Source organism: Tinamus guttatus, unplaced genomic scaffold (genome assembly GCF_059628265.1).
Source record: "Tinamus guttatus ecotype Peru unplaced genomic scaffold, ASM5962826v1 Tinamus_guttatus_pri_ptg000035l, whole genome shotgun sequence".
NCBI classification, from domain to species: Eukaryota; Metazoa; Chordata; class Aves; order Tinamiformes; family Tinamidae; genus Tinamus; species Tinamus guttatus.
Window position 1 is genome coordinate 9,693,946 of NW_028288569.1, and position 140,375 is coordinate 9,834,320.

General features: G+C 50.2%; 5 protein-coding genes, 1 long non-coding RNA gene and 1 pseudogene across 6 annotated transcripts in view; 2 read left to right on the forward strand and 5 right to left on the reverse strand.

Annotated features, from left to right (window-relative positions):
• Positions 1–12,245, reverse strand: part of LOC148596021 (uncharacterized) — a 19,531-nt gene extending 7,286 nt beyond the window's left edge. Inside the window, exons 1-10 of the mRNA XM_088534423.1 lie at positions 12,239–12,245; positions 11,157–11,432; positions 10,900–11,119; positions 10,188–10,302; positions 9,768–9,941; positions 9,568–9,674; positions 9,213–9,350; positions 8,120–8,252; positions 7,354–7,523; positions 7,187–7,271 (exon numbers count right to left, since the gene is read on the reverse strand). Of these exons, the coding sequence (XP_088390549.1) occupies positions 7,187–7,271; positions 7,354–7,523; positions 8,120–8,252; positions 9,213–9,350; positions 9,568–9,674; positions 9,768–9,941; positions 10,188–10,302; positions 10,900–11,119; positions 11,157–11,432; positions 12,239–12,245 (1,425 nt within the window). The remainder of the gene's footprint in view (positions 1–7,186; positions 7,272–7,353; positions 7,524–8,119; positions 8,253–9,212; positions 9,351–9,567; positions 9,675–9,767; positions 9,942–10,187; positions 10,303–10,899; positions 11,120–11,156; positions 11,433–12,238) is intronic.
• A 5,816-nt stretch (positions 12,246–18,061) lies between these two features.
• Positions 18,062–33,829, reverse strand: LOC148596022 (ankyrin repeat domain-containing protein 26-like). Its single transcript, XM_088534432.1, has 9 exons — positions 33,764–33,829; positions 27,017–27,169; positions 25,841–26,013; positions 25,602–25,695; positions 24,327–24,439; positions 24,026–24,167; positions 20,692–20,973; positions 19,909–20,172; positions 18,062–18,121 (listed from the first exon to the last, which is right to left on the reverse strand). The coding sequence occupies exons 1-9, from the start codon at positions 33,827–33,829 to the stop codon at positions 18,062–18,064; spliced, it is 1,347 nt and encodes a 448-aa protein (XP_088390558.1).
• Positions 33,830–34,409: 580 nt separating this feature from the next.
• LOC148596023 (uncharacterized) lies at positions 34,410–38,004 on the reverse strand. Its single transcript, XM_088534440.1, has 7 exons — positions 37,805–38,004; positions 37,092–37,206; positions 36,672–36,845; positions 36,472–36,578; positions 36,117–36,254; positions 35,001–35,119; positions 34,410–34,441 (listed from the first exon to the last, which is right to left on the reverse strand). Exons 1-7 carry the CDS (start codon positions 38,002–38,004, stop codon positions 34,410–34,412), a joined length of 885 nt encoding a protein of 294 aa, XP_088390566.1.
• A 2,332-nt stretch (positions 38,005–40,336) lies between these two features.
• Positions 40,337–43,309, forward strand: LOC148596024 (uncharacterized; annotated as a pseudogene).
• A 4,321-nt stretch (positions 43,310–47,630) lies between these two features.
• Positions 47,631–119,101, forward strand: LOC148596025 (mis18-binding protein 1-like). Its single transcript, XM_088534455.1, has 18 exons — positions 47,631–47,726; positions 55,773–55,855; positions 103,783–104,174; positions 106,101–106,223; positions 106,331–106,839; positions 107,146–107,222; positions 108,578–108,708; positions 109,196–109,286; positions 109,573–109,739; positions 110,908–111,074; positions 111,969–112,056; positions 112,695–113,508; positions 114,497–114,669; positions 115,247–115,389; positions 116,680–116,822; positions 117,899–118,015; positions 118,706–118,731; positions 118,954–119,101. The coding sequence occupies exons 1-18, from the start codon at positions 47,631–47,633 to the stop codon at positions 119,091–119,093; spliced, it is 3,480 nt and encodes a 1,159-aa protein (XP_088390581.1). The 3' UTR covers positions 119,094–119,101.
• A 4,585-nt stretch (positions 119,102–123,686) lies between these two features.
• On the reverse strand, positions 123,687–125,079 carry LOC148596026 (uncharacterized). The gene is made up of 2 exons (XR_015913845.1): positions 125,005–125,079; positions 123,687–123,936 (listed from the first exon to the last, which is right to left on the reverse strand). It is a non-coding gene; the product is annotated as an uncharacterized LOC148596026 (long non-coding RNA).
• A 13,004-nt stretch (positions 125,080–138,083) lies between these two features.
• Positions 138,084–140,375, reverse strand: part of LOC148596027 (mis18-binding protein 1-like) — an 11,887-nt gene continuing 9,595 nt past the window's right edge. Inside the window, exons 10-13 of the mRNA XM_088534469.1 lie at positions 140,260–140,375; positions 139,097–139,269; positions 138,796–138,919; positions 138,084–138,204 (exon numbers count right to left, since the gene is read on the reverse strand). The exon at positions 140,260–140,375 is cut by the window's right edge and continues 698 nt beyond it. Coding sequence (XP_088390595.1) covers positions 138,084–138,204; positions 138,796–138,919; positions 139,097–139,269; positions 140,260–140,375 — 534 coding nt within the window. The remainder of the gene's footprint in view (positions 138,205–138,795; positions 138,920–139,096; positions 139,270–140,259) is intronic.

The window sequence follows — 140,375 nt, forward strand, 5'->3', positions numbered from 1 at the left end:
AAGCTAACCCTTTACACCCTTGCCTTTACACCATCCCACAAAGCACAGCCTGGCTTCACTGTGGCAACTCCTTACCTTTCCACTTTTTCTTCCAGCAGTTTTAGGCTCTCCATTTCCAAGCGGGCCTTCTCACATTCTTGCAGTTGCTGAGAAAGAGCCAATGCTTCCCTCTGCTTTTCTGACAGGGCTCTCTTCAAATCCTGAACACTTTGCTCAGATTGGAGAAGTTGCTCTTCCAACTCCTGCAACTGTCAAACCAGGACCCACGCTACTCAGCTTCCTCTTCATACAGTCAAGCCACCTGCTTGCACTCGCAGGTCACCTCTGAAAAGCCCTGTTGCTTTGTCCTCTTTCATACTGGCCTCTCCCATCCCCATCTTGGTTTCCTAGGAGCAGCCTTAAGAACTACCACCATATCAGCGCCCACTGGCAAGGGAAAACAGCAGGTTCTGCAGGTCCCAAACTACAGGACCCCACACACCACAGGAAGCGGCGCAGGTCATTAGGTTCAAGCTTTCACCGACCTCACAGGTTACAACAGGGTTTATGGACTGACTTGCTCACGTCCCCCTGGCACCTGTTCTCAGAATAGTGCCCTGTGCTTTTTCCTTGGTTACAGGGGAAAACCGGGTTGTCAGGGTCCTCGGGGTAGTCACAGCCTTTGCCTACCTTGCCTTTAACCCTGTCCAACTCCTTTTGCAACTGCATTTTCTCTTCTTGCAGCTCCCGGCGAGCATGTGTGGCAGCTTCCAGCGAGGCTTGGCACAGCGCCTGCTTTCTGCGGGCATCGGCAAGCTCCTGCTCCAGCTCTCTGACCCTGCCCTGATGAAATAATTACACGCATCGCAAGAAAAGCCGTGCACCATGCACTGTGCGTTTGCTTTTTCCTGCTACATTATACAACTGTCCCTAGAAGTAGCTCCCCAAATGACTACTATGACACTCTGCAGAGCAGCACAGTGCATACTTGGGCACCGTGTCCATTTGTAGGCAGATACTTGGACTGATTTGCCAAGCAGTCATTCTCTCGCTTGGGTCATCTTTTGCCAAGCCTCAGAGGAAGAAATAGGACCGCACCAGGAGAGGGGGAAGACAAAGCTCAGGACTGTGAGCAAAATCAGCTTCCTGAGCAACTGCAGCCCCCTTAGAGCCCTCCACACACACAGAGATTAACAAACACCTGCACAATACTGATGCTCTTCACTTTCCATACCAACTTATGGAGAATTGAGCCTTTCTCATCAGAAGACCAAAGAACCCTCTTTGGCCTTTGCTTGGCACTCTGTCCACAGTCTCTTGTCAGCTCTTCTCCTTCCCTTCCTTTGCCTCTCTCCACTCAGCTACAGTCAGCTTGATCCCGCTCCTCCCCTCAGGCCTCCTTAGCAGCAGTTTTCCTCAGCATACTCTCCCCTCCTTCCCCAATCACTTCACTTCCCTGCCTCTCCTCTTCTCAGCTCTTGCACACTGGGTGCTTCCTGCTTTTGAAACACTCCTTTGTGTCACCAGTGCAACAGATGGACATCAAATAAAATGACTCGCCCGCTGTGACACCAAAAGGATTAGGTGGAAGAAATGAAAAGAAAAATCCTGAATAGTTTTAAACCACAGTTTAGACTGGGCTATCATCCTCTGATCTCTGCTCGCATTGCAGCCTTTCCTCCTCTTTGCCAAAACCCTCCAAAATTGCAAGAGAAACACCACAAAGCAGACCAAACCCTGCACGGTGCATTCCCACGCATGCAGCGTATACCTGGGGCCTTCAGAAAAGTACAATTATTTCAAGAACTGACAAATCTTTACTTGTTCTTTATACTCCTTTACAAAAAAGAGAGGTCTCTTGTGCTCTTTTTCTACTTTTTCAGTCTCATATGGAAAGGCTCCTTCTCTTAAGTCAGGACATTTGGCATGAGATCCCTTGTCTCTCCCCTCCTTCAGGTAGGCTTGCTTTTCAGGGTCAGCGCTGAGTTTCTTGACAAGATCATTAATACTCTCCTGGGCAGCCCTCACTACTTCCTCTGCGATGACCTGCCTTGTTCTGCACATCTTCTACTTGTGCAACAAATAAAAAGAGCTGAGCAAAAGGAGCTGAGCTGAGCCAATCTTTCCTTCACAGATTCTTGTCTTATCATACATTGATTTGCTTACTTCAGCTTGCACAGGCCCTCAAGCAGAATCAAAAGCATTTGCCTCACATGGGGCCTCACTTCATTCTTTTGGTGTCATTACAATTATCTTGGCTCAACAACGCTTCTCAATGCCTCATGATGTTCAAGTTCCTGAAGAGCGGAGCCCAAGTGTGAGCAGAATGAATCAATTTCTGCCCCTCATCTATCTTTGCTTTCCCTTGGCTGCTCCAGGTTGGGGGACAGTACTGACCACTCTGTCCTTCACGTTCAGCTGTGCATTGCATTGCAGAACAGTTTCTCTTAAAGCTCCCTCGTTTACTTTCAGCTCTGTTTCAAGATCTTCATTCAAACTTTCCTTGTCCCCTAAATATTTCACTCCTTCCCGCTGGCTCCTGGGTCTTACTTGCTCAACCTTTAGGCTTAGTACAGAAATGCCTTCTTGCACTCATTGATTTTCTACTACAGATCCTGCTCTCTCTCATCACTTGCAAATATTTCTGTGATATGCAGAGAAGACTCCCAAATTGTTAGCAACCATTGCCTGAGCCATTCCCTTCAGGGAGAAAGACAGAACCATGCGGAGTATGAAGAGGCAGCAATGAACACGGGCAAGAGGAGCTTCCCCTTCCATGGGACACTCAAAGGCCGCCCCATCGTAAACCAAACTAAAACCAGCCCTAACTAGAAACAACTCCAGGGACACGGCACGGCACAGAGCACCCTCGCTCGCTAGAGAAGGCACCAAAATCCCTGGCTTCACGCAGCCCGCAGATGAAAGCGCCTTTCCCAGCCGCTCTCAATCACTGAACCTGGGACACCTACAAATTCCAAGCCAGCATCGCACACAGTTCTGCAAATGATACCACAGGGACTCCTCTTCAGCACTTCACAGAAAACAGCACGCACCAGCGTGCCAAAGCAAAGTCATTCTGCAGAGCCTAAGCAGTTTCTCCTCACTGAGAGCGGCACACATTCCAAGCAGCACAGCAGTGCCAAAGCCTCCCCTCAGACGGGCTTAAGGAAGATGCAGCACAGGACCCCGTGAAAACGCCCAAGACCAGAAAGCCTCGGAAGGAACCAGCAGCCGATCGCCTGCACACTGCCACAAACGCTCTCCCCTGGGCTCCCCAGGAAAATCTCTTCTCTAGCTGGCCCCACATACACACACAAGTAGGCTCAGGAGCTCGTGAAAAGGAAAGGGCAGGAGTGGCTTACAGAGGCAGAGCTGTGCAGCTCCTTCTGAAGAGCTTCCATCTTCGCAGTCTGTTGTCGCGCTGTCACCTCCAGCCCCGTTTTTTCAAGCTCCAGCCTTCAAAGGAAACACAGGGCTCAGTATGGGAACCCAAAGAGCATACACACCCACTCCACACTGTGGACTAACAACATCTCAAGCTAAAGCCTCCCTCCAAGGCCCATATTCCGTTGCTGTGATGCAGCAAGGTAATCCTGTTGCCTTTACACCAGCCCACAAAGCAAAGCCTTGTTTCACTCTGGCACTTCCTCACCGTCCAGTTTTTTCCCTCAAGAGCCTTATGGTGAATAGCAGGGAGGCACGGTCTTGTTCTTGCTGGGAAGCGGCCACTGCTTCGCTTTGCTTCTCTGCCAGGGCTCTCTTCAACTCCTCAACACTCCGCTCAGCCTGAAGACGCCGCTCTTCCGATTCCTGCAACTGTCAAACCAGGACCCATGGTACTCAGCTTCATCGTCAGCATCATACACACAAGTTGACTGCTTTGACTCCCAACTCAAATCTCCCGAACCCTTTTGCTTCACCCTCTTTCCTGCTGGCCTCTCCTGTCCCCATCCCGATTTCCTGCAAGCAGCAGGCTCCGACCGACAAGGGAAAAGAGCGCTTTCTGCACGTCTCAAACTACAGTGCCTGCACAGCACAGCACACGAAGAGCATGTCATTCTGCTCAAGGCTCCACTGCCCTCATGGGTTACGGCAGCATAGAATTAATGACTTGATCACATCCCACTTGTACCTGTGCTCAGAATGCTGCCTTGTCCTTCTCATCATTTACGGGGGAAAAGCAGCGCTGTTACCATCATTACAGTTGTTATGGCATTTGCCTACCTTGCCTTTAACCCTGGCCAACTCCTTCTGCAGCTGCCCTTGCTCTTCCTCCATGTCCTGGTGACAACGTGGGGCAGCTGCCAGCAAGGTTTCTGGCAGCGACTGCTTTTTGGGAGCATCAGCAAGCTCCTCACCCAGCTCTCCAATACTATCCTAATGAAATAGTCACACACAGAGGAAGAAAAAGCTTGGAGCACGCACCATGCACTTCTAGTAGGGCACTTGCTATGAGAGCTCACAGAGACATTCCCAGACCCTGCTTCCTCACAAGCCTCGTGGAGCAGCTTGCACACAGATAAGCTGCTCTAGTTCGCAGGAACAAACGTATGGCAGGAGTAGCCAAAGAAGGAGCAGAGCCTCCTCAGTGCTGGGCCCACACCCAGAGCAACCTCCTAAGAGGATCCCCCCACAGGAAAACTACTCTGCCCCCATGGAAAGCACCTCAGAATCCCAAGGAGAATCGTTGTCCTCCTCCAGCTCTGCTCCTACTGCCGATGGAACATCTGCAAGGGAAATAAGGAAGGACACACCATGAGTGCTTCTCTCACTCTGCTGCTCTCCTCCATTCGCATCGCAAAGGAGGGACCCTCAAAGCACTACACAAAATATCCTCGCACGTGCAGCAAGTCACCAAGAAACAGTGCTCCTTGCACTCCAGCACTACCACACAACGTCTCCCTCGGCTGACATTCCCTCTGCCCTGGCATTTGCTGGCAAGGGCAGAGTCGGGGCTGTCCCGTCTCACAGTCACGTCACCGTTTCCATGCATTGGCGCTCACAGCCACCAAACAAGACGTGGGCTTCAATGGGGGCTTTAACTCACCTCGCACACAAGCTGTGGCTCCTGCAGCATCTGTATCCTGAGGACCATCAGCGGCCTCCTCTCCATCCCTTGCAGGAGCTTCATCCTGAAAGAGGCCAGCCAAAAGACTTGCAAAGAACAGAAAGAAGCACTCCCTACGCAGGCAACTGACACCTTGCAAGCTACTTCTCTGTACCCACACAGGGAAAATGTTATGACTTCCTTTCTTTGAGGCTTGCAACTCCTCCCTTGAGAAGATGTTTGAGTAGACAGCAGTACCCAATGACACGGATGTGCTGTTCTGCTTCTGAAGAGACCCTTACAAGTGCAGCCTGTGCACAGCCTCAGCTGCCTTCACCCGCATTCCCATATGCAGGAGCACGCACACCCTTTCCCTCCTCCTTTGTACCAATGAAAACCAACAGTTGCCTGCTTTTCAGAAACCTTAGTCCAATTCCTGCTCTTTCCCCCCTTGCACTTTTTGACCCAAAAAAAGGGCTCCAAGACAAAACCCACATTATTGCTGTCGGCCTTCTTAGTTGGCTGCAGGATTCCATACACTGTCCTTTTAATGGATACTTTGGCAAAGAAGCAGCAATTGCAGCAAGCACTTGCAGAGCCAGAATCTGGACCTTTCAGTATTGCACTATGAATCCCATGCAAGGGCCACTTACTATGAGAGCTCACAGAGACATTCCCAGACCCTGCTTCCTCACAAGCCTCGTGGAGCAGCTTGCACACAGATAAGCTGCTCTAGTTCGCAGGAACAAACATATGGCAGGAGTAGCCAAAGAAGGAGCAGAGCCTCCTCAGTGCTGGGCCCACACCCAGAGCAACCTCCTAAGAGGATCCCCCCCACAGGAAAACCACTGTGTCCCCCATGGAAAGCACCTCAGCATCCCAAGGAGAATCCTTGTCCTCCTCCAGCTCTGCTCCTGCTGCCGATGGAACATCTGCAAGGGAAATAAGGAAGAACACACCATGAGTGCTTCTCTCACTCTGCTGCTCTCCTCCATCACGCAACACCCACAGCCAAGGGACAGATAATGCTTCTACTAGAGTGTTTTAAAAAAAGAAAATAAATCAGCGTCACTCAAGAGCATCCTCACTCTCAGCCACACCACTGTGTTCTCACCCCTTCCCCTGCCTTCTTTGCAGCACAAGCTGCCCAAGCCCAGCATGACAGTTCACACAGCTACAACCAACACCCAACAGAGGGGCAGCGAGCATCCAAACACGGCTCTGCAATGCCCGAGGCCTGGAGGACGGAGCCTTGCGGGCAGCTGCTCTCCCAAACTCGCGCTCCAGCATCTGGCACCCACAGTCCGTTCGCATCGCAAGGGAGGGACCCTCAAAGCACTACACAAAATATCCTCGCATGCGCAGTGAGTCACCAAGAAACAGTGCTCCTTGCACTCCAGCACTACCACACAACATCTCCCTCAGCTGACGTTCCCTCTGCCCTGGCATTTGCTGGCAAGGGCAGAATTAGGGGCTTTCCCATCTCACCAGCAGGTCATCACTGGCATTCACTGACTCAGCACAAGGAGCAAACAAGCACAGGGGCGCAACGCTTCTGAACTCACCTCTAACATCAGGGAGGGCTGCTGCAGCATTTGCTACTTGAGGACCACCCGCTGTTTCCTCCCCATCCCGTGCAGGTGATTCCTCCTGAAAGAGGCCAGCCAAAAGAGTTGGAAGAAACAGAAAGAAGAACCCGCTGCACAGGAAAGGACACCTGGCAACGTACTTCTCTTCTCTGTACTTGGACAGGGGAAAATGTTCTGACTTTTCTTTTACAAGGCCTGCACTCCTCCCTTAGGAGGATGTTTCAGCGCACAGCAGTACCCAGTGTCACAGACACGCTGTTCCTCTGAAATAGAGGCCCTCAGAAGTGCAGCCTGGACACGGTCTGAGCCTACGTTCACCTACATTCAGGTATGCAGGAGCACACACACCCTTTCCCCCGCTCCTCTGCAACAACAAAAACCAACAGAGAGCACCTCAGAATCCAAGAGGGGGTCTCCGTCTTCCTCCTGCTTCGCTCCCGCTGCCAAGGAAACATCTGCAAGGGAAATAAGGAATGGCACACCATGAGTGCTTCCTTCACTCTGCTGCTCTCCTCCATCAGGCAAGCCCCAACGAGCAAACACACAGCGGGATCCATGTTTACTAACTCACCTTTCTCACCAGCCACTGATCCTGCAGCATCTTTATCCTGAGGACCACCGGCACCTCCCTCTCCATCCTTTTCGGGTGATGCTTCCTAACAGAGGTCAGGAAAAAAAAAAAAAAAAAGAAAGAGTTGCAAAGAACAGAAAGAAGCATCTTCTGCACCGGTCACCCACCCTTTGCTAAATACTTCATATCCCTGGCTAACTGCACAGGAGACTTCTCTCTTGTCTGCTGCAAGGAAGGCCTGCAGGATTGCCTGCATCTCCAGCACTGCAGGGTGCCTTCCAGCATCATCCTCGGAATCCTCAGAATCACTGCACAGTCCCAGTGCCAAACACCTCTTCTGCAGGAGAAACAGCAAAAATAAAAAGAGACCATCAGAGCGGAAACGGGCAGTGGGAGATCAGTCACACGCGAGCCTGGAATGCCATTCGCATGTGCCAGGAGGAAAAAACACCCACTACAGCAGCTCCCTGCTGAGGACCCTTGAGGAACCTCACAAGGAGGACAGGAGAGACAGGGGATGAAGCATCTCAGCACGCTTTGAACAATAAATGCCTTTCTCCCGTATCAGTCAGAACTCTATCACCCCTTTGTTCCTGGAAACTGAGCGCAAGGTCTGCAGGACAAAGGAACAGGTAATCTAGGAGCTCATCAGCTTTTATTCTCTAGAAATCTCACGCACATCAACACTATGCGGTCATTTCTCTTGTCACCTAGTGCTCTTCTGCCCCCGACCACCAGGCTGCTGCACGCCCTGTCACAGCTACCAGGCTTGGAGGAAATAGCTCACAGCAGGAGAAGGGGGGCCAGGCAGGAGACAGCCTTGCAGGAGAAAAGCCACCGCACTGCAAACGCCCTTTCGCTCAACTCCACACAGCTCAGCCCTCCAAACCACTCACTCATTCCAGAGAAATTCTGCCTCTTGGGCCACTTCACCTTGGCAGCTAAACGGCGTCTTTCTAATTCGGAGGCAGGAATAGAGTTCTCCTCACTCTCCTCATCATCAATGTCTTGAATGCTTGAAAAGTGAAGACAAAAAGGACCGTGTCTCTCTCCAGGCTCTCCTCTTCTGAGGCACGGGAAAGGATTGGCGGAAAGCCGTTGTTCAAGCCTCACCTTACAAAGCATTCGCGGGAAAGCTCCTCTCCCACTGCGAAAATATTAATTGACACGATTAATTCTTAGCATGTCAGACCTTCAGAAGTCAACACTGCCCACAAGCAACTAACACAGGCACTTCTACAGGCCACACTGCAGGGGAACAGTCACGCAAGACAGCAGGAACAAAGCAGGCCACAACCCCGGACATCTCGCGCCCTACTGGATTCTAACCCCCTCCCCTCAAAGGACATTAGCAAAGAAAATCAACACTGCCCTTACATTTCCTCTAAGCTTCCTCAACAAAATACTAGCATGGGACAAATACGCTTGGGGAGCAGACAGTTAGCAAACGCTGCAGGGCGCTGACGGGATAGGAAGCTAATGAAGTGCTCAGCTACTCCCACCACACACACATGCACACGCGCACGCCACACGCAGAGCCCCATCAGTTCCTCCGCGCTCAAGGATCCTACCTCCGCTGGCCACAGCACAGGCACCCGATGCAAAGGCAGCAGCTCCTGCTTCGGTAGGCGAGCTGAGTACTGCCAGGCCTACTGGGCCGCCTGCACGCGCTCTCTGCGCGCACTCTGCCAGCTCTTCACTAACACTACGGACAGGAAGAAAGGAAGGACTGGCACCAAAACCAACGGCATCCTTGTACACGGCTCTTCTAGGACACACCGAGCCATTGCTTCTCCACGCTACGCCTATTCAGAGCCAACTGGCAAGGTGACACACGGTGGCTAGTTACACATATGTGAGCACACCCGTCCCAATTCACACTCGACACAATAGGTACCACATCATGCCCTTTTGCCCTGCTTCTACAGACGTCTCCACACATCAGTAAACCTTAACAAGGGCGCCCATAAGCCAACACGGACATTCACACGCCTTAACAACTCTAACGGTCACCTCAAGCACTTACCGAGCATGTCGAAAAGTCCTAGCATACTCCTCCGCCGTCCACCCAGCAACATCTTTCTGGGAAAGATCAGCACCGTGGCGAAGAAGAATTTCTAGGATGCTCCTGTCCCCAGTCGAAGCAGCCCGCATTAAAGGGGTCCTAGAACACCCGAAAGAGGAGAGGAAAGCTAGGAGCCAACACAGACATTTCACTCGCATGCTTTTCAGCCCTATTTGCTCCCACAACAATTGCTTCCCCCTTTCCCACAGCCAGAGCTGTGGGAAAAGCAAAGCAAAGCAAAGGCAGCTACATGGAAGCACAGGACAACTGGGAAAGCAGGGGGCCTCCGGACACGCTCTTTGGACAAGCCCTTCACCTGGCAGACTGGTCTCGAGCGTGCACATTAGCTCCTTTTTGAAGCAGGAACTCCACCATCTCGCCATGACGACTGGACACAGCAAGGGCAAGGGGCGTGCAGCCCATCTGCAAGCATAAACCGCCCCCAGTCAGAACCAAACAGGCAAGGGAAGCCACTCTCTCCTTCCAAGAGCAGCCTCACCCACGTTCTACGCTTACCTTATCCTGAGCCTCAAGAAGGGCATTGTGCTCCAGTAGCTGCCCTGCTAGAGAGGTGTTACAACCAAGGGCAGCCAGGTGAAGGGCAGTGTTGCCGGTAACATCAGCAACATTAGGCCTGGCACCATGCGCCAGCAGAATGGCCACGCATTCTTCTTGCTGGCACTGCACTGCCTGCAAGCAACACAGCAAAGAAAAGGAAGCCTTTCCAGCAACTACGTTTCCATCCCTCAGTGCTCCCACAGCCGGCCAACCTCAGAAAACAACCCCGACTTTCCCAGAGGAGGCAACGCGGGCCCATTCTGCGCCAATCACAACACAGTCTCCACCTGTCCCCACGTCACGCATCACCCCAGAGACGCAGCGCTCGGGGTGGAACTTGGAAGCCCTCCCTCAACAGTTCTCCCGTGCTCCACGTACCTTCAGCAGTGGAGATCTCTTGTAGCTGTCCCGCGCATCGAGCTTGCACTTCTTCTCTACTAAATAGGACACGATCCCCGAGTGCCCATTAGCGCAAGCCAGATGCAGGGGTGTCCTACAAAGGCAACACATTCCATTAACAAGCACACACACGCCGAGCTGCACCCACCGCTCCTGCCTCTGTCCCGGGCCTAGGGCCACCGCTGTCCGGAGCCACAAAGCCAGCTTACAAAGAGTCGCTCCTTCCTGCACCAACGGCAGCAGCCACCCCCACCCCACACAGTTCCCGCTTCCCGCAGCTCTGCACCTGCTTCCCTGCAAAGGGGCTCCCGCGCCCAGGCACACGAGTCTGGCCACGCAGCCCCACGCTGCCGGGCGCAAGCGGCTGCCCTCCATCCCTCTGCCCACGCGACCGCCCGCTGCCTCCAACAGCACCACCCACGCTGCCCGGCAAGGACCACCAAGGCTTGGCTTGGCCACCTCCAGCCTCCGCCAAGGGACCCTCCAGCGTGCGCCAGCACCGCTTGCGTGCCAACAGAGTGCCGCGCGCCGGGGACACGGGCTTTCCAAGAGCAGCACAGCAGCCTTGGGCGGTGCTGGTGGGGCAGGGCCTGCCACCCGGCCTTCCCCCCCCGGCGCACACGCGCCCTCCACGCCTGGGCAGGCCCTCGCTAAGTGCCGGCAAAGCCCCGGCCGGCGCCGCCCCCCTCACCGCTTCGCCTTGTCGCGCCCGTCGAGGCCGCGTCTCGGCAGCCGCCGCAGCGCAGCCAGGTCTCCGCGGGCAGCCGCCCGGTGCGGCTCGCTCAGCTCCTCCTCGCGAAGCTCGTAGCGAGCGCCCACGCAGGCCAGGGAAGCGCCGCCGGGCGGCGCCACCCTCTGCCCCCTGCCGAAGAGCGCCAGGAACCTCTTCATGCTGCGGCGCGGACGCGGACACGGCCAGAGAGACGGCCCCGCCTCGGGCGGGGCAGAGGAGCCGAGCCCCGAGCAGGGGCCGCGGCCGGGACAGCTGCGGCGGGGCTGAGCCCCGGCGGGCTGCGGGAGCGGGGGTCGCGGGCTCGGAGCCCCCGCGCCGGGAGCAGAGGCGCGCTCCGAGGGCCGGGACGCAGCGAGGCTCCCAGCGAGGCACGCGCCGACCGTCGCTCCGGCAGTGGCGGCCGCAGCTCTGAGGCCGCGCGGCGACGGCGCCAGGCGCAACAGCCGCGGCGAGGGCGTCACAGGGCGGCGGGGTGACGCCGCGGGGTGACGCTGCCACGCGCCACAGAGGGCTCCTAGACGTGGGGCTGCAGCGCACGGAGGAGGGGCTGCAGCTCCCCAAGAAAGAGCACCGTCGCTGTTAGTGTGGTTGTCGCGCAACTTTCTTTCTCTTTTTCAGTGGTGCCCTGTGATTGTAAATCTGCTACTTGTTGCAGTAACGCTGCCAGTTACTATCATTAGTAGAAAGTCATGTTTCGTTTCACAAAAATCCCCATTTACGGGTTGACGGTATTTGCTCAACTGAACTGAGCAGAAAAGCAGAACCATGCAAAAAAAATATAATTCCCAGCCACACTCATTGTATAGATTGCCATTACATGTTTGAAGTGCATGAGTAGGGTGGAGCTGTTAGTTTGTATATTGATATGTGCCCTTCATGAAGAGTCTGGATTTTACTACTTGTAGAATCGAGGCAGGAAGAAATTCACCAGAAGGGCCCAGGTGCTCTTATGCTACTGAGCAGCAGCAGAATACTTCCATAAGATGATTAAATGAAGATTTTTTCCCTCCACTTCTGCATGTGTGCTGTATGCCTTAGCGGGAGGAAAAATAGCAAAGCTTGTATTTGATCAAAGGAGCGTGCAGTTGGCTGTGGATTACAGTGCTATTTGTGCTCCATATATACCAATAACACGCTCAAAACAGGCTCTGTTACTGATGTCACTATCCCTGATAAGGAAGGTCACCTCTCTTTTTGCAGTGAGGTTGCAAGTCTTTAATGGCACCTGCTCCTGTCCAACACTGCCTTACAAGCCATGTATATAGCTGATACTGTGCGGTTAGCCGTTAAGTATTACCTGCCATAGTGATACAGACAGAAACCGGGATCTGTGCAATGGAACTCGAAGCCTGTACCTCAAGTTCCTAAATGAGGACTCCAGCGTGAGCAGCCTCGTTCCCCCTCAGTGGAAGAGGGGGCTTCTCTGGTGTGGAGGATAGAGATCTTTCTCTTGGGGATGTAACTGAAGTGGCCACCAGATAAGCACTGACTTCTCACTTACTTGGAAACCATCCTTGAATTGCAACGTACATTACTGTTCCAAATGAATGGGATTCTTCTAATCGGGACTTTTTTTTTTTTGTAGCTTGTCAACGCACACATTGTAACTTGCACACATTGCTGGGACATCCTGCGTACCGCATTCTTTAACTCCTAATTAGCTCTTTAACTTTGAAGGGCAGCTAGCAGTGTGAGTGTACTGTTCACACAGTCATTGAGAATTCCCAGATTTTTGGAGCCAAACCCTGACAGATGTCCAAATATCTGGCGCGGGAGATCAGGTAAAGCCATGGTCTCCACTCGGCAGAGAGCTTCCACCAGGAAGACTGTGGCGACCTAGACGGAACCGCCACAGAAACATGCAGCGGTCCAGGTTTCTGGCTGCGGGGAATGTCTGAGCCTCTCCACGTTACCAGGGAGTGGCGAAAACACCGTCTGCCTTAGGTGTGAGCAGGTGGATGACCTGCTCGGCCTGGTGGCGGAGCTAAAGGAGGAGGTAGAACGGCTGAGGGCCATCAGGGAATGCGAAAGAGAAATAGACTGGTGGAGCTGCATCCTGCAGTCTTCCCAGGAAAGCCACCCTGAGAACCCCCCGGTTCCGTCAGAAAATCCAGTGCCCTCTTGCCCTAGGGCAGAGGGGGCAGAATTAACAGTATCCAGGGACAATCAACAATGGAAACGGGTCCCCACTCGAGGTGGCAGAAGATCCCCTCCACGGCCCACCTCACCTCCACCTGTAACCACATTCAACAGGTACGAGGCCCTGGAACTTGTGGATCAGATAGAGGAGGCCTTGAACCAAGGCCCATCTAGGGGGCTCTCTCCAGAGAGGCAGTCTGGTCCATGCTGCAAGGCTGCTCCCCCTAAAGAGAAAAGGAGCACCCGGAAGAAGCGGCGGGTGATCGTCGTGGGTGACTCCACGCTACAGGGCACGGAGGCACCGATATGTAGACCGGACCCCTCATCCAGAGAGGTCTGCTGCTTGCCAGGGGCCAAAATAAAGGATGTTACAGAAAGGCTCCCAAGGATTGTTCAGGAGTCGGACTATTATCCTCTAGTATTGTTTCATGTGGGCGCTAATGATGCCATGGGGAAAATGAGGGATATCAAGCAGGACTTCAGAGCCCTAGGGATGGCCATCAAAGGTACGGGTGCCCAGGTAGTGTTCTCCTCTATTCTGTCAATGAGGGGAATGGATTCAAGGAAGAGAAGGTGGATATGGCATCTTAACAACTGGCTGCGCCGCTGGGCTTGGCAACAGGGTTTTGGCTTCTGTGACCATGGGACTCTGTTTGATGACCACCAGCTAGTGGGGAATGATGGGACCCATCTCAGCAAGAGGGGCACACGTCTCTTTGCCAAAAGGCTGGCCAACCTGGTTAGGAGGGCTTTAAACTAGGCAAGAAGGGGGAAGGGGAGTGTCACACAGACATGGCAAGCAGTACCGCGCAGCCTAGGTCAGATGGCGTCCAGTGGGAGTATGCTAGTGGGGAAGGGAGGATAGGAAATGATCACGGAGGGTCCTCTTTCACCCCTCCTGGGAAACCTGTGGCCTCTGTTGCTTCCCTGAAAAGCCTGTACACCAATGCGCGAAGCAAGGGGAATAAGCAGGATGAACTGGAGATGTGTGTGCGGTCCCAGCGTCATGATCTTACTGGTATCACAGAGACGTGGTGGGATAGCTCGCACGACTGGAGCGCTGCCATGGAAGGCTATGTGCTCTTTAGGAAGGACAGGCTGGGAAGGCGAGGTGGTGGAGTTGCTCTTTATGTGAGAGAGCAACTGGAATGCATGGAGCTCAACCTGGGAGTGGAGGATGAGCGAGTTGAGAGTTTGTGGGTAAGGATTAGAGGGCAGGCTAATGTGGGAGACACTGTGGTGGGTGTCTGCTACAGGCCACCTGACCAAGACGAGGAGGTTGATGAGGCCTTCTGTAGGCAGCTGGATATTGCCTCACGGTCACAGGCCCTGGTTCTCATGGGAGACTTCAACTACCCCGACATCAACTGGAAGGACAACACAGCCAGGCACAAGCAGTCCTGGAGGTTCCTGCAGCGCGTCGACGATAACTTTTTGACACAGGTTGTGGAGGAGTCGACGAGGAGAGGTGGGCTACTGGACCTCGTGCTATCAAATAGGGAGGGCCTAGTAGGAGATGTTAAGGTGGGGGGTAGCCTCGGCTGCAGTGACCATGAGTTGGTGGAGTTCAGGATTCAATGAGGAGGAGGCAGGGCTGTAAGCAGCCTTGCAATCATGGACTTCAGGAGGGCCAACTTTAGCCTCTTCAGAGACCTCCTCGGTAGAATGCCATAGGCTAGAGCTCTAGCAGGCAGGGGGGCCCAAGAGAGCTGGTTAGTTTTCAAGCGGCATTTCCTCCACGCCCAGCAACAGTGCATCCCTGTGTGTAGGAAGGCAGGCAGAGGGGGCAGGAGACCTGTGTGGAGGAGCAGGGAGCTTGTGGCAATGCTCAAGCAGAAGGCAGCAGTATACAGAATGTGGAAAAAAGGACAGGTCCCCTGGGAGAAATACAGGAACTTGGTCAGGGAATGCAGAGATGCAGCAAGGAAAGCTAAGGCACGGTTGGAACGCAATCTGGCAAGGGACGGTAAAAATAACAAGAAAAATTTCTTTAAATACATTAACAGCAAAAGGAAAATCAGGGAAAACGTGGGTCCGCTGGCAGACGGGATGGGCACCCTGGTTACAAATAACACAGAAAAAGCAGAGTTGCTGAATGCCTTCTTTGCTTCGGTGTTTACCAAGGGCAGCCCATTAGAGCCCCAGGCCCTAGGGACAAGAGAAGAAGCTGGTGGAGAGGAAGACCTACCCTGGGTAGAGGAAGATTGGGTCAGAGAGCACCTAAGGAACCTCGATACCCACAAATCCATGGGTCCTGATGGGATGCACCTCAGAGTGCTGCGTGAGCTGGCAGAGGTCATATCTAAGCCGCTCTCCATCATCTTTGAAAGATACTGGAGAACAGGGGAGGTGCCGGAAGACTGGAAGGCCAATGTCACGCCAGTCTTCAAAAAAGGCAAGAAGGAGGACCCAGGCAACTACAGGCCAGTGAGCCTCACCTCCGTCCCCAGAAAAGTGATGGAACGGCTCATACCGGCCGTTGTCTCCAGGCACATGGAGGACAAGAAGGTGCTCAAGAGTAGTCAGCATGGATTCACCAAGGGGAAATCTTGCTTGACTAACCTGATAGCCTTCTATGATGAAATGACCGGCTGGATAGACGAGGAGAGAGCGGTGGATGTCGTCTATCTCGACTTCACCAAGGCTTTTGACACCGTCCCTCACAATATCCTCCTGGGCAAGCTCCGGAAGTGTGGGATAGATGAGTGGACAGTGAGGTGGATTAGGAACTGGCTGGATGGCAGGGCCCAGAGAGTGGTGATCAGTGGTGCAGAGTCTAGTTGGAGACCTGTAGCTAGCAGGGTCCCCCAGGGGACCAGTCCTTGGTCCAGTCCTGTTCAATTTATTCATCAATGACCTGGATGAAGGCACAGAGTGCTCCCTCAGCAAGTTTGCTGATGACACGAAACTGGGAGGAGTAGCCGATACCCCAGAGGGCTGCGCTGCCATCCAGAGGGACCTGGAAAGACTGGACAACTGGGCGGTGAAAAACCTCATGAAATTCAACAAGGCCAAGTGCAAGGTTCTGCACCTGGGGAGGAATAACCCTAGACACCAGTATAGGCTGGGGACCAACCTTCTGGCGAGCAGCTCTGCGGAGAAAGACCTGGGTGTCATGGTGGATGACAAGTTGACCATGAGGCAGCAGTGTGCTCTTGTGGCCAAGAAGGCCAATGGGATCCTGGGGGGCATTAAGAAGAGCGTCTCCAGCAGATCGAGGGAGGTGATCCTGCCCCTCTACTCAGCCCTGGTGAGGCCGCATCTGGAGTATTGTGTCCAGTTCTGGGCTCCACAGTACAAGAGGGATGTAGAGCTGCTGGAGAGAGTCCAGCGCAGGGCCACAAGGATGATCAGGGGCCTGGAACATCTGCCCTACGAGGAGAGGCTGAGGGAGCTGGGCCTGTTCAGCCTGGAGAAGCGAAGGCTGAGAGGGGATCTAATCAGTGTCTATAACTACCTCAAGGGAGGGAGTGCAGAGGATGGTGCTGGTCTCTTTTCAGTGGTGGCCACTGATAGGACTAGAGGAAATGGCCGCAAACTGAAGCACCACAAGTTCCACAGGAACTTAAGGATAAATTTCTTAACAGTGAGGTTGACAGAGCACTGGAACAGGCTGCCCAGAGAGGTTGTGGAGTCTCCTTCTCTGGAGATCTTCAAAACCCGCTTGGATGCAGTCCTGTGCCACATGCTCTAGGTGACCCTGCGTATGCAGGGGGGTTGGACTAGATGATCTCTAGAGGTCCCTTCCAACCCTAAGCATTCCATGATTCTATGATCTGTTGAATTACAGGAAGCAACCAGGAGGCTGTCATCTCCACATTGTTCCTGGTCTTAGCTTAAGGCTACAGGTGTCTCCTAAATGCCAGTCATCTCCCATCAAGGTTTGCTGCGTCCTCACAGTGGATGTGCCATCAAGCACTGCAAGTCCAGAGCGCTAATCACAAAGCGCTGCCCAGAAGCCTTCTGCTGGAGAGCAGTAGAACACGCTAGCAAAGAAGTCAGGAGGCAGAAAGCTTTAAATGTATTATATACACCTAGGCTGCTGCTGTGGATAGTGCTTGTACTGCGTGCTTGCTCCAGCTACATTTCAAAGGCACATGAAGAGGAGGATGGAGCAGGCTTGTGTCGTGGGGATCTCTTGTGGAGAGAGCCGTGAATGTTCCCTGGGAAGTGCTCTGAAGGTTTCCGCTGCTAAATGCATCTTCCACAGCCCTCGCATACAGATGGCCAGCTTTCTTCTTAAAGTTCAAACTAGCTTATTTTTATGAAGACTGAGACGTTTTGGAGCTATTTACGTACACCAGGTGTTTAAAATCAAAACAGCACCAAGCAAAACAAAGCCAACACCAAGTTATCATATATAGATTAATAAATAAACATATGAGTGATGTACATACGTACATGTGCACAGGTGATGTCCTCTGGTATTGCATAGTCCTTAAATGGCCTGGTAAGCAGCCAACATGCATGCTTTCATAACACATTAGCACAGACGTTACTACATCTTCTGCCTTTGAACATCCTTGGGAGTTTGTGGCACTGTTGTCACACAGCAAACCTCTCCTTATCAAGTGCGTTAAGACCAGCCACCCTTAGTTCAGGTAAACTGAGATTCTTGCAAAGGCCTTTGTGATCTTACAGCAGGGTTTTGCTTCCCACTTTGGGAATCCCTGCCGACTACCCCCACACACTTTCTTGTTCCTTCTCATCTTTGGAAAGGGCTTCTGGGAGGCTGTGCTCCATCAGCTTGCCAGGCCTCGAGCTGCTGCCGACCCGTTTGCGACTCCATGATCGTCCTTCTTGCCCGCTTCTAGGCAAGGGGGACAGCTGCTGTTGGCCAGGCCTCAGGAGCCTCCCGCCATTGGCAGCACCTGCCCTCCATCTTTGCGAGCGGCCTCCCCCTGGCAGTGCAGGAGCACTCTGAAGGGCAGGAGCCAAGGGGACTGCTCTCTACCCGCACTGTCACCATTAACAGCTCCTCTTAGGCCAGATGCAAGTGCTGAATTGCAGTCCTGCTTTTCTCCTCGCTCTCACTCATGTTCTGCAGGATCAAAACACGCTGGGGACCATATGCAAAGCGTTCATGCCCGTCTCCCAAAGGGCACCACAAGCTGAAGTGAAAGACTTTCTCCACTTGCTTTTGCATTGCAGAGAGAAAAGCAAGTGCCCATCACTGAACAGAAGGTCAGTCTTGCCAAGAAGGCTGCAGGGCACAGACATTTCTTCAGCCCTTTCGCCTTCACAGACTCCACACAGAGCAAATACCCTTCCAGACCCAGGGGCCTTGCAACCTTGCATGGCTAGCAGCAGCTCTCCCCCTCCCTCCTGCCCAGGCCATGGGAAGCCTTGTCCTAAAAGGCAGCAGGAGGCAAACAGAGCAGCCAACTCCAGGCCCCTGTCTAAAAAACCCAGCGGAGCTTTCAACCTCCACTGAGGAAAAGGACACAGGCTGCACGCTGCCAGCAAGCGGCCAGACTCCGACCAGTGTTCCCCCCTTGGCAGCAATCCTGCTGCTCCTATTTTGTAAGAGGGACAAGCAGCGGGAGGAAGAGGGAACAGGTACGTGCGCAGGGCGGGCCAAGTCAGGAAGGGGACGGGAATAAAACAGAGATGTCCCACGCTACAAGCTTTATTAAATAGAGTATCGGACGAACACCTTCACTTGAATGCAGCTGAATGCCATCTACACACCACTCCGCCAAGATCTGGAGGGCACGTTTCCCCAGACTTCCTTTCTCTCGAGATATCCACTCTTGGCAGTCCCCACTCCAGAAAGCCACTTCTGAGGAAGCCGCGCGCGGGAGGGGGAACAAAAGGCCTTCTGTTAGTGCTACAGGAGGAAAAGGGAGGAGGTCCCAAACCAGAGGAACCAACCCCATTAATCCCAGTAGACAGGCACCTCTGCTCACAATGCAGACACATTCAACCCAAGGCACTTGTGCCCATCCGTGCAAATGCAAGGGGATATAACCACACATGGCCAGAGCGCTAGTCCCAAAGCCACAAGCAGCATATTTACACTGTTTACAGCGAGTAATCTGACTTGGGATGCCTGCTTTTTTTTCTCATTACAAACCAAAACTCTCTTTAATTTAGTCAGTAGCAAAGGATTCAGGCCAGAACGAGCTGCCTTTCCCTGCAGCAGCCACATTTTAGACAACCCTTTTTCATGGCAGCGCTGCCGACTTACTGTTTAGGCACAGGGGTGCCCGAGGACAGTCATCTGGATCACCCCTCTGAGACCCCACAAGACAATGCCCAAAGCCGAGGAGCTCGGCTTCAGAACACTACAGGCATGGCCACAGCTACAGTCTGCAGGCATCTCCTTTCAATAGGACCCTGCTACGTTGCGGGCACCACAGCACTGAGTCACAATTAGAGCTGCCTGAATCCTTCCCTGGATTAAAAAGCAGTGAAGAGCACAGCTTGCCCTTGCCTCCACTCTGTGCAAAGCAGGGAATGGATCATGGCATTCAGTGAAGAATTATTCGCCCCCTTCTCCAACTCTGGCCACGCGGGCCCCAAACCTCACCATTCCGTGAGGAACGTGCTCTCCACACACACTGCAAAGGCTGGGGCACACTCGGACCAGAGCTATTGCTGAGCTTGCAGCAGGCTCTGAGCATTGCCTCACAGATTCTCTCAGGGTGATCCAGGGGACTGTGCTCGCCCAATTGTGAGGGTCACCAATGCTGTCCGCACTAGCAGACTGGGTGTCCTGGAACTAGGCATGAATGCATGCTCCTTTTCCCCTTAAAAGCTGAACCCTTCTCATTCATACTCTGTGGGCAGCTCATTCAAGCACATCATGCATGTCCAATGCCTTACCTCAGCCACCCGAGCTTCCAGTCGCTCTCCCACACAGGAAGCATTGCCCGCTGCGCTCACCATCAAAGAGTGGCTCCTGTCCAGCTCAGGAGGGTAGGCAGCAGCGGCTTCCGCAAGGCCTCCAATAACTCTGCCTTGCTGCAGGCGTCTGCTGAGAGCCAATTCATTTTCCAAATCCCTGATTTTCTGCTGTAGTTGCCCTAACAGGGAAACTTCAGCAGCGGCTCTTCTTTGTTCCACCTGCTCCTGGGTGGCTGCCTGTGTCTGAAGCAGATTGTGTGATTTCAGCCTCCAGGGAAGAACAACTTTCCCCCGACACCCGACGACAGTTTCCACACACCCCCTTGGAAGAGCACAGCCTTACTCAGGCGCCTCCTCACTGCCCTCAAGAATCCACGACCAAAGCCAGAAGCACCACGTTACACAGCGCTTTCTGTTCACAGATGGAAACCTGCTCTTAGCACAACCTTTATGTATTTTGCTTTCCAATCAAAGCTCGGACTAAGAAGTCACCTCTCTCTCACCAAGACACTAGCCCCTTCTCTTAATGCAGTTCCCCGATTCTCCAGGGACTAATGTGCGTAAAGATGATGATGCACAAAATGGCTGAGGACAAGCATTCCACAAGCTCATGGCCTTCAACAAACTCCTCCAGATGTAAAGAGCCCATGAGCCCACAGCCCTGACCAGCACAAGCAGGAAACACTGAAAAAGGACAGCGGTGCAGAAGAGATGAAGGACAAGGCACAAATGGACTGAGCATGCCAGTGCCAAGTACGTTACCTGCAGAAAGAGATTGACTTCCCGTAGTTTTTGCCTTAGTTCTCGCTCGGCCTTTTCTTCAATCCCTCTTTTATAGTCTTTGATGTGGCTGAGATCTGGCGCGCTGGTCTCTACATGGCACCTGAGGGCAGCCACCTCTTCTTCCAGTTGCCGCTTCCTCTTCCGCAGCTTTGCCTGGCTCCCATGCATGCAAGTCAGCTCTTCTCGCAAACCTTCGTTTGCTTTCTTGAGCTGCCTCGAGTTTCTCTGCTCTGCAGAGAGCCGGTTGCAAAGTTCATGCACCTGCACACAGCCAAGGGACAGGCAGAGAGGCTTAAGCATACGCAGTCCTTTGCAAACCAGGCAGGCTGGGCGCTGAGACTGTTTGTCACCAGCTCACTCAGTTTTAAAACCAAGTGAAAGCCATGCTCCTCTGCTAAAAGAACCACCTCTTTTAAAGGTGTCTCAGAAGACCACCTCAAGTTTCCCACCCTTCTCGGGTCTCCTCCAGCAGTCCCCTAGCCAATAATGGCTAGGAGTTTTGCACCCCTGAGGACAGGTTCCAAAGCACCAGGGTTCTTCTTCAGGGAGCGACTCATACACTCCCAGGAGATCACATATCCACATATCCTCTGTTGCAGTTCAAACGGCTGCAGCGACCTGGTTCAGGGACGGCACGGCGACCACCCCCAAACCACTCGGGCTATCAGCTAGTTGACACCAATGTGGTGGACGGCAAATGGCATTTATTGATGGGTAACAAGGTGTTATATAGCTAGGTTTACAACGTCACATCCGTCTGCTTACACCATAGACTAAACACTATTGGCTATTAGGGGCCCTATCTTTCCGTACAGCACGATATCTTCCGGCCGCCGTTCCCTAACTATCTGCAACAACTTCCCCCCTCCCTATGCATAACAAAACTAGCTAAAATACAACTATCTTATTCTTATTACTATCTTATTCTATTCTTATAGTTATACCAATCTTAAAATTACATATCATAAACTTGACATAAAACATAAGGCACAAAGAAGAAGGCGCGTAGAAGGTAGGGGATGACAGGTAATACCAGGGTGTAGGAACAGGGTGTACCTTGGGATAACTTGGGGGTAATACTGAGTGGATATATTCTTAAAGCAGTTGTTGGTGTTCTACTAACATGATGTTAAGCTTCTCTAGCCGATTCTTGACAAACGGCATGAGCTTATTCAATATACAGGGTCCAAAGATTAGCGTCATCATGATCATTGTGATCGGCCCTATCAAGGTGGATATCAGGGTGGTTAACCACGGCGAACCGGTGAACAAATTTTTGTACCAGCTGCGTTTGGAACAGGGTTCAATGGATGCTAGTTGGCAAGGCATGGCACTGAAAACTGGTGGCCCTGTAGTTATTTTTGTACTAATTGCTCGAGATTGTTCGATCTGTTCAAGTACCCCATTTAAAGGGCTGGTGTGACTCTACCTGTCCTATAGTGACAAGCTGCAAAATTAAGATAACGCAAAGGCATCGCGGCCCCCTCTTGCGGAGGCTGTTTTGTTGTTTTCTGGATTCGGTCAGCGTGGAACTCGCAGGCTCGGGCGGGACGCTTGTCACCGGGGTGTACGGGTTACGGGGGTGTCCGATGATCCGGTCCTGTGAACAGAAACTCACAATTTTGATTAGTTTTATTTTGAAGGTAACAGCCACCTGAATTGGGGTCAGATGCTCTTCCTTTCCAACATGCTTAATCATGAATGCTCCCGCTGGTTTTTCTTTAATTCGGATGTTTACCTTCTTTTTTTCCTTCCTTAAGTTTGAATCGGTTGTGAGCCACTCGTCCTGACTAGTGTCTGATCCGGAGTCGGAACTCGACTGACTGGTCACTTCCGGGCTCCAGTACTTTTTCGTTCGGCTTCGGCGTTTTTTGAAATGTCCGCTCTGATCGGTTCTCCGCCCCTCCCTCGGGCTCGCTCCAGGCCCCTCACTCGGACCTCCTCTCCGCCCCTCACTCGGACTTGCTCTCGACCCCTCCCTCGGGTCTTCTCTCCGCCCCTCACTCGGACTTCTTCTCGACCCCTCCCTCGGGTCTTTTCTTCGCCCCTCCCTCGGGCCGCCCTCAGCTGTCCGGTCACTCCCATTGGTTTCCGGCGCCTCACTCGCGCCGGGGGCACCCTCGCCCCGCCCTACCCCCTGCGGCTCGGCGCCATTTTGAGGGGCATGGGGTGGTGGCCTGTCCCAGACGTCACCATGCTCTGACTTCTTTTCAATGTTCCTAGCTTCCTCGGCTAGCTCGCTCCAAACAGATTTCGGCTGTTTCTGCTCTTCTGTAAGCGGGGCGGGGTTCGGGGATGGAGGGGATGTTTCACCCTCTTGCTGACCTTTAGGCTCAGCAGAATTGCCATCATCTGGGGGGTCCAAAGTCTGCGCAGTTGTCCCGATTCCCACTTTGGACGTGGCCAATAAACAGTCTTTTACTGCTACCCAAGTCTCCTGCTCTTTCATAGCTTTCTGTAAGGCTTGTACAACTTTTCCCCAAGCCTTAAGGTTTTTCCCACAACCTGAGAACATTGTCTCCTCAGCTAATGCCTTAGTACATTTGTCCCACAGTTCAGGGTGGAGAATATCCACCGGCTGGTCTATAGCCTTAATTTTCAAAAGCCTTGTAACTGCAAGAGTAAAATCTTTTGGCTTACAATCAATCCCCCAGTAGTTATGTAATTGCGATACGACCTTTATGAGGGCTTCCATCCTCCTTGTTGATTCGGTAGTGTCCCCTTCGCCGGGGTGGTCCACTTGCTCTGGCTGCTGCTCACGCTGCTCGCTCATCCAGGCGATGACGTTCCCGGGTTTCGGCACCACTTGTTGCAGTTCAAACGGCTGCAGCGACCTGGTTCAGGGACGGCACGGCGACCACCCCCAAACCACTCGGGCTATCAGCTAGTTGACACCAATGTGGTGGACGGCAAATGGCGTTTATTGATGGGTAACAAGGTGTTATATAGCTAGGTTTACAACGTCACATCCGTCTGCTTACACCATAGACTAAACACTATTGGCTATTAGGGGCCCTATCTTTCCGTACAGCACGATATCTTCCGGCCGCCGTTCCCTAACTATCTGCAACAATCCTCCTTCTCCTTTCCTCAGGAACATACATCATGCGGGGTGTTCTGCATGCAGCGGGGCTGCCAGCGGTCTTCCAGGCTTGCCTCACAGTCAGCGCTGCCTGACTTCGTCAACACCGCTCCAGAAAGCGGCTTTCTCAGCCGTGGAGGAAGAAGCCCTATTCGCTCTGGATCAACGTGGCAGATTCTTTCCAAGAACTTTCCAGAACAAACACACAGAAACAAGCAGACCACAGCTCACCTTTGTTCTTAATAGGGCCTCTTCGCTGCCCCCTCCAGAAGGTGCGTCCTTCAGTTTCTCCTGTAAATTCAACTGGGACTCGCTCTCGCGCCTCTCGTAGGTCCTTAGTTTCTTCAGAGCTTTCTCCAGAAGCCTCTTGGACCTGCACAGCCATTTAGGGAGTGACTTAGAAAAGGCATAGGAAAAAAAAAAAAGAAAGCATTCCCCTTGAAGTTGCTCACAAACCATTGTCTCAGCGTCAATTAAAGCAACCTTGACTCCCAGCTTAACCGATAAAATGCTAAATGCTAAAAAGCCATACCTGCTGCATTCTTTCTGCAGTCCCATGCTTTTCTTCACTGCTTCCTCCAGCTGGGCTTCTGCTGCTTGTTTCTTCTCTGCCTCCTCCTTCTCTGCCTTTTCTTCACTCTCACACTTTCCACACAGGAAGGAGAAAGGGCATACACAGCTCAGTAACGCCATGCGTAAGCACCAGCTGCACAGGGTGTTCCTCACAAAGAACTTGCAGGATGTCTCTCTATGCTAGCCTAGGGGCAGCCACAATTGCCCTGCCCTGCACCCCTCAAAACTGAAGGCCACCTGCTACGAGGGGCTCTGGGGAGAAAGGTGCAAAAGAGCCTGAGAAACAGCTTCCTCTGTCCCCCTGGCACCAGCAGGTGGTACTTAGCTATCCACATCAGTGGACAGCAGAGCTTAACTTAAAGCTTCAGGGGAATCAGCCGCAATCAGTAGGCAGCAGAAATCATCGACTGGAAGAGGGAAGTCAAGCAACTCTTGATGTACCTGCTGATATTTGTCTTCTTTCAAAGGCACGTGCCTTGTCCATAAGGCAGAGAGCAGATCTTCCAGGCTCTTATGAACATATGGAACAAAAAAGCCACACTGATGCTTTCCGGACTCATGCTCGCACCTCATTCAAGGGGTATTAGCAAAGGGAAATGCCACCAACATTTCTCCATCTCACTACTCCTTTACAATCTACCCCCAGTTTGAGCCCTGGAGCAGTTCTCCTTCATTAAGGACTTGTCTCCTAACTCGGCCCAAGCACACAACACTGCCTAGGCCTGTGACATTGCTTTAGCAGCTGCACCTTGGCCTTCGGCAGTTTTCGGAGTTACTTTATGGAATGACACCTTCGAGCCAAGTAATCCACAGTCAGTAAACAGGAAAGGTGTCAGAGCTTTGGCAATGAAGTCTCCCTTGTCACAGCCTGAGGATGCCGCTTTGGGCTTTGCTTGGCACCAAAGCGATTCCACGAGCTAACTCGCTCTTAGGACAGCAACAAGTGCTACTGCCTGAGGGCTTAAGCACCAGCACTGCTAAAAAGCAGCAGACGCTCCAAGCAGCACATGAGTGTCAAAGCCTCTCCTCGCACAGTGCTAAGGCTGCACAGTAGCCAGGGAAACTCTCAACACCAGAAGGCCTTGGAAAGGGACAAACTAGAGTTGATCCCCTGTGGACTGTCGGAAATGATGTTCCCCTGGGCTCCCCAGGAAAATCTCTTCCCACAAGTCCCCACATACACACACAGCTAGGCTCAGGAGCTCAGGAAGAAGAAAGCTTAGGAGTAGCCTACAGTGGCAGAGCTGTGCAGTTCTTCCTGCAGGGCTTCAATTCGAGCCGTGTGTTGGTCACTTCTGCCTTCCAGCCTCACGTTTTCAAGCTCAAGCCTTGAAAGGAAACACAGGGAGACAGCACTGTGAAGTAATGGCCCTCCAAATTCTGGATGGGCTTGCTGCGATGCAGCCAGCTCTTCCTCTTGCTTTTACACCACCCCGGAAGGCAAAGCCTTGCTTCACCGTGCCACTTCCTTACCGCCCCACTCGTTCTTCCAGGTGCTTTAGGCTAACTCTTTCCAAAGAGGCTTCCACAAGGTCTTGCAGTTGCTTCGAAGAAGACATTGCTTCCCTCTGCTTTTCTGACAGGGCCGCCTGCAACTCCTCAACGCAACGCGCAGTCTGAAGACGCTGCTCTTCCGACTCCTGCAACTGTCAAACCAGCCCCCACGGTACTCAGCTGCGTTTGCATACAGACAAGTCAAGTGCTTTGACTCCCAACTCATCTCTCCCAAATCCTCTTGCTTTGCTCTCTTTCCTACTAGCCTCTTTCTTCCATCCCCATCTTGTCTTCCTACAAGCAGTCCCCAAAACCGCCCCAACACCAATCCTCTTCCTTCTGGCACTTGTGACGCTCCTGGCGTCCGGGCGGTCACTCCTCCGTGGGAAGCATTAGTTGCAAAGTCCACCCATGGCCAAATGGGGAGGCTGCAATTCCAACACTGTGCAGGCACCTCTACCTTATTCTTACACAAATGGTGCAGAGACAGTCCCTAAACAGAGCAAGTGGCCCAAAACTTCAGAGCAGAATGCAGGTTCCTTCCTTCTTGGGAAGGAAAAGGGCAGAGAATGCAAAAAGGCCCCAAGCCAAGAAGCCAGGATCTCCACCGTTTCTCCGGGAGTGGACACCCTCCTTTGCCTAAACAAAGGCAAGAACACCTGTACGTGCCACAGATTGGTCAGGGCCTTTCCAAGGAACTACACTCCCCTTTGTCCAAGGGAGGACACAGGAAGCGCACAGCAAAGACCCTGCCAACCTTAGGCACCGGGGCTATTACACCAGGCAAGTCAGTCACTTTGAGGCCCTTCGATCTCCCGTGTGGACGTGAGGCCCAGTGCAGGCTCAGCCTGCGCGACCATTCAGAGCACCTGCCTGAGATGCTGCTTCACGTGGACAGTGCAGACCCCCATCTAGCAAGGAGGGATGCTGCTTTCTGCAGCTTTCACACTGCAGCACCCTGCCCGGTGGAGGAGGAAGAGCAGGTCATTTGGTCCAAACTTCCACTGCCTTCACGGGTTACGACAGGCTGTAGTGACTGACTTGCTCACGTGCCCCTGGCACCTCTTCTCAGAATACTGCCCTCTGCTTGTTCATCATTTGCAGGGGAAAAACAACATTGTCAGGCTCATTAAAGTAGTTACTCTTTTTGCCTACCTTGCCTTTAAGCCTGACCAACTCTTTTAGCAACTGTCCTTTCTCTTCCTCCAGGTCCTTGCAAACACGGGTGGCAGCTTCCAGAGAGGCTTCTGACATCAGCTGCTTTCTACGAGCCTCAGCAAGCTCCTGCTCCAGCTGTCTGGCCGTGGCCTGTGGACATAGTTACATGCACAGGAAGAAAAGGCTTGGACCACAGATTCCACTTTCCCTTCTTTGCTCTTACATTACAGAGCTGCTTCAGGCTTCAGAGGGAACCTAAACATAACGTATTTTGGCCACACCAGTGCGCCTCTGCACAGCTCAGGTCTGCTCTCTGTCCACTGGGAACAGTTAAGCTTTGCCATCTCTTCTTTTAGCTCGTGGCTTCCTATGAGTTAAAAATGGCCAAGTACTGTTCTTCTTGGAACAGCACATAAACACAGACTGCAGGCACCCACGTGCATCTATGTTTAAGAAAATGCCAGCACTCTGCTCAGATGCACGTGGTGTTATTTGACTGCACACACGACTGTGATCCACAAAGCCAGGGCTTCATATCAGATCCTGTGAAAATGAAAGCTTAGGAGTAGCTTACAGAGGCAGAGCTGTGCAGCTTGTGCAGCTCTTTCTGAAGAGCTTCGAATTTAGCTGTCTGTTGTTGAGCTCTGCCTTCCAGCCTCCCATTCTCAAGTTCGAGCCTTCAAAGGAAACATAGGTCTCAGTATGGGAACCCAACAGAGCACAGATACCCACTCCAAACTGTGGACTAACAACATCTCAAGCAAAAACCTCCCTCCAAATCCCATATTTGCTAGCTGCCAAGCAGCAAGCTAACCCTTTACACCCTTGCCTTTACACCATCCCACAAAGCACAGCCTGGCTTCACTGTGGCAACTCCTTACCTTTCCACTTTTTCTTCCAGCAGTTTTAGGCTCTCCATTTCCAAGCGGGCCTTCTCACATTCTTGCAGTTGCTGAGAAAGAGCCAATGCTTCCCTTTGCTTTTCTGACAGGGCTCTCTTCAAATCCTGAACACTTTGCTCAGACTGGAGAAGTTGCTCTTCCAACTCCTGCAACTGTCAAACCAGGACCCACGCTACTCAGCTTCCTCTTCATACAGTCAAGCCACCTGCTTGCACTCGCAGGTCACCTCTGAAAAGCCCTGTTGCTTTGTCCTCTTTCATACTGGCCTCTCCCATCCCCATCTTGGTTTCCTAGGAGCAGCCTTAAGAACTACCACCATATCAGCGCCCACTGGCAAGGGAAAACAGCAGGTTCTGCAGGTCCCAAACTACTGGACCCCACACACCACAGGAAGCGGCGCAGGTCATTAGGTTCAAGCTTTCACCGACCTCACAGGTTACAACAGGGTTTATGGACTGACTTGCTCACGTCCCACTGGCACCTGTTCTCAGAATAGTGCCCTGTGCTTTTTCCTTGGTTACAGGGGAAACCCGGGTTGTCAGGGTCCTCGGGGTAGTCACAGCCTTTGCCTACCTTGCCTTTAACCCTGTCCAACTCCTTTTGCAACTGCATTTTCTCTTCTTGCAGCTCCCGGCGAGCACGTGTGGCAGCTTCCAGCGAGGCTTGGGACAACGCCTGCTTTCTGCGGGCATCAGCAAGCTCCTGCTCCAGCTCTCTGACCCTGCCCTGATGAAATAATTACACGCATCGCAAGAAAAGCCGTGCACCATGCACTGTGCGTTTGCTTTTTCCTGCTACATTATACAACTGTCCCTAGAAGTAGCTCCCCAAATGACTACTATGACACTCTGCAGAGCAGCACAGTGCATACTTGGGCACCGTGTCCATTTGTAGGCAGATACTTGGACTGATTTGCCAAGCAGTCATTCTCTCGCTTGGGTCATCTTTTGCCAAGCCTCAGAGGAAGAAATAGGACCACATCAGGAGAGGGGGAAGAAAAAGCTCAGGACTGTGAGCAAAACCAGCTTCCTGAGCAACTGCAGCCCCCTTAGAGCCCTCCACACACACAGAGATTAACAAACACCTGCACAATACTGATGCTCTTCACTTTCCATACCAACTTATGGAGAATTGAGCCTTTCTCATCAGAAGACCAAAGAACCCTCTTTGGCCTTTGCTTGGCACTCTGTCCACAGTCTCTTGTCAGCTCTTCTCCTTCCCTTCCTTTGCCTCTCTCCACTCAGCTACAGTCAGCTTGATCCCGCTCCTCCTCTCAGGCCTCCTTAGCAGCAGTTTTCCTCAGCATACTCTCCCCTCCTTCCCCAATCACTTCACTTCCCTGCGTCTCCTCTTCTCAGCTCTTGCACACTGGGTGCTTCCTGCTTTTGAAACACTCCTTTGTGTCACCAGTGCAACAGATGGACATCAAATAAAATGACTCGCCCGCTGTGACACCAAAAGGATTAGGTGGAAGAAATGAAAAGAAAAATCCTGAAGAGTTTTAAACCACAGTTTAGACTGGGCTATCATCCTCTGATCTCTGCTCGCATTGCAGCCTTTCCTCCTCTTTGCCAAAACCCTCCAAAATTGCAAGAGAAACACCACAAAGCAGACCAAACCCTGCACGGTGCATTCCCGCGCATGCAGCGTATACCTGGGGCCTTCAGAAAAGTACAATTATTTCAAGAACTGACAAATCTTTACTTGTTCTTTATACTCCTTTACAAAAAAGAGAGGTCTCTTGTCCTCTTTTTCTACTTTGTCAGTCTCATATGGAAAGGCTCCTTCTCTTAAGTCAGGACATTTGGCACGGGATCCCTTGTCTCTCCCCTCCTTCAGGTAGGCTTGCTTTTCAGGGTCAGCGCTGAGTTTCTTGGCAAGATCATTAATACTCTCCTGGACAGCCCTCACTACTTCCTCTGTGATGACCTGCCTTGTTCTGCACATCTTCTACTTGTGCAACAAATAAAAAGAGCTGAGCAAAAGGAGCTGAGCTGAGCCAATCTTTCCTTCATAGATTCTTGTCTTATCATACATTGATTTGCTTACTTCAGCTTGCACAGGCCCTCAAGCAGAACCAAAAGCATTTGCCTCACATGGGGCCTCACTTCATTCTTTTGGTGTCATTACAATTATCTTGGCTCAACAATGCTTCTCAATGCCTCATGATGTTCAAGTTCCTGAAGAGCGGAGCCCAAGTGTGAGCAGAATGAATCAATTTCTGCCCCTCATCTATCTTTGCTTTCCCTTGGCTGCTCCAGGTTGGGGGACAGTACTGACCACTCTGTCCTTCACGTTCAGCTGTGCATTGCATTGCAGAACAGTTTCTCTTAAAGCTCCCTCGTTTACTTTCAGCTCTGTTTCAAGATCTTCATTCAAACTTTCCTTGTCCCCTAAATATTTCACTCCTTCCCGCTGGCTCCTGGGTCTTACTTGCTCAACCTTTAGGCTTAGTACAGAAATGCCTTCTTGCACTCATTGATTTTCTACTACAGATCCTGCTCTCTCTCATCACTTGCAAATATTTCTGTGATATGCAGAGAAGACTCCCAAATTGTTAGCAACCATTGCCTGAGCCATTCCCTTCAGGGAGAAAGACAGAACCATGCGGAGTATGAAGAGGCAGCAATGAACACGGGCAAGAGGAGCTTCCCCTTCCATGGGACACTCAAAGGCCGCGCCATCGTAAACCAAACTAAAACCAGCCCTAACTAGAAACAACTCCAGGGACACGGCACGGCACAGAGCACCCTCGCTCGCTAGAGAAGGCACCAAAATCCCTGGCTTCACGCAGCCCGCAGATGAAAGCGCCTTTCCCAGCCGCTCTCAATCACTGAACCTGGGACACCTACAAATTCCAAGCCAGCATCGCACACAGTTCTGCAAATGATACCACAGGGACTCCTCTTCAGCACTTCACAGAAAACAGCACGCACCAGCATGCCAAAGCAAAGTCATTCTGCAGAGCCTAAGCAGTTTCTCCTCACTGAGAGCGGCACACATTCCAAGCAGCACAGCAGTGCCAAAGCCTCCCCTCAGACGGGCTTAAGGAAGATGCAGCACAGGACCCCGTGAAAACGCCCAAGACCAGAAAGCCTCGGAAGGAACCAGCAGCCGATCGCCTGCACACTGCCACAAATGCTCTCCCCTGGGCTCCCCAGGAAAATCTCTTCTCTAGCTGGCCCCACATACACACACAAGTAGGCTCAGGAGCTCGTGAAAAGGAAAGGGCAGGAGTCGCTGACAGAGGCAGAGCTGTGCAGCTCCTTCTGAAGAGCTTCCATCTTCGCAGTCTGTTGTCGCGCTGTCACCTCCAGCCCCGTTTTTTCAAGCTCCAGCCTTCAAAGGAAACATAGGGCTCAGTATGGGAACCCAAAGAGCACACACACCCACTCCACACTGTGGACTAACAACATCTCAAGCTAAAGCCTCCCTCCAAGGCCCATATTCCGTTGCTGTGATGCAGCAAGGTAATCCTGTTGCCTTTACACCAGCCCACAAAGCAAAGCCTTGTTTCACTCTGGCACTTCCTCACCGTCCAGCTTTTTCCCTCAAGAGCCTTATGGTGAATAGCAGGGAGGCACGGTCTTGTTCTTGCTGGGAAGCGGCCACTGCTTCGCTTTGCTTCTCTGCCAGGGCTCTCTTCAACTCCTCAACACTCCGCTCAGCCTGAAGACGCCGCTCTTCCGATTCCTGCAACTGTCAAACCAGGACCCATGGTACTCAGCTTCATCGTCAGCATCATACACACAAGTTGACTGCTTTGACTCCCAACTCAAATCTCCCGAACCCTTTTGCTTCACCCTCTTTCCTGCTGGCCTCTCCTGTCCCCATCCCGATTTCCTGCAAGCAGCCGGCTCCGACCGACAAGGGAAAAGAGCGCTTTCTGCACGTCTCATACTACAGTGCCTGCACAGCACAGCACACGAAGAAGAGCATGTCATTCTGCTCAAGGCTCCACTGCCCTCATGGGTTACGGCAGCATAGAATTAATGACTTGATCACATCCCACTTGTACCTGTGCTCAGAATGCTGCCTTGTCCTTCTCATCATTTACGGGGGAAAAGCAGCGCTGTTACCATCATTATAGTTGTTATGGCATTTGCCTACCTTGCCTTTAACCCTGGCCAACTCCTTCTGCAGCTGCCCTTGCTCTTCCTCCATGTCCTGGTGACAACGTGGGGCAGCTGCCAGCAAGGTTTCTGGCAGCGACTGCTTTTTGGGAGCATCAGCAAGCTCCTCACCCAGCTCTCCAATACTATCCTAACGAAATAGTCACACACAGAGGAAGAAAAAGCTTGGAGCACGCACCATGCACTTCTAGTAGGGCACTTGCTATGAGAGCTCACAGAGACATTCCCAGACCCTGCTTCCTCACAAGCCTCGTGGAGCAGCTTGCACACAGATAAGCTGCTCTAGTTCGCAGGAACAAACGTATGGCAGGAGTAGCCAAAGAAGGAGCAGAGCCTCCTCAGTGCTGGGCCCACACCCAGAGCAACCTCCTAAGAGGATCCCCCCACAGGAAAACCACTCTGCCCCCATGGAAAGCACCTCAGAATCCCAAGGAGAATCGTTGTCCTCCTCCAGCTCTGCTCCTACTGCCGATGGAACATCTGCAAGGGAAATAAGGAAGGACACACCATGAGTGCTTCTCTCACTCTGCTGCTCTCCTCCATCACGCAACACCCACAGCCAAGGGACAGATAATGCTTCTACTAGAGTGTTTTTAAAAAAGAAAATAAATCAGCGTCACTCAAGAGCATCCTCACTCTCAGCCACACCACTGTGTTCTCACCCCTTCCCCTGCCCTTCTTTGCAGCACAAGCTGCCCAAGCCCAGCATGACAGCTCACACAGCTACAACCAACACCCAACAGAGGGGCAGTGAGCATCCAAACGCGGCTCTGCAATGCCCGAGGCCTGGAGGACGGAGCCTTGCGGGCAGCTGCTCTCCCAAACTTGCGCTCCAGCATCTGGCACCCACAGTCCGTTCGCATCGCAAGGGAGGGACCCTCAAAGCACTACACAAAATATCCTCGCATGCGCAGTGAGTCACCAAGAAACAGTGCTCCTTGCACTCCAGCACTACCACACAACATCTCCCTCAGCTGACGTTCCCTCTGCCCTGGCATTTGCTGGCAAGGGCAGAATTAGGGGCTTTCCCATCTCACCAGCAGGTCATCACTGGCATTCACTGACTCAGCACAAGGAGCAAACAAGCACAGGGGCGCAACGCTTCTGAACTCACCTCTAACATCAGGGAGGGCTGCTGCAGCATTTGCTACTTGAGGACCACCCGCTGTTTCCTCCCCATCCCGTGCAGGTGATTCCTCCTGAAAGAGGCCAGCCAAAAGAGTTGGAAGAAACAGAAAGAAGAACCCGCTGCACAGGAAAGGACACCTGGCAACGTACTTCTCTTCTCTGTACTTGGACAGGGGAAAATGTTCTGACTTTTCTTTTACAAGGCCTGCACTCCTCCCTTAGGAGGATGTTTCAGCGCACAGCAGTACCCAGTGTCACAGACACGCTGTTCCTCTGAAATAGAGGCCCTCAGAAGTGCAGCCTGGACACGGTCTGAGCCTACATTCACCTACATTCAGGTATGCAGGAGCACACACACCCTTTCCCCCGCTCCTCTGCAACAACAAAAACCAACAGAGAGCACCTCAGAATCCAAGAGGGGGTCTCCGTCTTCCTCCTGCTTCGCTCCCGCTGCCAAGGAAACATCTGCAAGGGAAATAAGGAATGGCACACCATGAGTGCTTCTTTCACTCTGCTGCTCTCCTCCATCAGGCAAGCCCCAACGAGCAAACACACAGCGGGATCCATGTTTACTAACTCACCTTTCTCACCAGCCACTGTTCCTGCAGCATCTTTATCCTGAGGACCACCGGCACCTCCCTCTCCATCCTTTTCGGGTGATGCTTCCTAACAGAGGTCAGGAAAAAAAAAAAAAAAAAAAAAGAAAGAGTTGCAAAGAACAGAAAGAAGCATCTTCTGCACCGGTCACCCACCCTTTGCTAAATACTTCATATCCCTGGCTAACTACACAGGAGACTTCTCTCTTGTCTGCTGCAAGGAAGGCCTGCGGGTTTCCCACAGGAATGCCTTTGGGCAGAGAGCAATACCCAGCATCACAGACATGCTGCTCTGCCCCTCACAAGCACAGCCTAGACACACTCTGACCCCAGCTTCAACAACACGGCGACACACACGAGCACGCTCCCCATCTCCCCCTTCTTTACACCCAGGACAAGCAACAGCTGCCTGCTCCTCCCACAGCCTTAGTCCAGCCTCCTTCCCTTTCCTCACGGGCACTCTTCAAACCACTAGCACATCTCACTGTGCTGCAGTAGCTCTTCGCAGACGGCATCTGTGACACTCTCTCAAAGCTCACTGACAAGAGGGCGACCAGGAGAAGAAGGAAATCTTGCCTGCATCTCCAGCACTGCAGGGTGCCTTCCAGCATCATCCTCGGAATCCTCAGAATCACTGCACAGTCCCAGTGCCAAACACCTCTTCTGCAGGAGAAACAGCAAAAATAAAAAGAGACCATCAGAGGGGAAACGGGCAGTGGGAGATCAGTCACACGCGAGCCTGGAATGCCATTCGCATGTGCCAGGAGGAAAAAACACCCACTACAGGAGCTCCCTGCTGAGGACCCTTGAGGAACCTCACAAGGAGGACAGGAGAGACAGGGGATGAAGCATCTCAGCACGCTTTGAACAATAAATGCCTTTCTCCCGTATCAGTCAGAACTCTATCACCCCTTTGTTCCTGGAAACTGAGCGCAAGGTCTGCAGGACAAAGGAACAGGTAATCTAGGAGCTCATCAGCTTTTATTCTCTAGAAATCTCACGCACATCAACACTATGCGGTCATTTCTCTTGTCACCTAGTGCTCTTCTGCCCCAGACCACCAGGCTGCTGCACGCCCTGTCACAGCTACCAGGCTTGGAGGAAATAGCTCACAGCAGGAGAAGGGGGGCCAGGCAGGAGACAGCCTTGCAGGAGAAAAGCCACCGCACTGCAAACGCCCTTTCGCTCAAATCCACACAGCTCAGCCCTCCAAACCACTCACTCATTCCAGAGAAATTCTGCCTCTTGGGCCACTTCACCTTGGCAGCTAAACGGCGTCTTTCTAATTCGGAGGCAGGAATAGAGTTCTCCTCACTCTCCTCATCATCAATGTCTTGAATGCTTGAAAAGTGAAGACAAAAAGGACCGTGTCTCTCTCCAGGCTCTCCTCTTCTGAGGCACGGGAAAGGATTGGCGGAAAGCCGTTGTTCAAGCCTCACCTTACAAAGCATTCGCGGGAAAGCTCCTCTCCCACTGCGAAAATATTAATTGACACGATTAATTCTTAGCATGTCAGACCTTCAGAAGTCAACACTGCCCACAAGCAACTAACAGGCCACACTGCAGGGGAACAGTCACGCAAGACAGCAGGAACAAAGCAGGCCACAACCCCGGACATCTTGCGCCCTACTGGATTCTAACCCCCTCCCCTCAAAGGACATTAGCAAAGAAAATCAACACTGCCCTTACATTTCCTCTAAGCTTCCTCAACAAAATACTAGCATGGGACAAATACGCTTGGGGAGCAGACAGTTAGCAAACGCTGCAGGGCGCTGACGGGATAGGAAGCTAATGAAGTGCTCAGCTACTCCCACCACACACACATGCACACGCGCACGCCACACGCAGAGCCCCATCAGTTCCTCCGCGCTCAAGGATCCTACCTCCGCTGGCCGCAGCACAGGCACCCGATGCAAAGGCAGCAGCTCCTGCTCCGGGAGGCGAGCTGAGTACTGCCAGGCCTACTGGGCCGCCTGCACGCGCTCTCTGCGCGCACTCTGCCAGCTCTTCACTAACACTACGGACAGGAAGAAAGGAAGGACTGGCACCAAAACCAACGGCATCCTTGTACACGGCTCTTCTAGGACACACCGAGCCATTGCTTCTCCACGCTACGCCTATTCAGAGCCAACTGGCAAGGTGACACACGGTGGCTAGTTACACATATGTGAGCACACCCGTCCCAATTCACACTCGACACAATAGGTACCACATCATGCCCTTTTGCCCTGCTTCTACAGACGTCTCCACACATCAGTAAACCTTAACAAGTGCGCCCATAAGCCAACACGGACATTCACACGCCTTAACAACTCTAACGGTCACCTCAAGCACTTACCGAGCATGTCGAAAAGTCCTAGCATACTCCTCCGCCGTCCACCCAGCAACATCTTTCTGGGAAAGATCAGCACCGTGGCGAAGAAGAATTTCTAGGATGCTCCTGTCCCCAGTCGAAGCAGCCCGCATTAAAGGGGTCCTAGAACACCCGAAAGAGGAGAGGAAAGCTAGGAGCCAACACAGACATTTCACTCGCATGCTTTTCAGCCCTATTTGCTCCCACAACAATTGCTTCCCCCTTTCCCACAGCCAGAGCTGTGGGAAAAGCAAAGCAAAGCAAAGGCAGCTACATGGAAGCACAGGACAACTGGGAAAGCAGGGGGCCTCCGGACACGCTCTTTGGACAAGCCCTTCACCTGGCAGACTGGTCTCGAGCGTGCACATTAGCTCCTTTTTGAAGCAGGAACTCCACCATCTCGCCGTGACGACTGGACACAGCAAGGGCAAGGGGCGTGCAGCCCATCTGCAAGCATAAACCGCCCCCAGTCAGAACCAAACAGGCAAGGGAAGCCACTCTCTCCTTCCAAGAGCAGCCTCACCCACGTTCTACGCTTACCTTATCCTGAGCCTCAAGAAGGGCATTGTGCTCCAGTAGCTGCCCTGCTAGAGAGGTGTTACAACCAAGGGCAGCCAGGTGAAGGGCAGTGTTGCCGGTAACATCAGCAACATTAGGCCTGGCACCATGCGCCAGCAGAATGGCCACGCATTCTTCTTGCTGGCACTGCACTGCCTGCAAGCAACACAGCAAAGAAAAGGAAGCCTTTCCAGCAACTACGTTTCCATCCCTCAGTGCTCCCACAGCCGGCCAACCTCAGAAAACAACCCCGACTTTCCCAGAGGAGGCAACGCGGGCCCATTCTGCGCCAATCACAACACAGTCTCCACCTGTCCCCACGTCACGCATCACCCCAGAGACGCAGCGCTCGGGGTGGAACTTGGAAGCCCTCCCTCAACAGTTCTCCCGTGCTCCACGTACCTTCAGCAGTGGAGATCTCTTGTAGCTGTCCCGCGCATCGAGCTTGCACTTCTTCTCTACTAAATAGGACACGATCTCCGAGTGCCCATTAGCGCAAGCCAGATGCAGGGGTGTCCTACAAAGGCAACACATTCCATTAACAAGCACACACACGCCGAGCTGCACCCACCGCTCCTGCCTCTGTCCCGGGCCTAGGGCCACCGCTGTCCGGAGACACAAAGCCAGCTTACAAAGAGTCGCTCCTTCCTGCACCAACGGCAGCAGCCACCCCCAGCCCACACAGTTCCCGCTTCCCGCAGCTCTGCACCTGCTTCCCTGCAAAGGGGCTCCCGCGCCCAGGCACACGAGTCTGGCCACGCAGCCCCACGCTGCCGGGCGCAAGCGGCTGCCCTCCATCCCTCTGCCCACGCGACCGCCCGCTGCCTCCAACAGCACCACCCACGCTGCCCGGCAAGGACCACCAAGGCTTGGCTTGGCCACCTCCAGCCTCCGCCAAGGGACCCTCCAGCGTGCGCCAGCACCGCTTGCGTGCCAACAGAGTGCCGCGCGCCGGGGACACGGGCTTTCCAAGAGCAGCACAGCAGCCTTGGGCGGTGCTGGTGGGGCAGGGCCTGCCACCCGGCCTTCCCCCCGCGGCGCACACGCGCCCTCCACGCCTGGGCAGGCCCTCGCTAAGAGCCGGCAAAGCCCCGGCCGGCGCCGCCCCCCCTCACCGCTTCGCCTTGTCGCGCCCGTCGAGGCCGCGTCTCGGCAGCCGCCGCAGCGCAGCCAGGTCTCCGCGGGCAGCCGCCCGGTGCGGCTCGCGAAGCTCCTCCTCGCGAAGCTCGTAGCGAGCGCCCACGCAGGCCAGGGAAGCGCCGCCGGGCGGCGCCGCCCTCTGCCCCCTGCCGAAGAGCGCCAGGAACCTCTTCATGCTGCGGCGCGGACGCGGACACGGCCAGAGAGACGGCCCCGCCTCGGGCGGGGCAGAGGAGCCGAGCCCCGAGCAGGGGCCGCGGCCCGGGAGAGCTGCGGCGGGGCTGAGCCCCGGCGGGCTGCGGGAGCGGGGGTCGCGGGCTCGGAGCCCCCGCGCCGGGAGCAGAGGCGCGCTCCGAGGGCCGGGACGCAGCGACGCTCCCAGCGAGGCACGCGCCGACCGTCGCTCCGGCAGTGGCGGCCGCAGCTCTGAGGCCGCGCGGCGACGGCGCCAGGCGCAACAGCCGAGGCGAGGGCGTCACAGGGCGGCGGGGTGACGCCGCGGGGTGACGCTGCCACGCGCCACAGAGGGCTCCTAGACGTGGGGCTGCAGCGCACGGAGGAGGGGCTGCAGCTCCCCAAGAAAGAGCACCGTCGCTGTTAGTGTGGTTGTCGCGCAACTTTCTTTCTCTTTTTCAGTGGTGCCCTGTGATTGTAAATCTGCTACTTGTTGCAGTAACGCTGCCAGTTACTATCATTAGTAGAAAGTCATGTTTCGTTTCACAAAAATCCCCATTTACAGGTTGACAGTATTTGCTCAACTGAACTGAGCAGAAAAGCAGAACCATGCAAAAAAAATATAATTCCCAGCCACACTCATTGTATAGATTGCCATTACATGTTTGAAGTGCATGAGTAGGGTGGAGCTGTTAGTTTGTATATTGATATGTGCCCTTCATGAAGAGTCTGGATTTTACTACTTGTAGAATCGAGGCAGGAAGAAATTCACCAGAAGGGCCCAGGTGCTCTTATGCTACTGAGCAGCAGCAGAATACTTCCATAAGATGATTAAATGAAGATTTTTTCCCTCCACTTCTGCATGTGTGCTGTATGCCTTAGCGGGAGGAAAAATAGCAAAGCTTGTATTTGATCAAAGGAGCGTGCAGTTGGCTGTGGATTACAGTGCTATTTGTGCTCCATATATACCAATAACACGCTCAAAACAGGCTCTGTTACTGATGTCACTATCCCTGATAAGGAAGGTCACCTCTCTTTTTGCAGTGAGGTTGCAAGTCCAACACTGCCTTACAAGCCATGTATATAGCTGATACTGTGCGGTTAGCCGTTAAGTATTACCTGCCATAGTGATACAGACAGAAACTGGGATCTGTGCAATGGAACTCGAAGCCTGTACCTCAAGTTCCTAAATGAGGACTCCAGCGTGAGCAGCCTCGTTCCCCCTCAGTGGAAGAGGGGGCTTCTCTGGTGTGGGGGATAGAGATCTTTCTCTTGGGGATGTAACTGAAGTGGCCACCAGATAAGCACTGACTTCTCACTTACTTGGAAACCATCCTTGAATTGCAACGTACATTACTGTTCCAAATGAATGGGATTCTTCTAATCGGGACTTTTTTTTTTGTAGCTTGTCAACGCACACATTGTAACTTGCACACATTGCTAGGACATCCTGCGTACCGCATTCTTTAACTCCTAATTAGCTCTTTATCTTTGAAGGGCAGCTAGCAGTGTGCGTGTACTGTTCACACAGTCATTGAGCATTCCCAGATTTTTGGAGTCGAACCCTGACAGATGTCCAAATATCTGACGCGGGAGATCAGGTAAAGCCATGGTCTCCACTCGGCAGAGAGCTTCCACCAGGAAGACTGTGGCGACCCAGACGGAACCGCCACAGAAACATGCAGCGGTCCAGGTTTCTGGCTGCGGGGAATGTCTGAGCCTCTCCATGTTACCAGGGAGTGGCGAAAACACCGTCTGCCTTAGGTGTGAGTGTTGCAGATTACTACACTGTTACAGATAGTTAGGGTCCGGCGGCCGGAAGATATCGCGCTGTACTGAAAGGTAGAGCCCCTAATAGCCAATAGTGTTAGTTTATGATGTAAGCAGACGGATGTGACGTTGTAAACCTTAGCTATATAACACCTTGCTACCCCTCAATAAAGGCCATTTGCCGTCTACCACACTGGTGTCAGCGTGCTGATGGCCCGAGCGGCCTGGGGGTGGTCGCCATGCCGTTCCTGAACCAGGTCGCCACGCCGCTTGAGCGGCAACAAGTGGTGCCGAAACCCGGGAACATCGCCTGGACGGGTGAACGGCGGCCGGAGCTGCAGGACCAGCCCGGCGGGGAGGACGCTCCGGGACGAACAAGGAGGATGGAAGCCCTTGTGATGGTCGTATTGCAGTTATATAAATATTGGGGGATTGATTGTAAGCCAAAAGATTTTACTCTCGCTGTTGCGAGGCTTTTAAAAATTAAGGTTATAGACCAGCCGGTGGATATCCTCCACCCTGAGGTGTGGGACAAATGTACCAAGGCGTTAGCCGAGGAGACGATGTCTTTGGGTCGTGGGAAAAACCTTAAGGCTTGGGGAAAAGTTGTACAGGCTTTGCAGAAAGCTATGAAAGAGCAGCAGACCTGGGCGGCAGTACAGGACTGTTTGTTGGCCACCCCGAAAAAGGGAGTTGGGGCAGCCGCACAGACTCTGCACCCCCCAGATGATGGCAATTCTGCTGAGCCTAAAGGTCAGCAAGAGGGTGATACGTCCCCTCAATCCCCGAACCCTGTCCCACTTACAGAGGAGCAAAAACAGCAGAAATCTGTTTGGAGCGAGCTAGCCGAGGAAGCTAGAAATATCGAAAAGAAGTCAGACCATGGAGACACCTGGGTCAGACCACCGCCCTATGCCCCTGAAAATGGCGCTGAGCCTCAAGGAGACGGGCGGGGCGAGGATGCTCCCGGCGGGAACAGACAGAAACCGTTAGATAAGAAAGAGGGGGAGAAGAACAAGAACAGCCGAGAACTGTTAGATAAGCAGGTGGGGGAGGACAACAAGAAGGAGAAAAGCGGTGGGGGTGACCGGTCAGGTGAGGGAGGCCCGAGTGAGGCGCTGAGAACCAATCAGAGCGACCGTTTGAAAAAATGCGCCTCCGTGAGTAGGAGGCGGGGCGAGCCGAGCAGGGGAGAACAGCCCGCCCGCAAGGGGAGTAGGCGGGGCCGGAGCCCAACGAAAAAGTACCGGAGCCCGGAAGTGACCAGTCAGTCGAGTTCTGGTTCTGGCTCTGGCTCTGGCTCTGGCTCTGGCTCTGGCTCTGGCTCTGGCTCTGGCTCCGGCTCTGGCTCCGACACTAGTCAGGACGAGTGGCTCACAACTGATTCAAACTTAAGGAAGGAGAAAAAGAAGGTAAACAGAATTAAGAGCCAAAGAACTAAAAGCCAAAATATTCCCATTCGAATTAAAGAAAAACCGCGAAAGGAAGAAACCCCTCTCACGGACTGGAGGGAAATAAAGATCGCGTGTGCCGAGTGGGCCCCATCGGCCGCGCTAGCGTTCCCAGTCCGGGTGACGGAGGCAGGACAGAGGGTCTACTCAGCGATAAACCCTAAGGATGTGCAAACAATTGTTAAGGCAATTGCGGATAAAGGGATTAATTCTGCCATGGTTTCAACCCTCATAGATGGTATCTTTGGGGGGGACGATATGCTCCCATTTGATATAAAACAAACTTGTAGGCTAATCTTTGATGGAGCAGGGATGATCGTTTTCAGACAAGAATGGGAAGACAACTGTACAAAGTATTTAGCCCAAGTAACTGGGGCAGATCATCCATTACACGGCTCCAGCCTGCAGCGGTTAATGGGTAAAGATCCAACAATGATTACCCCCCAGGCGTAGGCCCATGGCATGCGGGCCCATGAGGTTATGACAACTACTCGTGCGGCCAGAGAAGCTATTTGCACAGCCTGTAGAGTCGTTGCCAGACCATCACCATGGTCCACAATAAAGCAAAGTGAAAGTGAGAGCTTTACACGATTTGTAGATCGCCTCCAGACAGCGGTCGACTCTTCGTCCCTGCCCACGGAGGCAAAAAGCCCGGTCGTAGCGGAATGTTTACGCCAACAATGCAATTCGGCAACCAAAGAAATCCTGCGATCATTGCCGGCGGGGGCAAGTATCGCAGACATGATTAAGGATGTTGCAAAGGAAGAACATCTGACCCCAATTCAGGCGGCTGTTCATGCCGCAATAGCCAATGTAATGACATGTTCTAAATGTGACCAGGCAGGCCACGTTGCAGCAAACTGCCCTTGGCTGGGGGACTCGCTGGCAGCGCTCCCCCCATGCCAAGATCGACCCAAAGGTCACTGTCAGGAAAGATGGCAGAGTCAAGTGGTGCCCGCTTAAGTCTATTAAACCAGACCTTCAAAATAAAACTAATGAAAATTGTGAGTTTCTGTTCACAGGACCGGATCATTGGACGCCCCCGTAACCTGTACGCCCCGGTGACAGGCGTCCCGCCCGAGCCTGCGAGTTCCACGCCGATCGAATCCAGAAAACAACAAAACAGCCTCCGCAAGAGGGGGCCGCGATGCCTTTGCATTATCTTAATTTTGCAGCTTGTCACTATAGGACAAGTAGAGTCACATCAGCCCTTTAAATGGGTACCTGAACAGATGGAACAATCTCGAGCGATTAGTACAGAAGTAACTACAGGGTCACCAGTTTTCAGTGCCATGTCTTGCCAACCAGCACCCATTGAACCCTGTTCCAAACGCAGCTGGTACGAAAATTGGTTCACCGGTTCGCTGTGGTTAACCACCCTGTATATTGAATAAGCTTATGCCGTTTTTCAAGAGTCGGCTAGAGAAAGGTTAACATCATGTTAGTAGAACGCCGACAACGGCTTTAAGAATATATCCACTCAGTATTATCCCCAAGTTATCCCAAGGTGCACCCTATTCCTATACCGCAGTATTACCTGTCATCCTCTACCTTCTACGTGCCTTCTTCTTTGTGCCTTATGTTTTTATGTCAAGTTTATGATATATAATCTTAAGATTGTTATAAGCTATAAGAATAGAATAATAATAAAAGTAATAAGGATAAGGTAATAATGACAATAGGTAAGAGTAAGATAATAATAAGATAGCAATAAGAATAAGATAATAATGAGAATAAGTAATTAGATAAGAATAAGTAACAATAAGATAGTCATATTTTAGCTAGTTTTGTTATGCATAGGGAGGGGGGAAATGTTGCAGATTACTACACTGTTACAGATAGTTAGGGTCCGGCGGCCGGAAGATATCGCGCTGTACTGAAAGGTAGAGCCCCTAATAGCCAATAGTGTTAGTTTATGATGTAAGCAGACGGATGTGACGTTGTAAACCTTAGCTATATAACACCTTGCTACCCCTCAATAAAGGCCATTTGCCGTCTACCACACTGGTGTCAGCGTGCTGATGGCCCGAGCGGCCTGGGGGTGGTCGCCGTGCCGTTCCTGAACCAGGTCGCCACGCCGCTTGAGCGGCAACATGTGAGCAGGTGGATGACCTGCTCAGCCTGGTGGCGGAGCTAAAGGAGGAGGTAGAACGGCTGAGGGCCATCAGGGAATGCGAAAGAGAAATAGACTGGTGGAGCTGCATCCTGCAGTCTTCCCAGGAAAGCCACCCTGAGAACCCCCCAGTTCCGTCAGAAAATCCAGTGCCCTCTTGCCCTAGGGCAGAGGGGGCAGAATTAACAGTATCCAGGGACAATCAACAATGGAAACGGGTCCCCACTCGAGGTGGCAGAAGATCCCCTCCACGGCCCACCTCACCTCCACCTGTAACCACATTCAACAGGTACGAGGCCCTGGAACTTGTGGATCAGATAGAGGAGGCCTTGAACCAAGGCCCATCTAGGGGCTCTCTCCAGAGAGGCAGTCTGGTCCATGCTGCAAGGCTGCTCCCCCTAAAGAGAAAAGGAGCACCCGGAAGAAGCGGCGGGTGATCGTCGTGGGTGACTCCACGCTACAGGGCACGGAGGCACCGATATGTAGACCGGACCCCTCATCCAGAGAGGTCTGCTGCTTGCCAGGGGCCAAAATAAAGGATGTTACAGAAAGGCTCCCAAGGATTGTTCAGGAGTCGGACTATTATCCTCTAGTATTGTTTCATGTGGGCGCTAATGATGCCATGGGGAAAATGAGGGATATCAAGCAAGACTTCAGAGCCCTAGGGATGGCCATCAAAGGTACGGGTGCCCAGGTAGTGTTCTCCTCTATTCTGTCAACGAGGGGAATGGATTCAAGGAGGAGAAGGCGGATATGGCATCTTAACAACTGGCTGCGCCGCTGGGCTTGGCAACAGGGTTTTGGCTTCTATGACCATGGGACTCTGTTTGATGACCACCAGCTAGTGGGGAATGATGGGACCCATCTCAGCAAGAGGGGCACACGTCTCTTTGCCAAAAGGCTGGCCAACCTGGTTAGGAGGGCTTTAAACTAGGCAAGAAGGGGGAAGGGGAGTGTCACACAGACATGGCAAGCAGTACCGCGCAGCCTAGGTCAGATGGCGTCCAGTGGGAGTATGCTAGTGGGGAAGGGAGGATAGGAAATGATCACGGAGGGTCCTCTTTCACCCCTCCTGGGAAACCTGTGGCCTCTGTTGCTTCCCTGAAATGCCTGTACACCAATGCGCGAAGCAAGGGGAATAAGCAGGATGAACTGGAGATGTGTGTGCGGTCCCAGCGTCATGATCTTATTGGTATCACAGAGACGTGGTGGGATAGCTCGCACGACTGGAGCGCTGCCATGGAAGGCTATGTGCTCTTTAGGAAGGACAGGCTGGGAAGGCGAGGTGGTGGAGTTGCTCTTTATGTGAGAGAGCAACTGGAATGCATGGAGCTCAACCTGGGAGTGGAGGATGAGCGAGTTGAGAGTTTGTGGGTAAGGATTAGAGGGCAGGCTAATGTGGGAGACACTGTGGTGGGTGTCTGCTACAGGCCACCTGGACAAGACGAGGAGGTTGATGAGGCCTTCTGTAGGCAGCTGGATATTGCCTCACGGTCACAGGCCCTGGTTCTCATGGGGGACTTCAACTACCCCGACATCAACTGGAAGGACAACACAGCCAGGCACAAGCAGTCCTGGAGGTTCCTGCAGAGCGTCGACGATAACTTTTTGACACAAGTTGTGGAGGAGTCGACGAGGAGAGGTGGGCTACTGGCCCTCGTGCTATCAAATAGGGAGGGCCTAGTAGGAGATGTTAAGGTGGGGGGTAGCCTCGGCTGCAGTGACCATGAGTTGGTGGAGTTCAGGATTCAATGAGGAGGAGGCAGGGCTGTAAGCAGCCTTGCAATCATGGACTTCAGGAGGGCCAACTTTAGCCTCTTCAGAGACCTCCTCGGTAGAATCCCATAGGCTAGAGCTCTAGAAGGCAGGGGGGCCCAAGAGAGCTGGTTAGTTTTCAAGCGGCACTTCCTCCACGCCCAGCAACAGTGCATCCCTGTGTGTAGGAAGGCAGGCAGAGGGGGCAGGAGACCTGTGTGGAGGAGCAGGGAGCTTGTGGCAATGCTCAAGCAGAAGGCAGCGGTATACAGAATGTGCAAAAAAGGACAGGTCCCATGGGAGAAATACAGGAACGTAGTCAGGGAATGCAGAGATGCGACGAGGAAAGTTAAGGCACGGTTGGAACGCAATCTGGCAAGGGACGTTAAAAATAACAAGAAAAAATTCTTTAAATACATTAACAGCAGAAGGAAAATCAGGGAAAACGTGGGTCCGCTGGCAGACGGGATGGGCACCCTGGTTACAAATAACACAGAAAAAGCAGAGTTGCTGAATGCCTTCTTTGCTTCGGTGTTTACCAAGGGCAGCCCATTAGAGCCCCAGGCCCTAGGGACAAGAGAAGAAGCTGGTGGAGAGGAAGACCTACCCTGGGTAGAGGAAGATTGGGTCAGAGAGCACCTAAGGAACCTTGATACCCACAAATCCATGGGTCCTGATGGGATGCACCTCAGAGTGCTGCGTGAGCTGGCAGAGGTCATATCTAAGCCGCTCTCCATCATCTTTGAAAGATCCTGGAGAACAGGGGAGGTGCCGGAAGACTGGAAGAAGGCCAATGTCACGCCAGTCTTCAAAAAAGGCAAGAAGGAGGACCCAGGCAACTGCAGGCCAGTGAGCCTCACCTCCGTCCCCGGAAAAGTGATGGAACGGCTCATACTGGCCGTTGTCTCCAGGCACATGGAGGACAAGAAGGTGCTCAAGAGTAGTCAGCATGGATTCACCAAGGGGAAATCTTGCTTGACTAACCTGATAGCCTTCTATGATGAAATGACCGGCTGGATAGACGAGGAGAGAGCGGTGGATGTCGTCTATCTCGACTTCACCAAGGCTTTTGACACCGTCCCTCACAATATCCTCCTGGGCAAGCTCCGGAAGTGTGGGATAGATGAGTGGACAGTGAGGTGGATTAGGAACTGGCTGGATGGCAGGGCCCAGAGAGTGGTGATCAGTGGTGCAGAGTCTAGTTGGAGGCCTATAGGTAGCAGGGTCCCCCAGGGGTCAGTCCTTGGTCCAGTCCTGTTCAATTTATTCATCAATGACCTGGATGAAGGCACAGAGTGCTCCCTCAGCAAGTTTGCTGATGACACGAAACTGGGAGGAGTAGCCGATACCCCAGAGGGCTGCGCTGCCATCCAGAGGGACCTGGACAGACTGGACAACTGGGTGGTGAAAAACCTCATGAAATTCAACAAGGCCAAGTGCAAGATTCTGCACCTGGGGAGGAATAACCCTAGACACCAGTACAGGCTGGGGACCGACCTTCTGGAGAGCAGCTCTGCGGAGAAAGACCTGGGTGTCATGGTGGATGACAAGTTGACCATGAGGCAGCAGTGTGCTCTTGTGGCCAAGAAGGCCAATGGGATCCTGGGGTGCATTAAGAAGAGCGTCTCCAGCAGATCGAGGGAGGTGATCCTGCCCCTCTACTCAGCCCTGGTGAGGCCGCATCTGGAGTACTGTGTCCAGTTCTGGGCTCCACAGTACAAGAGGGATGTAGAGCTGCTGGAGAGAGTCCGGCGCAGGGCCACAAGGATGATCAGGGGCCTGGAACATCTGCCCTACGAGGAGAGGCTGAGGGAGCTGGGCCTGTTCAGCCTGGAGAAGAGAAGGCTGAGAGGGGATCTAATCAGTGTCTATAACTACCTTAAGGGAGGGAGTGCAGAGGATGGTGCTGGTCTCTTTTCAGTGGTGGCCACTGATAGGACTAGAGGAAATGGCTGCAAACTGAAGCACCACAAGTTCCACAGGAACTTAAGGAAAAATTTCTTAACAGTGAGGTTGACAGAGCACTGGAACAGGCTGCCCAGAGAGGTTGTGGAGTCTCCTTCTCTGGAGATCTTCAAAACTCGCTTGGATGCAGTCCTGTGCCACGTGCTCTAGGTGACCCTGCGTATGCAGGGGGGTTGGACTAGATGATCTCTAGAGGTCCCTTCCAACCCTAAGCATTCTGTGATTCTATGATTCTATGATCTGTTGAATTACAGGAAGCAACCAGGAGGCTGTCATCTCCACATTGTTCCTGGTCTTAGCTTAAGGCTACAGGTGTCTCCTAAATGCCAGTCATCTCCCATCAAGATTTGCTGCGTCCTTACAGTGGATGTGCCATCAAGCACTGCAAGTCCAGAGCGCTAATCACAAAGCGCTGCCCAGAAGCCTTCTGCTGGAGAGCAGTAGAGCACTCTAGCAAAGAAGTCAGGAGGCAGAAAGCTTTAAATGTATTATATACACCTAGGCTGCTGCTGTGGATAGTGCTTGCACTGCGTGCTTGCTCCAGCTACATTTCAAAGGCACATAAAGAGGAGGATGGAGCAGGAGCTGGACAGGAGCCACTCTTTGATGGTGAGCGCAGCGGGCAATGCTTCCTGTGTGGCAGAGCGACTGGAAGCTCGGATGGCTGAGGTAAGGCATTGGACATGCATGATGTGCTTGAATGAGCTGCCCACAGAGTATGAATGAGAAGGGTTCAGCTTTCAAGGGGAAAAGGAGCATGCATTCATGCCTAGTTCCAGGACACCCAGTCTGCTAGTGCGGACAGCATTGGTGACCCTCACAATTGGGCGAGCACAGTCCCCTGGATCACCCTGAGAGAATCTGTGAGGCAATGCTCAGAGCCTGCTGCAAGCTCAGCAATAGCTCTGGTCCGAGTGTGCCCCAGCCTTTGCAGTGTGTGTGGAGAGCACGTTCCTCACGGAATGGTGAGGTTTGGGGCCCGCGTGGCAAGAGTTGGAGAAGGGAGCGAATAATTCTTCACTGAATGCCATGATCCATTCCCTGCTTTGCACAGAGTGGAGGCAAGGGCAAGCTGTGCTCTTCACTGCTTTTTAATGCTGGGAAGGATTCAGGCAGCTCTCATTGTGACTCAGTGCTGTGGTATCCGCAACGTAGCAGGGTCCTGTTGAAAGGAGATGCCTGTGGACTGTAGCTGTGGCCATGCCTGTAGTGTTCTGAAGCCGAGCTCCTCGGCTTTGGGCATTGTCTTGTGGGGTCTCAGAGGGGTGATCCAGATGACTGTCCTCGGGCACCCCTGTGGCTAAACAGTAAGTCGGCAGTGCTGCCATGAAAAAGGGTTGTCTAAAATGTGGCTGCGGCAGGGAAAGGCAGCTCGTTCTGGCCTGAATCCTTTGCTACTGAGTAAATTAAAGAGAGTTTTGGTTTGTCATGAGAAAAAAAATCTTATGCCTAATCAAAGGATTTATAGAAATAATAATTTTAGAGGTTTAACAAGGTCCTAAATTCATCACTACCAGAGGAGTCTTCCAAGTTATACCCCCAAATGCAGTATTTCATGTGTTATTGCTTAAAGAAAAAAAGACATCTCATATATCTCATATGCCCATAGTGCTTCTTAATTGAAGCTGCAGATGTTACCATTCCTTTAGGTGAAGCAGCACACAATGCAGCTAACACAGAGCAGTATTTTAACTCATGGCATTTTAGTCTATCTTCTCAGGAAAGTGATTGAAATGATTTTTCAAAATATTTATGCACTATGATCAAAGAATAACACATAAAAATGTATTCTTTACTCCCATTTCAGCTGAAAAGGGGGAATGCCTTTGAAGGTATGTGGCAATATCTGCCTTGCAGAAAGACCCACCAGAACCCTGGGGTAATGCAAGAGGCACCACTCTGCTCTGCACCACGCTGGGGAAGAGTCAAAGCAGCAAACATTCAGTGTTTTCAAATAACTTCTTGGTTGTTTTTTCCTAAATTTTAAAAGGCCCTTGTCATTATTTTTTTAATATCTAAGATGGTAGTTAAAGGCATGGAAAATTTTTCACAGAATGGAAAATTATACCTTAAATGTAGAATAATAATGGTGTTTAGTGCTTACAGCATATAATGTGTTATGATTTTAAAGCATCGGCTCGGAACAGAAAGGTATCACCGGGGTCTATTGAGCTCTATTTAACTGCTCTAGGTGCAATAAGCAGGTCCAAACAACCTCTTGCCTCTCGGCTCCTCTGCAGACTTCTTTCCTGGCCCCACGCGGCTCCGGCCACGTTCCCGCATGCGCTCCAGGCAGGGATGCAACGGGGGTCCTGTAATGCACAAGGGTGACAAGAAACCATCCATGCAACTGAGACAGAAACAGCAGCCGTAGGAAAAAAAGAAACCCTCTGGAATCTCCGGAAGAGCTGCCTTGTGGTTGCAGCTACCCTGCCCATAACCCCCGTGAGCAGAACCATCCGTCACTGCTGCTTCCCAGCGCCTGTCCAGCAGGAATTGCAAAGCGGCTGGACTTACACAAATAAAAGCCATTTTTAACTCAACCGGATGGGATAACTTGCTCCCATAAGGCCTAAAACAATTGATTGAGGAGATTCTTGACCTAGCAATTTCTTAATTAATAAAACAAGCAAATACTGCTTTCAATGCCTAAGAAAGTTCAAAGGAATGATCAAAGTCTAATGTGCTAATAGATGGTGTTGCCGGCCGCTGTCTCCGCTCTCAGCTCGTGGCTGTATCCGGGCTCCGGTCAACATGGAGTGTATTCCGCCTGCTGCCAGCCGCTGCCTCCGGTCTCGGCTCGTTGGCCGCCTCCGGGCCTGGCAACGAAACGTTGTACACCTGGAGGTCGGTCCTCCGGGGACGTCCCCAGCCCGCGAGGGGACAAACCACGTAACACCAATATGGTTGAAGTGGAATGCCGTTTATTGCTTGTTGCTCACTACAGTTATACTCTATTCAAATGCGGAAGCTGACTTAATAAGTGCTTAATATGGAATGCAACTGCAGCCTTTCTATTTATGGTTAAAATTGTCCTTATCACTACTTCCCCCTAGACTTTCCGTCACATCGCGAAATCTTCTGAACACTGGACCCTTCCTCTTAGCCTAAGTTTGGTCAAGCTAAGCCGCTGTCTTGACTCTTTCCTTAAGCCGTGAGGCCAGCCTAAGCCTGATCTGGCTTCTCAAACCGGTCTCATCCACAAGATGGAAAGGTCAAGTGTGGATCACATTGAAAAGTAATGAAAAAGAATGGCGAAAGGAAGCAAGATCTTGTCAAAGGGATCTTGAAAACACGCCGTAGTCAAGTAGAAGTTCTTGGGTTGGAGACAGGAGTAACTGGATAAAAGTCAGCGTGTTGTGCTAGACTAGAGATCAGACTAAATGATTGAGTGGTCTGTTCTGGACTTAAAATCAGTCCGTAATTCTTTGATCGGTCACTATGGCAAAGCTACATGGCAACCTGCAGCACCCGCCATGAATCTCATTTGGAAAAAGCATTATCAGGTCATTCCTCGTGGACGTGCCAGCGGCAGGACAGAACCGTGACATTTCCTAGATCCCAAGGCTTTGCATCACAAAATGGTGCAACATTTAAACCAGCATTTGAACTGCATTGCTGCCCCTGCCCCAGGACTTCTCTGTGTTTAAACACCCTGTGGGCTTAGTCAGCAGAAGAGAGATTTTCCAAAGAATCCGGCATTTTGGGAATGTGCCTGCTGGCGGCCAGGGTCCAACCCACAGGGCCACCGGGAGCTCCTGCTCCCTCTAGCCCTGGATCCGCTGGATTCGGGGGTGACTGAACATCCTGCATACTCAGGACTTGAAATTTAAACGTATGTTTGAGAATGCTATTCTGGGGAAAATTCCAGATAAGCCATGCTGTTGCTGACGTGTATCGCTCTTATTTTTAGAGGAAGCAATGCCTGGGCAAAAGAAATTATTTCATGCAGATAAAACATTAAAACACATTTTAGCCTTATGAAGGCTAGGGTATTTTTAAAAGGCACTGTAAGAAATACTGTAATATCATTGAGCACAACCATGTACATGCTGCCGCACATTGCAAGGTTCAGGCACCCTTTATATCAGGAACCACAGGGGAAAATGTATTAACTCCAAATGCTGTGCTTGGCCACAAGCTCAGCAAAGCACACAGATATGGCCAGAGGCAACAGCAGCAGTAACAGCCTCGGTCTGAAAAAGCCAGGCGCCTTCTGCTGTGCCGTGCTACGCTCCGGCCCGAATTCCAGCTTGCTAGAATTGAAGCCTTTCTTTTTACGGAGCTGAAGGCTGCATCTGAACTGCTGGCCTTCACTAATAGAGGTTGAGTTCCAACCATGAAGAAGTTAATCGAAAATTTTTCCTTCATGTTACACACAGTTCCACTAAGTAACTGCTGTACCTGCAGACATCAGTGAAGCTGGGCTGGATACGTTTTCTTTTTCTTATTATTTGAAAGTCCTCAGTGTTCAAGCACTTTAGTTCCATTTGCAATGAAAAATAAATTAAAATTATTTTCTCTGCAAATAAGGCTACATGTTGAAATCAGCTTAAACGATCCTCGACTCTCAGTATAACAGACATGTTATAGGTCTTCTGCGTGACGACTGGATGTGATATTTTCTTACTTAGAGAACAACAGCAGGAAAAAACATGGAAATGTCTTAAAATATGTAGACTCGGTAGATGGACTGTTTTCAATTATTTTTCATTTTCCGCACTGTGTGGTGCAATTATGTAATTTCTGGTTAAGCAGAATGACCTTTTCCAGAGAGCAGCCAGGAGCAAAGATGACGCAGGTCACTTAGGACTCGGTTCCCATTTTTGAACATTGTGCTGCAGTGAAAAGAAGACCTGGGGGATCCGGGCCCGCCAGCATCCTGCTGCAACGAACAAGCACGCTGCAGTGGGCACGGATTTACTCCTTGCTTCCCAAGGCCGGAGCCCACTGGGTCCCATCCACGGGAGCTGCAGAGGCAAGGATCAGTGCATAGTGTTCCCGTTCCCTGGTGTTTTCCCAGCTATAGAAGGAAAAGCTAAACTGAGGAGCCGCGGTCCTGCGGGGCGGCTGGCACCTCCTCCTCCTCCGCACCACGCAGGTGTTGGAAACTTTCTGCCCCCTGTGCTCCTCCTGTCTCTTCCCATCCATTTGCTGACGGCCTCAGGGCCAGAAAATTCTCTGCATAGTCTGAGGAAGTAAATGTTGATTTACTGGGAGGTATCTCCTGCGGCTTCCCACCTGCAGCAAAGCCACCATGGTACTCATCCTGCTAAGCAAAATGAAGTTAGCGGGAGGTTGGGATTGAAAACCTGGCACCACCTGAATTCACTTCTGCTATGACCTGGTGCTCGGCGGCTCCTGCACTTTTTGCCGTCACGTCCCAGTGACGTGGAGTGGCCACGCTGGCCAAAATCTTTAATTTTATAAACCTGCAAACAACATCTTGCACTCTTTACAATATCACAAGCATGGCAGTAAATAAAATACTGCGCATGTGGGAAGAGAGGAGAGAAGAAGGGAGAGAAGTGTATTTACAAGCTGCATAGCCCAGCTGCAGGAATGTCCCTCCTGCTACCGGCAGGCACCATGTTCAGCACGTCCAGCTCTATAAATTCCCCTCCTGCCTTTCAGCGGGGTTGCAGGAGGCTCCCGTAGCCCCTGTGATCACAAGGCATACCGTGGGCATTACATGTTCTTAGGTGACATTTCTGCAGACTGGTATTGATCCCCACGAATGCTAACAATGAGAGACAACATTTTTTAATAGAGAAAAGGTGTAGGAATTCAATAACTTCAATGTATGAAGCAATAACAATGATGTTGATACTAGCTCTAGCATGAACATAAGTTCATTTACCGGAAAGGATTATCACTTTGAAACAGGTTATTTCCTGCAAGAGGATTTGGGTAATATATTTAACCTGCTGTATTTGGAGCTCTTTTAGTGAAGTGGATTTCATAGAATCATGGAATAATTTCAGTTGGAAGGGACCTCCGGAGGTCTCTAATCCACATCCTATTCAAAGGGATGGACTAGAACGATACCAGTGTGAAGTGAACCAACATTTGCAAGCAGAATCTTCATCCTGCTATTCTATTTTATATTTTATTCGTGCACTCTGATGCTAAGGTGATGTCTCTTCCACCGCAACTTGGCGAAGCTGCCAAACTACTAATTTGGGGACCCTCTTTGGGTCGTTATCCCTGTCCCTAGGCAGCCACTGCTCTGCCGGGCTGTGCACAGGACGTTCCCCTTCCCGATGAACCCGTGTCCCCTTCCTCGTGGTCACTCCTTCCAGTGCTCACAAGCCTCAGCAGAACACTGCAAGTTGTCTGAATCACAAGGTGGGTTTTTTTATTTAATGATTTCTAGGTGCATTTTCCTGCTAAGCTTTCTAACCTCCGCTCCGAAGTTGCGGCACTGCAGACATTAGACATCTTGACCTTTACGACTACCCATTATTGACAAAACAGAACATTCAGGATGAAACTCTGCTCTTTTCATAGAGGTGGAACCTGCCTAACTAACTGGCAATAAATTACGCTGTTGGAATAACTGGCCATAGGTTGTTGTTACATGAAAGATATTAGAAAGTACTAATTCTTTCTCAAAGGATTTGCAGAATTACAATTTATGAAGGCAGCGTTCTTTTAACTAGTTGCAATAATGAAGTATTGGGTTAGAGCTTGCATGATAAGATGCCTGGAGAAGCTCTTCCAATTACGAACGGATTATATGTGCCCTGGTAGGGCAATGCCACTTTATCGGAGGGATGGAAGATCAAACACAGGCCATCGGCACCTCCCAAATGCAAAACAGCGACGCTCGCAGTGTTGAGGCTGATGATTAATAAGAGCTCTAATTTCATAGAATCACAGAATGCTCAAGGTTGGAAGGGACCTCTCGAGGTCATCCAGTCCAACCCCCTGCACACGCAGCGTCACCTAGAGCACGTGGCACAGGACTGCGTCCAAGCGGGTTTGGAAGATCTCCAGAGAAGGAGACTCCACAACCTCTCTGGGCAGCCTGTTTGGGGTTTGCAATTTCAAATCTCTAAAACAGCTACAAGAAAAGTGCACTGAAAGCAACGCGGCGAAAGCAGCATGCTTTGGGAGCGTTGAATTGCAAGCCACATTTGAAGGAACCAGCCAAGTCACGGCTGGTGGATGACACGTTGGTGACACTGGAAGACACGCAGCGCTGGAGAAGCACGCGCTGGGACGGAGAGCGAGGAACAGCAGGGCCCTGCCACGGTTTGCAGGGAAGGCAGCGCCCAGGGTTGCTCTGCCCAGGAGAGAGCCCTTCCGCGGGGCAGGGCTGCTGGGAGCAGGGCAGGGAGCGCTGCCGGCAGCCCGGGAGGCCGGCTCTGCCCTGCCCCGCGCAGGATCCCATTCCCTCGCCGTCCTGCAAAGAAAAGAGGGTGAAAGGCATTTCTTGCTACAGCCTATGGTCCTAAAGATCCACAGATTTCTATTTGTTCATACAGAAAAAAAAATCAATTTAGCCATGACATCTTGTTTCCAGCAGCAAGGAAAACCTACACTCCAACTTTGGATTAGCTCCTTTCTGGGAGAATAATGTCCTTCGTGTACTTGCACTTACAACCCTGAAGCACTACAGAGAAGGCCACCGTGTTTCTCACAAGCCGCAGTGGTTATTATCATGGCCTGAGGTCTCACAGGAGGTGTCCGGGTTTCAGCCCGAACGTCGCAGGTAGCGTCTCCCGCTGCTGTGGCAGGACCAAGGCGCTGCCCTCCTTGCACAGCGCTGCACACCTTTCCAGGGAGCTGGAAAACCTCGAGCTCCATGGCTTCCTGCTGCTGAAAAGGTGGGAGCCAGGGCGGGAGACGTGGCCCTGTCACTGTGAGTCCTCAAGCAGGGTCCCCTCCCCAGAGCCTGGCAGCCACTGGTGACGCTCACAGCGAGGTCAGGGACCTGCGTGATGCCACCAGCGCTGCCCTCCCCTGCTGCAGACATGCAAACACAGCAGGGGACCCCAGGAACGCCTGCTGCACCACCAGGCTCTCACCAGCACCGGTGTGCAAGACCAAGACGCGAGCTGGGAAAGGGACAAGAACTTCCAGCTCAAAGTCTCCTGGACACAGGAGACAGGCGAAACCCGGGTCATCCAGCTACACCGGGTGAGGACAGCGTGTCCCGGGGGATGCCCAGGGCTCTGGCCCCTTCCTGGAGGGGGAAGCCAAGGAGCAGGGCAGACAGAACGCTGCGGTGTCCGTGCCCACGCGACGGCGGGTCCGGCGCTCCTGCACAGCGGGGCGCTCTATGTCCTGTGGCACAAAAGGTCCTTCATGTAAGTTTTGCTCTTTTCCTTAAATTTCTAGGCATTCACTATTACCGAGCAAGGGTGTGATTAATTTTGATTGCTACTGCCCTTTGAAGGTCTGTTATCATTTGTGATGCTCTCTGCTGCTAAGTTTTTGCCCAGCTCCAATATGAAGAATAATCATAAAACTTCCCATTGTGTATCTACCAGTTTTCCTGCAATTTCCAGCCATGGTAGTAATACTTCAAAATCCCACTTGATCAACTAACAGAGACAAGGAATTGCTTTTCCTTCGAACTACGCATGCTCCATGAATAAAAGCAGACATTTGAGACCCCACAACCCCCATAGCATAGAGAGTACTCACAAACCCTGAACCTCTCTCACTAAATCAACTGGACTCCCTTATTCCCTGTCCCCACCAAAGGTTAACAGGTTTTTGATGCTGGAAGCTATTGAGCATCAGGAGACAATTCAGGGTCACTTGACCCTGTGCGTGGAGAAGTTGCGGTAAGGACGAGGGCAGGCGCTGGCAACCTCGCACATCTGCAGCGTCTGCAGCGTCTGCAGCGTCTGCAGCACAGACGAGTGCAGCATCTGCACACACCTGGAATTCAGAAATCCAGGTACACAACTACTGGCAGTGACGGTCTGCAGCTCACACACAGAATCCCAGAATGGTTGGGAGGGACCTCCAGAGATCACCTAGTCCAATCCCCCTGCACAAGCAGGGGCACCTCAGAGCTCGCAGACTTTTCCTGGGTCAATCTTCCTCTTCTTGTACGTTGATTTTTCCAGAAGGCCCTGATATTGGAGCTTCCTGCATATTGCAATCTGTTGTGCTGGAGGGCTTGGCAGGGCCTTGCCCTGTGCCCCACAGAAGGAGCAAACGGGGCCGCTGGCTGGGCAGGCTCAGCCCGTCTCGCAGCCCGACGCGCTCGGCCGCGTTCCCGCGGGCTGGTGGCTCCGCTCCCTGCGCAGCTCAGCAGCACCGTGGAACAGGGAGCTCCTGCATTGATCTAGAGAACAAAAAATGGCTTTTCCTTCTGATAATTAATCTTCCTGGAAGACTGCATTGATAAAAGAGATAGAAAGCAAAAAGCAAGCTCCACAGAAGTGTTGCTCAAGGTCTTCTGTGCCACTCATGCACTGCTCAGGCCCTCCCTTTCCGAAGGTAAATGCTCAAGAACATGCATAATTCACCCGTTCCCTCTGTTCTGCGGTCTCATCCTCGCTTAGGACCTTCCATTCCTCCCCTGATGGGCTGCCTGGAAAATGTTTGCAGAGTTAGATCTCCAGGAGCAGTTCTGAAGAGGAGAGCTGGCACAGCAGCATCATGAAAACGTTAATGTCTTCGGAGACGGGTCTGCAGCGTGCGTGCAAAATGCCAACACAAACAGATCTGGGGGAAATAGCAGGAGACGGTACTTTTGCCTGTTGTTTCCCCATCTGCGTTTTAGCGGCCTTTCCGTGTGAGCTCAGGGCAGAGCCTGGAGCGATTCTTGCCAAAATATGCACAGGGGAGCTGCGGGGAGGGCTTTGGGTTTGGGTTTTTAATTGGAGAAGCGCTGGAGAAGATGCAGAAGAGCCACCAAAACAGCTCAAAACTTAATGAAAATATCTCTGTTGCAGACACTGAAATAATTCAGCGTTTTTCGCTTATCACAAGTGAATGTAAGAGGGAAGTTTGTAAGCGTCTAAGCACTTTCATGAGGAGGAATGAGTAAATCCTGAAAACCTCTTTAATCTCATGGAGAACAGCCTTCTTGGAAGCTAAGACAAGAAAATTAAAAGTGGGAATATGAGTCTTTTTTTTTTTAACAAAAAGGTATTAATCCCTGGGATACCTATTAATCATGGAACATTTCTTCTACACAGCAAAACAAGAGAGACTAATGTCCCAAAGCCCGGCTCAAGCAGGGCCGAGTTAACCACGCAGCTCAAGCCGGGCCACTTCTCCAAAACCCATCCGGCTTCGGTAGAGAAGAAGAAACCAACCAGCCAACCATCTCCTGTCCAACTTCTGCTCCAAGCCTTCAGTTTCTAACCTGCGTTCTCCACCAGAACAAATGAGATTTTTGAGATGTCACCTACACTGTAATGTCACAAGAAGAACAAGCAAAGGGTGATATGGGAGAGGTGAATGGAAGAATGATGAGAGAAATTTAATTAGAACTGAAAATGTTAATGAGAAGTTGTGTATAAGACATGAAAAAAGCAGCATAGATTCCAATAAGTATAAGAGGCATTTCATCAAAGATTTTGCTACTGAGTAATTATAGAAGTAATTAAGTGGTGTTTGCATGAAACCTCTATCTGGAAGAGAGAACAGTAGGATCCGGAGAGGAATAAACGGATAAGAGTTTAAAGCAGCAGCATTAATCAGAAAGCGAGAGCGAAGCGCTGTTAAAGCAGCCCCCCGTTGTAAGGGATTGTGTATAACTGCTGCACCCTTTCAAGGCAAGTTTCTGCACAGGAAGAGACGCTTCTCTGCTTGCACGTCGCAAGCGAATCGCTTGGTCTGTCTCAGCTGGGGCCAAAATGGGAAAAAATAGATTGCACTAAACAGCTAAAATACATCCAGCGTCCAGAAAAAAAAAAAAAAAAGCCAGATGGGATTTGCGTTTGTTCAGAGCAGGGCCGGGCACCGGGCTGCAGGCGCCCGCACGCCGCAGGGTTCGTCTCCCCCGGCCAGGACGAGCCCCGGGGAGGTTTCCAGCTCTGGAAACGCGTCCGAGGGAACGCAGCGCCCGCGCCACGCAGCAGTGCGCGCTGCAGACGGGGAGGTTTCCAGCTCTGGAAACCCGTCCGAGGGAACGCGGCGCCCATGCTATGCAGCAGCGCGCGCTGCAGACGGGGAGGTTTCCAGCTCTGGAAACGCGTCCGAGGGAACGCGGCGCCCATGCTATGCAGCAGCGCGCGCTGCAGACGGGGAGGTTTCCAGCTCTGGAAACGCGTCCGAGGGAACGCGGCGCCCATGCTGTGCAGCAGCGCGCGCTGCAGACGGGGAGGTTTCCAGCTCTGGAAACGCATCCGAGGGAACACGGCGCCCGTGCTGTGCAGCAGCGTGTGCTGCAGACGGGGAGGTTTCCAGCTCTGGAAACCCGTCCGAGGGAATGCGGCGCCCGTGCTATGCAGCAGCGCGCGCTGCAGACAGGGAGGTTTCCAGCTCCGGAAACCCGTCCCAGGGAACGCGGCGCCCGCACCATGCAGCAGTGCGTGCTGCAGACGGGGAGGTTTCCAGCTCTGGAAACGCGTCGAGGGAACACGGCGCCCGTGCTGTGCAGCAGCGCGCGCTGCAGACCCACGGGCGATCGGAGGTGGAGATGCCCTGCTCCTGAAACCTGTCAAACCTTTTGTAGGGCAAGAGAGAGAAGACCTTGCTTGAAGATGCTCAATTGAAAGCCCCAAAACTGCAAGGAAACTGCAATCAAAATTACCATAATTCTCATCATAGCGAAGACCAGCAGTAGGAGAGGACAGAAAAAAACGACCTGCTCCCATGATAGTGGCCAGGAGCACAAAATATTTTTTTGATCGAATATTGATCTTCCCACCAGCTGTACCCGGGCACCTGCTAGTGATGGGCACTGTCCCCCTGACGTGGATTTGGAAGCCCTGACCTCCTTCTGCCTTGCATAACTATTCTGGAATCTTAACTAACTTTTCACCTCCAGCTCCACAATTCCTGGGTGAAAACACAGCTCTATCTTTTATTTGGCAGCACTAGAGAATTGTGCATCACGCAGCAGCCAGGCATAAAGGCATGAAAAAGGAAACAGCCTCCCACTGCTCTTAAAATGTTTTGATGCAGCACATATTTTAAATACAGAAAACACTACTCAGTGCTATTTTTTTCGATTTCTAAATGTCCCTGCCATTTTACAAGGATTTATTTATTACAGCCCATTAGGAGCACACAGATAATGCACAAGAAGAGCGCTCTTCCATATTTTATAAAATAAGAAAAAAATACTCAGTGCACAAGAAGCCACTGAATTCAACTTAAAGATGAAACCAGGATGCTCGATAGCTTTAACAAGTCAGAAAATCATATTCAAGTGGGATAAGAAAAGCACACAGTGCAACTGGCCCATCTTCATCCTTCTTCTTCAGACCATCCATGCTTATTTCTAATAAAATTATATGAAATATTCAGGTTCTCATTTTTGTTCAACCACCATGACGCTTTTCCACAAGCTTCTACAACTTGCCAGATCCTGATTTTTCTCCAGGGAGCAGTCTCAGTTCATAGGATTGGGATTTTATCTGGAGTCACCTCTGCCAAGTGCCTGCTGCACAGCCTGCACCACATTCCTTCACATCCTTCTGCTTTTCCAGTCTTTTCTAGAGCTTTCCTCCAAGCCTGACTATGAAATTGATGGTCTTAAATTGGACAAAGCATCAGCAATTCCCAGAGAAGCGGTGACTCCTCTCCGTTAATAGCATTTCTCTCCTTCCCGCTCCTCCTCCATGCTCTCGTCTATCCTCTATGTTGCCCCAGGAACTTCTGCGCTTTGCAGGACGGAGCCCAGCTCGAGCAGAGCAGCGGGGACACACAGGGACAGCAGGGCCAGGGCCTGGCCGGTCGCACTGGCCCCATGCGCGGGACGACGCTCTGGCTCTGTCGGCAGCCTCAAGAACGTGGCCCGTGCACCAGCTCTGAGCTCCCTAAAGGGAGCTCTCCTGCCTCCAAAACCAGGGGGTCCTGAAACATCCCTAGCTTGTGACTGATCTTGGAAACACAGATGTTTCATGCCAGCCTGAATTAAGATTTTGGTGCAGATTTTGGTGCTCACCTGAATTAAGAATCTGGTGGGTCATCTCATGGAGATGCTGCGCGAGGCGGCAGATGGGAGGGAGCTGCTTGATCCAGCGGCGCCGTGGGGAGAGGAGCTCGGGGCAGGATTTCCAGCACGGAGAGGCAGGCGGAGGCAGCAGGCAGCGTTTGAGGAGGGGATGATGAAGAACACGTCAAGCAAATTGCTACGCTGAGCCCAGGCGCGCACAACCCCCACAGGCACAACCAGAGCACAGACGTGGCCCGGGTCGAAGCGACGAGCGAGGCACGTGGAATGCGCTCGTACCTGCCACCCACTCCCACCGCTGCAGCAGTGATCTGACGCCTGGTAAGTCGGCCTCAGCTGACAGACTAAAGGACAGCCATGCACATTGCGTTTTGTTTTGGTCTTTTTTTTCCAAAGTTAATGCTAAAAACCCCACTAAATTCAAGACTGTAATTGCACAAGCTAGGCAATGATATCTGACTGGGGGGAGAACTTCAGCTCAACAAAGACATTATAAAGCAATCCAAGTGCTGGTGACTGAAATGGAAGAGAAAACACAGAACATTCGAGTGTGGGATAAAATACCAATTCTTGACAGCAAAGATAGTTAAGAACTGAAAAAAAAAACCTCTATGTGCTCAATTTTCCAGTGCTTCAAAACCTGAAAGTGAAACTGGGTGAGAGAGAGAAAAGAGAGGTCTTTTCTCCAGCCAGCTTTGTCACGGAGCTTGACAAGAGAAACTACAGAAGATTAATGCTCATCTGGATGGAGATTGCTGGGGGATCTTCTGGGCTGTGTCAGTCACACAGAAGGATAAATCCGGTGGGAAATCATCAGCCATCCGACCTTGCGGTGAGTTGCAGGCTGTCACGGAGAGCCCATGCTGAGGTAACTGCTTTGGATGTGACACTGGCCGAGTCGGAGATCCTGCTAGTTCTGCCTGCAGGGGAAATCCTTAGTTCCCAACTCCCCACCCGTGGTGTTAGGATGTAAAACAAATGAAACAAACAGGGGAGACCTGTCCTGCTGACACTGGTGCGTGCTAAGGAACAAGGATACAACACTTCACGCCTTGCAAGCCAGGCGCCGTTATTCAGCCTGTCTTCGAGCACAGTCCTACAGATGGGAGCTGGCAGACACACAAACCGCGTGTGAACACCCCGCTCTGAGCAAGCACTCCGAGAGGAGCCTGGCACTCATATTCCTCCACCAGGTCACTGCTCTCGGACGGGGTCCCAGTCATTCCTGCAGGTGACCCTGGTGTCCTGCAGCACAACCCGCTTGCAGCTCCTCTAGAAGGGCAGCAGCAAGGGGCCTGCATAGGAAAGCCTGACTGATGAGTCCAATAGCTCTTTTTGATAAACTTATCAGCCACGGCACATTTATAGTTTATAAATAACCACACTTGTCAGAGACAACCAAGTACCCACTGGATACCTGGTTAACAAAATCAGGAAAAAAAAGTATACTTGCACAGAGGAGAGCAGAAACCAGGAGGCGGGATTTTAAGACCTCTTGCCAAACTCAGTGTCCGCTAGCCACACATTTACTCACAACATAAAGTGCACTTTGAATGACTGAGCCATTTTGCTCCTGCGTTTGTGTTTAAGGGTCAGGAAGATAAAACGGGGCCCCAGTCATTCTTGCCAATGACCCTGGGATGCAGCAGTAAAAAAATGCTTTGTAACTTTGCCAGGAGAATAACAGCAAAAGGACCGTATCAGAAAGCTTGACGGATTAATCTAATAGCTCTTGTGCTTTTCGGTTTACCAGTCCTGGCCATTCCCAGCGAACCGTTCCCGTTGGCACCAGGAAGAGCCTTTCTGCCTTCGTCCTGCTCCACCTGCAGGCTCAAGCTCAGTAATGCAGCATGGCAAGAAAACGCCAAGGCCAAGGATGCGGCTTTCCCTGCACCAACTCCATGCGCTGATGGCCCGGCCGAGCCTCACGGGCTGCTCGCACGGCCGGTGGGGCCAGAGGAGAGGCCGAAGCTGTCGCCGAGGTGAAGGAGGAGCTGTGCTCAGTGCCGCAGCCACCAGACAACCAAGCGACGTGCAGGCGGCGGGTGTCAGCGGGGGAACTGCAGCCTCCTCCCGCACCGAGGGCTGGAAACCCGCCCGGCCAGGCCCCAGTGTCACGTCCGGAGACCTGTCACCTCCCTGGGGCCTGCGGTGACACCCTGCACACGCCGCTCAGCTCCCTGACACGCTGAGACGGAGAAACGCACACCTTGTTATCTGCTTTTATCACATCTCTCAAGTTCAAATTCTGCTACCATCAGCCTGTGCTTCTCTCTTTAATCCTCGTCTCTCATTTTCAAATACGGATGGAAATAGGAATGTAGGTAAGCTTTATTTCTTTATAAGAAGGCAGATTTACATTGCATTATATCCCACAGAGCTACGAAAATAAAGAAAGAAGTAAAATAAAAGAACTTCTAGAGGTTTTAAATGAAAGATTTGGGGAATTGAGAATTCTAAGAATGAAGTTTAAGTCACAGAAACTCTCTAACTTCTTTTGCAGATGCCTGCGTCACTGCTAGGGAGTAAATCCCTGTCCCAGGAGTACCGCTCCCAATATCCACAGCCTCTCCCCAGCCCTTCTAATGGACCCTGTCAGTTCATCTGTCGGTATATCGTCCGCTAAATCCCTAAAACACTGATTTTTCCATCTGTCTTTCACTCCAATGAGCAACTGCTTCCCATTTCACTCCTCCTACCTTGGAGGTGTTTTGTGGAAGGAAAGTCGCACCTTGCCTCTGGCTGACTCAAAGCAAGTGGCTAGAGCAGCATCTTCATCTTAAGTTATGCTCAAAAAATAACACACTTCATTCAATTCACTGCAGATCTCTTAATTAAAGGGACAAAATATAATCCTTCATTTTTTAAATGAAGGAGCAGTTGGATTCTGTATTTGGTAACTGCATGAGGTTTATGGAATCTCCCTGAAAAATAAAACTTTCAAATAAAAAAAAAAAAAGTTTCATAGAATTCATAGCTGGATCTCAATTATGGCAAACTTTTTTTTTTACGTTTTGCGGACAGAGTTAATACTTCGTTGGCATTGACTTATGAAAGTAAATCATAAACTCTGCAGCAATCATTAAAATAAATGCCATTACAATCCTCAAGACAGCACTAAAGGAGAATAAAGCAGGAAATGGATTGTAATTATGTTCTTTTCCATCCCCAAGCCCCAGATATTGTATTTCTGCAACTTCTTTCTCCACTTTAGCAGGCAATAGCCGCTCATCACAATATAAACAGCTATTAGTCCTCATAACAACCTGAAACCTAATCCAGTCCACCTACCAGCACCAGAACAACTTAACCAGGAGCACAGCAAATACACATCAGCAATTCGAGTTCTTTAACGGAATTTGGACTCTTTTTTTGGTAGAAGCCGCACAAAGGCCCGCTTTCATGGACGTGCTGCGGGGAGGAATCGCCTCCTGGGCACACTGCACAACGAGGGGGTTCCTCGGGTATCACCTCAGGCCGACGAAGCCCCCGCGGGCTGGGCCCTTTCCCCCACACCGCCCCACACACCGTGCGCTGCCCACGTGCTCCCCACACATCCCAGGGCTTGCAGGAGGGTCTTGATAACCATACACCAGGGAGGTGGATGGACAAGACTCTTGCTGGCTTGAAGCTGTAGCCCTCGCGCCTGCCCCTGGCCACGCTCCCTGCAGAAGGCTCCTTGCACAGCGGGCTGCCTTTCCAGGCCTGCCTAAACCTGACTTCAGCGGCGGAGCCAAGGGCCGAGAAGGAAAATTCCACTCAGATCAAAAGCATGTAAGAGGAAGGTCTTGAGGACAATTGTGAAGACCAGATATCTGCCCACAGCCTTCTCCACGAAAAAATATTTAAGAAAATAAAGTATCGTCTTATTTAAAATTAAGAACTAAAATTTCCCTAATGACTATGAGACTTCATGATGTTCACAAAGGCGCCTTCACTTTCAGAAATCGTGATGCTCTGTGATCCTGGTGGCTGTTTTCTTATTTTGTACAGCTTACCACTAATTGTAACGACATACAGACGTGTGCATGTGCACACATCCCCAAAGCCCACAGATGAACTGAGAAAATTAGGTATTTTAAACTGCCCTGTTCTTTTCAGGACGGCATCCAGGGCTGAACTCCCAGCTGACCTGAGCCAATCTTCCTGAACACATAAAGCATAACAATAAACTAAACACAAAGGCAATTCCAGATGGGTGTTATCTGCACTCAAATAATAACAAGCCAAATACCCAGCTGGTTTAGCAGAGTATTTAAACTAGCTTTTGAATCTGCCAAATCCTCCAGCCTCAGTGAGAACGTGCCCTGTCGGGGTGGCCTGGTTGCCGTCCTGGCCACCGGGCTTTTGAGGAGCCCAACTTTGCTCCGGTGTTAACAGTGCCCAGCCGGGCTGCCCCAGTCGGAGCTGCAGGACCAAACCCCGGCAAGCTGCGGCTGACGGGGCCTGCAGTGACCTGCTGCCGCGCAAGGTGCCTCACCACGTCCCCAAGAGCCCACCCTCACACATGTCCCCGAGCTGTGAAACAGCAGCAACAGCAGCTGTTTATCAGCACGGCCTTCAGCAGGCTTTCACTATAGCAGTGTTTTCTTTCATTATTTATGTTCTCTAGGGGAGTGGGAGCAGGCAGTGAGGGCAAGCAGAGGACGGGATGGGAGCCGTGCAGCACAGCAAGCCCAAGGGTGACGCGGCAGCTTCTACCCAGGGTTTCATTAACACAGCAGAAATGACACAAGGAACAGCATGCTGAAGAGGTTCCTCCTACCCATTTCTCCTTTCCCCTCCTTTTCTTCCATGTAGGAAGGGCCCGCAAACCACAATCTGACTTCAGTTCAAAAGCTCCCTTTGCTGCTCGAGCTGCCCTTTTCCTCCCAGCACATCATTAGATGCGACTGCTGAAGCTAGAGGCATTTGTACTTGTTGAACTGAGCCCTTCTTGGAGCAAAAATATTAATTACAGCTACGCGCAGGGCCTGTCCCCAGCACATCCTGAATATCGGTGTGGGAAGCTATGTATCATACTAAAGCAAACGTGAAGAGACACAAGAATGGCAAATAAGTTAAAATAATGACTCTCTCTGCAGTAAATAGCTCTTGGGGAAAAATCCATTAAAAATCCATTAAACATGAAGAACCTCAGAACCCGATTCCCCTTAGAACATGGGACAGCCTGCGGGGCTGGCGCAGGGCTGGCACGGATGCTCGGCATGGGTCTCCACGTTCCCCTTAGAACATGGGACAGCCCGCGGGGCCGGCGCAGGGCTGGCACGGATGCTCGGCACTGGTCTCCTCGTTTCACCCTTGTTTCTGTGGTCTCCTCATTCACTCGGTGCTGGTTTTGCCCGCAAGGCCAAGGAGCAGACGCAGCCCCTAAACCCTGGTGTCTCGGCACACTTCACATCCTAACCCCATCTGTTTTCCATGCTCCTGAGCTTTATCTACTGCCTATACTGGTGCACTGTGAAGCAAATTTTAAACAGAAATCCAAATTCTGTGCCTTGAAGCCTCTTCCTTGCTAACAAAAATACTCATTATGAACTTCACTCAAGCATCCTTTCAGGGATGCTCGCGAGGAGGTTTTCATGGAGTCTGGAGAAGGCTTCCAGCCACGGAAAAAGGCAGGGGTGAAGCTCAGTAAGACAGAGACAAGAGCGCTGCATTTGGGAAGGAAACCCAGGCACGGAGCAAAGGAGAGGCCGCGACGCGGGCTGGCAGCCCAGGCTGCGGGCGCTGCGCGAGGGCAAGGCCGCAGGCAAGGCCAGGCCATACGGGCACAGTGGTGAGGGGTTTGTGGTTGGAGTTTGTGAGCTTGAAGGTCTTTTCCAACCACCATGGCTCTAGGCTTAAAAAGAGGTAACCCTTGGGTTACCGGGGCCTCCTCCCTGGCCTCTGGGCGCTCAGCGCGGCCTGCGTGCGGCAGCCGCAGCACCAAGGACTAGCGGGACTGATGGCACCTACGCTCATACGTGGATGCTGGCAACAACCTCTTTTTTTAACGAAAAATCAGTTTCAACAGGTGTGGAAAGAGCCAACTCCTTTGCTTTAGAGCTTTAAATAAAAATCTCATGCAAAATGTCAACAATACTGAAAAAAAAAAGACTTTTGATAAAAGAAGTTTTGAACTAATCTTACAGTAAGCTTGTGTTGTGCTTGTTTTCGCCTCTTCTAATCGCATATAAACAAATAACCTCCTTACTAAATGCAGGTATCTGGAAAGCCAATACCACACTGTAGCTTTTCCAATATAGATCCATTGTTTACAATATAACAATGAAATATTAAGCATTTGTGAGGCTGAGTTTTCTTCACTCTTCTGACAGTAGTATATTAAAATTGTATACTACATTTGTATTATTGATTTTATTTTTGTCTATGATATCCACTAGATATAAAATAAATTAGTTACACGTTAATAAGTCAGCACAGAGGCTGAGAAGCTAATTGCTCGTATAGTTCATGAAATAGATTCTATGATTTTCTCCAGCATAATAATAATAATATGTCAGGCTTCAGTGATTTCAAAGCATATGCCCATTGCTCACAATCCAATAGCGATAAAGCAAGGTGCTGAAAGGCTCCTCTGTTACCCAAACTATTTTTTTATTACAGCAGGGACAGTGATTTTACTGCTGCATCAACAATAATACATTAGAACTGTCATTATCACAGGGCTTAACTCTAAGAGACTGATGAGTGCCGCTGTGTGACAAGCTCCAAAGCTAATTTGGCCAGTTCATTTTATTGCCAAAATGACTCCCGTGCAAATCCTGCATGCGTAACAACTTCTACTGGCTTAGGGAGATCATTTCTTAAACTGATTTTTTCCAACGAACACAACCTCAGTAATAGCTGAATCAGTTCACAACTCCTACCAGCAGAATGGGTAAATTAAACAAATACCAATAACCCGCCACTAAATTCCTTCAAGAATGCCCATGCAAGTTTTGCTGTCTGTCAACTAAATGTGTTCAACATTTTTTCACATTATTATTATTAAAATACATTTTTTACATGTGTGCAATTCAAATCGGGTGAGTGATGAGCCATTTTGGAAATCCCTCCTTCCTCCTTCCATTAAATTCATGCCACTGTGGCATGTAGTTTCCTACATGCCACATGTAGTTCCCTAGAGCTACTCCCGACCTTGAAGGAGAGCTACATCACAGGGACTCGGGGGACTAGGAACGAATTTGGCCCTCTCCCTGGTGAGGGCAGGTCATTCGTCAGCAATTTCCTCCATCCGGAATGACGCTACCGTCCTGCACCACCATCCGGGGTGTCCAAGCATGCAGCCTTTGTAAATCCATACGTCTCGAGGCAGCTTCTCTTTGAAAGGCTCAATGTAAATGGTGACTGGCTTGAATCAATACTTCCCGCTTGAGCATCGGCTGTGTCAATAACACAGTTGGATAGCTGAAAGACAACCGGAGGATAACGCATTGATTAGGTTAGTCAGAAAAGCCTTTTCATGATTCTTGTTACCAAAGCAAGAAGGATGTGCCCTGAATGCGCAAGCTTCGCCGCAGCTCTCCAAGGTGGCTAGAATTCCTCGATGAGCAAACGTACGATCCGTGGGAACCCAGAGCACGGCCGCTCTCTTTAAGACACAATCTATGCATTTTTCAGTGCAATGAGGTGCTTGCTTTCCATACCACATGGGGGTTCTCTTCGTTTTGTTTCAAGTCCTGCCCTTGGAGGCTCAGTGACGTGCTGAGGAGCTGGGGAGCTCCCAAGACACCATGCGCTAGCGCAGATAGAGACGGAAGAGAAGAGGGGCTGGGGCTGTGATACTGCTCAAACACGAGCTCCGGGCTTTTTGGGGTGCAGAGGGACCTCCGGGACCCGCTCTGCGCCCAGCGTCACCATTCGCGCTTACGACTCTCTCCCTTAACTTGGCGCAAGTTGCAGGGTAAATGTTGCGACACAAGGATGGGAGAGAGCTCCAAAACCAGCCCTGTTCCCCCAGCTGGACGCATCATCTACAACCAGTTTCATACACTCAGCAGGATTAATCCTAATCCTAGCCAGTATTTTGCCCATAAGTACTGTCCAGAGACTGGTTTAGAACTTTACCACTATAAAGTTGCCACTGCAGCATGTAAAACTTCCTTCAACTTCAGTTGGAATGTGCTGCCCGTGGAGCTCTACTCCTCTGTTCTTGAATGAGGAACTTCTGTACTAGCTGAAACAGCTCTTTGTGTCACCGTGTTTATCCCACAGGCACCTACAGGCGCTGCTGCACTCTCTTGGAGCGGCTGTTTCATCTCATAGCCGAGCTCTCTCACTGTATCAGGAAACAAGAGCTAAAGAGAACAAGGAGCAGAGCGTGGACCGGGGCACTTGAGTCCTGCGGCCTGGCGCTGAGCTCCGCGCGCCGCTCCGCGCAGCAGGACAAGGCGGCAGCGACGGGCAAAGCGCGGGAACGATGGCGGGGCCGCGGGAATGACGGCGGGGACGCGGGAACGACGGTGGGGATGCGGGAACGACGGTGAAGACGCGGGAATGACAGTGGGGGACGCGGGAACGACGGCGGGGACGTGGGAACGACGGCGGGGATGTGGGAACGACGGCGGGGCCGCAGGAACGACGGTGGGGACGTGGGAACAACGGCGGGGCCGCTGGAACGACAGTGGGGACACGGGAACAATGGCGGGGATGTGGGAACAACGGCGGGGATGCAGGAGCGACGGCGGGGATGCGGGAATGACGGCAAGGATGTGGGAATGATGGCGGGGACGCGGGAATGACGGCGGGGACACGGGAATGACGGCGGGGACGGGGGGACAATGGCGGGGACGCGGGAATGATGGCGGGGATGCGGGGACGATGGCGGGAATGATGGCGAGGCCACAGGAACGATGCCGAGGACGCACATTTTGCCTGGTTCCGCCTCAAAGTTGAACCCATTCATCTTTCACTCACACCTGCTTATTCCAATTCTACATGGAGATATGAAAAATGTGGAACACTCACACCAGGAGTGAAGGGTACATGGTGCACACTAAGGATCGTGTGATCTGGAAGTTGTCCCTCAGAGAGGAGAGGAGGGTGCTGACAAAAAATGAAAAATCCTGGGCACGCTTCAGTGCCAAGGCCCTCACGGATGGTAGAGCTAAAAAGGTAGAAGTTTTAACCTACAGTATCAGTGCAAAATTACAAATTCAAAGATAATTCACAGTCTGCAAGAGGGAAAACCCCGAAAAGACATTAGGGAAGAAAAAATAAATAAATGAATAAATAAATAAAACACACACACCAAAAGACCAAAACTCCCCAGCCTTTTAAGCCATTTCTGGGCAAGGCGCTCTGCAACCTGACTTAGAGTTAGCCCAGCTTTGAACAGGAGGCAGAATTAAAGGATCTACAGATACCGTAAACCTAAATTATTCTGTGATTTGGGGAGGAAGAGGGATACCTACAAACACAGCATAATTGGTGATTTAACCATCTCTGGATTTCATTTAGGATAGCAAAACCTCTGCATGTAATAAAAGGCTAATGATATAGAAGACTGTCGAGGCACAGAAAGATTAGAGGAAAGGGAAGGGAAATGCGTGTGAAATTCATGGCTATACATGAAAGCGGAACTCACGGTACAGATGCACTATTAGCTTTTGAAGGATTTTTTTTTTCCCCCTACAGTTTTGATCCAGGAAGGAAACTATTATTATAGCAAAACTGCTGGCCTATAAAAGGCAGTTGGATTTTGTGAAAATCAAACATTTGCAATAAACTAAGCCATAGATCACATCATTTACCTTTTCAATGATTTTTACCTAGTTCTTTTCACATGGTGTTATGAAAAGTTATCTACAAATGTACTTGGTAGTGTAAGCCTGAAATGGGATTCTCTGTAACAGGTCTTGAACAGGATTTTCCAACCCTTGCAGATTTTAGAAGCCAGGCTCCCAGTCCCGCACGCTGAGAGCCCTAAGGGCAGGCTGAGCGCGGATCCAAGTGCCAAGCACGGTTCCACTGCAGACGTTTCCCTGCCTGGAGATGCGAGCAAGCCGTGCAAGGAGTAATTACACCGCGATGCTGCGGAAAGAGGCCTCGCACTGGTCACCTTCTCGTGCCTTTTTAACATGATTAAAACTGGCCATGCCCAGGGTTAAAAACTTGCACTTCTCTGTTTTGGATAACAACCCTACTATTACATGCCATGCAATTGCTAATCTCAGCTCGTTATACATTTATGCTTAGTTTTTAGCTTTCCCCCCACCCACCATCATTACCAACATTAAGAATTTCACTCTCTTTATGAGTGGTTCTAAGTTGCTATACTGTGTACATGTACAGACAGTCAGCCCTAACTCATGGATGATTTTCTTTTTTCTAATCCATTTTTTTCTTCATTTTCACACTGCAAACAAAGCGAACAAAATGGTTAAAAGGAAAAAAGCTGAAGACATGCTCTCTGTATCATGTACAGAAAAGACCCCAGCAGCCCTATTTCCACGTGAATTCCCAGCAGGGGAGCAAGGGTGACTGGCAGGTGCCAGCCCAGGCCACGAGACACTGCAAATGAGGGGCATCCTCAGAGCAGCCTGGGAGAGGGACCTTCCCGAGGGTTTCAGAGCCCGTTCACGCTAAACAAACTACTACTATTTGTGACGATCTGAAGAAGGGCAATAAAATGCTGCATGAAATTCAGAAATTATCACAAAAATAGGGATTATGTTAGCTATTACTGCTCGGGAAAGAACCTGCAGAAAGTTGTCCAAATCCACTGGTTCAAAACTCTGCAGCAGGTGAAGGGATGATTATAATATAAAAGAGGACCAAAGAAGGAAAATCCTGCCACAAAAAAGGTGGTAACACCCTGAACTCCTTCCTTCTGTGGTGGGTGACCCCTCTCAAAAAGCGGGGATCCCTGCAGGCCGGGTACAGTGAAGGCTGCTGAGGATCTACAGGGCGAGAGGTGGGACCTGGCACTTTCCATAGAGACCGCAGGGGTTCGTGAGGCCCATGGAAGCCCTCGCACTGCGGAGAGCGGATCAGCCGGGTCCTGCCACTGCCGCTGCCGGCGACCAGGCTGCACAGTGTGGGAAACTGCTGCAGCAGACTGCTTTCAAATGTGGTATTGCCTTACTCAAGGAAGGTCTTTTCTGAGAGGGGAAAAACAAGAATGCCCACGTGTACACAATGTATTGAATGGTTTTCACCACTGAATGTTTTTCACATTATCCCTACTGTAATAAGTGGAGTGACCTCTCAGTCATTTCCATTAAAATAATATTTACTGCCAGAATTCAAGCATCTTCTTGGGATTTCAGTTTTCTGAGTTCCCTTGATAACGACAAGTGTGAGATTCAAAAGCCGACATCATAAACTACTGCTTCAAATATGCTTTTATAAAGTTGACTTTTATTGCCACAGAAAGCTTAAATTCAACCGTTGCCATAAAAAGCTCAGCAAACAGCCTACAATGGCAAATGAATCCGCTCTCCCACGAAGTTTGAAAGACCACATTGCTCACAAAGGAGGCAGCAGCGGTCACGGTGCAGCAGCACAGCTAGTGAACACAGGAGCCTGGCTAAAATACGGTGTGTTCACGTCCAAATCATCTCGGAGCTCTACAAAGCAACGGGCCGGTGCTTCCACCATCGTAGGCTGCTGGGCACCTCATCCCCTCAGCTCTCAGCTCACTTGAGCTCTCCACATTCTCCTCCTTTCTGCCCGTGGTGTCATTTGTTCAGGACTGGCCAAGACCAGAGTGTCGAGGGTCACTCTCGTGCCAAGTGCCAGGGCCCTCCCCACAAGCCAGAGCAAACAACACCTCCACACAAAGTGAAGTCAACTCCACTCCGCTGTTGTCTGTAGCAGGGCTTTATACCCATGCAGGTGGGCATGCGCTGAGGAGCAGCCCTCATTGGCTACAGGCTCCCAGCTGATTGGTTCTCCTCCAGGTGTTCGGTTGCTAGGCGTCGGTCCAGTTCCCCACAAACTCCACTTTCCTATATATTCTTACTAAGGCCCCAACATCTCCCCCTCTTTTTTCCAAAAAACAAAAATTAGCAATAAACATTGCAACATTTACAAAAAACAAAGTAACATGGCTGTAATCCTCAGCATTTCCCCTCTTTTTACAAAAAACAAAAATTGGCAATATCATGTATCAAATATTACAAATAAAAACATAGTTGCAAACACAAATATAATCATTCTGGTCACGCTTTTATGTTAGTGTTTCATTTTTAAATTCCCAAGACAAAGAAAAATGGTCCCAAAGGAATACACAATTTCATTTTGCTTACAACCACAGAAATTCTTCTTGGAAAGGCAATTGTGCTCTTCATTTCAGCAACAGGGGAAGGAAAAAAATCTTGCCCTTTGGAGCTGGGGAGGATGGGGGTCCAAGTTAGTATGGTCAGACTGGATATGCTATCATTTTTAGTTTTCCACCGCTGGAAAGTTCTTCCAGTCACAGAGTCCGCTGCTCTTTTCAGTTCCAGATCTTGAGGAAGCTGTCCCACAATCCTGTTGCCACTGCCATTCCATCATCAGTCACACCTAAGTAACTGACACAGTTATGATGACCGGCAAGGACACCTGCTCTATCAGCTTTCAGTGTATCCCAGACATTGCAGTTGAAGTCGTCATAACCAGCTAGGAGGAGACGTAGCTGTCCCAGATTATAAGCTTGCCATCCTGGGAGGCACTGACTAGAAGCCTGGAATCAGTCCCCCAGTGCATTGCGTAAATTTTAGCCAAGTGTCCCCAGAGTGTTCTTCTAGTATGCATTTGAATTCTCCCCACGGGGTCAATGTTGGCTGTGATCTGAGCCAAGGTGGCGTTAGCACATGCTTTCCTAGCATCCCTGATTTGGTTTTTCAGTTGCTCGGCCTCCTGGCATAACTGGTCAAGCTCACTCATTTTCCCGTGCTAAAGTTGCACTTCACTGCCACCTCCGAGAGGACCACAAATCTGCTCTTTCATCCGCTGCTCATTATCCTGCCCGGTTTGTCCGCCCGCCCTGGCCTGCTCCCAGCGACACTGCAGCTTGGGGGGCGGGAGAAGGAGAAGAGGGCGGCGGTTGGGGGGGGGGGGGGGGGGGGTGGTCGCTGGCTCTCAGCTCCTCCCCAGGGGACCAGTGCACATCAATTCTAATTTGTGCACGTCAGTCTCTAATCACTGTGGATTTTGCCACAGAGAGGTTGACTCCTGTGCTTCCGCGGGTTGCGGCAGAGAGTTCACAGAGGCAGCCATCGTCTGGGGATACTTGTTCGCCGCGTCCCTCACAACGCGGCGGTTCCCGTTTCCCTGTATTGGCGTGCCGTTCTTGCGGAACCGTGATCGGCACTCCGCTGCCTTATGCCCGAACCTTTGACATCTCGTACAGGTCCCATTAAATCCTCTCGGGGCTATACCTTCCATCCTGAATCTGTTAGGACACTTCCTCCTCATGTGTCCTAATCGACCACATAGAATGTCTAGAAAGGAAGACAAGAGATTTCATGGGACATGTTTCCTTTCTCCTTTAATTGCTGCGGCCAAAGCCGCACCATTTATTTTTGCTTTTTGTTCTTCCTCCATCAATGGCGCTCGGGCACAGGTCTCTATCATTTGGACAATTGAAGCTCCTGGTGGCAAAGTAGCTAACAGTTGCTTGCAAGTTTGGTTTGCGTTTTGAACTGCTAGATCCTTTGCCAATATTGCTTTCATTTCCGCAGGCACATTAGGTGCCATATCCAGGGCTTCCTTCAGTCGATCAACAAAGTTGAAAAAGGACTCATTCGGCTTTTGTGTTATTTTGGTGTGTGGCAACTGTGGCGTTCCTATTTGTGGTAGTGCAAGAAAAGTGGCTAGCACTGCATTTTTTGATTGCTGTAGTATCCTGGGGTGGAGCGCTGCCTGGGCCTCGGTTGCCCGGTAACGTCCATTGCCCATCAGTTGATCAAGGGTGGCAACCCTTAATGGATCATCCATACTGCGATTTAGATTCTCCAACTGTTTTTCCTCTAATCTTTCCTGCCATTTTGCTAACCAAAGCATATAAGCGGTAGAGGAAAGCAGGAGCTCCATTATCGCTCTGCTATCCGCAGGTACCATATGGGAATATTTAAACAGAGCGGAGACCTGATTTCTCACCAACTTATTGTCGTGCCCATACTGCATTACTGTTTTTTGTATGCCTTGAACAAATTTCCAATCGAGAGGTTCCCACCTGGGGCCCTGGGCTCCCGTTACTACAGGAGCTGCTAGTGGTGTTAATACAAATTCTCCTTGTAACTGAGCATTCTCTATGAGCCCTTTATACCGTGCTCCCGCATTAAATGTTGGATTAACAGGTGGCATTTCCTCATCATTACTTCCACCTGCAGTGGAAGTGGCTGGGAGCTCCGGCAACAATCCTTCTTCAGCTGGGTCACTTCCTCCAGCTGCTTTCTTTTGAATCTTAGGAGCATCTTTTCGTGCCTCCCACTGCTCTAATTGTTTGTCTACATTTTCCAACCCTTCGACTATAGCCCTATGGGCAGCCTTATAGGCTGCCTTCACATCTCTGGCCTTGGACCCACCGTCTAGTCGCCGCATTTGTTCTAATAATTCTGTCATTCTCTCTGCCTGTCCCCGAAGTTCTTGTCGCATTTTTTGAACCACGGCATTATCATCGTCCGATCCATCTGGGATCGGTACTTTAACTGGGTCCACTTCCATTTTGGGCGCTGTGGGGGTTGGTCGCTTTTCCCATTCGGGTGCTGTGGGGGGTGGTCGCTCCTCCCCCTCCCATGGGGGGAGATACTTATCCACTCCCCCCCATACTTCTTGTTCGGCCAAAGTTACCGGACATGCCTGTTTAGGTGAGGTTACCTTTCTCTTATTATCTATTTTCTTACACTGAATTGGCTCAGTATTGTTGGTACATTCAGAACTTTCAGACCCGTTTTCCTTTTCTTCTCCATGGAGCGCTTCCCAAAACGCAATAGCAACTAACCGCTCAAACATAGGCCATATTAGACGAAATGTCTTTGTGAGGCGCCACGCTTCCTCCGAACCTAATTGTACACCGTCCCATAGTTCTTTTCCTACTCGCTCTCATGATTCAAATTTATATGCTTGGGAAGCTTCTTCTATGATTTTTTCTTCTTACAAAATAGCAACAAATCGGTTAACTCGGTTTTCGAGACCTCAATCTTAGTTTTTTGAGCAAGCCTTACGAAGCGTTCAACAGTATCATGTTCCATTGCTGTTGCAGCAACTTCCACTCTAGATGCGCCAATTCCCATTCTGACTCACCAGGTCGTGGTCACAATCCGCTTTTCTCCAGTAAGATCCCTCACGTTCTCGCACGATCACGTCGCCCACGATCACGTCGGGGTCACCAGATGTCGAGGGTCACTCTCGTGCCAAGTGCCAGGGCCCTCCCCACAAGCCAGAGCAAACAACACCTCCACACAAAGTGAAGTCAACTCCACTCCGCTGTTGTCTGTAGCAGGGCTTTATACCCATGCAGGTGGGCATGCGCTGAGGAGCAGCCCTCATTGGCTACAGGCTCCCAGCTGATTGGTTCTCCTCCAGGTGTTCGGTTGCTAGGCGTCGGTCCAGTTCCCCACAAACTCCACTTTCCTATATATTCTTACTAAGGCCCCAACATCAGAGGCTCGCGGCTACAGCCCTAATCCAGATTCGCTCCATCCTACCCAACTACCACGACCGCAAAGGCTCCTGCATGACAAATATTGACCATTTGTGGATTATAAACACTGATCTTAGCTATCATACCCATTAACACTCGTTAATTGAGCCGCATTTCCAAGAGGCCAGTAAGTCGTGCCTGATCTGCCCCGATTTCTCCCTCCTCTCATCCTTGCTTTCATCCGCAGCACTTCATCTCTCCATTCTTCTCCGTTGCAAATGAATTAGCTACCCCCCGCCTGCTATTCAACACTCATTTCAAATTCCATTGTGGAACATAAACATTAGCTTATTATTAGAGTTGTTTTTAAGCCACTGTAAATAATTTTAAAGTAAAATATTTGAGTATGCCATGATCTTACTGACTTAGTGCCCAAGTACAGTATGCAGCAGAAATAGCCCCACAGCAAAGCAGCAATAAAAGTAATTTTATATTCGTAACAAAATTTTCCCAGCAATGTAATATTTAATAGAGATTTTTAATTTGTTATAAATAAATGACGCATGAAATACCTTTTATGCCTGAAACACTAGATGTAAAACTGCACGGGTAAAAAATAATCTGATTTTGCTTTTACTGAAGAGATTCTAAATATTTCAAGCCTTACGTGCGCCATTAAGCAACGTCAATGATAGCTCTCACATTTCCCCATTAACGGCCTGTTTGAAGAGCTCCCTCCTCGGCCCCGTGCTGTGCGACGCGGCCGCGCGCAGCAGCTCCGCGCCAGGGCCCGCGCGCGCCGGGGCCTGCGGACGTCATGGGGGAGCCGAGGGAGCGCGGCCGGAGCGCGGGGCGGCCGGAGCGCGGGGGGCCTCTCGCCGCTGCCTTGGTCGGAACGCAACGGTCCGGGCGTTACACGAGCGACGGTGAGCAGTGCGGAGCAGACTGCTCAGCAGAAGGGGTCAGTCCTACCAAAATACATATATACATATTTTTTGAATATATATTTGAAAAAAAGTAATTTTATAGGAATCAGACAGATTTTAGGAAAATACGCGCTGACATTAACAATAAAAAAAAGCACATGATCTGAACACAGAAGGCAAAAGCTGCAAAAAGCTGTTGCTTCCACACACACACACCCTGCCTCTACTCACCAGAGCTCGCTGCTGGGGAGGAAGGGTGAGGACCTAGGAAACGAACCCGCTGCGCAGCGGAGCGTCTTCGACACGGAGCACCCAGAGCCGCGCGGCCGGGCCGGCACCGCCACAGGAACGCCAGGCTGCACCTCGCTGCCACCTCGCCGATGGCCACCCAAGTTGTACCACAGGTTCTTGACCTCCTGGGCCTAAAAAGAGGCGGGAAAGGTTATACCCATCTTTCCAGGCTTTGCAATCCAGGGCAGCTACGAATCTCACCCGAGACCCCAGGACGCAGGAGCACACAGTGCAGCACCGATTCCCTCACTGAGGCGGGTCAAACAGCGAGGCTGGGGCTTTCCCTCCGGGACACACGGAAGCAGCTGGAGCCACCAGGAAGCTTCCAACCCGGGTTTTAAAATCAATGTTTCTTCTCCATTGACTTTTAAAAAATTTGCACAGCGCCGGATAATGCAGCGTGCTGCAGACCGTGACCACGACAGGCAGCGCCGCCCGTGCCGGCAGGACGGGAACGGCCGGGACGGGCACCCGCGCTGCGCTGGCGCTCGGCCCCGCACAGCTTCCCCTTCCCCAATCCAGAGGGAGCTGGATGGGGGAGGATGGAAACGAGCAGTTTGGCTGCACGGAGCAGGAGCCCATGCGGCCCCGCTGGGCGCCCGGCCGCGTGCAGGGGACGGCGGCAGCCCCCACGGGGACTGTCCTGTGCGCCTGGCCCAGCGCAGGGACACGAGAGGCCACGTCCCTGCCCAGGCCCAGCTCTGCCTAGTCCCTTTGCGATTGCCTCCCGAGGCCTTGGCGTTCCTGAGCTCCGCTTGTTCACTTTTGTCACCCAATGCTCAGGCGGGTGCTCCACGGTACCCCACAGTGCCAAACGCACTGCAGTAACTCACCTCTGAGATACCTTGCTTTTAAGAAAGCCACGTTCACCATTCCAACCAGAACCCACCTCATGCACGTGGAGTGTCCACCTGTTAGGTCTCAGGCTGCAGAAATGCTGCCGTCACTAGAACTTCACCAGCGACCCACGGCCTCAACACACCTGGGACTTGGCTGAAGCAAATGTCTCTATGTGTCCACAGAAGATTTCCGGGAAGCGTCCATGCAAGAGCAGCAGCTGAGATGAGAAAGAATTGATGCCACTTTGGAGGTGTTATAATGAAGTATTGATATTTTAAGTCTACATTAACACTAATGGCAAAACTATAAATCATGAACAGGCTTAATAAGAAGTATCCTGTCTTGTGACTGCTCAGAAGGGGTGCGCAATTGATTCTGGGCATCACTCAGGCAATTTGGAGATCAATAGGACCCAAAATCCACCTATTCGCTTGTTAGTGCGGAATTAGATTTTGTCGTGCAGAAAGAGCCGCTGGTCGTGAAGCCCGTTCCAGCCGTGAACAGGCACCTTCTAGCTTGAGACTGAACTTCTTTAATATAGACGATATGATACAAACTTCAGTGTGAAGCACAGCCTGCTTCAACTTCTTCATACTTCAATCAAACCCAGTGAATAATCAAAGTGGCATACAAATGTAAACAGAAAATTATAAAGCTTTAAAAATTAAATGACTGCATAACTTTAATAATTCATGCAGCAGCTCCCCAAGGACAGCTGTAGACTGACACAAAACCTGTAAAATTGCATTCTGCACTATAAAATTGCTTGGAAAATGGCTGCTGACAATGGCAAGAAAGGCCCCGTTTATTAGTAAATCACCCAAACGACAACTGACACATCCCTCACGTGAGTTTTTTAAGCTGACCTGGGAAAGACGGCTGGCAATATAAATGAAAACTAGTTGCAAAAACGGCTCTTGAAATGCCACGTGAGCAATGGTTAGACGCGGCCGGGTTTCACGAGATGCATTTGGAGCACAGGAGCCCGCGCTATCCCATCTGCGTGGCCTTGGCAGGGCTGGGGGTACCGTACAGGAGGGCGCCGTGCGCCGCGGCCCCGGCGCGTGCGTGCAGCGAGGGCAGGACGCCGGGGAGCCCCCATCTCCCGCCGGAGGGCTGGGGCGCCAGGACAGCGCGGCGACCACGGCTGGGCCTTCCCGGGTCAGAAACGGCTCCACTACGACCGGCGTGTGGAAATCGTTCACAGCGACGCTGGGAAACCCGCTAGAAAACAGAGCGCAGAATTGCCAAAATTAAAAGGTTTTAGATGCTCCAGGGTAAGAATTTGGTGGTGAGAAATTCACAGGTAATTCCGTAAATGCCACAGACACTACTGGGGTAAGCTTTGTCTAAGGAGTTCAACCACTATTTTTACTGTAAAACAGTAGAAAAAGGGGCATTTTTCAAGACACAATAAATTCTTTATCACACAAAACCTGGACTTATCCTTTATTGCATCACTCGTGCACACAAACACACACAAATCCCTCATGCCCTCATTTTTCCAGATTTATGCAACCCATCTGTTCTGTTACATTGTTTCTTGCTTTTAAAACCAAAGTAATTGCTTTTTTTTCCCCATGCACTTTATGCATATTTATGATAATTTTACTTCTGCTAGCCAAGGATCCTGTTCCTGCAGCACCTATCATTACTAATTAGAGTGGCCAACTTAGGAGAAGTAGGCAGAAGATCCCCAATATGTAGAACATCACTGCGTTCATGCAAGCTAGCAAACAGAAATAAAAAGAGTAAATCAGAATTCTGGATATCTGATGTCCGTTATGGAAGAGGTGTAACTATGCATGCACAGAGCTAGTGAAGAATTCACGGCGCGAGCTCAGCACAGCCGAATTACTCTGATTCCTCAAGTAGAAGCAGAACTGGACAAACTGGAAAGAACGTAGCAACAGAATACACTGCAAGTGTAACACGGAGGTGCCTCCAAGGTAAACGTTGATGAAAAGCAAAAACAAAACAAAAGCAGCATCTGTAGCAGCAGGAAAAACTATAAATTATGACCAAAAGCTGCAATCTAGAAAGCCAAAATAATATTGTGGCCACGCTGCCATCTAACAAGGCAAGAGTGGGGGGCTTCTTTTGGAAGAACAACAACTGTGTTAGAAACCATCTATCTTTTCCTCAGTGTCCAGAGTGTTTCTGTCCTGCTTGTAGAAAGCTCTGTTAAATTTGTGAGAGATCCGAGGAGAGCATTTTGGAAGAGTTGAGAGATCCATTACCCGTGTCCCACATTTAGTGGCGTTTCCCACTGCGGCTGTTCCAGCAGGGAGCAGGCCCAGCGCCGCAGCGGAGGCGGCCGCGGCTCAGGACCCCCGGAAGCACCGTGTCCATAAGGGTTCAGATAGGACTCCCACAAACGCTGTAGGATTGCAATAATTGTCTCTCATTGGTGACCTTCATGAACCATCAACATCCAGACCAGCTACTGCCTGGATACTGTTTGCAGAGGAGGAAATTCAGACTCAGGTGAGGAATACACAGCAGGAAACGCCATGTATGCAGAACCCTGGCATTTTCTGGAGGGTCAGAGTATCAAGAAAGGAGTATTTATTTGTGAGCTCTGAATGCTCTGCCAGTCGCAGCAGAACAAATCCAGGACGGATTTGCAGTGGCGGCGGCTCCGCTCGTCCCGTCACGTCCAGGCCTGGCTGCACAGCCCGTCCCGGAGCGCTGCAGGGAAAGGTGCTGCCGGCTGCGCAGGGAGACACGGAGCGGTCCTGCCCTTCCCATTCAAGCGCTTTTCCTGGGAATACTCACACGCCACTTTCTGAAAGCAGCGAGTATTTTTAAAATCTGCAATTGCAGAAAAAAATATAAAGAGGTACTTCAATGTCGGCTTCTTAAACCTTATTGGACACAGTTGCCAAAGATAGAGATGAAAGTTTTGTACACAATTTTCTGCATTTTCTATGAAATTGAGAACATATTACAGGGAATGTGTTCCTAGGTTTCAATATTACAGCTCTAATACGAGAGATCTTTGGAAAGCACTGCTTGGCTTATGAGGTACAGGAAAAGTGACTTGTGGCTGTCACTTAATTAAAAGGCTGCCCTCTGCAGTCACCAGGAGTTATAGTTGCACAACCTTGACATACAAATTGGAAAAGAAAAATAGCAGTTTTTCCTGCTTGAGCCACTAACTAGCACTGGGCTTCTGTTGTGTATCCACACGTGCAGTGGCCACTTAAACACCAGGGCGAGCTTCCAGGCTGCAAAAGGGGAACACAATCAGATTAGGAATAAGCAGATACATTTTTTTTTTCTATTAATCTTTACATGGTTCAGCACAAAATGAAGGAGCAGGTCCTCAAAGAAGGCAAGTCAGTTTGGACCCATCAAAACAATGTTGAATTGAAGACTTATTGCAGTAAAGAGCTCCTCTGCTCCCAACTCTTCTCTCTTGTGGCTGAGATCTTAAGGAACAGAGTGAGCTGGAGAACAGTGCCCTTGCCGAAATGATGACATATAAACAAACAGGCTTCCATTAGCTCCCAGAAAGGAAAAGCTGGCAGTGCCATTGGTTCTTAATTTCTTCACCTGAGATTCTAGAGCTTGCATTATTGTGTTGACCACACCTGGAAGCAGGTTTCCATCCGCTTGGATAAGACTTGTGACTCTTAGCAGAAAGCAGGTTTTAAAATTCTCTCATTAACATTTTTCAGTCATTTGTGTGACCCTCCTGTGAGCTTTCACGTGGTTATTCTCAACTTGCATACCAGAACAAACGCACTGGCCTAGGCGCACACCGCTAAAGAGCCCGGACTGAGACCTGTGACCAGCAAAGAGAAGGGCCCGGGAAAGACGTAGGAGAGAGTTTCAAAATATCTTGAAAATGAATTAAGGAATTTATATTTAGACTGCCATACGACGTGGACTTAAGCTGTCGGAAAAATACACTCGCTGAGCAGAAGGATAATAAAAGTACACTACTGGGAGAACGGAATGGGAAGCACGATTTGTTCAAGGAAGCAGGCAGTGAATTGCAAAAACTGTGATACAGGCAGCTACCAGGAGCAGAAGAACTACTGTCAGAATATAAGAATTCATTCCAGCTGCCCTGCCCAGGTGTAGTTTTGGAAAGGAGAGAACAAGAACTTCCAGGAAGTGGAATGAGGAATTCCTGACTCGTGACTGTAAGCTCCGATGACAACTCTTCACCTGCAAGAGGTGCACACCGTCACCATGTGCAGCTTACCACGGAGCAGAGCCACTCCAGCTCGGTGAGGAGCCCTCCGCTCTGCTCCCAGGAACCCCAGTCCCAGAGTATTTCAGCATGCCACACCATAGCTGCTCCACTCCGCAACGAGGAATTCTGAGGGGCACTGGACACAGAGACACCCACAGAGCCAGCGTACCGTAGCGCAGACAAATGTCACAGCACGTTCGTAACTTTCTCTCCAATTGCAAGCACCTCTACAAATTATCTTCTCTAGAATGCCTCGCTGAGAGCCACTAAGCCTTGGCTATCTGAGCTGAGCTGAGCAGAGACTCTTAGCGATCAACAAGTCATCCAAAGGCCTTGGAAAGCACTTTATAAAAAGGCTGAATGCCTTTTTCCTGAGCGAAGGCCAAGAGCAAAGACATTCCCTCACGTATGAAAAACCAGCCTTACTCTCTTTCTTCAGCTTCTGATAATACTGACACAAAACCAAGGGCCTCTGCTGTTTAAGGCTGCCTGGACCCATGCAGCTGCCCCATCCTGCTCCTCAGGCCGCCGCACGTTCCGGGCTCACCTTGCCCAACCCTGCAGATGGGCTAGCGCGGCCGCTCTACGTCCCTCCTGCGGGAAGGCGACCGCTCTCGCGGCCGCGCTGTGCAGGCGGGACCCACGAGCGCTGCTGCTCGTGCTGGGGACTCGCAGCAGGGCGCGGGGCTCGGGGCGGGCAGCAGCCGCACGCGAACGCGCCGGGACGTGGCGTTGGGCAGCACAGGCCACCCCAGCACGCGAGGAGCGGAGGAGCCGCGCGAGGCCCAACGAGCCTCCCGGGGAGGCTGGCGGGGGTTCCTACAGCTCTGGCCAGCTCTGTCCATGTAATGCAGTCACCAGTGGAAATCGCATGTCGGGAAGCAGCAGCGTTGTCAGCATCCCTCACTGAGGGAGGGCAGTTAAAAATAGACTAGGGGCGACTGGCTCTAGCACAGCACCTCGGCTCGAAGAGCAAAGCGAGCAGAAATACAGGCTCTGTTTCCCCTCAAGGGGTTTTCACACTTTTCCTGAAGTGTTTTTCACTCGAACACCCAGCTGGTCACAGGGCCCGGAGTGGAGTGGCGCGTGGGGAAGCGCCCAGGAGTGCCCTGCTCTGCTCTGCTGGCTCCAGCATTCCGGCAGCATCCCGGCAGCATTCCGGCACAGAGAGGCAACGGCTGTGCTGGGCAGGGCTGGCACGGCTGCCACGCGGGACCGGACGTGCCGGAGATGCTCTAGAGCGACGCCTGGCGAATCAACCACGGGCTGAGTTACCCTCAGCTTCCAGCCACTGCAGTAAGCATGACGCCACAGGCCAGGGATATTTGCAACAGCTTTAAATGAAGTAGAACATCAACAGAATACGGAAACAAACAACCAAACAAAAACAAACAGTGCAAGTATTTCAGAGAAGTGAACACGAACGGCGGCTGCAATCTGCAGTGGACTGTACAAATCTGCCTTGGGAGACACAAAGCGCCCATGGGGGCCAGTACCGAGTGCGGCTGGGGCTCCCAGGATATACCCAGCTTCCCTGATTACAAATATTTCACAAAACATGATTTTGTGCAGCCCTCTGATTGCACAGGAAATTCATCCAGCACTGTGTAAAGCAAAACGTTGTATGAATAGCTCTTGGCAGAACTTCTTATACATTTCTACCAGCAGGAGACTGCTGTTCCTGTATCGCTGAGCTCTACATGCCACCGGGGTCTTTCTCCTGTAGCTAAAGGATCAGACAGAAGTGGGCAGAATCCGCTCAGTGGCACTTTCTGACCCCACGAACCCCTGTGTTTTTCCCCAGCATCTTTTCCTCGCGCGGCAGCCCGCGCTGCCTCCTCCTCGCTCCGCGCGGCCGCACTGACACCCTAGCCCGGGCGCCTTGGCTCCGCTGCCACCTCACCAGGGAGGGCAGCGCAGAGGTGGGAGCCACGCACTTCTCAGCGCAGCTTCTCCCAGGAATGCTTCTCCCAGAAATCTCTTTGCAAAACCCCTTTGCAGGAAGGGAAGCGACCAGCACCCCACAGCATTCAAAGGCGGGAGCTCGGTCACGGTTCGCACTCAAGCGCTGGTCCCCAACAGGGGGCCCGTCGCAGCGCGCTGCCCGCCCGGCAGGACACGACGCTGCAGCACCGGGGCCGTCCCGCGGCCACCCAGCGCGGCGCCTCAGAGCCTGCCTGGCCACAAGAACCACGTTCCCCGTTTCGTCCCCACCGTGCAGGACACGAGCGCGAGCAGAGGAGGCCAGCTTAGCCAAGAGGTGAGTTACTAGGAAGAGGCAGCAGTCAAGCCCATAGTTATAGGAATATATATATATTTTTAGCATATAGCTATATACGACAATCCTAGCTAGCATTCAGATTGCCATTTTGTGCTGCTTGTTTCCCCATTCTAGTTTACATACACTCGTTTCACATTTCTCCCCCCTAAACTATTCCATCTCCCCACATCCAGGCAGTCCCCAGGCTGCTCCTGGCCTCGCATTCCCGCAAGCTGCCCCTGGAAGGCAGCGTGTGAGCATGGAGCAGGCGCTGGGCACAGCGCATCAGCCCGACCCGGCCCGGGCATCCCAAGGAACCGCGCATGCACGGGGCCAGATTCATCAGGGCAAGGATTGTTTTAATGACGCAGAAACAAACTAAATATATTTTTAATTTCATATTTTAATTTGTCGAGAGTATCTCAGTGGCTTTTAAATGAGATTTAAAGTGCATTTTATTCCGCGAGGAATAAATTCAGTGACTGGCTAAAATTAGATTAGTGGCTCCAGTGCCTAATTAGCAGTAGGCTTGGAGGCTGCGGTTTGCAACAGTCTGGGCACATCTCATTAACTCGCCTTTACATAACTGTGGCTGTTGATTCACGTGGCGAGGGGGACTCGGGGCAGGGCAGGGACACGGAGGAGGCGCTCCCGGCAGGACACCGAGGTGCAGGGATGCCCTGGCGGGTGGCTCCTGCCCATGGACTCCCCGGGAAGCCTGGGAAAGGATGGAGCAGCCAGTCGCACACTGGGAGCTCCCGGGAGCTGCTGGCAGGTCCCTCCCGAGGCCCTGGGAGGAGCGGGCCAGGCCTGGGAAGGCAGGACGGTGAGAGGCAGCAGCTAAGGGCACTGCCACCTCGGCACACGGTTAACATGAACGTGCCGTGAGGGGGGACTCGTGATGGCCCTTGGGAAGGCAGAGGTGGCAGGAGGCGCACACTGCGTTTAACAGCAGTCGGCACTGCAGGAAGAACAGACCAAATGGTACCGGACAGTAGGTTGCTTTCTAACCCTCTTCCTACATAAACCAGGAGAATACCACGGGGCCACACGCATGCCACTGGCCAAGACACCAGTCCGGCCTGGTCAGGCCTCTCTGCCCGCCCAGCTCCTGGCCAGGCGCTGGTCCCACGTGGCACCAGTGGCCCCAGCAGAGCAGAGCTCCCAGATCCAGCAGATCCAGCAGAGCTCCCAGGCCCTGCGTGGCCCTCCCTGGCAGCCAGCCTGCCGGGCAAGGGGACAACGCCGGCTCCGGCGCTTCCAGCCGGAGGACAACGCCAGCTGTGGTACCTCCAGATGGAGGTGCAGGTAGGGGTTTGGAAGAACAAGCCTGCTTGGGAGCGCCGGGGACACGGGAAGAGCCAAGCGCCACAACAGCTTGTGTGGAAAATCTCGCTGACAAGAACTGAATGTCCAAAAGGAGACAGAGGAGTCCTAAAACTTTATTCAAATAAAGGGAGAGTCCACCGGGCATATCCCTGTGGGGTCTCTCAAATTGCTGGGGGACGCAGCCCCCCTTTTATCCTAATTTCCCGACCGAGGGACGCCCTCTCCTTTTCCCCATTGGCCAAAGCACTCAGAAGTTACAGCCTTCCCGGCCCGCCTACACCGAAGTCCGGCCTCCCACCATCTGTTCTCACCTGAGCTCACCAACTCCTTTGTCCCCTTGCTGAAGAATGTGGGGGAATTGCCCTATTTCCCTCCTTTGTAAAGGCTCCCCTTCCCCCCCGCCTTGCAGATGGCTCTTTTTGTCCCACTCGCTCATGGCTCCACTCAGTCTCCCCTCCCTTTGTCCTGCCCTTCAGCCAAACTGTGGAGAAACCCCCTTATTGATGAATACAGAAACTTGAGCATTCTGCTCAAGCTGATGCCATCTCACCAGCTTGGACTCCTGTGGGGACCGGGTAAGGTGCAAGGCGCAGTTCTGAGGAGGGCGACCACGAGGGGCCTGTGCCAGCCGCAGGCTGCGGCGGCCCTGCCGAGGACGCGGCCGGGAGCTGGCGGCCCCCGCGCTGCTGTAGCCGCGTGTCCCGCCGCGCGTCCCCCCGGCACCGCCGCACGGCCCGACACCGCCGCACAGCCCGGCACCGCTGTGGACGGCGCCAGGACACACGGCGACACGGAGAGGCCCCGGCGGGAGCCGCCAGCCCCGAGAGCCATTAGGCATTTGCTGCCATCGCCAACGTGGCCTTGCTTTAAGCACCTGAGCTCCCCTGTGCACCTCCCCTCATGTTCGCTGACTACACAGCCATTCATTTCTCATTCACATTTTTTTTCTTAACAGTACGATGATTTCCAAAATTAAATTCATTCACAGTTTTTACAGTCCTCATTTCCATGCATCTTTTATTGCCTTTATCACCATGGTTCTGCTGGATTTGGCTTATTTTTTCTCACTAGAGGTATTTCACAGGATCTCGGGAGCTCTCTTGTTTTTCATTTTCTTCCTCATTAATAGATACATAATCACTGCATGAGATTGTTCCAAACTTTTTTGTTGTTGTTTGTTTAAATGCACTTACACTCAAAAAGAATCTCTATCTGTTTTTCTGGCAAAGACAGTTTATCCTGAGTCTCCTAATGGCTGGGTGAACTTGGCAAGAAAAGCATGAGACCATCTGTCTCTACAGTTCTTTACCCTCTTCAGTATATTAGACTGAACATTTCAGCTAAAAATTTCACTCAGTCCTAGATATTTTCCTCTTTGCATTATTTTATCAGGATGAAAATGCTGAGTTCAGCAAAGAAGGTGCTTTACTGTAGCACTTAGGAGAGGTTAGAGAAATGAAATGAGAAGATGACAATTATTTCGAGTATTTTAGAACTGTATGCTGTATTTCAAATTTGCATCAAGGACACTAGTAAAATGCACTAATGTGCAATTACCAAAAAGCAGACTATCCACTTTCATGTGGAACAAGTGAATAGAAGTGCCAAAGGAAACAACATCACCACCCGCCGCCACCACCAGCAAGCAAAACACACACACAAAAAAACACACACTGTGACTGAAAATTGCACCACGTCGTAAGAAGAAACTTTTTAGGTCAAATCAAGCCCTGCGAGCGCGGGAGCTTTTCCAATGCAATGCAAAGGAAGAGACCTGTAAAGCCAGGAAGGCACAAAGCTACAGTGTCAAAAATCTTGCAATACTCAAAGAATAGCTTCAGAATAGCTGAACTTGTAAAAACACTTTAATTACCCATAATGAGGCTAAAAATCCATACAGAGGTGACATTTTACTTCGTCCAAGGAGAAGCTAGTAAATGTGCAGGAGCATCCAAGGCACTGACTTCTTTTGAGCACCTGGGTGTTTATTTTGGGGGTCTAGGTAGAACCTGATCACATCTAAAAACTTGTATATCCCCCCAAAATACAGAAGAGGGTGGTGGCTGGCGGGGTGATGGTGCTGCAGCGCCCGTGCCTGGGTTTTCGGAAGGCCTTGCGAGCAGGGCGTCGCGCGGCGCCCGCGGCACTGCCCCGGCACAGCCCATCGCCGAGCGCAGCCGCAGGGCTCGCGGCTCCTCGCAGGACCCAGCCGCGCACAGCACCATGTTCCGCAGCGGAGCCATGGGGCTGCACCACCCTGGCCTGGCACAGGGCCCTCTGCTAGACACATTCCGTAGCCACTTCCCTGCTTTCCAGCCCTCCTCCCTGCTCCCCAGGCTCTGCTCGGGAGGACTCCTTGTCAGCTTCCCTCAAGGTATCCTTCCTGGAGAGGTGCAAAACTCTTGCATCTGCTCAGCTGCTCCCGCACGTGGCCTTCTGGGGGCCCGCTGAGCTCGGACTCCCTGCAGCAGCGCTGGGGCCGCTGCCTTTCCCCACGTGGCTGCTCCTTTCCCCAGCACGCGGAGCCTGCACGTGTCTCCTGCGTGAAGGGCAGCATCACAACAAGGGTGTTTGCTCAAAAATAAGTCTGATTTCTGCCCTCCCAGGAATAGCATCTGCCCTGCCTCCCAACTGAAGGTGCCTCCTCATCTTCAAGCAAGGAGCAAGGACTTGGCCTCATTCTGCAGCGACGCAAACATCACGTTAGAGCAGCAAGAACCGTGTCGGGGGAGCTGCTCCCCGAACACGCAGCGAGGGCTGGGCTCTGCTTCCTCCCCAGCCTCATTACTGCTGATTAAAGAGTGCTTACAAATCTAAATTGCTTTTTAAGACTGTTCTAATTACTATCTCCTTCGCTAGAACAGGCTACACCAAGGAAATTAACCTTAACTTCCATTATGCTAGTTGATTTTCATCATTGTGTGTGTATAAATATATATATATAAAACGTGTAGCACACTCCATTGTCTGCTAAGTTACTGCAATAGCTGCATGAAAGCTAAAGCACAGGTGATAAGAAAAACAAACAATAAAACAGAAAAATAACAATGTCTTTGGAAGAGGTGTGTATTACAGGCACTCAATTCCACAATGAAACTGCTGTGGAAGCTGCAGCTTCTTCAGTTTAGCCCTAGAGGAAGGCAGGGAAGGTACAAGGTCGCTGTAGAGCAGTCAGCCACGAGGCGTAAGGTGCGTATTTATCTGAGCAAATTAGGGCTGGCACACCAGCCAACCCCTGAGGCCATCTCGCCCCTGCCTACCCCGTATCTTGTCTATGTGTCAAGAAAATCAGGCTATTCTTGCATTGTCCTCCCATGCCCGTTAGGATTGCTCTGTTCTTTTCTGGATCCTTTACAGACAGGTGTGAGCACACGCTCACGATTTTGTAGAACTAGGCAGACCACAAAGGCGGCGTTTCACGAGGTTTAGGTTTTCATAGCATCTGTAAAAGCGGTTGCATGACATGCAAGGCCTGATTCTGCCCATGGCTTGTTGGCACAGAGTCAAAAGCTTCAAGAAACCACTTGAAAAAGCAGTGGGTTCATACAGGACCGTTGCTTTGCTTCACACAGCTGAAGTCCTCTGCATCGTGCAGCACAGACATGAAAGCCAGGTTTAATGCTTCGCATTGATCTATGACCCCAGAACAACTATTCCCAGCCCTGGGTCAACCTCTATTGCATTTCTGACACATCTAGCCTGTTGCAGCTTGGAGCGGGTCAGGAATGCCAGACATCAACTTCATAGAAGCTGGAACTGACTTCGTATATTAGCTTACATGCAGTACATTTATATGATTCTAACAGTTAGTGATGTAATTACACAGGCTCCTAATTGGTAGCCAATGATCTAACTAAGACCCTTACAGCCCCCCTTACTTGTTTAGCTCATCCTTTTAGTTCAACAGCTCTTTTATTCCCTCTGACCTTGGTCTACTTCCTTATCTCCTAGTTAGCAGTCCCTTTGTTCTTTCACTGAAACCTGAAGGCTGGAATTGAGCAGGCCTGCTGGGCAGCCATGTCCGCGGCTCTCTAACCATTCCTCTACAATTCCCCCTTTTTCTTTAGATTAGGTGACCCCGGGAAGCAAGCCAGTCTTGAGGTGTCAGATTCGGATTGCGTGAAAAAGCAGTTAACAAACGTGACATTAAAGCGCGCAAACAGGTACAACCAATCATTAAGCTAATTACAAGCAACAGTCCCCATAGTAACAACATTAACAGCGATTTCATCAACGATTTTATCCATCCCCCAATTCCTAACCAGTCCGTTAGTCCGTCTAGACCGAAAAATCCCGCATCCTTTGTTACTTTCTCCGTATGCTTGGTCAAGTCGTGGAGTTGTCCATGTATCGCCGAGTTGTCGAGTGATCTTGCAAGTCCATTCAGCACATTCTGTCGAAGTTCTGACACCCATGTCCGTGAGCAAGAAGCAGGAAATCAACAGTGGCACAGTTTTGCAGTACAGCGTGTTGTACCTGGGTTAAATCATCTGACAACTCACTAAGCACAGTACTGGTTGCATTCGCTTGTTTCAAGGCCTAGCAGGCAAGGAGCTCAATATTTCAGTGTGCCCGCATGGCTGATACCCCAGGGACGAAGACCCCCAAGTGCTCCAGAGATCAACGCTATCCTCACATTCTGAGCTAAAAGAGTTCGCTGCTCTTTTTGATCACCTTAACAGGGTCTTGCTGTTCCCCAGAGGGCCGTGTGGCCAAATCATACTAAGGCAACCAAATGTGTAAGGCCCACCCATAGGCTGGGGCGGAATGCCAGCCCAAGCTCGGTTCCCACATATCAAAAACCACCCGGTGGGAACCTTCCTAAGCCGGATAGTTCCCGTATTGTGGGTAACATTTCCGTTACACCATTCCTTTTCCCCTCTTGCCTCCTCAAGGGTTTTTGCATACTCAACTTTGAGACCTTCCAGTTCAACCTCGTATCTACTGTTCTCATTTTCCATTTTCTTCAGTCTGTTTCTCTCACCTTCTAGTTGAGCCTGGAGACGAGCATTTTCTTGCCTTAAAAGACTATTCTGCGATTCAGTAGAAGACATCTGAACTTTAGTAGAAAGAAGTTCTTCTGTTGCAGCCCATCCTCTTTCGGCAGCTGCTGCCAAAAGGGCTTGAGATTCACCAAGTCTGCTGGAAAGATGCTTTTCCAATTTTTCCCACAAGGAGGTTTGCGCTCCCAGCATGGCTTGCAAATTTTCTATCTGCCGAAGCAGTGGCCATGTAGCAGATGTAACACTTTGGCTCGGTTCTTGGTTCTGACTCTCCTCTTCTTGCAGTCTCTGTTGTAGTTCACTGATTCCTTGCCGTAAGTAGTCCTCTCTTCTTGCTGCCTGTTGTTCTGCACGTTGCAGCGCTAGCCACAGGTCTGCCACCTGAATCGCCAAAGCTTCTTGTTGCTGCCATGCCTCATCCTGGGCCTTCTCCAAAGTTAAACCAAGTTGTTCCTTTGCCTTCATTTCCCGACTTAGGGCTGCCTCTTGTGCCTCACTGTCCTTTGTGGCATTAGCTTTATGAAGATCTGCAAGTTCCTTGTAAGCACTATCAAGTGCTGCCTGGACACTTCTGTTCCTTTCTTCAAGATCTTCCACCTCTGCCTGGAGCTTATTAAGATCCTTTTCTTGTCGCTCTACAACACTGTTCAGTTGTTTAAAGGAATACCTAACACCAGTGCATCAAATTGGTCTGCTGTCCCACAAAACCAACAACTCTTAACTTGAGTATAATTAACAATATGCCTAAGAAGCATAACATATCCATTAGTGTTAAAAGTAGCATCAGCTTCTATATAATAGCATTAAAAGTAACGTTACCTCCTAACAGCCACAATATACAGCTAATAAGAACAGTAACACTTCTTCCTCCCATGTTGTTCTTCTGCAGGCTCACACTTTCCACAGCTAGGGTACCGGTTGCTTGCCTGCTACGTCTGATGTATGCAAGTTTGCTTCCAGCCAAGGTTTCACCCATTTTGCTGGCACCCATCTGGTTCCAGCATCTGTAATGATACAAGCATACCCTTTTCCCCAGGTTATCAAGTCTAAAGGTCCCGTCCATTTTCCGGTGTTCCAGTCTCTCAGTATCACCTTACACAGACCCGACTTTACTTCTGTCAGGGCTCCCTTTAGCCCAGCCCTGTGTTTGACCATCAGAGGGACTAGGCTGTCCTGGGATAATCTCAAAAATTTTAAAACATATTCTGCTCTTGCCAATTTTTCTGCAGGCATAATTTCCAATTCTCCTCTTTTTTTTTCTTTTTTTTTTTTCTTTTTTTTTTTTCTTTTTTTTTTTCTTTTTTCTTTTTTTTTCCCTTTTTTTTCTTTTTTTTTCTTTTTTTTTTCCCCCTTTTTTTCTTTTTTTTTTCTTTTTTTTTTTTTTTTTTTTTCTTACAGCTGGCATTTCAGCGTTTGGTTCATATGTTCCACTATGTCATGGTCCTCAGGATGCAATAGTATGGTGAAAAAACAATCTTTCAAATCGATTATTAAGATGTCCCAATCATTTTGAAAGGTTCTCGATTTCCATTTCTATTTATGTTTGCATAGCTTCAATTTGGTTTCCTCCCCAGAAATTGCTTGGGATTTCTATATATTAAGGAGGCCCCCGCTCCAGTAGCATTGAGGCTTTTACAATTTGTAAGGACTGTTGCAGGTCCTTCCGTGCCAGTTGCACTGGAGCTTGGCCGTCGCTTCATTCTTGTTTCCCATGCTGAAGTACTTCCCTAGTCTCTTTCCAAGGATACAAGTCAGAGTACGGCTCCCAGTCCTCCACTGGTTGGGGGGTGGGGTGTGCCATAGTCTGAGTTATTCCTGGCTTTCCCTCTTTCAAATTCTGCACTTTCTGGTTGTGCTTATTCAGCCCTCTCTGCTGATATATATATATTACACAATAAAGATCTAAAGACCACACACACAAACAGCACAAACACAATTTCTGTCCAGTGGCACGACCTCACGTAGCTGTGCACTCCACTAGTGAGTTCCACTGTCTCAATTGCCTAATCCCATCCTCGTTGCCAATTAGGTTGCGAATGGGTTTGGGATTCGGCAATAGTCACACAGAACAAAGTGGCTACAGCTATTCAGGTGAAAGCACGTTAGAAAAGCAAAGTATGCCTAATTACTCATGAGGTAATACTTGTCGGCAGGACACTGAGACTGAACATTCTCTCGAGGTGGCAGATTAGAGGGTTGCTGACAGGCTCCTAACTCAGCGGGCGTCCCCGCAGAGACAACGTGGGCCTCAGTGTTAGGAGTCTCACCCCCCCCTCTCTGCACTGTCTGTTTATGCCCGGTGCATCCTGCCACGTAGGGCCAGTACGTGCCAGCAGGCAGACCGGGGGGCGGACAAACTCCGCCTTCAGTCACATAACCTTCCCTCCTGGGTGCGCAGGTGCGCTTACCAGTAAGTGGTCCCAGCCGTCAGTCCGAGGGTCCTGCCTTTCTCATCTCCCTCCCTCTCGGATGTTTTACCTTCAAATTAATTTAGAGGATGTTTGCAGTTAAGTTGGCTACAAGCCTGGTCGAGCAGCTGCCTTCAACTGCTTTCGGAGGAGTCAGCTATGAGCCTGGCTGAGCAGCCGCCTCCATGCTCCTTATCACTCAGCCTGGGCAGGCAAACATCTTCTTTCTCAAGGTCTTGGATTCTGTTTTGTACAATAGTTTTATGACTCTACGGATCATACAAATTTCCACCTTTCAACCATACCTCGTTTCGGCATCAATATACAAAGGATTCAACACATAATAGGAATGAACATAGCAAACAGAAATAATAGCCCTAATAACGGTTTCTGTCCTCACTTAAAGCATTACAGTTCTTCAACCCCCACTTTAAAAGACGGATCAAATCCCCCTGCACCTCCCTCCTGGCTGTTGTCAAGCTCTCAGCAACGTAAGTCTCCTTGATCTCATTCGCCTTTTCTTCCCTGGCCCCCCTTCTCCTTTTTTCAAGGTGATCTAACAAGTCCTGGACCCAGCCGGGCCGTTCTTAGGCACGACGGGGTGGTCCGGGAGTGGGGGCACAGACAGTGCAGGCGCCACAGGCACAGATGAGGACGCATGTGTGGGGGGGGGGTTGGCAATGGATCTCCAGACACCAGCGGTTTTCGGTGGCGTGGCGGTCCCGGTCCTGAAGTGCTTGCCAAGGCCCTTACAGGTACACTGCTTGCAGCTTCGGGAGGCTCACGATCTGGTGGTGGCCCTGTGATGTCCTTTGGGCAATGGTGGGGCTCAGAATCCCCTCGCTTCAGCTTGAGTCTTTGCAAGTGTCCCTTGTCTCTAGCCCATTTATACAGCTCATACAGCTTCTTCGTGCTCACCGCTGCCTCCCTTTTTGCTAATAAGTCCAGCAGCAGCTGCACAGCAGCTTCTCGCTCCATTTTCGTACTCACTGCTGCTTCTCTTTTCGCCTGCAGCAGCGGTACCACAGCTTCTCGCTCTATTCTTGCACGTGCAACCTGGGTCCCGGCTTCTCGCCCCGCAACGCTGACTTTTCGTCCCGGGTCCCGGCTTCTCGCCCCCCAACGTCGACTTTTTGTCCCGGGTCCCGGCTTCTCGCCCCCCGACGCCGTCTTTTCCGTGTGCGCAATCACGGCCGGCTTACCCGCTCCGGTCCACCTTCTTGGTCGGATCACTCGGCTGCACTCATACGTCGTCGCTTCCGGAATCCTGCACCTTTGTGCCAGGTCCCTGTACTTGTCAATTGGGTTGTCCCTGTGGTCCCTGTTCGGAATCGAGTCCCCGTTCGGAATTGAGTCCCTGTTCGGGCGCCACTTGTTGCAGCTTGGAGCGGGTCAGGAATGCCAGACATCAACTTCATAGAAGCTGGAACTGACTTCGTATATTAGCTTACATGCAGTACATTTATATGATTCTAACAGTTAGTGATGTAATTACACAGGCTCCTAATTGGTAGCCAATGATCTAACTAAGACCCTTACAGCCCCCCTTACTTGTTTAGCTCATCCTTTTAGTTCAACAGCTCTTTTATTCCCTCTGACCTTGGTCTACTTCCTTATCTCCTAGTTAGCAGTCCCTTTGTTCTTTCACTGAAACCTGAAGGCTGGAATTGAGCAGGCCTGCTGGGCAGCCATGTCCGCGGCTCTCTAACCATTCCTCTACACTAGCCAAAAGCCAGCGTCCCCGAGGTATTTTCCATTCTTTCCTCTAACCACGCTGATGGATTTATTTTCTACAAACCTTGGCTCTCATTTTGACCATGTACAAAATGCCTCCTTACACTGCTAACATTTGGATTGCAAATGGGATTAGCACAGGCTCAGAGTAGATTCTGGCCACTAAATTCATGACCAAAAGGCTCCCTACTTGGAAGCATTTTAAACTACCCACAACCTGGAAGCTTTCAAATGCACCTGGAAATCCCCATGGAAAGCTAGACAGGAGCCATTTCCTAGTGGTTTTCTATCATTAGGGTTTTCTTCTCTTCCATAAACGGGCTGTAGCAGCAGTGTGCACAATTAGCTGACAGAAGAACAAACCCAGTAAAGCTCCGAAGCGCTCACGAGCACAGCTGCCCTCTCCTGCTGGCATTTCCTGCCAGGAAAAGGTTGGTGCCGGCTGGAGCGGAGCCAGCGGGTGATAATAAACACTTGGGTTCACTGGGAACAGTTGGTTTGTGCTTCAAACCAACCTGCATTTCCATCCGGGATGTTGCATATACTGGAACTCTGACTTGCAGCACCTATAACCTTAGTTTTGCCTAATGGTTTTGCTACAGTTTGTGTTTACTGAAACCGTCCTGCAGTTCCCTCTGCTTGGCCTGCTCCGTACTCGCAGCATGCGAGTCCCCAAGACTTGCTCACTGCAAATCTTTGTATTTAAAAAAATAAAATAAAATCTCAGCTCAGCTGTTATGTATGGTGCACAACAGCTCCACGGGCCTATGAGCTCCTCAGCACAGGTCATAGTTATCTGTTGAGTCCAGAAAACTTCATGCCCTGTGGACCCAAAAGAGCCTGTGCCACATTTAGTGTTCGCAGCATTTGGTGTCTGTGGTGAAAAGCATACTAATTGTGCTATTCGGCTTCCCACTGGCACAGTACAGGGTGGTATCGGAGTCCACCATTATCTTAATTTCTCCTTTGAAATCTGCATTGACAACTCCAGGTAACACACAAACAGCCCTTGTCTCGTGGTTGAGGATCGCCCTATTAACAGTGCTGCCATTCCTCGCCCTAGGGGGCCGTGGACACCAGTTAGCACAACTAGATGTATCAGTAATTAGCACTTCTATTGTGGTGGCCAGGTCCACCCCGGCGCTGCCGCCTGTGCTGGCGCACAAGCGGCGGCTGCTTCCCGGTGGGAGCCACTCCGAGGGGTGATTTGCTGTCATGGCGCGACCCCTCGCCGCGCTCCGCTTGAAGTTTCCCGAATGGGCTAGCGGTCGACCTTCCTTATCAAATTTTGATCGACACTGATTAGCATAGTGTTGTCCTTTGTGGCAGCGCGGACATATTCCAGGCGCTCCTCCTTTGTTTGCTTGCGTTTTTGGACAGTATTTACGAATATGCCCAAATTGGCCACAAGCAAAACATGGCTTTTTCATAGACATTGTTGCAAATGTTTCGGCCATCAGTGAATATTCATACTGTTTGGTACCGACACTAATACATGCTTTTAGCATGTCATCAATAGTAGGATCCTTTAGTGGCCGCAAAACTCTCTGGCAATCGGGGTTAGCATTTTCAACTGCTAGTTGCTTAAAAATGTAGCTTCGTGCTTGTTCATTATCAATTTGTTTCTCCAGAGCCTCATTAAGCCGATCCAAAAACTTCATATATGGCTCATTCGCATCTTGTCTTATGCTAACAAAAGGTTCTTTGTTTACCGCTCTCCGGAACGGCCTTAAGGGCGCGGAGAGCAAGTGCCTTAACTTGTTGCAGGCCTTCAGGGGGGATTTCTGCTTGTGCTGTTGTAGCACTGTGATCGCCCTCCCCCATTAGCACGTCCACAGTAACAGCCCGTAAAGGACCTTTTTTCGACAGCCGCTGGTTTTCCTCCCCCTGAGCTCGAGCAAGCTCTCTCATTTTCGATTCCCACATCGTATATTGCATATCAGTCATAATGAGGCGAAACAAAGTTTTAAAATCATGGAGAGTAAAAACCAAAGAATCACAAAGAGATTGTATAAGGTGGGTGGTATATGGTGCGCTAAGGCCATGATCTGTCACCGTGCGTCGCACGTCCTTAATACGATTATACGACAAACCTTCCCAACGCGGATTCTGGTCTGGTGCACAGATAACAGGAAAGGCTTTCAGCATGCCCACATCCCCCGCCTGTTTTGCTCCTCGTTTTACTGAGGCCCATTTATCGTGAGGATCCGGGGGTATAGGTCTGGCTCCTTTCCAGGGTCAATAGGACCCGGGTCAAAAGGATCATTGTCCTGGTCATCAGGTGGCAGTACCGCAAAGGCTTTTGCAGCACGTTTTCTTTTCTGATTCTCATCAGGACACGATTGAGGTAAAGGAGGCGCGGAGGGGATGGCAGGGGCCCCAACCCGGTCATTTATGTTCGACTGCGATCCACTATGAGATTTCAATATTTCGAATACAACTCGCCATTGTGGCAACAGGTTAGCAGCAGCCTTATCACCGTGCATGGCACTATCCCACATTCGGACCCCAATTTGGTCCCACCTTTCCAGATTAAAAACATTCTTACTATTCACCGAAGGATCGTCTTTAGAAGCCCACGCAAGAACCTTTTGCAGCTCTTCTTCACCTAAGTTTTTTCTTTGCGGTTTCAAGTTTTTAGGAGAAGCTTCTAAATCGTCCTTCTGTTCCTTCATTAGGTATGAACCCATAGTTCCCAGCCGCTTACCTCTTTCCTTTCAAGAGGCTTTTAGTGTGCACACAAAGTAAGCTTCCTTTCAGCGTGATTCCCGGGAGTTCAGCTGGGCGGTGCAACCAGAGAGACAGCTAGTCTTCGAGCCCCACGTTGGGCGCCATTTGTTGCACCTTGTGAAGAAACGGACTCAGTCTGGGGTGCAGAGTGAGACAACTTTATTTCCAAAACCAACTTCTTCTTATACTTTCTTAACACGAGTGTTGCAAAGCTCACAACCAATCAGCATCTGGCCACCTGCGCGGTTGTATGGCTTTGTTTCTTTTCTTCTGACAAGACACGTCTCACACGGGGCAGGGGGAGGTGTTCCTCAGTCCTCCTCTTTCTCGGCTCCGTCCCCCATCTGCTGCAAAGACTGACATCCTTGTGGTTAACTATCTGCTAACAAGGTACTATTGTCTTTGAACAAGCCTCCACAATTATGTTTTAAATATTTTAAATACACTTAGCCAAACTACTATGTTAGCAGCTTAACACTGCTGAAGACATTTAGACCATTAATGGGATTTCAGCGTACCAAACGAAACCGGACCATGGTCCACAGCAGGCATTTTTCTGTTATGGAATGAAGAGAAACAGCACTCGGGCATGTCCTGTGTCCTCACAAAACCAGCCCAAATCCTTTCTGTTGAACATCCTGCCCCGCACCCTGAGCACTGCAGCCGCACTGCTTTCCTGGCGCCATCCCGTCCATCCCGTCCCCTTGACACCGGATCTCACACTCTTGGGGCACTTTGTGCTGTGCCTGGCACAGGCAGCCCTCACCACTCGGTTTCACAGCTGCCAAATAAACACAATTACACATATCCAGCACACGCGCACTAGCATTTCTGAGGACATTTTTTGTTAACCTTGGTTTGCTGAGTGCCTTGAAACAAGAGTATTTATCGCTTTTACATAATGTAATAGCAGCTACCCTCAGTATTCCTGGAGAGGCCACATCCACTGCTCTTTCAGAATTCCTGGGATGACACGCCAAAGGAAACCAGACAAGTGGCGTAGCCCCAGTGAGCACAACGACCTGCCAAAGCAGTTTCAAGGCTATGTTGAGAACGTGCTTCTTACTGCCATGGGTCCCTGCCGTCGGGTCACCCCTGTATTTGGCTCTGAGATTCATGGCACGGATCCTGCCCTTGGAGCAAGCCGAGGCCAGGAACATGCCAATGGCCCAGCCGAGGGGCATCCTGTAGGTGCGTGTGGGAGGGATTCGCTTCACCTGCCTGCAGCCGCTGCAGCACACACCTCCACAGCGGCTGCGCAGCCCAGCACGGAGGAGGCCTGCACGTCCCCTTCCACATGGCTTCGCTGGCCGCCGACCACGCAGAACGGAGAGCTAGGGTGGCACCGCCGCTGCAATGAAGCAGATCAACAGGCGAAGAACGTGCCATGGCTATTTGGTGGCATAGCTCACCTCAAACTATATGCCGGTGGCGTTCAAGGTAAGCGTGGACAAAGCAGGCACGGCGCACATCACTCGCTAGCGTCCGTTCGCGCGGGCACCCTGGCACACAGCGCTGCCGCGTTCCCCGGCCCGCCTCTCGAGACACGCTGCATGCTGGGCTGCAGCGAACCAAAACGGCCGTGGTCACGAAACAAAGCTCTGGGGAGGATGAGAAAAGCTTTGCTAGCAGCGCCGGGGACACGTGCCCAAGGAGCAAAAATCATCTTCCCAGCTCTCAGAGACGTTTGTTCCAGCGGCTACAGAGCTGGACCAGGAGCTTTAAACATGGTGGTTGATTTTGAAAAAAGAGCAAGACATCACTTCAGCTCATCTAGTCCAGCAGCTCCATCCATCTTTCCTGAAGGGCTTCCAACAGAAGCACATTTCTGAAAACCTTATTTAAAAAAAAGAGTAGACTCAACTGGTCTGATGTTATGGCTGACAGACTCAGCACGCAGCCCGGCAAGACTTCTTAGACACCAACACGAAACCAGACCCACTTCTTCTCTTGTCATGATGCCACATGTACACCTATTGTAGGATATGCTAAAGAACTGCATTTTAGGACACTAGTTAACACAATCTGTGTCACTCAAGTTTTCAATCCATTATTTGCCTGAATATCTCTTTAGTGATGAACAAAAAAAACTTCCTTAAAAGGTACAAACCTGTCACAGCAAAACAAATTCATTTCATAAATACATTTGCATTCCAACCAAAATGAATAAATAAGTCTGAATACCAGAGGAATGCAAATGAACTCCCTTTGTTAATAAAAAAGAGCATAACTCACGTATACCAGACAACACATCAACTCCAACCATCCACTGCTGCACAGTACTGTGGGGCAGCCCTGTAACGGTGTCTGCCCAGTGATGTACAACAGGCAAAACGCTGCACTAGCAGCTTCCCTCACCACAGCGGACACCCTGCTTGTGAATGCCTGCAACTGCTTTATTAAAGGATGTTCACTTGCTATTTCTGTGGAGTTGCTATTTATTTGTGGAATCCCGCTTGCTATTTTACATGAAGTGCAGAAAATGGCAACATGCTGCAAAAAGATAACATACTGGTGACAAACAGAAGCTTGGCTTCCAGTGTGATTTCTCCTTGTCAAGAGATTTCAGTTTTTAAAATTCCTGACAAGTATTTCAACCGTGGGGCCAGGGCAGGAGGAAGACCAGTGTGAAAATCATTGGCAGAAGGTCGCTGGCATCTAATCAAAGTTTCACTGGTGTCAGACTCCCAAGGTTTTACAGATTCTGACTCAAAACTGTTACCTTTTACAGCACTCAGAACTGACTTTAGAGAACAATATTAAAGTCTTCTTTCAAAGTGAACCTGTAAATCTGAGTGACATTTTTCCACAGATATGTGTCGTCCAAGCTTCCTTCAAAAAGATTCTCTTCAAACAGGTTCCTCTCCTCACTGCTTTAATTTCAGTTAGGTACCATTAGACATTGCCAAACCTCTTCTATCTAGGCATGATTCTATGAATCCAGGAGTAATTACTTGAGGATGAAGAATGAGCAGCAGTCATAACACCTCGGCTTAGTATTCATTTGGGAGGCTGTGCCATTATGTGTATGAAATCAGATTTCTAGATTCCTTTGCTGAGAACTTCTTTTCAAGAGCCAGACAAGAATGCAGTGAAACTACTACAAATGCCAATCTCACTTATATCCATAAAATCTATTAGAAGAATAACCGTTGGGAAAATATAGCGGGGAGAGGAAAACAGTAACAGCTAAGGGCTTACAGGAACCTTCACATTTTAATGATAGTTCTTTTAAGAGTAGAAGCCACTGTCTTCCACAAGGAAAGTGCCCAGCTCAGCAGCCAGAATTGTTCAATCACAGCAGCTTTGACACGTCAAACTGTTCCATGCAAAACTCCAAAGGGGGCTTAAAGCACAGCAAGCACCCCGAATGGAAGAGGACATCTGCACCCCTAACGCGAAATAGTTGGGTGCTCAACACGGTCATTAACACTCCAGCTTTGGTGGAAAGAGCCTGTCACCACAGAAGTGGCTAGACCAGGACTGTGGCTGACCCCCGTCACCACGACAGGACCTGCTCTGATCCCTACCGTGGGCCTGGGCCCTCGCAGGGCCCCTGGTGTCCCCATGTGTCACCTGCGCTCCCAGATCCACCTCCCTTGCCAGGGAGCATGCTTTTTGATAAATAAAGTAAAAGGCTTCCTCAGAAAGGTCAGAAGAACAGACAGCACACAACATCAAACCCCTGAAATTTCACACTCCCAGATTCTTCTAACAGCACGTACAGAGAAAGAAATGACTGCAGGTTTGAAAAGAGGAAGCTGTGGGGGAATGAAGGACTCAATTTCAGTTACGGACTAGAAACATAAACCATCTGGGGAAGGACACGCATATCCTTGGACTCCCTAAGGGGGGATGAGACACAGCAGCCCCTGTAACACTGCAGATCACTGCCTTTCTTGGAATGCCATTTCTTGGAAGTGTTTTTTTTTCCATTACTTAATTTTAATTTTTAATACTGCAATTCATGAGAAAAACAAGAAATGAGTGTTAACCCAAAGCAGGAAAATCCATAATTATTTAAATCTCCTCTCTATTTTACTAAGTAAATCTCAGCTAACTGAAAATGTCTCACCAGTGAACTGTAGAGAGGCCATACCAATATGGAGATCAAGATCACTTTGTTTCACACTTCAGAATCAGCCCCCAAAAAGCTCTAATTCGATCTTCTTATAGAGGCAAGCGGTGAGTTACAAAACACAGGTTCCTGGACTTGTGGCAAAAGCATTAGTTTGCAGTACAAACCTGTTCAGATTACTTTTAGGGAAAAGCTCATCTCATAAGTATTTAAGAAAATACAGTAGTAAGAATAAAATATTCCTAGGAATAATGATTAAGCTGTAGCATGTAGAGGTTCATAGAATCATAGAATCATAGAATGCTCAAGGTTGGGAGGGACCTCTTGAGGTCATCTAGTCCAACCCCCCTGCACACGCAAGGTCACCTAGAGCATGTGGCACAGGACTGCGTCCAAGCAGGTTTGAAGATCTCCAGAGAAGGAGACTCCACAAACTCTCTGGGCAGCCTGTTCCAGTGCCCTGGCACCCTCACCGTCAAGAAACTTTTCCTGAAGTTCCTGTAGAACTTTTGATGCTTAGCATCAACCTTTTGATGAAGGTTGCTTGCTTTTTAAGAAGAGCTGAATCAACACAGTGTAATATGCAATACAAACCATGAGAAGACGATATTATTACATAGTGTTTTATATAGACTGCTCTATGCATTTACCAGCATTATGGTTCGTTAGACCAAACCAGCTGTACAGACAATTGATCATACACACTCCACAATCAGACATACAAAAACATAAAATGCGAGCATATCCTTTTCTTGCTGACCCCATATCATCTTTTTCAGGCCCTTCTTCCATGTTCCCCTTGGCTCTCCCTGGCTCCCCCCATCCGGCCCGCCTAGCGCAGAGGTTCCAGCGCGGCCGGCGAACCTGACCGCACGCAGGAGGCAGCCCAGGCTCCTGCACCGCAGAGGCCAGGAGAGCTCCCTTAGGACGCATATCTGCAACAAAACACCTCCTCCTCCTAAACCTCCTGCGCTGGGCCTCTCTTTTCAATGTCTCTGTAAAACAGCAGTACTTGCCCAGTTCACAGATCAGATATGGTTTGTCTTCATTGACCACAGAACTAACCCAGACACGAGAACTACGCACCGAGACTTCGAGACCAAACACTCTATTCCTGCAAACAAGCTTCCCGCTATTCCCTGCGTAACCGGTGATCCACAGGCACCTACCTTCGGTTCTTAGCACTGACAATTGCAGCTGCATGTTTGTTTTCCTCTGCATATGGATTCTTGGAAATTTAGGGTAGAAGCAAGCACAGGATCGTTGTCTGCTACATAATCTGGGCCATTAATTAGCACAGGCATTTCCTGTAAGAAGCCCAAAAAGCTTTAATTACAAAACTATATATATATATATGTATTTACAAAATACCAAAGAGAACACCAGAATATCCATGACAGACAGAAAGCAGGTGATGATTTAGGTAGCTACTATACGCTGGCAGGAACTTGAGCAGTTGCAGTGAACACTGAGGTAGGTAGTTTCTTATCCAGAACTGAATTTCCAAGGCCACGTGCAGAAACGCGTAACCTTTGAGGCAAGGCATGGGTTGGTCTAAGGAACTGTAAGAGCTCTAAGGAACTGTAGGCCCCACTTTGGCTAATGGTCACAGAATCTACTGCCACTTTTGGAAATCCAAATGCAGTTACAGCTCAGGGTTACTTTGCACGCTAGTGCTTGGAAGTGCATGAAACTCTTGAAACAGCTGATACCTGATAATTTGCTTATTAGACTCTGTTTTTTTGTGTTTATTTTACCTGCACGCGGGAGCAGGCAATGCGCCCCCGGCTGCGCTCGGCCTCCTGCTGGACCCACGCAGTTCTGGGGAGGACGGGGCACCCTCTCTCCATTCCAGATCCCCTTCCAAAGGCCCGGGCCGCCCCGCAAGGCTGTCGCAGCTCTGCTCCCTCCCGGGCTCGCGCAGGTGACGCCGGTTAGTCCTGCACGAGTCACTTCGCCCCCTCACTTTCACAGCTCGCTCCGTGGCAGCCCGGCTGCACAAGCGTCTTTGCAGGAGCGCCCGGTCCGGGCCCACACGAAGCGCTTCCCGGAGCGTTTTCCTTCGCGCTTCCCGGAGCGACCCCAACGGCCCCGACGGCCGCGCGCGCCCCGCTCAGAGCTGGGGGCGGGGCCTCGGGCCGCCCCGCCCCCCGTCGTCTCCGGCGCTCCCGGCTCCCTCCCGCCCGCTGACGTCATCGCTGACGCCACGCGCTCGCCGCCAATGGGCGCGGGCGGCCCGCGCGCAGACGTGCGCGGCGGGAGCGGCGCCGAGGCGGGAGCGGCGCCCTGCCCGTCAAAGCGATCCCGCTGAGCAGCATCCCCGACGGCACCCTCACGCCGCTCAAGGAGCTCCTGAAGATCCACGCGGCCGCCGAGCCCCAGGGCCGCGCCGCGCGGCCGGCGGCGGTGCCCAGTCGTGTCTTACAGTCCACGCTGCTGCCGGGCGGCGGCGGCGTCGACATGGAGCCGCTGGAGCTCAGCGAGAGTCTCGGCGTTGCCACGGCCCGCTGGCCGCGAGACCCGGCGGCGCTGAAGCGGCGCGCGGCGGAGCCGCCGCACCACGAGTCGCCCGCCAAGCTGGTGCCGCGCGCCTGGGGCCTCGCCCGGCCGCCGCCCGCGGCCCCCGTGCCGCGCACAGGTCGATGCCGCCGCGGCGCGCGGGGGGCGGCGCGGGGGGAACGCGGCGGCCTTGGAGCGGGGACAGCCACCCCCGCCCCCTCATGACCGGAACGAGGGAGGAGGCCTCCGTGGATGGCGGATTTCTGCGCTAAAACGCGTTTGTGCCGCATATTGCCACTCTTTCCTCCCTTTCTTCGCATTGGCGGACTCTCCCCTACGAACTCTTCCTCCTTCCCTCGCTGTGTCTCGTTCCCCGTCTCGGCGTGGATGGGGCGGCCCTCGGTGGCCCCTGTCAAGCCCGCCTAAGGCACAAGGCCGTCTCGGCCTGTCCTGCCGCCAGCCTGGGGAAGGGCAGGGGTGGCGGGAGGCTTCTCCCGGTAAAAGCCTTCCTGGGCAATCCGCTCAGCTCCCTGTGCTTGGAAGTGTTTTCCTGCTTTAGTGACTCCCCCCCCAGAGCATTTTTACAATCCAGACTACTCGGCGTAGGCAGAGCTTAGGAGCTCCTGCACAAAACCTTTAGCAGGTTTGGTGGGGTTAGCAAGCTGTCCCATTTGCCAGCGCTCCTCTTCCTGTGTAACCGCAGGAGCATCGCCCGAGCGCTCCATGGGCTTTACCAGGGCCATGCCAGGCACAGCTGCCACCGGGGGTGACCCGCTCTGCCCCAAAAGAATGAGCTAGTGTGGAAAATACTGCCTAGCTTTATGGCTGTGTATTATAAAGTTCTCCTCGTTGCAATTCAAGTCCATTATTACTTTTGCAATCCCTATTGGATATAATTAAAAAGGAGATCAGGCTGTTATTTTCTGTAATAAGTGCAAACTCTTAAACTCTTATATACTTCTTAACCCTGGCTTTCCAAGTGGCACACTTCTGCTTGCATTGTTGTCCCTCAAATTGATAATGACTTTTCAACTGAACTCTTAGTCCTGTTGAGGGCTTGGTATTGCTGTAGTATTGGTCTCTATCCCTTGGTATTGGTCCATATCCCTTCTGCGCATTCCCTTAGTCCCCTCTGGGTCAGGTTACGGCCCTGCCATGTGTATATCTCTCTGATTCTGGGGACACATTTTTTACGTGTGGCAAAGCAACATCTGGTTTGCAGGGAGAAGGGAAAGGCCTTATTGCTAAGGAAAATATATGGGAACAAATTCATAGAATCATAGAATGCTCAAGGTTGGAAGGGACCTCTAAAGCTCATCTAGTCCAACCCCCTGCACACGCAGGGTCACCTAGAGCACGTGGCACAGGACTGCGTCCAAGAGGGTTTGGAAGATCTCCAGAGAAGGAGACTCCACAACCTCTCTGGGCAGCCTGTTCCAGTGCTCTGGCACCCTCACTGGAAATAAATTTTTCCTTAAGTTCCTGTGGAACTTTTGGTGTTTCAGTTTCCGGCTGTTTCCTCTAGTTCTGTCAGTGGCCACCAGTGCAAAGAGGCCGGCCCCATCCTCCTCACTGCCTCCCTTGAGGTACTTCTAGACACTGCTCAGGTCCCCTCTCAGCCTTCTCTTCTCCAGCTGAACAGGCCCAGCTCCCTCAGCCTCTCCTCATAGGGCAGATGTTCCAGGCCCCTGGTCATCCTTGTGGCCCTGCGCTGGCCTCTCTCCAGCAGCTCCACATCCCTCTTGTCCTGTGGAGCCCAGAACTGGACACAGTACTCCAGATGTGGCCTCACCAGGGCTGAGTAGAGGGGCAGGATCCCCTCCCTCGAGCTGCTGGAGACGTTCTTCTTAACACACCCCAGGATCCCATTGGCCTTCTTGGCCATGAGGGCAACTGCTGCCTCATGGTCAACTTGTTGTCCACCATGATGCCCAGGTCCTTCTCTGCAGAGCTGAATTGTTGTAAAATGCAACCTAGCATCTTATGAAGTATGTGTTTTGCTTTTTTTTCTTCTCCTGTGTGAAAATGTTTTTCCCAAATCCAAAGGATTTTTTTTCTTCCTCAGAATTGCCTTGCACCCAGATTCCTCAGAAGAGACCCATGAATTTGTCAGCTGTAGACCGTCGTGTACTAGAATCTCCTCAGAAGTTCTTCCTGCGTATGAAACGGAAACTGCAGCAGCAGAAAGGTGGGTGATACTGCTCTTATTAACATTTCTGAAGCTTCCTTGAGGTCAGGGCTTCTGCCGTGGCTTGTGTGCTGTGGCAGACAAAGGATTTTTGTTTTTATGTGCAGATCCAATACTTTCTAACTCAGTCAAGGGGAATATTCCTCTCTCCACAGCTGCAGAAAAGCCATCAGACAAACCTGCTTTTACTGAGCAGCTCCACAAAGCTCCTACAGACTATGTGACCACTGGTAAGGACAATCAGGATAACCTCTTCATGGAATCACTTGATGCTGATGATGAATTGTCTCAGAATACAGTGATTAATACTGTGAATAGAAATTCCCCCCCTTCTGAAAGTGGGGATCTGCTAGAAGAAAGGTATGGACATGGAGAAACAAAACATAGTAACTTTCTTCAAGAAAGAAGACAATTGCGACCAAGTAATGGGCAACCTGCTCGTGGAGTAGAAAAGGCACTGGAGACTAATTCTCAGAAACCCCCGCAGTGCTTATGTAGCATTATACTCTCTTCTCCCAAAGTCTACATACCAAGGAAGGAGAAACCAAGAGAAGACTCCAAGGCCTCTTCGGATAAACCTCATACAGATAAAACATCTGGCAATGGAAGTAAAGAGGTGGGAGAACTTAATACTCTAGGGGGTTTGGCTATCCCAAAGCTTCCTGTGGGCTGCTCGTAGCTCTCAGTTCTGGGGGACTTGGTTTTGTTTTTCTGCTGTTGGTTTTGACTTGCTAGAAGTCAACGTTAAATTACTGAAAGCACTTTTATAATTTATGACTTCACTTGTTCATTAGCTTCTAGCTTGATTGTTTCTCCATAAATGTTTAATAGTCACTTTTAATTTCTCTGACTTGGAACATTTTGCCTGAAAACATTTTCAATCTAATTCTTTAAAAATGATATGTCTTTATTTTTATCACAGCGAAAAGTTTGCCTAACCAGCTGGAGAATCAAAGTGATCAGTGATAACACTGCAATATGTGTTGAAGGAAAGCGAACGTAAGTGTCATGTGTGGGGTGTTGCTTTTTATTTGTTTGGGGGTTTTGTTGTGTGTGTTTGGTTTTATTTTGTTGGGTTTTTTTTTGACACTTAAATGCATAACTTTTAGTTATATAGCTTTTATAGCTTAGATTCTGAACAGTTTAGCATGTCCATCTCATAGAATATCTGTGGTTCTGAAACTTGTATTTCCTGAAGTATCTTGGTAGCCACTGGGAGCCATTTCAGCAGGTCGGAGGGCTACCTGAGCCAGGGCTGTCACAGTTCTGCTGCCCCTGGCACCAGGGACACGGTCTTTGAGTCATGTCCTCGCTCTTCTGCAGCAGTGACATCTCTCAGATTTGGCTCTTCTTTAAGCTGACTCCCACCTGCAGATGGATGACTGACTGCTGCCGCCTGTGTGGGCCTGCCCCGCTGCTTGTGGTGGCAGCAGAACTCACAGCCCCCTGCTAAGCCCTGGCAGTAGCTGATCCAGCTGAGCAGAACTTCTTTTTGGTTAAGGTTTTGATCAGGCTGTTTTCCTGATCTTGTAGCTATTTGAATGCCAGTGCCAAAGCAAAGGAGAGGATGGTGGCTCTGCATGGGCCTGTCCCTTCTGGCAACAGCTTGCACTAAGGTTCTCAACGATGCTGTGAAAATGTAGCCCAGGAGAAGCATATTCTGCTCTTTGCCTGCTGCTACAGATAGCCACTTATCTGCTTAAGAGGTAACCCAGAACCTCACTCAACAGTAGTGCTACTACTTAAAGGAAGTAGTTTGGTACTCCTACTGAGACCAAGACATTTCAAGAGACCGTCTATCCTGTACATGGCACTTTCCAAACAACTGTTACCTTCCTTTTACTGCTAGCAACATGTCTTCATTTTGCTGCTGCGTATCTGCTATTTGCTAATATGTACTATGCCTGATCTGCTTTCTAGACTCTCTGAATGGAGTTGGGTTAATATTTTGTGAAGTTTTGGTCTTTGATACTGTTCTGTACCTTAAGTTGTTGTAAAAGTGTATTTAGAAAGAATTATATTGTTTTATATTTTAATATTTGGATCTCTCTTCCTTCTCAGAGAAGTCTCCTAACTATTTTTTAACAATTCTACTGTTTTCTATTTTCAATTCTACTATTTTCAGTTCTGTTCTAATGCCCATTCCAGGAAAAGGGAAGATTCATTTGGCTTTGAACACCGAGGTGGGGCAGCATTTCTGTAGCACTTTCAAGGCCTTAAGCTTCGTTTCCTTGCCTGTATCACTCAAACTGCATAACACTGCTGGTCCAATATGGAATTTTAATGTTGTAATTTTTTCTTCTTTTATGACAAGCATTTTATTTCTTTCTTTTCATGTTATCCCTGTTTATTAGAGGTATGAAAGATCGGCTCTGGCATAGCACTGCAATTGTAGAACGTATAGCAGACAACCAAGTTAAAACACTATCTGGCAGTATCTACTTACTGCAAGGAAAGATAGATTCTGCTTCAATGAGAAAAGAAGGTAAGGCACTTGCTGCTACTATTACACTGCAAACTGGGTACAGCCTAAATAAATGTAGAGATGCATGTGGGGAGAAGCCTGTTTTCTTAGAGAACTGAGTCTCACCACCTCATATGTAAAACCTGAGGAATGAGGCTTGATGGATGTTTCCACTGGAGTATGAGCTTAGTGCTTGGGAGCAGACAAAACCAATCTGGATACTGGGAATGAATATAAAAGGAACACACTTTTCCTCACTTAAATGTGCTGCAGAGCCCTCTCGCAGGGGTCACTGCTCCCAGTTAAGTGTCCTGGGCCAGCAGTGATCCCACAAGCTGCTGTGGGTGCGCACCCATGCGCTTCCCTGCGGGACCAGGGCTATGTGACACCCCGATACCCGTGGGAGTGCTACAGGCCAAACAGCTGGCTCAGGAAGGCCAGTGCTCAAGTGGTGCTGTTCTTCCTTCTCTGTTGCAACTGTTAATGCTGCTCTTTTTATTTTGAACAGGTTTCCCGTATCGATTCATCAAAAGATTTATGTATGGCTTTTCCAAGAAGTGGAAGGAATATGTTGAGGATTTACTTGAGACAATACGACGGTAACTTCAGAGATTTAGTTTCATTGTGATGCTCTCTTTAGCATTAGTTAAATTATACTCCACTTTAAGTATGTGATACTAGAAGGGAATAAAGGTGTTAGGTGTGTGTGACACCTGTGTTCAGGCAAGTCCTGCTCAGTGCTTGGGAGGACACTCGTGTAGGGGTCTGTTGTGTCTGTGGATGCAGTGGTTTTGCTGGGATGAGGACAAGGCTTTGAATGCACAAGAGCTGCTGACATGTTAAAAGAATGAGATGTTTACTTTTTTTTTTCCACTAAATCACTAGGAAAGAACATAAGCAAACTAATGATGAGGATGAAAATGAAGAGACTGAAAATGAGTTGATGAATACAAACATGCGGAAAAATGCAGAAGATTCAGCAGGAGCCCGAAAGAAATCTCCAACTAGAGACACAACTTATGAAGTATTACCGAAGAACGATAAAACCAGTTGTGAGTATTTATATTTCTTTGAAAATTAAAAACTGGTGTTTCTCTTCATCTGCTTTTTCTGGCAAAAGATATGTAACATGGTTCACCTCTGTTGTTCCCATCTTGTTAATTAGTTGTATGGAAGTGGTAACAAACCACTAGCTTTAGCTTTGATTTGTTAAGTTGTTCACTTAGTGCTCTTGATCACTGCAGTCTGACTTGATAATTGCTTATTTCCTAATTTGCTGACGCACAGTATCTGCAAAAACAGTTTTGTGGCTCTTCTGAGGAATAACCCTGGGAAAGGAGCAGAGTCTGGCTTGCCCTGTTGCAGGGGAAAGGCCGTGGCTTCCAAGGCATTTGCTCTGCGGGCAGAGTTGACTGCAGCTCTGTGCTGGGGGAGCTCTCCCAGGCTGCCCCTTTTTGGCAGAGGGGCTTTTAACACTGACTTGGCCCTCGAGCTGGTTTGTTTTGCAGCTTCTCAGCCTCACTGACCCATAGTGGGTAGGAAGTAAGAGTGAGCATTGGGGGATGAGCCCAACAGCGTATGGGAAATTCCTTAACTAGTTCTAGTTTTATAATTTAGTTTTATAATTTCCAAAGGAAGTTATAAAGCTCTAACCTAACGATCAAGAGGCTTTTTCCTTGCCTTGCAAGGGCAAGCCTGGCTTTTCTTTAAGGACACAGATTACTTTTGTTTTTAGCTTTGACTTCTTTTTAATATCTTGTCATAGGCTCCAACAGGCCTCTGTTCAAAATTGAAAGTATCTGTTAATAGTCTAATCTAATATTCCTGGTAATACTAAGAAAAGCTGCTTTCCTCATTTCTGTGAGGATTTGTGTGATAATTTTTCATATCACTTTGTTTTCCTGTATGATTTTTAGATTATTCCTAGCCTTCTAAATCATCTGAAAATTGAAGCTTCATGAAGTATAAATTTCATTGTTGTGAAAATTATTCAGTCATTAAACTATGCTTATTTCTAACCTGAACACTTTTAAAACAACGATATTAATTTGTGCTAAGGTTTCTGTTTCCGTGCAGACAGGCAGACAGTACAAATGAACTTTCCTCATTCACATGTTATTCCTATGCTTGGGAAGCCTGCAAAGAGATGGACTGTCAGTACAATGTTTGGGGCAAAATTATATTTCTTGTTGCCCCCCACCTTTTTTTTCCCCCCTCTAGATACAACACCAAAGCACAATCGTCTATCAAATGACCAGAAGCAAATTTATACTCGCAGTGGTCGTCTTGTTAAACCACCATTAAGTTTCTGGTGTGGACAACGTGAATTTGTTGATCAGAATCTGAATGTTACTGTAGAAGCAGGTGGAGTAGATTATTTGAGTATGGTAAGATTACTTTGTCTTTTTACCTGGTGGTTTAAATGTGTATTTTTTTTTTCTTGAAATGTTGATTTAAAACAAAACAAAACCCTAGGTTTCAGTTCTTTATAAGTGCTTAAAGAAGCAGGAACGCAAAACATTTTTTTTTTTTAAAGCCTTAATCTTTTCAGTTACTTTCTGAAAGATGGGATTAGTAGAAACTACTTGTGGAAAAATGAGGCTTTTGGAAAGTGAGTATATCAAACAAGAAGCTGCATGTAGGTACTGATGAGGGCCCTGGAGATAACCAAGCAGGGTATCTCGGTTCTATTAAAATGCTTATTCCTGCTGTCATTTAATCACATGAGGGATGCCAGTGCTGTGGGTGACTTTTCCGAACCATTCTCACTCCTCACCTTTCTGCATACATCTTCATTCATTAGGACCAAGTATTTTCTCACTTGTGGAAACTGTCTCTGCTCTCATCTGTCTCAATCACTCCTGACCTATGGTGGCACTTTAGGCTAGTCTGATAACACTCTTGATACTGAACAGAGGAAAGCAGCATTATTTGGGGTGGCTGTGCATGGAGCTGTTGTCTCGAAGATTAGCTGGCCCTTTTGGAGTGGGGAGTGCGCTAACGCTTCAGTGTTAGTGAAGATTTATGTCTGGCTTATCACCAACTCATGCCTCTAAACCTTGAGACTTTAACCTGCTTTTTTGTATAAAAGGGAGCCTGGCTAACCTGCTTTGGGTCGCATGCGTATGACTAAGCATCATTGTTGATCAAATACTAAATAGTAGATACTGGGCTATGGAGGTGACTTTTAAATCTCTCCACTCTTTAAATATTTGGCTTTTATCAGTACGCTTGCTATGTAATCTCTAGCAGGAGTTTAGATTTACTGTTTTATTTTGAAGTCGTATAGTAGTGAACAACCCCAAAGCAAGAAGAAAAAAAGAATGAAATCAGTGAAGACAAGGGAAGAAACAAAAAGCCAACATAAAGGTAAAAAACCTTGTAGTTTTACATGTTATTGACAGGACTTGGTGTGACTATGAATTTGGTGTTGGTGCGGTATGGTGGTGTCCTGTTAGTTTTAAAAAGAGTAAATAACTATTTAATGGTCACTTGATTTTTCCTATAAGTAATTCCTAAAAAATCCCTTTATTGACATACTAGGAATGAGCAGATTTTCTTCCCAAAAATGGGAGTGAAAAGACCTTTTTGGCTTCCCCGGCGTCGTGGTCGCCACGCAGGACGACTCTCGGCGGGTGCTGCCCCGGGTGGGCGCAGAGCCCCGGTCTCGGGGCACGGCAGCGCGTGCCCGAGGGCAGGCACAGGCCTTTGCCGACCCCTCCGCGAGGGCTGGGAAGGAGGCCGAGAGCCCAGGGAGCTCCGCTGGGCGCTGGTGTTGCTCGCGCTCGGTTGGCCTGTGTTAGACACCCCTGGCAGCAGAAATGAGTTTGGAGGTGCTCAGGGGCTGGATCTTTGAAGTGGGCTGCCAGGTTAGCCCCGCTGCCCTTCCCTGGCACAGGAGGGGGCAGCGCTGAATGTGGCTTAATGTCAAGCATCACTGATGTGCCAGAGAGCACAGGAGTGACTTACGTGACTGTATTTGGTAATACTGATGTACTCTCTTCCAGGGAAAAACCATGAAAAAAGAGAAAGCTCCGAAACAGAGCCCAAGTCTGCTGGGAGCAAGGGGACCAGGCACTATGTTTCAGATAATGAAAGTGATAGTGCAGCTGCTACTAATAAAGCAAAACTTTGTGTTAAGTTGACTCCCTTAAATATTGAAGGACAAAACTACCAAAAACATAATAGCCAAACTACAAGAATGAGGAAGGAAGGGAAAGGGAGAGAATGTGTGGAATTGGACACACATAAGCAGTCCTGTGTGTACTTTCTAAGGTCAGTTAAACAACTTCAAGACAAGAATTCAGCAAAAGAATCCTCAAGAGAAGATGAGGAAGAGGAATCCAGCGAAGACGTCCCACTGTCAGTCAAAAGGGTAACCAAGCCCCTATCGTCCCGGGAGACTCGGCACTCCCGACCCCCGTGCGACCCGCGGCAGTCCCGGGATGCCAACAAGGCCTCAAGCAAGCGCAGGGCAGCGCGCAGCGAGGCCTCCTCGAAGCTGCTGCCGGGGCAAACGCCTTCCATGGGCTCCGGCAGCGCTCGCTCCTCCAGGACACTGAGGCCGAAGAGCAGAACCAACCCTCCCCTCTACGTGTTTGGCTCCAAAAGTGAGCTCGAAACGAGCAAGGAGCGACTCAAAGTGAAAGGAAGGAAATCAAAAGTATCTGTGAGAAAAAGGAACTGCGCAGCTGCCAACACTGGCAAATCTTCAGCAGCAAAATCAAGAGAAGCAAAGACAGAAAAGGTCCAGAAGTCTCTTGAGCTTTTCGCAGGGAGCACTGATGATTTGACTGAAAAGGAATTACAGAAGCTATACAGGCAAGTAGTTACCTTCTTGTTATGGCACACTTCCTATGGACATCAGCAAGGAAAATATACTTGAATCTTAAATTTAGGCTATCCTTCAGAATTCTGCTTTACATTGTGAAATGTGGAAGATTCATTCTTTTTCACTTTTTTAAAGGCTTACTTTTTTAACTCCTTTCTTAAAAAAAAAAAAAACTTACAAATTTAGAAAAATAGTGAAGTAAAGGAAACAATAGCTACATTTTGTGAGCTGTTATGTGAGCCTCAGGAACCTTCATCTGGGTAAAGAGGAACACTACAAAAACCCAGAAATCCCTGGATCAGTACTTCCCTACCTGTTTTTTTTACATGTTTTTTTATTTCCTTCTATGAAAGGAATAGACATTCCTATAAGTAAAACTGAAAAAACATGAGAAAGTGAATGATATGCTAAAAATACTGAGAGCAAAAGGCAGAGCTAGTAAGGCAATAAGATGTTAGGGAAAGTATAGTCAAAAATTAAACACATAGGATGTTGTTCAGGTTTCATAAAGGGACCCCAAACCCAGGAATGTTGAACTACTGTACTCTGGCAGTACTTAAACCAGCTCCTGGGCAGTATTTAATACAGGCATTAACAACAGTACACTGTATGTGTTTGGGTTTTTTGAACCTGAAAGGTTGTGAGCTTGTGTCTCAGTGAAAATACTGTAACTGCTGCGAACAAGGAAGAAATTTCTCTTGAAACTGAGGCACTAGCATGACTTGTCAAGGTGAATCTTTGCACCTTACAAAGTGTCCAGATGCAGAGCCAGGACAGTCTGCGTGGGGTGTTCCCCCCGCCGCCTGTCAGGGTGATGCAACTCAGATGCTCCGCCAGTACAGTCTGCGTGGGGTGTCCCCCTGCTGCCTGTCAGGGTGGTGTGACCCGGGTGCTCTGCCAGGACAGTCTGTGCGGGGTGTTTCCCCCACTGCCTGTCAGGGTGGCATGGTGCAGGCCACGGGTGTTGTTCCCTCGCAGGGCCATGGCAGCATTTCCCAAGCACAAGAGTCGCTTCTGGCTGGAGGTGGCCCTGGCCGTGGGCTCGCGCTTGGCCGAGGAATGTCACCGCAAGTATGCGGAGCAGCAGCAGGCAAAGGGCACCCGGAGACGCACCGCAAAGGCCACGGCTTTGCGGAAAACAGAGGAGAAAGGTACGTACTTCACTGGTAACTTTAAATCAGAGTGTTCTCTGTCCAGAAGAGATGACCTACGTTGCCCAGTCCTTGGGCTTTAAGGACAGAGAAGGGCACTGTGGCATCTTGTCCATCCCGTGTAACAGCAGCTGCGGGGCTTGCGGCGCAGGTGCTGACGTCCCTTCTGCCCTGCAGGTAGCTCTGGGCCAGGTGAGATCCTGCCCGGGCTGTGTGCGTGGCTGCAGCCCTCGTGCCAGCAGCACTGCAGCAAAGCTCTGTCCAGCGCGCTTCCACCTCCCCCGGCTTCCTTCACACCCAGGTGCATGAATAATTCTGTTGAAATGCTAACAAAATTGGTGATGGTCGATATTTGCAAAGGCTGTGGGAGGCTCTAGCATAAGCTTTTAATTAAAACATATTGCAGAAATTTCCTTCTGAAGGCATAAATTTATATAGATTCAGATGTGCCATAAGAAACCTCCAACGGGACAGGATTTTGTTTCTCTAACACAGAATACAATTGATTAAATTGTTACTGTTTTTAAATCCTAAAAACTAATGTCTCTGAACAAATACCACACTTTGATTAATGTAGATAAGAAAGAGCCAGTTATGGTAACTGCTAAAGTGGGAACCTTCAAGAGAAAGCAGCAGATGAGGGACTTCCTGGAGCACATGCCAAAGGACAACCACGACGACATCTTCACGGTGACGCCCTTCCAGAACAGAAGAGTCAAGGTAAATCTGGGGAAGCAGCGTACGTAGGCGCCTGCCTGCCCGCTGGTTCGGCGCTGTTCCCGCGCTGAAGAGCCTCGCGTTCTGCTGAGCACCAAGCAGCACTGCTCATGTTGGTGACGCCGGAGCGTGGCCTGGTGTCCTCCGAGCGCGGGGGAGGCCTGGGGACACTCCACGGCCCCGGCTGCCTCTGGGGCTGCTCTCTGCAGCCACGCTGCTGCCCGAAGGGGCTCTAACAGGGTGCCAGGTAAAGGAGAGTTGCCCCGGCTGCTGGTGGGGAGAGGGGAGGTTTCCTCAGGAGTGCTGCTGCCCTCTTGCCCCTGCCTTGCAAGTTGCTTATTTACCTGCTCTCCTGGTTCATGGGCTGGAAAAGCCTTTTGCCCAGAGCTGCCTGCACTTTTTACTGGCCTGCACCCAGAACTGCAGTGCTACTTTAATAGCACTAACTTGATCCCTTTCTGTAAACTCCAGGGTCCCCATAACCATTATGTGCAGTTTGGCTGCTAAAGAATTGATGCATCTGTGTCCAAGATGCCCTGATTTTGCAGCGGGATCTTCCAGGAGACTCCTCTTCTGCTGGAATGTGGCATCCAATACTGTGTCCCAGCCCCCAGGTTCAAATTCCTTTTGCCCAGCTCGATCTGTGCAAAACCAGCCGGGCTCCTCCTGGAGCACCTGCTGAGCAAGCCCTGCGCTTGCCACCTGCTCAGCCTTGGTGGCCGCCAGGCCCCATGTCCCAGTGGTCACCCTGTGTGTCTGGTCACGCACTTCGCTTCTGCTCTTTGAGTCTTTTCAGTTCTTCTGTATCTTCTCAGAGTGAAAGGGCCAGAGGTTCACTGGGCAATACTGAAATCTCCCTGATCAGCAATGGTCAGCTCCAAGGTTGTAACTTTCATCTGAAGTTATTTTCTGAATGTGTACTAGCACCAGAAAGTCAGCAAAGAGCTGGGCATCTACAAGAAGAGAAGGAGGAAGGCGGCAGAGGCCTCATTCTGCTGCCATATGAGGTCCTCGAGTATGTGCCTCCTGAGCACTGTGTGCAGTTGTGGTTCCCATGTCCCTGAGGAGTCAGAAAAAGGTGACGGAGGTCACAGCAGGAACGGAGCACCTCCCTCCTGAGAAGAGGTCTGGGGCTCCTGGTCTTGGAAAAGAGGAAGCTGGGGAAGAGGGATAGAGCCAAGGTGCTCGGAGCCCTAGGCCTTGTCGCTGCGGGCAGAGGCAGAGCTGCAGGAAGCTTCCCGAGGAGCTTTTTGCTGAACACAAGTTACTGACTGTGCTAATGTGGCTTTACAGCTGCCGCTGTTCGCGGGGAGCCAAGACGACACCAACTTCGCGCTCACGGACAACCCCGTGACGCCGTCGTCGGTCCTGTTCCCGCTGCAGCAGACGCCGCAGTGCGAGCACATCAGCTCGGGGATGCTGGGGCCCATCAACAGGCCAAGGCCAGCGGGCTGCGCCTGTGCGAGCACAGCCAGGAGCTGCTTCCTCCTGCCGCTCTTCTTGCTTGCCTCTCTTTCTCTCCCATGTTCATTCTACTGACAGTTACTGGCTTCAAAGTTCCTGTTCTCTTCTGACTAGCAGAACTAAAATTACTGGGCATGCAGGTTTAACTTACACACTCGAGCTGTCCTGCCGATCAGCCTTGACCTGGGAAACGGAGAGCTAAATCCATAATTTAAGAAGAGATGGACTGAAGTTTATTTGGATCAGAGAAGTGAAGGTGCTAAAGTCAAAGTCCATATCTTCTTCCTGATTTAGAGTGGTGATGCAGGAGGTAGTAGGAATGAATTCTAAATAAAAAAATAAACATGGCATTTGGAAGATTTTAATTTGGCTGTTTTTTATGTTCTGAAATCTGGTCAAGCTAGAAATAGTACAAATAGGCTAGCATATCCTTCCTCACTTTCTCAGTTTTTTGCCTCTTTGTAGAAGGTAGAAGCAAGTTACTAATTTTCCTCCAGGCTCAAAGCATTGTAAATACTGCAGTGGCTTAAGTATTTGTTTAGAGAAAATTCTTCCATTCAACTGTGTTCAGTCTGAGCTACTAAATGAACTAGGGACTTCCCCCCAAAATTCTCAACTAAACATCCTTTTACACTCAGGATGGTGATTTAGGCTTTGAACTTGGCAGATGTTTCTTTGCTCACTTTCTGTATTAAATGTGCTGAGCCCTGTTGCTTCAGACTTTGCTGAAAAGCTTGATTCTTCCACACTGGGGTTGGGGGGGAAAGTCATTTTATCCAGTCTGCAAGGAAGTAACATCTTTGGTAAGGACAAATTCTCTCACACCTAGATCACATGTTTGAATTCTTGATACAACAGATCACTTCTATATTGAGGTATTTTCCCCAAACGATTATTATACTTGTTGATTGAGCATCAGTGGTTCTTAATGACCATGCTCATTTTCTTCCTGAATTAGAGCCGAGTGAATAATAGCTGCAATTTTACCAAGCAGCTTCACTCCCCCAGGCACTCTGGCCATGCCAAATACCTTGTTTTTTGTTTGCAGGAATGACTGTGACAGGCACGTGTTCCAAATGCAGAACATGTATGGCAAGAAAAGCACCTGGGACAACATCAGGAAGAAATCGGTAACATCGCTGGGCTTCACCTCTGGCTACGTCCTGTAGCGGGCAACGTTTTGCTCAACAGTGGGCAAAAGGCACTGGGGTAACAGCCGTATTCAAGAGATGCTCTTGACTAAAATTTTTTCTCCAAAACCTGTGTATTTTAGAGAAAAATCTTACTAGACAAGAGCTAATTGCAGATATGGTTAAGTACAAAAGCAGTTATAAACTTGGCGGGGGGGGGAGGGTGGGAAAAGACAAATTTGATCTCTAGCTGCATGAAGCTACTGTTATGCACTCCTGTACCTTCAGAGAGGAAGCAAAATTCCCCCTTATACCACCTAGTCCATGACTGATGCATTTATCCATTTAATATCTTGGATTTAGAAAGTCTCATGCTTTTTGAGGTATTTCCCAAAACTACTCTATTTTTTAACTAAACACTAAGTTTTATGTAAAGAGCTGAGGTCTAAAAGTAGGAAAATTGACCAGTGCTTCTAGATCAGTACAATTTTCTATATTCACTGAATACAGAAATATATTCTATGAATATAGAAAACATTCTATATTCACTGAAAATGCAGTAGAGCAACAGGATACTTCCAGTCTGTCGCAGTACCAAGTCTTTGCCTGTTGTTTCCTCCTCCTGTCTTGTTGTTTTGACATTCACACAGTGTTGCAGCTGTTCAACAGCCTTCCTTTCCTTTTGCTCGGGCAGGAGCTGTACTTGCTACACCAACTTCACGCAGAACCACCAAGTTCACTTTTGATAAAAGTAAGCACTTGTTTCCTCCCTTCAGTTCTGGCTTATTCCCCGATTGATGCATTTCCTCCCCACCTAGATCTCTGGTTCTGCCATTGATTTTTCTGGTTGCAGATATCCCCACATATTAAGCTAGACACAGTCTTAAATTTTTCAGCAGCCTTGGGTTGTCTTTAGCATTTTGCCTTTTGGAATTTAAAAATAAATTATAAACAGAAGGGCATTAAACTACAGGCACAGACCCTAACACTGTCCCCACTGTTTTTCTTATTGCAAATGTGCAACAGACCTCAGTTATAGGGCAGCTCTTTATACCCAAGGCAGCATATTCATCATCAGAAGAGGAAGAAGATTCTTATTTTTCTTCTGAATAAATTTCCTGGATTTTAACAGGTCAACAGCTCTATACCCTCTCTTACATAGCACAGTTGAACTGAAGCCTTTAGCTATCCCTGACATGGTATTCTTGTGGTTGTCAGTTAGTTCAGTTTGGAAATCTTGGTTTGCAGTTATGAGAGTGTTAAAATACTTGTCTTGCTGCTTTGTCAGTGATGGTTGTACCTTTTCATGGGTATCAAGTGCCCCTATCTTTGCTTGGCTTCTTCCTTTGTGATACTCAATCTTCCCTGGGGAAAGAAGAAAAGGTATCCCTCTTCCCTTCCTGGCAAAGTTTTTGATTAAGTTTTTCTTAACGTTAAAATAAAACAAAGTTTGTAACAACTTGGCCTTATTTTTTATTTTCCTCTAAGGTGAGCTAAGCTGACTCTTTTTAGTAGTAAACAAGTACCAAGTATCTGACAGCATCTTTGTGAAGAGGTAGAGAAACAAATTTTTGAAGTTGAAAGTCTTAAGCAGTCTCTTAAATGCACTTTCATCTTAAAATTACAGGAAGCCCTGTCTCATACCCTGAGTAGTAAGAACAAAGAAAAAACTTGGAGCAGATACTGCCTAAAGGAGTGATGTGAAGAAGAAGAAGGGGGAAGGGGAAAAAAAAAAAAAAACACACACACACACACCTTCTCAGCTTTTGGTGGGGACCGGCCCTCCAGGCTGCCCCCCTCCAAGCTTTGAGCTTCCCCCTCCCTCCTGGAGCTGTGGCCATGGCAGCTCTAGAAGGGCAGCTGTGAGGCACAGCCAAAACCACTGCCAGCACCTCAGGGCTGTGGGGCCCAGGGCCAGCCTGAGCTCTCTGGTGCCCCTGCAAATGAGGGGGCTGCATCCTGCCCTACTCTGTCCCCAACGCAGGGGTTCCAGGCCTCCCTCAGCCTTCAACCCCCAGACTGCAGCAGGCCCCGCTGGCTCACACCGTGGTGTGGCTGGCACAGGCCTGGCCTGCGGCTTCACCCCTTGGCCCAGGCCCCGGCTCCCCTTGGGGCAGGCAGGGACATGGGGACCCAACGTCCTTTTCCCAGGCAGCCACGGCATGGCAGCACAGCGCTGCAGTGCGGCCGGGCAGGGTTTGGGGACAGCCGGTGCCAGCAAGAAGCAGCTCCTGTCCCTCTGCCCTCACCCGCTCCTGCAGCCGGGGTCAGGCCGCACCGGGCTGAGCGCTGCAGGGCTCCCGGGACGGGGCCGCACCGGGCTGAGCCCTGCAGGGCTCCCGGGACAGAGCCGCACCAGGCTGAGCAGGAGAGCAGCACTGAAAAGGGGAAGGGGGCAGGAGGGACAAACTTCACCTGTTAGTGGAAGAGGAGGCTGATAAAGGCCAAGGACAGGGCAGATGTGGAGACAGCAGAGCTGCGGGGGAGCAGTGAGGCAGAAACAGGCAGCTCAGGGCAATCCTGCCTCCCCTGCAGGCAGCAGGTGTTCCAGGGTGAGACCGAGAAGAAGGGGAGTCAGGGGAGGTCCCCCCTCACCCTGGTCAGGCCCAGGGCTGCTTCCCACGAGGAGGCAGCGATGGTCCCAGCCCTCCTGAGGACCAAGCACCTCCGCTAAGCCCAGACCAGCTACAAGTTAGGGAATGATTAGGGAGACTGTGGCAGCCTTTCCAAGCGCTGTCACTGTTTTCCCCCTGCTCCATCACCCCCCACAGTAGCCACAAGGGCCTCATCAGTGATACAGTGCAAGCCTGAGGGCTGGGGTGAAGTCAGAGAGAGATGGGAAAGGGGCAGGAAGAGGTGCTACAACCTCGAACCAGACAAATTCACCGCTGTGAGGTGTGAGCACCTCCCTGCACGGGCAGTTCATTTTGCTGTTACCTGTTGGCCATCATCTTCACGGAGTCAAAGGAGTGGCACAGGTTGAGCGCGGCCAAGTAGCTGATGTTGGGGATACTCAAGTAGAAGTTGAGCATCTCCTGCCTGTGACCCTCCACTTCGGCTGGCACCTCAATGGCAGCGTTTTTCCTCTGCTCCACCAAGGCCAGGTCTTTCAGCAAAGCAGCAGTTTCCTCTTGGCAGGAGCTAAAAAGGATTCGGATCCCAGCCTGGACCAAGGCGGAGAGCACTCCATCATAGTGCTGAGTCCTCTGGAAAAATCTTGATGTTTCCCTTGGGAGTTACAACAGAAAAACTCAGTGAGACTTACCTGTAAACCCTAAATTATGGTGAAGAAATTGAACATGTATTAAACAATGAATAGCCACCAGGACAGACTAGAGAGGTTTTGTAAAGCCACAAGCACAAGAAGAAAGTGCTTGAACGGTGGCTTCAAGGGTGGGCAGAAAGGCAACACAAAGGAAGCGAGGGCAGGGGAGCATCCTCGGGGCAGTCTGCGTCTTTGGTGACCAGCTCTAGCACCACACTCGTGGTTACACTAGCACAGATACGACATTTGGGTCACAAAAACGAAGCTACATCCACAATAACTATTTCAATAGCAGTGTTTTGTATCCCCAAATGTCTGTAGTTTCTCTGAAGCCATGAGCTCGAGTTTCATCTTTTTTAAAGCAGGGGCAGGACTTCTTTAAATTACTTAATTTTCTAGATGGCACTGGGAATACACAACATTAGGAAAACCACTTGACTACATAATGCAATTAAAGCAAAGAGCTAGTCCAGACTGTATGAAGCAATTGAAGAAATAGCCCAGATTTCCCAGGTGGGATTATCAAGGCGTATCTGAGAATCTCTTCTGCACTTGCTGACATGAAGCAACAGCTCAAACAGAGATTTCCCAAAGTAACTCCTTGGACACGGACTTTTTTGTCTTTTTTTCTAAAAAACTGCTTACATGCAGCTGATTATATTCCAATTATTCAAGCACCAGCTAGTATATATTTTAATCCTAACTTTTCCTTTTTTATTACCTTTTGAAGGTAGATTTAACACCTAGCATGGCTTGCTCAGGTGCTACCATTCCCACTGGTTCCACAGGGGAGAACTTTCCGGTGCAATCTGACAGAGCACTTGTTTTCTCCCGAGTTAACTTCTACTTCAGTGCAAGCACCTTCCTCACTCCATCATTCTTGCCCTCTTTATCCCGAAGATGATCTTTGGCATATTAACTTAGCAACCATAATATGGTTACCTTGCTTTCCCTTGCTCCAGTAGAAAGTCCTCTTTAAGCAAGTGTGGATCTCAGTGTATACCAAATCCCCTCAACGCAAAGCAAACTGTAATGTTTAACCTGTGATCTTAATGCAAGGCTCCTATGGAGGTGGAAAATGGGTTTAGACCTTTATTTTGCATGGAGCTGGTGTGGCCCCTGGCATGGAGGTCCCAGGGAACACCCACCTGCTTTAACCCTGTCCTTTTCCACAACCACACATATCCTCTCAAAGATGCTCTGCAAGCACTGGGCCCTCTGGATGACCTTGGTCCTGTTGGCAGAGTTCAGCAATTCCGACTGGAACCTCCTTTCCACCGCCATGCGGTTGCTCACAACATAGTCGCTGCTGCTCAGCGAGCACACGTGCACCCTGACGCCGTGAGCGGCCTTCAGCGAAGAGATCACGGCCGGGCCCGAGGAGATCTCGCGACTGTCCACCAGGACGCAGAGGGGAGCCCTTCCCTGCGGCGCGGCGCGACTCGCGGCTGCCGAGGGCTTCCCGGGAGCGGCGCAGGGGGCAGCTGCAGGGCTCGTCCGGGCGTTCCTCAAGGAACTTTCCGCCTGCAAATGTGGAGAATCGCACGGTATTTCTAAGGGAACTCAGGAGCGTAAGGCCAAAGAACAACATGCCAAATAAATAAATAAATCTCTCAAATTAGCTGAGCATTTAACTCGTCAGTGGCTTAAATCACAGGCATGTGCAGCATTCACTAACACTAATAAATTCAACAAAAAGTTGAATACTGTAAGCAAGAAGTCAGACAGAAAAACATGCGCAGAAGTTCAGGAACCACACCTCCTCAGACTATGCAGGTTTTTAGTTTAGGACAGTGAAGAAGAATTTTACAACCACAAAAGCAAAGTCTTCCCGACCCCCGGTTACTGGAACCTCTCTGCTAAGTGAAACCAATCCGTACTGCTCCAGGGCCGGCTGGCTGACAGCAGCATCTAATCCTCAGTCCTCATTCACTCATTGCTAGGACCATCTACAGCTCTACTGCAAGCGCCGAAGGTCCCTGCACCAGGGAAAGGGCGTCACTGTAAAGCTGGACGTGGCGCTGCCTGCGCAGAGCACGGCCACAGGGCTCGGGACGAGGCCCCCACGCTGCTGCAGCAAAGCGGGAGGTGAGAGCCAAGCCTGTGTTTCCAATTAACACCAATCTCAGCGGGAGCCCCCAAATCCTCCTTCCTGGAATCAGGACCAGTGATGGCTGATGAGGAACATCTGCTCCAGACTCGACTTTCTGGGTGAAAATCAAGTGTTTCAGACACTGAAGCCTTCAGGCTAAGAAGCCCCTGACCCTTATTCTCCAGGGGCTGACGAGCACGGACTTCTCCAGCAACTTCTTTGTGCTGTGCTGAAGGGCCTGATGGCAACGGTGTGGGTAACTGAGCATTTCCCTGTTGTGCCCTGCCACAGCCCGTCCCCACGGGCTTCTCCTCACCCACACTCGCCTCTTCCCCACTGGAGTCATCGAGGACGATAATTCGGGACGGTTTCTTCTTCGGCGCGGGAGCGGCGGAGCCCTCTCCCATCTTGGCCTGGTTCAGCTTTTTCCTACGGCGAGTGAGGTACTGTTTTCTTCCCTTAGCAGAACTCTCACCGATCAGGAGATCAAAATCCACACACACTTCCTCCTCGCTAGATCCACTTCTGTGGCAAGTTTCCTCTTGCTCCTCTCCAACACAGAAACTGTCTTCTGCGTAAGCCCCATCTTGCTCAGGAATCTGGGAGGGAAAGTTTGAAATTCTATTAACCCTGCTCTTGCTTTGTGTATCACTGTCCCAGGGCATCCTGTGCACAGGGACCACAGAGCACAGATGGTCATGAAGCAATTTAGCCTTTTCATCAAATACAGACCTCTAATTTTGCAGTGCTGAAGGCGATACAGAATATTTTATTTATATATTTATATACATGCAGGATACAGAAGGAGACCTTGCTGGGAGAGAGGGGACTGCCAACCATTCTGAGCATCCAGTTTTCCAATTTTATCAATTACCTACCGTGCTCGGGCTCTGAGAAACGAGAATGGAGAGTTAAAGGCACATAATGGAAAAAGGCAGCGCCGCCAGCGGCTCATGTCCTGGCACGTGCAGTGCCGGGTAAGGCAGAAGCATGTGCAGGCTCCAGCCTGCCCGGAGCAGGGCACGGGCAGCCCCGCGGACGGCGACGCGGTGCGGGCACCGGGGCACAGGAGACAGCCCCCACGGGAGCGCCGCCCCATGCGCTGCTTCACTCCCTCCTGCTTCCAAACCACGTGCCAGGAGTTGACCTCCAGTTTGTCCAGAGCCAGCGGGAACCCCCCCTCTCAGCACCGGTGCTTGTCTGGCATCAAGAGCTCAGGGCAACCCGCCCTGCAGGGGTACCAGGGCCCGAGCTGTCTGTTACCCCTACCCTGCAGAACTGCTTCTGTCCTGAACCTGCAGCCAGCTGGAAATCCCACCCGGCCCAAAGGAACCTTCCTGGGAAGATGCAAGTCAGCACGTTGTGTGACAGCGGCAGGCAGCAGAGGGGCACGAAGGGCTGGCGCAGAGCCCGGCGTGGAGCCGCAGCCCCCTCCTGCTGCACTGCCAAGATGGAAAGGGCCACGGCGGGGATCCTCTCCCTACAAACTGCCCGACACCCCTCTCCAGCAGGAACCTCTCTGCTTTCGCCACCGTGCACCCGTGTGGGAGCTTTTTAGACTGAGACATCAAAAAGAAGCCAAAAGGCACACCCCAAAGTAAGACTGAAACCTAAATGGTTCTATGCAAACTGAACTGCACACAGATGGCACTGGGGTTATCTCATACCTGTGAGAAAATCGCCCTGCTGCTGAATGCCCGGTGAACCATCTTGTATCTGTTGCCAAGAGCCGGACTACACACCTATTCCAAGTAAACTCCTTGCATCTCAGACTCTGAATTAAAAGAAAGAAAAGAGAAGAGAATAAAGTATTTTTATAAATAATTATTTATTTCATTATTTTGTTACATTATGTTTTCCATAATAAACAGTTTCCTGATAAGCTCCCCAAAAATCTGTCTTTCACAAAAAAAAAGGCGGGGAAAAAAAAGAATTGGAAATTCTCCAGAGCCCTGTAAAGATCCCAGCAGGACAAAGGCCTGGCCTCCCCGGAGAGCCTTCATCAAGAGCTGCCCTGAAGCAGCTTTTCTCAGCAGACAGCACAGGCTGCTCCTAGCAGAGGGAAGAACCCTGGCACTCGAACATAAACCCGGCACCTCCCTCCCCCATGGTGCCAGCCCTTCCCAAACAGAAAGGATAACTTGGAGCTCAGCTGGAGCTCAGCACAGGGCCATCTCCCAGGCTCCACATCCTCCAGGAACTCGCTGAAGCCTGCACAGAGCTACCGCACAGCAGAGGCTTTAAGGGAGGCACCTGCACATGGAACCCCTGGGAATACCAATGCAGAAGGCACAAACAGAGAATGGAAATGCTGGGTTTAGCACAGCCGAGAGCTCACTGCTTCTAAACTGACAATTTAAAGCTTTCATGTTCCTTTTCAAAATTAGTCTTCAGTGCTTGATTAAGTCTTGTTTATTGCAGTGTTGTTCTCCTGAACCAAAGTGACAGAGCTACAGTTTAATTAGCTGTTTGTCTGTGTATTAGCACTTTGCTGTTATTTCAGACCTGATCTCTAGAAGCTAAATCAGAAGAGCATCAGAAGGTACAGCGAAATTTAAAACAGCCAAACCCATAAGACAGAAGAAGCCTTTTGCTTAAATGGCAACTAAGTAAATCTAGATTGCAAAGCCTAAATTTTGAGCCAAACAGGCTTCAGCCCCTAAAGCCGCAGTTTTTTGCAAGACAGCTCACAGCTGAGGTGAGGACATAAACTCCCTGACAAGTATTAAAGATTTCAGAATAAGAACAATCAAAGATGCTTGTTGATTAGAGAGCCAGATGTATTAGTTGGTAAGGAAATTGTCTGGATGGTCTCTGTAATAATGTGTCCCGGAGCATCTTGGAATCAGGGCATAGTCAGACCTAGTTTGTAATATGCCCCTAGTACTTGCACAAAAAACTTCTACATTTTTTGTTTGTTGTTTGTTTCTTTTTTTTTTCAGTTCACCATTGGAATTTGCATCAATGTGCTTGGAATGATTAATATTTTAATGTAGATTGTGGGGAGAAAAGGAAAACATTGTGGCTTCATGTTCTAAAGATAATTGGGGTTTGATGGAATTCACAGATTAGACATACAGGTGAGACAGGAACTGGTAATTCATTACTGACCAGAAAGGGCTAGTAATGACCTGAGGATTGGTAATGACCCGAGGATTGGGACAGGGACACATGGGGTGATAGTGAAAATTCTGATTCAGATAGGGATGATCTATACCCCGAGCCCAAGCCTGCTGTGCAGCTCCGACACAGTCAAAAGACGCTCTGCAATCAGATTTCAAGGAGGTAATGCTCACACCTCCATCAGAAGGATCCCACAGTTGGGATGAGTTGGGGAAGTTGCAGGATAAATATACTAGGAAGGCAACAGAATGAGAAACCGCATAGCCCTGTTGAGTCTTCTTATCGGGAGGAGACTGAATAATGTTAGATGACTCGGAATCCTCAGGGTCCTTGGGATGTGGAGTTTTCCTGAACTCTAGAGGGCAGAACCATAATGAATCTCTCACAGCCAGAGTTGCCTACTGGGCAGATGGACAAGAGCCTGGAGAAAGGGGAGAGCCCCTCAGCCCCACGGAACTAACAGCTGCTGTGCAGAAACCTATAATAAGGGGGCTCCCCATGGTATTGAAAACTAAAGTACAAACTTTGAGAGATCGTATAATAATATAATAGTCACTGAGATCGTATATTTATATTATCCCTCAAATATGACTATATTATCTCTGAAACAGATCGTATAATGATCACTGAGGCCAATCATTGAAATCCCATGATTCCACCCTTAGGCGTACCTACGTGGGCAGATGCTCTTCTAGAAATCCATCAAGCTGTCAAAGAGACAGGGATGAATCCAACCTCCAGGGGAAGGCAAGTGCGCATAACCAAAACTTGGAGGTCATGGAGAAGCTAGTGAAGGAACTGAAACAAGGAGGCGGATGTGATCAGCCGTCTGCTCCCTTAGAGCGGGACAGAGGTGGGCCTCCGAATGCCAAAACTCCCCTCTGAATTGAGGAAGGAGTTGCAAGATTTAAAAATCTAAGCAGCGCTGGTCAGAGGACGGGCCAGCCGACATGAGTGCTATCAATAGCACGACAGTCTGAAACAAATCAAGCATGGGTTAACATCCCCATAGGAAGACACAAACATGTCACTCACAAATCTTAAGTCATTCTTTATAATCCTTCATATAATGAGAGGTATCCTTTACCTGTTTTTCCACTTTGTCAGCCTCATATGGCAAGGCTCCTTCTCTTAAGTGAGCACATTTGGCACGGGATTCCTTGTCTCTCCCCTCCTACAGGTAGGCTTGCTTTTCAGGGTCAGCTCTGAGTCTCTTGACAAGATCATGAAATGTGCCCTGGACACCCCTCACTACTTCTCCTGTGATGACCCGCCTTGTTGGGCATATCTTCTCATTGCCTTTGCGTTCTTTCTGTGTCATTTCAAAAAGCAATCTTTTTTGTTAAGTGTTTCTTTCAGTTGGCAAAGTTCATTCTCTTGACTGCTAGCTTTGCCCTCAGCTTTATTCAGTTGCAGAGGCAAGCTCTTGCGGGGTTCTTGCGCACCACAGAGGTCTTGATGGAGCTTGTCCTGCAAACCAAGCCACTTAGCCTTTTTGCTCCAAAATCTTTGCTCAACATTGCTTCTTGATGCCTCATGACGTACAAGTTCTTGGAGAGCAGAGCTGAGATGGGAGCAGAATGATTTCATATCTGTCCCTTGTCTATCTTTGCTTTCTTGTGTCTGCTCCAGTTTGGAGGACAGTACTGCAGAATCTGTCTTTAAAGACTACACTGAAGAAGGGTCTGTCCTAAAGCTTCCTCCCCGAGTTTAAGCTCTGTTTCAAGATCTTCATCTTTTCTTTCAAGGTTTCATTTTCAAAGTCACAAACATTCTGTTCTGGTGACAGGGAGGCCCTTGGAAGCACTGCCTGGGCGCAGACTGAGCCTGGCTTCACCTATGTTCATACAGGCAGGAGCCTGCACATCCTTTCTCCGTCTCGTGCGCACCAGCAAAAACGAAGAGTTGCATGCTTCTCAGAGACCTTAGTCACACCTCCTTCTGTTTCCTCACTTGCATGCCTTCCACACTTGCACGCAGACAGAGAAGCAGCCAGCCTTGCAAGCACTGGCAGAGCCAGGATCTTTGCATTTACAATAATGCACTGTCACATTCAAAGGCCGCTTCCTAGGAGAGCTCAGACACTGGCAATCCCTACTTCCTCATAAGCCTGATGGAACAGCTTGCACAGAGGTGAAGCTCTTCATGTTTACAGGAAGAAATGTAGGGTGGAAGCAGCCAAAGAAGGAGCAAAGCCTCCTCGGTGCTAGGGCCCATGCCCAGAGCAACCTCCTGAGAGTCTCCCCCCATGGGGAACCCACTGTGCCCCTCACTGAAAGCCCCTTGGAATCCCAGGGAGGGTCGCTGTCTTCCTCCTGCTGCACTCCTGCTGTTCCGTAGCTGTACAAAGGAAGGAGAAATGGTACACCTTGAGTCCTTCTGTCACAGGGCAGTGGGGTGGAGCCATGGGGTGAGGCCAAGATGCGCAGCAGCTGCGGCAAGAGCAACACAGAGAGGCAGGATGGTGCCGGGGGCCGCTACACGCCTGCACAGTGCTGCAAGAGCGGGGCTCCCACCTGGCTGGAGTCAGGGCCGGTGCCACGCTCGAGTGCTGGGTGAATTGGCACTGCCACCTCCTTTAAGGCATTGCTGGGGCCATGCCTAGGTGAAGCTCTAGCGCCCGAGGCCTTGGCAGCAGCACGGTGGCAGCTCCTCACCTTTGTGGGGCTGGTGCTGGGCTGCGTGGGAGGAGGACAGCAGCTTCAGCCCTGCCAGGCCCACTTCTCTAGGCCGTCGAGGACCTTCAGCCTGGCAGCACTGCCATGGGGGAGATCAACTGTTCCTCTCAAGGCCATGGTGTCTGCAAATGTGCTGAGGGTGCCATCATCCACAGCAGCCAAGATGGGAACGTGTACTGGCCCCCATACCCGCTGGTCCATGCTGCTAAGGGTGGGCCCCTGCTTTGCAGTCCTGCTTTTCTCCTCCTTCTCACTCATCTCCAGCAGGATCAAAGCACACTGGGGACCATTTGTAAAGGGTTCATGCCCGACTATCAAAAGGACACCACAAGCTGAAGTGAAAGACTTTCTCCACTTGCTTTTGCTTTACAGAGGGAAAAGCAAGTGCCCATCACCGAACAGAAGGTCAGTCTTGCCAAGAAGGCTGCAGGGCACAGACATTTCTTCAGCCCTTTCCCCTTCACAGACTCCACACAGAGCAAATACCTGCCCAGACCCAGGGGCCTTGCAACCTTGCATGGCTAGCAGCAGCTCTCCCCCTCCCTCCTGCCCAGGCCATGGGAAGCCTTGTCCTAAAAGGCAGCAGGAGGCAAACAGAGCAGCCAACTCCAGGCCCCTGTCTAAAAAACCCAGCGGAGCTTTCAACCTCCACTGAGGAAAAGGACACAGGCTGCACGCTGCCAGCAAGCGGCCAGACTCCGACCACTGTTCCCCCCTTGGCAGCAATTCCGCCGCTCCTATTTGAGGCTGGAATACCTATATGCACACGTGTATTATTGCTGTGCACATACATACACATCAGATGGAGTTCTCTGGACTGGTCTCTGAAATCTCTCTGCAAGTGCTCCCAGTGCAACCATGTGTGACCCGTACAACTGTGTGGCCTGTAGCTGTCTTTCAAGCCCTTTCTTAATCCTTGCGTATCTTATTCACATCACGTTGCCCTGTTATACTGCAGACACTAGTGTATCTCTTCCCCTTTCCCTTCCTGGGAAAGAGCCTTCTGAACTTTCCTGAAATGATTTTGTTATGGTCCTTAAACACTGAAATTAAGTGCAAGTAGCTTGTTCGGTTGGTAAGGCATCTTTTTTTGGTGGTCTTTGAATTTGTCTGCTGGTCGCTAGATTTCCTGAATACTCCTGTTTGCTCAAAGCTGCAGTGTTTCCTGAATCATCACACTCAGTTTGTGGACTATAAAAAAAAACATAAATTTTGAAGTGTATTTAATAAAGCACCCCAAAGTGATGGTGCGGGCGTGCAGGGACCCTCAGGCCTCACGCCTGCCGCACGGCGCTCGCTGCCCTCCGATCCAGCTGCTGTCGCCCCCATCCAGCTGCTTCCCCCATCCTGCCAGGCTCGTGGCTCTTATCCCACTTAGAGGAGCTCCATTTCTTCCGCGGAGTTTTTCACCCTCCCTTTGCTTTACTGCTCCTGCCTGTGGTCATCACTCAGAGCCATTCTGTAAACAGGATTTATCCTCCCTCTCAGCTGGAGCTTATTTATTGTGGTTAAGAAGCCCAACAGGAGCAGCCTTGGCCACCTGGATCAATAAGCAATCTCTTCTGTGGGTGCTTTTGTAAGAGGCAGGTTTTGTGAGAGGTGATTGGCTACAGCAATATTGTGTGGTGAACAATACGTTTCTTATAAAGGCTGTGTGCTGTTTTTCTGTAGGAACAAGCAGTGAAAGTGATGAAGAGGTTGTTATTTGTGTGAAAAACAGGAAAAAAGAAAATGTTTTGAAGTCTCCTGATGTGAGTCTTGCTGTGGGGGGAGATGAAAAGCAAAGAGGACAAGAAAGCCCACACATAGAAGCAAAAGTCCTCTCTGCAATTATACTCTTTTCTGTTTATGTAGGTTATGAATGACAGTGATTTTGAATCACTAGTTCATGCCATCAGAAAATGTAGACACCCCCTTAGTATGGTGAGTGTGCACTTTGGGGAGATGGAGGAAAAATAGTACAAGCTTGTTTAGGGATTATATTTTTAAACATTCAATCTTCCTCCAATCAGTAGGCAAGCGCTCTTACTAAAAAGATTTTGTGCTATCTGAATGTAATCTTTTCCTTCCTTCAGTTCTTTCCCAAATTCCCCAAGATTAATTTGTACTTGTTTGGCAGTGAATTATTGCTGTAGGCGTAAGAGCTCAGCCTTTGTGAGAGGCACTAAAATAACCTTTCTTCCAGCAAGCTTTGAGCGAACAAATTGTTGATATCGCATTTAACTCGGTTTTTCTTCCCCAAAACACATTTTCTTGTTCCTTTCTAAAGATCTGCTACTTTTCTATTTAATGGAATGGTTAACATTATTGTATTGTTTTGCAATTTCAAGCTTGAAAATTCAGACGTTGATGGAAAAAAGATGAAGGATATCTGCGTAATTAGAATGCTTTGCTTGCCTCAGCCTTGCTTATTAAAGTGCCTGTGGCTGGTTCCTCTAGGCAGATGTGTCCAGCGATGAGAGCGTGGATTTTCCTGGGAGGACCTGGGACAGCAGCACAGCAGCCTGCAAGGAGAAACAGCTGCGAGGTGAGAAATGGCAGAAGGTCAAGAGCAGCCTCACATGCACTGTAGGAGCACGTGTGTCCTTCCGAACACCGCCGTCCGCGGGGCTGCCCGTGCCCTGCTCCGGGCAGGCTGGAGCCTGCACATGCTTCTGCCTTACCCGGCACTGCACGTGCCAGGACATGAACCGCTGGCGGCGCTGCCTTTTTCCATTATGTGCCTTTAACTCTCCATTCTCGTTTCTCAGAGCCCGAGCACGGTAGGTAATTGATAAAATTGGAAAACTGGATGCTCAGAATGGTTGGCAGTCCCCTCTCTCCCAGCAAGGTCTCCTTCTGTATCCTGCATGTATGTAAATATATAAATAAAATATTCTGTATCACCTTCAGCACTGCAAAATTAGAGGTCTGTATTTGATGAAAAGGCTAAATTGTTTCATGACCATCTGTGCTCTGTGGTCCCTGTGCACAGGATGCCCTGGGACAGTGATACACAAAGCAAGAGCAGGGTTAATAGAATTTCAAACTTTCCCTCCCAGATTCCTGAGCAAGATGAGGCTTACGCAGAAGACAGTTTCTGTGTTGGAGAGGAGCAAGAGGAAACTTGCCACAGAAGTGGATCTAGCGAGGAGGAAGTGTGTGTGGATTTTGATCTCCTGATCGGTGAGAGTTCTGCTAAGGGAAGAAAACAGTACCTCACTCGCCGTAGGAAAAAGCTGAACCAGGCCAAGATAGGAGAGGGCTCCGCCGCTCCCGCGCCGAAGAAGAAACCGTCCGGAATTATCGTCCTCGATGACTCCAGTGGGGAAGAGGCGAGTGTGGGTGAGGAGAAGCCCGTGGGGACGGGCTGTGGCAGGGCACAACAGGGAAATGCTCAGTTACCCACACCGTTGCCGTCAGGCCCTTCAGCACAGCACAAAGAAGTTGCTGGAGAAGTCCGTGCTCGTCAGCCCCTGGAGAATAAGGGTCAGGCGCTTCTTAGCCTGAAGGCTTCAGTGTCTGAAACACTTGATTTTCACCCAGAAAGTCGAGTCTGGAGCAGATGTTCCTCATCAGCCATCACTGGTCCTGATTCCAGGAAGGAAGACTGGGGGGCTCCCGCTGAGGTTGGTGTTAATTGGAAGCACAGGCTTGGCTCTCACCTCCCGCTTTGCTGCAGCAGCGTGGGGGCCTCGTCCCAAGCCCTGCGGCCGTGCTCTGCGCAGGCAGCGCCACGTCCAGCTTTACAGTGACGCCCTTTCCCTGGTGCAGGGACCTTCGGCGCTTGCAGTAGAGCTGCAGATGGTCCTAGCGATGAGTGAATGAGGACTGAGGATTAGATGCTGCTGTCAGTCGGCCGGCCGTGGAGCAGTACGGATTGGTTTCACTTAGCAGAGAGGTTCCAGTAACCTGGGGTCGGGAAGACTTTGCTTTTGTGGTTGTAAAATTCTTCTTCACTGTCCTAAACTAAAAACCTGCATAGTCTGAGGAGGTGTGGTTCCTGAACTTCTGCGCATGTTTTTCTGTCTGACTTCTTGCTTACAGTATTCAACTTTTTGTTGAATTTATTAGTGTTAGTGAATGCTGCACATGCCTGTGATTTAAGCCACTGACGAGTTAAATGCTCAGCTAATTTGAGAGATTTATTTATTTATTTGGCATGTTGTTCTTTGGCCTTACGCTCCTGAGTTCCCTTAGAAATACCGTGCGATTCTCCACATTTGCAGGCGGAAAGTTCCTTGAGGAATGCCCGGACGAGCCCTGCAGCTGCCCCCTGCGCCGCTCCCGGGAAGCCCTCGGCAGCCGCGAGTCGCGCCGCGCCGCAGGGAAGGGCTCCCCTCTGCGTCCTGGTGGACAGTCGCGAGATCTCCTCGGGCCCGGCCGTGATCTCTTCGCTGAAGGCCGCTCACGGCGTCAGGGTGCACGTGTGCTCGCTGAGCAGCAGCGACTATGTTGTGAGCAACCGCATGGCGGTGGAAAGGAGGTTCCAGTCGGAATTGCTGAACTCTGCCAACAGGACCAAGGTTATCCAGAGGACCCAGCGCTTGCAGAGCATCTTTGAGAGGATATGTGTGATTGTGGAAAAGGACAGGGTTAAAGCAGGTGGGTGTTCCCTGGGACCTCCATGCCAGGGGCCACACCAGCTCCATGCAAAATAAAGGTCTAAACCCATTTTCCACCTCCATAGGAGCCTTGCATTAAGATCACAGGTTAAACATTACAGTTTGCTTTGCGTTGAGGGGATTTGGTATACACTGAGATCCACACTTGCTTAAAGAGGACTTTCTACTGGAGCAAGGGAAAGCAAGGTAACCATATTATGGTTGCTAAGTTAATATGCCAAAGATCATCTTCGGGATAAAGAGGGCAAGAATGATGGAGTGAGGAAGGTGCTTGCACTGAAGTAGAAGTTAACTCGGGAGAAAACAAGTGCTCTGTCAGATTGCACCGGAAAGTTCTCCCCTGTGGAACCAGTGGGAATGGTAGCACCTGAGCAAGCCATGCTAGATATTAAATCTACCTTCAAAAGGTAATAAAAAAGGAAAAGTTAGGATTAAAATATATACTAGCTGGTGCTTGAATAATTGGAATATAATCAGCTGCATGTAAGCAGTTTTTTAGAAAAAAAGACAAAAAAGTCCGTGTCCAAGGAGTTACTTTGGGAAATCTCTGTTTGAGCTGTTGCTTCATGTCAGCAAGTGCAGAAGAGATTCTCAGATACGCCTTGATAATCCCACCTGGGAAATCTGGGCTATTTCTTCAGTTGCTTCATACAGTCTGGACTTGCTCTTTGCTTTAATTGCATTATGTAGTCAAGTGGTTTTCCTAATGTTGTGTATTCCCAGTGCCATCTAGAAAATTAAGTAATTTAAAGAAGTCCTGCCCCTGCTTTAAAAAAGATGAAACTCGAGCTCATGGCTTCAGAGAAACTACAGACATTTGGGGATACAAAACACTGCTATTGAAATAGTTATTGTGGATGTAGCTTCGTTTTTGTGACCCAAATGTCGTATCTGTGCTAGTGTAACCACGAGTGTGGTGCTAGAGCTGGTCACCAAAGACGCAGACTGCCCCAAGGATGCTCCCCTGCCCTCGCTTCCTTTGTGTTGCCTTTCTGCCCACCGTTCAAGCACTTTCTTCTTGTGCTTGTGGCTTTACAAAACCTCTCTAGTCTGTCCTGGTGGCTATTCATTGTTTAATACATGTTCAATTTCTTCACCATAATTTAGGGTTTACAGGTAAGTCTCACTGAGTTTTTCTGTTGTAACTCCCAAGGGAAACATCAAGATTTTTCCAGAGGACTCAGCACTATGATGGAGTGCTCTCCGCCTTGGTCCAGGCTGGGATCCGAATCCTTTTTAGCTCCTGCCAAGAGGAAACTGCTGCTTTGCTGAAAGACCTGGCCTTGGTGGAGCAGAGGAAAAACGCTGCCATTGAGGTGCCAGCCGAAGTGGAGGGTCACAGGCAGGAGATGCTCAACTTCTACTTGAGTATCCCCAACATCAGCTACTTGGCCGCGCTCAACCTGTGCCACTCCTTTGACTCCGTGAAGATGATGGCCAACAGGTAACAGCAAAATGAACTGCCCGTGCGGGGAGGTGCTCACACCTCACAGCGGTGAATTTGTCTGGTTCAAGGTTGTAGCACCTCTTCCTGCCCCTTTCCCATCTCTCTCTGACTTCACCCCAGCCCTCAGGCTTGCACTGTATCACTGATGAGGCCCTTGTGGCTACTGTGGGGGGTGATGGAGCAGGGGGAAACAGTGACAGCGCTTGGAAAGGCTGCCACAGTCTCCCTAATCATTCCCTAACTTGTAGCTGGTCTGGGCTTAGCGGAGGTGCTTGGTCCTCAGGAGGGCTGGGACCATCGCTGCCTCCTCGTGGGAAGCAGCCCTGGGCCTGACCAGGGTGAGGGGGGACCTCCCCTGACTCCCCTTCTTCTTGGTCTCACCCTGGAGCACCTGCTGCCTGCAGGGGAGGCAGGATTGCCCTGAGCTGCCTGTTTCTGCCTCACTGCTCCCCCGCAGCTCTGCTGTCTCCACATCTGCCCTGTCCTTGGCCTTTATCAGCCTCCTCTTCCACTAACAGGTGAAGTTTGTCCCTCCTGCCCCCTTCCCCTTTTCAGTGCTGCTCTCCTGCTCAGCCTGGTGCGGCTCTGTCCCGGGAGCCCTGCAGGGCTCAGCCCGGTGCGGCCCCGTCCCGGGAGCCCTGCAGCGCTCAGCCCGGTGCGGCCTGACCCCGGCTGCAGGAGCGGGTGAGGGCAGAGGGACAGGAGCTGCTTCTTGCTGGCACCGGCTGTCCCCAAACCCTGCCCGGCCGCACTGCAGCGCTGTGCTGCCATGCCGTGGCTGCCTGGGAAAAGGACGTTGGGTCCCCATGTCCCTGCCTGCCCCAAGGGGAGCCGGGGCCTGGGCCAAGGGGTGAAGCCGCAGGCCAGGCCTGTGCCAGCCGCACCACGGTGTGAGCCAGCGGGGCCTGCTGCAGTCTGGGGGTTGAAGGCTGAGGGAGGCCTGGAACCCCTGCGTTGGGGACAGAGTAGGGCAGGATGCAGCCCCCTCATTTGCAGGGGCACCAGAGAGCTCAGGCTGGCCCTGGGCCCCACAGCCCTGAGGTGCTGGCAGCGGTTTTGGCTGTGCCTCACAGCTGCCCTTCTAGAGCTGCCATGGCCACAGCTCCAGGAGGGAGGGGGAAGCTCAAAGCTTGGAGGGGGGCAGCCTGGAGGGCCGGTCCCCACCAAAAGCTGAGAAGGTGTTTGTGTGTGTGTTTTTTTTTTTTTTTTCCCCTTCCCCCTTCTTCTTCTTCACATCACTCCTTTAGGCAGTATCTGCTCCAAGTTTTTTCTTTGTTCTTACTACTCAGGGTATGAGACAGGGCTTCCTGTAATTTTAAGATGAAAATGCATTTCAGAGACTGCTTAAGACTTTCAACTTCAAAAATTTGTTTCTCTACCTCTTCACAAAGATGCTGTCAGATACTTGGTACCTGTTTATTACTAAAAAGAGTCAGCTTAGCTCACCTTAGAGGAAAATAAAAAATAAGGCCAAGTTGTTACAAACTTTGTTTTATTTTAACGTTAAGAAAAACTTAATCAAAAACTTTGCCAGGAAGGGAAGAGGGATACCTTTTCTTCTTTCCCCAGGGAAGATTGAGTATCACAAAGGAAGAAGCCAAGCAAAGATAGGGGCACTTGATACCCATGAAAAGGTACAACCATCACTGACAAAGCAGCAAGACAAGTATTTTAACACTCTCATAACTGCAAACCAAGATTTCCAAACTGAACTAACTGACAACCACAAGAATACGATGTCAGCGATAGCTAAAGGCTTCAGTTCAACTGTGCTATGTAAGAGAGGGTATAGAGCTGTTGACCTGTTAAAATCCAGGAAATTTATTCAGAAGAAAAATAAGAATCTTCTTCCTCTTCTGATGATGAATATGCTGCCTTGGGTATAAAGAGCTGCCCTATAACTGAGGTCTGTTGCACATTTGCAATAAGAAAAACAGTGGGGACAGTGTTAGGGTCTGTGCCTGTAGTTTAATGCCCTTCTGTTTATAATTTATTTTTAAATTCCAAAAGGCAAAATGCTAAAGACAACCCAAGGCTGCTGAAAAATTTAAGACTGTGTCTAGCTTAATATTTGGGGATATCTGCAACCAGAAAAATCAATGGCAGAACCAGAGATCTAGGTGGGGAGGAAATGCATCAATCGGGGAATAAGCCAGAACTGAAGGGAGGAAACAAGTGCTTACTTTTATCAAAAGTGAACTTGGTGGTTCTGCGTGAAGTTGGTGTAGCAAGTACAGCTCCTGCCCGAGCAAAAGGAAAGGAAGGCTGTTGAACAGCTGCAACACTGTGTGAATGTCAAAACAACAAGACAGGAGGAGGAAACAACAGGCAAAGACTTGGTACTGCGACAGACTGGAAGTATCCTGTTGCTCTACTGCATTTTCAGTGAATATAGAATGTTTTCTATATTCATAGAATATATTTCTGTATTCAGTGAATATAGAAAATTGTACTGATCTAGAAGCACTGGTCAATTTTCCTACTTTTAGACCTCAGCTCTTTACATAAAACTTAGTGTTTAGTTAAAAAATAGAGTAGTTTTGGGAAATACCTCAAAAAGCATGAGACTTTCTAAATCCAAGATATTAAATGGATAAATGCATCAGTCATGGACTAGGTGGTATAAGGGGGAATTTTGCTTCCTCTCTGAAGGTACAGGAGTGCATAACAGTAGCTTCATGCAGCTAGAGATCAAATTTGTCTTTTCCCACCCTCCCCCCCCGCCAAGTTTATAACTGCTTTTGTACTTAACCATATCTGCAATTAGCTCTTGTCTAGTAAGATTTTTCTCTAAAATACACAGGTTTTGGAGAAAAAATTTTAGTCAAGAGCATCTCTTGAATACGGCTGTTACCCCAGTGCCTTTTGCCCACTGTTGAGCAAAACGTTGCCCGCTACAGGACGTAGCCAGAGGTGAAGCCCAGCGATGTTACCGATTTCTTCCTGATGTTGTCCCAGGTGCTTTTCTTGCCATACATGTTCTGCATTTGGAACACGTGCCTGTCACAGTCATTCCTGCAAACAAAAAACAAGGTATTTGGCATGGCCAGAGTGCCTGGGGGAGTGAAGCTGCTTGGTAAAGTTGCAGCTATTATTCACTCGGCTCTAATTCAGGAAGAAAATGAGCATGGTCATTAAGAACCACTGATGCTCAATCAACAAGTATAATAATCGTTTGGGGAAAATACCTCAATATAGAAGTGATCTGTTGTATCAAGAATTCAAACATGTGATCTAGGTGTGAGAGAATTTGTCCTTACCAAAGATGTTACTTCCTTGCAGACTGGATAAAATGACTTTCCCCCCCACCCCAACCCCACTCTTTCTTATCTACATTAATCAAAGTGTGGTATTTGCTCAGAGACATTAGTTTTTAGGATTTAAAAAGAGTAACAATTTAATCAATTGTATTCTGTGTTAGAGAAACAAAATCCTGTCCCGTTGGAGGTTTCTTATGGCACATCTGAATCTATAGAAATTTATGCCTTCAGAAGGAAATTTCTGCAATATGTTTTAATTAAAAGCTTATGCTAGAGCCTCCCACAGCCTTTGCAAATATCGACCATCACCAATTTTGTTAGCATTTCAACAGAATTATTCATGCACCTGGGTGTGAAGGAAGCCGGGGGAGGTGGAAGCGCGCTGGACAGAGCTTTGCTGCAGTGCTGCTGGCACGAGGGCTGCAGCCACGCACACAGCCCGGGCAGGATCTCACCTGGCCCAGAGCTACCTGCAGGGCAGAAGGGACGTCAGCACCTGCGCCGCAAGCCCCGCAGCTGCTGTTACACGGGATGGACAAGATGCCACAGTGCCCTTCTCTGTCCTTAAAGCCCAAGGACTGGGCAACGTAGGTCATCTCTTCTGGACAGAGAACACTCTGATTTAAAGTTACCAGTGAAGTACGTACCTTTCTCCTCTGTTTTCCGCAAAGCCGTGGCCTTTGCGGTGCGTCTCCGGGTGCCCTTTGCCTGCTGCTGCTCCACATACTTGCGGCGACATTCCTCGGCCAAGCGCGAGCCCACGGCCAGGGCCACCTCCAGCCAGAAGCGACTCTTGTGCTTGGGAAATGCTGCCATGGCCCTGCGAGGGAACAACACCCGTGGCCTGCACCATGCCACCCTGACAGGCAGTGGGGGGAACACCCCGCACAGACTGTCCTGGCAGAGCACCTGGGTCACACCACCCTGACAGGCAGCAGGGGGACACCCCACGCAGACTGTACTGGCGGAGCACCCGAGTTGCATCACCCTGACAGGCGGTGGGGGGAAACACCCCACGCAGACTGTCCTGGCTCTGCATCTGGACACTTTGAAAGGTGCAAAGATTCACCTTGACAAGTCATGCTAGTGCCTCAGTTTCAAGAGAAATTTCTTCCTTGTTTGCAGCAGTTACAGTATTTTCACTGAGACACAAGCTCACAACCTTTCAGGTTCAAAAAACCCAAACGCATACAGTGTACTGTTGTTAATGCCTGTATTAAATACTGCCCAGGAGCTGGTTTAAGTACTGCCAGAGTACAGTAGTTCAACATTCCTGGGTTTGGGGTCCCTTTATGAAACCTGAACAACATCCTACGTGTTTAATTTTTGACTATACTTTCCCTAACATCTTACTGCCTTACTAGCTCTGCCTTTTGCTCTCAGTATTTTTAGCATATCATTCACTTTCTCATGCTTTTTCAGTTTTACTTATAGGAATGTCTATTCCTTTCATAGAAGGAAATAAAAAAACATGTAAAAAAAAAACAGGTAGGGAAGTACTGATCCAGGGATTTCTGGGTTTTTGTAGTGTTCCTCTTTACCCAGATGAAGGTTCCTGAGGCTCACGTAACAGCTCACAAAATGTAGCTATTGTTTCCTTTACTTCACTATTTTTCTAAATTTGTGTGTTTTTTTTTTTTTAAGAAAGGAGTTAAAAAAGTAAGCCTTTAAAAAAGTGAAAAAGAATGAATCTTCCACATTTCACAATGTAAAGCAGAATTCTGAAGGATAGCCTAAATTTAAGATTCAAGTATATTTTCCTTGCTGATGTCCATAGGAAGTGTGCCATAACAAGAAGGTAACTACTTGCCTGTATAGCTTCTGTAATTCCTTTTCAGTCAAATCATCAGTGCTCCCTGGGAAAAGTTCAAGAGACTTCTGGACCTTTTCTGTCTTTGCTTCTCTTGATTGTGCTGCTGAAGATTT

What these genes read in the sequence shown, in the direction of transcription:
- LOC148596022 (XM_088534432.1), bottom strand. Translation starts at nt 33,829, where the DNA reads ATGGAGAGGGAGGTGCCGGTGGTCCTCAGGATAAAGATGCTGCAGGAA. An exon ending in AACAGTGGCTGGTGAGAAAG is followed by an intron (nt 27,170 to 33,763) that starts GTGAGTTAGTAA and finishes CTATGTCCACAG; the next exon opens with GCCACGGCCAGACAGCTGGA. An exon ending in CTGCAGAAAGAATGCAGCAG is followed by an intron (nt 24,168 to 24,326) that starts GTATGGCTTTTT and finishes ATGGCTGTGCAG; the next exon opens with GTCCAAGAGGCTTCTGGAGA.
- LOC148596023 (XM_088534440.1), bottom strand. Translation starts at nt 38,004, where the DNA reads ATGAAGAGGTTCCTGGCGCTCTTCGGCAGGGGGCAGAGGGCGGCGCCG. An exon ending in TTCTTGAGGCTCAGGATAAG is followed by an intron (nt 36,579 to 36,671) that starts GTAAGCGTAGAA and finishes TTATGCTTGCAG; the next exon opens with ATGGGCTGCACGCCCCTTGC. An exon ending in GCTCGAGACCAGTCTGCCAG is followed by an intron (nt 36,255 to 36,471) that starts GTGAAGGGCTTG and finishes CGGGTGTTCTAG; the next exon opens with GACCCCTTTAATGCGGGCTG.
- LOC148596025 (XM_088534455.1), top strand. Translation starts at nt 47,631, where the DNA reads ATGGAGCAGGAGCTGGACAGGAGCCACTCTTTGATGGTGAGCGCAGCG. An exon ending in GGCCCCCGTGCCGCGCACAG is followed by an intron (nt 104,175 to 106,100) that starts GTCGATGCCGCC and finishes TTTCTTCCTCAG; the next exon opens with AATTGCCTTGCACCCAGATT. An exon ending in TTACTTGAGACAATACGACG is followed by an intron (nt 109,287 to 109,572) that starts GTAACTTCAGAG and finishes CTAAATCACTAG; the next exon opens with GAAAGAACATAAGCAAACTA.